Source organism: Protomyctophum parallelum, assembly GCF_964188405.1.
Source record: "Protomyctophum parallelum genome assembly, chromosome: 1".
NCBI lineage: Eukaryota > Metazoa > Chordata > Actinopteri > Myctophiformes > Myctophidae > Protomyctophum > Protomyctophum parallelum.
The window spans coordinates 77,762,729-77,876,094 of NC_139697.1; the positions used below are offsets into that span (position 1 = coordinate 77,762,729).

The window sequence follows — 113,366 nt, forward strand, 5'->3', positions numbered from 1 at the left end:
AATGTGAATTTTTGCCTTTTCCCATTCATGTCAATGGGGAAATTTAATTCACTAATAAATTCATATCAATTAAACTATACAACATTTCTCTTAACAAAATACAAGCACACGATTCCCGATTTTTCCGGTCAATTTGACATATGGCTCAAGTGCGTACAGCGTACAGTGTGGGAGGTATAAAGCGTCAAAATAAAGACTACTCCAGTGAAATAATAAAGTGTCACAGTTACAAGAGTCTGGTTGCCCATTCGGGCAACCACACTAATAATCATGAAAGTAAATGACGGAACTTCAATCTGTATTTTGCACTTGCAACATTGTCAGCCCTTACATCTACATACACGTTCAGATTCAAATATAATGTCCTCACCCTCGGGCCACGGATGTTACAATTCTTCTCGGGTGGATATAAATACCCGTGTCGTCTGTATTTTTCAATACAAAGCATTTTAATCCGATCGGTGGCAATTTTCTCCGTTTTTCCCCATGCTTTCAACCACGCGCACCTATCGGTCGGGAGGTGTACTGCACTCATATACATTATAACCCTATGAGAAAATGGCAACAGATCGGATTAAAATGCGTTTTATTTAACAATACGGAAGATACCGGTACTTATACCTATCCGAGTAGAATTTTAACATCCGCCGCCCTGGGATGAGAACTTTATAATTTAAATCGGAATGTTTATGTAGATGTAAGGGCCGGGGTTGTAAATGTTGTAAATTGTAAAAGTGCAAAAAACAGGTTGAAGTTCCGCCATGACGCTCGTGACGGGCGAGCGTCGTGTGATCCATGGCTACAAATTAAATGTATGCCAGGAAAGGACAACGTCCTGGCTATTGTATTAAATGTCAGAGCAGAGGTCTCAAGCCCCTAAACTAAATCACATTTCTTCGAGTAATTGCGAAGATAGAGGAGCATGCATGTGTAGATCGGCTATCTAATAGCCTATTTTCGGCGAGCGACACCGTGGTACACAGCGGTGTGTGTTTTGATTGGCCGCCACTCCCCCTCCAGGGCAGCAGCTCTAGGTACTACACAGAACAGAAGCAGCAGCAGCAGCAGCAGCGGTCCTCTTCTCCCTGCTAGTCCCTGCAGACATACACAACTCCCAATTCTCCCCTGGCTGCCTGTAACCAGGCATGGCTGTCGGCTGTACTCAGACATCATGGCACTGCGACATTACACCCTCGACTTCAACCTCTCTGGCCCAGGTAAGAAGAAACTACAGCACGGACACAGAAACAGAATAGATGTGACTGAATGAACGGGCGGTGTGTGTGTGTGTGTGTGTGTGTGTGTGGATGTGTGGGTCTCTCTGGTCACTGCAGGAGAATGATCAGCAGAGGCTGAGCACAATGCTAACACGAATGCTAATGCTAGCTTGCCTGCTTGCTGCTGTGCTGAATGACCACCACCAGCACTGTGCTACTGTCTGTGTGTGCTTGAAAGAACACGGCAGATCAGTGTAGGATAAATGAACCGTGCCGCGTTTGTTGTTTTTGATGATCCGAGGGGTGTTTTTCCATTTCTTTACGACCTCCGCTTATGTAGGTAAACAAATGGGACAAAGCGTGGTGGTGTTGTTGCAGACCTGGCATGCGGGCACGTTAGCGTTTTAACCCATGGTACCTAGGCATGACCTTTTAGCCTGCCCGGTGGTGATATCCGGGGTTAGCTAACTCAGATCTGTGCCACTTAAACCACTGGACCAGCTATAGGTTGATCAGATGGGCTAGTTTTAGTTCTGTTCTGTATGCCACTTAAACCACTGGCCATAGTTGTCTGATCTACTGGACTGGTCAGCTATATATATCCTGATTTATGTCACTTTTAAACCATTGACCTCCAATAGCCTAATCTGTGCCACTTAAACCACTGACTCAGCTTCACTCACGAGACAGTCATTGACAGTCATTCATTTGGTTGTTGACTGTGTTAGAGCAGGATGGACAATCTTTAATGGAAAATATGTCTTACAGTCTTACTCTCCATAATACTACCTCAGTTCTTTAATGATCTTAAATAATATATACATTCAGATTTGATCTAAATTCAGAATGATACGTTTTCTTTGCTACAGGTCTGCGTTTTGTCAGTAAACGAATGGACAAAGCATGGTATTGTTGCAAGCCTGGTATGATGCGGCCATACTTGTGTTTAACCCTGGCACATATCAGCAATGACCCATTTAGCCTGTCCTGTGTAGTATTAGTAAGCTAACCCAGATCCTTACCCTAAAGGTCTTCAACCTTACCAAATCAGTGTCTAAACTTAACCAGCAACCACACTAACAGATCCTAACCTGGCTGAACCCCCTGCATGGTTTGGCCTCTGACCAATCATAATGTGGATGCGCAGAGGGTTTTATTGTGAGTTTCACCTGTGACGTGCAGTACATCACATCACAAATGTCACCTTTTAGAAACCCACAGGGTTACGACACACATTTTAGGTGTGTCTTTAGCTGGTTTAATTGGCATGTGGCCGGGTCTCTTATCACTGGATCATGCAATGATTGTCTGTGTAAGTAGTAAATCACTAATAAGGTTTCTTGTCGGTGTAAGTAATAAAGTGATAATAAAGTTTGAGAGCTAAACTGTTTTTTCCCCGCCATTTATGTGTTGTTGATTTTGTCCTGCACCTGTACCAGAGTAGCCTGGTTAACCTTAACCCCTCCCACTTTAAATCACATTTTATTCATTATGAATGAAATGTGTCAGATATGGATGTACTGAATGTGCACACTATTCTGCTTCTTCTGTTTTGTCTTATTCTGCAAGCGAGCCATTTATATTTTGCTGACTTGAATCGTATTCATAGAGAAGAGAAGCCTTCTGGACTGGTGTCCAAAACACCTTCACCATACCTTCGGCACACTGTTTGGTGTGGTGTGCTACTGTGCTCTATGGCAGTGGATCTCAAAGTAGATTCCTATCACTCTGGGTTCCTTTTTTAGCGAGTCTAAATGAACCCTTACAAGTCTGTAACTCTGACAGTATGCAAATGGAACATATGGACCCTAGCGCCTAGTGGTTCAGTTTGTATAGTTTGTATATTGTCAGAGTTAAGGGGAGACCTTGAAATGTAAAAGTTTGAGAACCTCTATGGTACCGATGTCAATGAGGGGTCCAATTTCTGTGGTAGACCAATGTCAGTCATCACACGCTGGGGTGGCCATTTAGACTACCAATTCTTTAATATGAATATTTTCTATTACAAAAAGAATCAATTCACAACATTTTATAGTAGTCATTTTAGCAGTAGCATATGTACTTCTCTCTCTACTACTTTATTTCACCGAAATGAAAACATTTGTTAACTGTTGTTTTGCTGATATTTCACTATTTGAAAACAAAATGACCCATGTCATATTCTGTTTTCTCTATTTTTCAGCTGACTGCCCTTCTACGGTCCGTAGTCTGCAGTCCATATTCCAGGAGCAGGAAATGACAGAAACTGTCCATGACACAGAGGGACATGGATACCTCGCTACCTTCCTTGGTAAAAAGGGCAGGTAAGCATTTGAATGCCATTCATCGTCATTCACATAGTTTGCATGGTAGCACAGCTGCAGTTTGAACGTTTGAATTCATGCACACCGTTTTCCTCATTCTCAATCAGAATGCTTTTGTGTCATACTTGTATGCCGGCTCCCATGAAAATGCCACCTGCATTCAGATACCCTTCAGGAAAACTATTGATTCCCCATTTAAATGTATCATCTCTTCACACAATTGCTCACTCTGTTCAGATGAGCAGAGGCTTTGTGTATTTGATCTAAGGGCTTTGGCACTTCCTGTTGTTGTATTGAGTGGTAAATACAGTTGGTGGTGCTTTGTGCTACTCTAATCCTCGTGTGAATATAGCTCCACACACAGCTGTTAAAAGCTAAATGTTCTGCCAGAAAGGTTGTGTCCCTGACTCCCAGAACCACCACAGGTTTCTACTGTTGGCCACTGCCTTAACCAAGTGCCTTGCTCAAGTGCACTTTCAACTTTGAGACCAACTTTTGAGAATAGGGTAGGGCATTTCTCATTGCATCCTACTGCCCACATACTCTCTAGCTCATTGTTTCCCAAACACTGGTTCGGGACCCATTTGTGGGTCGCGGACACATTATTATGTGTCCCCTTATTTTGTGGTTTCCTACATTTTAGCTTTTAAAAGAACGAAAATACATCTCTTGGATGCACCTGGGACGTATCCTCAGTGATGTATCCCAAGGTCATCGGTGTTTCGGGTCTCGCGAACATCATACCCCTCAGCCGGGGTGATCAAGCTCACCAGGAGTACAGCCACGACCTGTGCATTGCACCAGACACATTCATTCAGGAGTTCATTATTATTATTTGAAAACATTTTCAAAAAACATTCCCAAAAAAGAAAAGCTTTTGATGAATTGGTCCTGGGCGAACATCTATAATTTCTGTTTGGGTACCACTGCTCCAGATGGTCTGGCAACTTCTTCATCGCAACATACTAACATAGCATCTCTGCTATTTGTCTGAAGTTTAGCAGATCTACAAGCTCACAAAGCGTTGTAGTGTGTCTATTTTCGGTGTGCGGGATAAACAACTATAACTCAGGCTTAAGATATATTGGCCCAGTTGCATACTTACTCTCTCTCTCCCTATCCCTCTCACTCACTCTCTCTTTCCATCTTTGCGCCTTCCCAGGTTTGTTATTCTGCGCGTGCACTCTCATGGATTGGTTACCATTGATCTGCAGTGTTATGACGAGGACAACATTGCACAAGTAGACAATGTAGGTGATGCTCAGGACACATGATTGTGTTCTTTACTTTGAAAAAAGCACTGTACTTCATCCATGTAGTAGTCCAGTACCTGCCTGTAGACCCTATCGCAATTTGGTGTTGGGGGAATTTCTCACTTGAACTGAGTCAATGGGTCCCTAGACATGAAAGATCAATGAGGTGCTTGTCCGCCATAGTGCCACGAATGGCGCAATGGCCACATAAAAAATGGCCGCCATCGGCTATGATGAAAATCCAACCTTTTTGTTTTTTAGTGTTTAAGCACATGTAATACATACATTTTGACTAATTGTGGTGTGTGGAATTCATTTCTGATATTGTTTTGATGATTTGGGGTGATTTTGACCTTGAAAGGTCATAGTCAAGGTCATTTTGCTATTCCACAGACCTTGGCCATAACTTGTCCATTTTTAGGAGTAAGAACAGGAACAATAAGTCTATTTCAACTAAATCTGACTCTTAAAATTAATTTCTGATATTGTTTTGACCATTAGGGATCATCCTGTCATTGAATTATTGATGTTAATGTCATTTTTCAATAATTCGATTATGATTCTTTAGTCGCTTTTACTATATATTTTCATGATTTGTTTTCTTTACATAAACAAAATACATGGGCATGAGAAAAACAACAACAGCACCATATGTGCTGTGTGAATAAGCCCATTGTACAAAATACTCTGTCCATGGCCCAAATGAGCCAATTCATTGCTATGGCAACCCCATAGTGGAGGTAAGTCAATATATCATAAGAATCGTTCACTTGATGGTACAAGCACCAAATTTGGTACACAAGTGCTTCAGAACCTACTCTCTCAGAAAAGTACGTTGTCCACTTGAAAAAACTAAATGGCCACCATTTTTCAAGATGGCCGCCAAATGAAAAGGGCCTTTTGTGGCAGTTCTGGACAACCGTGGGTCCGACCAACTCGAGACCGGGCACTGCACTCCCTGTGTGTGTGTGGAACGTGTGTGTCGAATTCGGTGAAGTCGGTGGGGCAAACGGTTCTCGGGTTACATGGATTACAGATGTACAGACACACACAGACTTGAATATATGTCAATGGGCAATGCCCATTGGGGTTTTTTTTAGATGATGGGTAAGAAGAGAGAGATGTGATGTCAGGTGGTGTGGGCTAAGAAGTGGTCAGGGCTAAGATAAAGTATATGAGATGTACAGTAAGTGCAAAGAGAGATGGTGAGGGAGGGAGAAAATGATTTGTACCAATTGACCAAACAGTAGACAGTAGTGTATCACGTTAAGGTGAGTATAGAGATGGAAATGTTCTAGCAAGTGAAGCCAGTGTATTGAGAATATGGGACATATGTGTCAGGAGTTATTTGTGACAGAAGGCTACCAGTGAGAGGGAAGATGTATACGATGGTAGTGAGACCAGCCATGCCGTACGGTTGGAAACGGTGGCACTGATGAAAAGGAGGCACAGCTGGAGGTGGCAGAATTAAGGATGCTATGGTTCTCATTAGGAGTGAAAAGGAAGGACATTATCAGAAATTACTGAATTAGAGGATCAGCCCAGGTTAGAAGGTTTGGGGATAAAGCAAGAGAGGTGAGGTTGAGATGGTTTAGACATGTGAAAAGGAGGGATGAGGGTACATTGGGAGAAGGATGCTGAAGATGTAGCTGCCAGGTAAGAGGATGGCCAAAGACAAGGTTTAAGGATGCTGTGAGAGATGACATGAAGGTGGCAGGTCACAGAGGAAGATGTAGAAAACAAAACCAAAAGGGGTCCTCCCCTTTTCCCTGTGCGTGCGCACACACACACACACACACACACACACACACACACACACACACACACACACACACACACACACACACACACACACACACACACACACACACAGTACTCTACAGTACACTACAGTATGTTACAGTACAGTATGGTAAAGTACAGTAACGTGCGGTACGGCATGGTACAGTATGATACCATAAGGTATGGTACAGTACAGTATGATGCCGTACAGTACAGTAAGGTACAGTATGATACCATACAGTAAGGTACAGTATGGTACAGTATGGTACCATGCAGTACGGTACAGTACAGTACAGTACAGTACAGTACAGTATTGTACAGTATGATACCATACAGTAAGGTACAGTATGGTACAGTATGGTACCATGCAGTACGGTACAGTACAGTACAGTATTGTAAAGTATGATACCATACAGTACGGTACGGTATGGTATCATACAATTTACAATTTACAATTTAGGCATTTAGCAGACGCTCTTAATCCAGAGCGACTTACATTTAAGCAAGAACAAAAGCATGGGAATACATCACATAAAAGCATTTATCAATATCATGAAACATGCGTAAGCTAAGAAAGTAACAGTGGAATATCTATATAATGAAACTATACATACACTATACATATAAACTATACATATTTACTACTATGCTATACATATGTACTATGGCGTGCTATAACTATATACAATACAATTATAGTGCTGTCTACATAACATGCTATAAGTCTGTATCAGATGCTATCTAAGCCAACAGAAATGCTATCTAAGGGGTTAGGGTAAGTGCTATGGGCCATGATGGAGTCTGAAAAGGTGGGTTTTCAGGCTACGGCGGAAATCATACTGTACCTTACTGTACTGTACGGCATCATACTGTACTGTACCATACCTTATGGTATCATACTGTACCATGCCGTACCGCACGTTACTGTACTTTACAATACTGTACTGTAACATACTGTAGTGTACTGTACAGTACCGTGTGTGTGTGTGTGTGCACGCACAGGGAAAAGGGGAGGACCCCTTTTGGTTTTGTTTTCTACATCTTCCTCTGTGACCTGCCACCTTCATGTCATCTCTCACAGCATCCTTAAACCTCGTCTTTGGCCATCCTCTTACCTGGCAGCTACATCTTCAGCATCCTTCTCCCAATGTACCCTCATCCCTCCTTTTCACATGTCTAAACCATCTCAACCTCACCTCTCTTGCTTTATCCCCAAACCTTCTAACCTGGGCTGATCCTCTAATTTAGTCATTTCTGATCAAGTCCTTCCTTTTCACTCCTAATGAGAAGCATAGCATCCTTAATTCTGCCACCTCCAGCTGTGCCTCCTTTTCATCAGTGCCACCGTTTCCAACCGTACGGCAAATAACTCCTGACACATATGTCCCATATTCTCAATACACTGGCTTCACTTGCTAGAACATTTCCATCTCTATACTCACCTTAACCTGTTACACTACTGTCTACTGTTTGGTCAATTGGTACAAATAATTTTCTCCCTCCCTCACCATCTCTCTTTGCACTTACTGTACATCTCATATACTTTATCTTAGCCCTGACCACTTCTTAGCCCACACCACCTGACATCACATCTCTCTCTTCTTACCCATCATCTAAAAAAAACCCCAATGGGCATTGCCCATTGACATATATTCAAGTCTGTGTGTGTCTGTACATCTGTAATCCATGTAACCCGAGAACCGTTTGCCCCACTGACTTCACCGAATTCGACACACACGTTCCACACACACACAGGGAGTGCAGTGCCCGGTCTCGAGTTGGTCGGACCCACGGTTGTCCAGAACTGCCACAAAAGGCCCTTTTCATTTGGCGGCCATCTTGAAAAATGGTGGCCATTTAGTTGTTTCAAGTGGACAACGTACTTTTCTGAGAGAGTAGGTTCTGAAGCACTTGTGTACCAAATTTGGTGCTTGTACCATCAAGTGAACGATTCTTATGATATATTGACTTACCTCCACTATGGGGTTGCCATAGCAATGAATTGGCTCATTTGGGCCATGGACAGAGTCTTTTGTACAATGGGCTTATTCACACAGCACATATGGTGCTGTTGTTGTTTTGCTCATGCCCATGTATTTTGTTTATGTAAAGAAAACAAATCATGAAAATATATAGTAAAAGCGACTAAAGAATCATAATCGAATTATTGAAAAATGACATTAACATCAATAATTCAATGACAGGATGATCCCTAATGGTCAAAACAATATCAGAAATTAATTTTAAGAGTCAGATTTAGTTGAAATAGACTTATTGTTCCTGTTCTTACTCCTAAAAATGGACAAGTTATGGCCAAGGTCTGTGGAATAGCAAAATGACCTTGACTATGACCTTTCAAGGTCAAAATCACCCCAAATCATCAAAACAATATCAGAAATGAATTCCACACACCACAATTAGTCAAAATGAATGTATTACATGTGCTTAAACACTAAAAAACAAAAAGGTTGGATTTTCATCAGAGCCGATGGCGGCCATTTTTGATGTGGCCATTGCGCCATTCGTGGCACTATGGCGGACAAGCACCTCATTGATCTTTCATGTCTAGGGACCCATTGACTTAGTTCAAGTGAGAAATTCCCCCAACACCAAATTGCGATAGGGTCTACAGGCAGGTACTGGACTATAGTTTCTGTGTATAGTAATGAGCATGCTTAGACGGCACCATCGGTCGACAATGTCAGTCAGTCTGACAATCGTGGTCAGTAATACAGTATTTCCTGTGCACTTTACAATGGTAGGGATTTTAGGAGAGCCGTTTCGAGCACTTATCCTGAATCTGTCTGACACAAATAGAAAAAACTGCACACTGCAGCCAGTATGTAACACAAAGCTTCAGTGTCTCTACCAACTCTTTTACCAGAGCATTCCTCGTAACCTCCCTTGATTGGAAACAGAGCGACTCTCACTCTGTCGAGTAGAGGCTCAGTTTGAATGCAATAACAAGTGGCATGATTCAGTGCTGCAGCTATTGATTATTTTCTTAGCGCAGTTAGCGGTTTATTCTAGCGATTGCTTTTCGTGTCCTGTGTGAGCGAGTGAGCGTGTATCAATGTACCATATATATATAGTTGCTGTCGAGCTGAAATCTCTTATATCGATATTTTACCTTTTTTTTCTCCTTTTCTTAAAAACATTTTTTTAGACCCTACTTGATCATACTACAGCATCACACAAAAATATGAAAAAATAGCAGATCTAAAAGCTAGAAATGTGGCGCAGAGCAACATGTTTTGAGCTTGTCGATCTGCTATTTTTTTATTTGGACATACGTATGAGGTTTCCATCTGACAGAGACTATATATACACACACATATCAATGGGACAATTCGAAAAAGAATATTAGATTTCTATCTTAAATTGTTATTTATTTTATAATTGATTACATTTATTATCTTAACTGTTACACCCCAGTAGCATTCCTACAATACAGCTGTACACACCTTTGCAGCGTTACGAACAAGATGTGTGTCATCTCTCTGCAGCTTTTAAATGCACTGGAAAAGAGACTAAAGATTCTCCTTAAAGGCAATATCAGGAGGATCAAGAGGTAAGCATTGGATAATATGTCGACAGTCGCACATTATGGACAGTGAGTGGACACTATGATGGTAACCCCACGCCTGCCTTGCGTGATGCAATATTAAACGGTGTGGTATACTTGGCTCCTTCCAACCCACTCCAGGCTTCCAGCTCTCACCCGGGGCTCAGCTGTTGATCGGTACTGGCCCACAGCAGATGGCAGACTGGTGGAGTATGACATCGACCGGGTCGTGTATGACAAAGATTCTGCATACCAAAACATAAAGATTTTGCACTCTCAGCAATTTGGAAATATCCTAGTCCTCAACGGAGACGTTAGTAAGTATACTGTAATAACTGTATACAAGGCTAATGACAAGTGGAATTTGAGCAGATTTTAAAGAGCAAGGGAGGTGCCAAATATATTACATTTAGTGCAGTTACTGTGGTATATTTGTGACCCAACTCTGTCCTTTATCTTATAATTGACTGCTAACAATCATTAACCGAATATAACAGACCTAAAAGTTCATAAAGCGATGTGATGCATTGGGAGCTACGAAATGTTTGCCTATTGTTGTCGATAGGTTTTCTTATGTTTGCATAACGGTCGTCTATTATTCTAACATGTGCCAGACTGCCAGTGATTTGTTGCGTGTTACGTTCCAGATATGGCAGAAAGTGATTTAGCATACACCCATGCCATCATGGGCGGTGGACAGGAAAACTATGCCGACAAAGAGGTGCTAATCCTGGGAGGTGGTGATGGAGGGATCCTCGCTGAGGTTGTCAAACTCAAGCCAAAGATGATCACCATGGTGGAGATATCCTTTCGGGGCTGTGCAATGCTGACATTCCTTTTCACATGTGCTGGGTACAGGATTTTTCTCAACGTGTATTTAAAGCAGGGTCCAACTGCTCAAGGTGTGGTAACTCTAGTCTAAAGGACCATACCAGTGGTCTGGCACAATTAGGGTTTGCTGACATTGACTCTTTTATATATGTAAGTTAGCAATAGAAGAAATATATACTTTTGATTTCTTTACTCAAAGCCTTGAATAGGCAGTGGCATGTTTTGATGTCAGTATGGTCCATTGTGGAAAAGACAGAAATGATGAGTTTTAGCATTTATAAGCCTGTACCTTACTGTACGTCCCCAAGTCTAACGGCGAGTTTCGATATAGCAGTTCAGAACCCCACTGAACTGTGTGGCCTTGCACGGCCCAGGACCCAAAGTATCTTGTTTCCATAGCATAATAGTACCCCCCTCTCATATCCACAGCTATGCGTAGACTACGGTTATTGACACTCCTTTGTAATGCTTCTTGCCTAACAATGTTATACAGATAAGTGGCCAATCGTATTGTACACACCAATGCAAATCACTCGTGCAGGCAGTACTCTATCGTACGAACCAAATAGTTCCTTACAGGTCTGTAAACACTTTACAGACCAAAATAACTTTAGTTCTAGAACTAGTTTCGTTCAGACCCAAGTTAAACTGTGCTTGGTGCGTTCTTTTTCAGCCTACAGTACACGGTACAATTCTCTTTACCAAAAATAACAGATCTACAAGTGTGTGAGCTTGTAGATCTGCTATTTTTGTGAGGTTAGAGTTGGGGTTACTGGTATGTATGTGGAAACAGTATTATTAGAGGTCAGGTGGATGTAAGCATTCCAGGATGTTTCAAGTCACATCTCGAACAGAGCTGCAAGACATTGCAAGTTGTTTCTACTTGGTCAACTCTCAGATAACACAATCTATATGCTTGTCTTTTACCACGTTTGTTGTTATTTTCTACTGTGTATCCAGACCTGCTGTTCTTTTTTTTTGCCTTGACAAAGTGCGCACATTGACCAAATGGTGATCGACGGGTGCAGAACCTACATGAGGAAGACTTGTGGGAATGTCTTGGACAACCTGAATGGGGACTGTTACCAGGTGAGCCAGGACTTGAGTTGATTAAGTTCTGTGCCCAAATATAAAAATGAATGAATGCTAATCGTCCTAATGTTGGTGATAAATAACACTTAAACTCACTGCCAGACCGGGCAGGGAGGAGGGGCCGCTTCAGTTCTGAGCAGATCCACATGGGCACGCATACAACTTGAGGACAGTTGTGAGAAAATGGGCTCTATGCACACACGCCTTTTTGGAAAGAACTTCTCTACTTCCTTCACAGGTGTTACTGCTGATAGGAATGAATGCTCACAGGTGTTACTGCTGATAGGAATGAATGCTCACAGGTGTTACTGCTGATAGGAATGAATGCTCTAGTCTGTTCCATTCTGGTCAAACAGAGTCGGGGTGCTGCTATTGTGCGTGTTGGCTCACTGGAAACACTTTTCTACACCAGTGGGTCTCAAAGTGTCCTTGAGTGGGTTCCAAATGCCCCATATGGGTGTGCGTTATGGGGGTTTGAGAACCTCTGCACTAAATAGAACAGAGCCTTATTTAGTATAGATGAAGATGGAAAAGTTTTTGTAGTGAATTCAACAACTTGCAGTTCACTTAATTTACCTGTAGGGGGAGACAGGAAGCAAAGAAGGGATAAAGTTTGTTATTCAAGGTACTATGCTGTTTTGGAGGGAATTGGTCTCACTTTATTATTATAATAAAGCTGCTGTAAACTTGTTGGGTACTTGTTTCCTGAAACACTTTGAAGGAAGAACATATTTGTGAAATAAATGTGTTTTGTCATAAATGCCAGGTTCTTGTGGAGGATTGTGTTCCCGTGTTGAAGAAGTACGTTCAGGAAGGGAGGACGTTCGATTACGTCATCAACGACCTGACGGCGGTCCCCATATCCACCTCGCCGGAGGAGGGTATGTGTATGTGTTTTAAAGCAGGGGCCTTCAATGTTTTTCAGCCCAAGGACTCCTTGGCTGAGAGAGAGATGAAGCAGGGACCCCCCACTACATATTGTATAACATTGTGTTACAGATTAAACCTTTTCATTCATGCTTCATAGAATTTGTTTGACAGCACTATCATTGTGTAGCGTTGTGTTGGATACTTGGATTCATGTTAATGTGTATTTTCACTTTTCAGACAGTTAACATCTTGAATCCTCAACACTTGTACTTGGTGTGCTCTTTATTCCCTCTACACACCAAACCTCTTTGTCACAATGCTTCACAGTGTATAGATCGGCAATTCTTTATTTAATATTACCCACAGAATAGGGATTCTAGGGTTAAATTGGTTAATTGTAAAAAGAATAATTTAAAAAATAGAATAAATGTTCCTAACACAAATATTTGGCGGCCCCCCCTGTAGTAACTCAGAGGACCCGTTCTCCTGTTGAAAGCCCCTGTTTTAAAGCTTACCTATCCTTAAAAGTTTTCTATATTTTTATTTATTTGTGATATTGATTTAAAGATCAGCCTACTAAGCTTGCTCTATATGTAAAGTGTTTAGATTACTTGTTGTGATTAGGCACTGTAATAAAATGTAATAAGCGGAATAACCACTATAGTAAAATCACTTGCAGGTTAATGTTATTGAAGTGGGCTGTTTGTTATCTGTTACAAAATACAGCGTTGCTTTCTGTTACGTTTTCTGAAATCTATTCATGTGTGAAACCTGCTTAGATTCTACATGGGAGTTCTTGCGTCTCATCTTAGACCTGTCAATCAAAGTACTACGTCACAGTGGGAAATACTTCACACAGGTAAGTCCTTTCTTTAATATTTGGCTCTGATTACGTGCCTCTTATCATTCTGTAGGAATGTTGTGGGAAATGAAAAATAAATAGACACTGCTTGGAAGCCTGACAGCCTTTTTTCTTTGTCTTACAGATTATCTCAGATATGTCCCTTAGGCCTAGGGCAGTGCATGTTTCCCAAAACCCTTTTAGCTCAATACCCCAAATAGAAAACGTTTGCCCTGGACCCAAACAAGTAAAAATAGCAGATTTACAAGGTCTGCTAGTTTCACTACTTGTTTTTTATTATTATTTAGGAAATACTTTTTCAAATCTTTTTAAAGGGGATATTTACTCTCAGTGTTTTGGGAATGTTTTTAAATAATAATTAAAAACCAAATGTAGGAAACAAAAACTACTGTGTAACTATGTGTCCTACCCACTGTTCTTTCCCTTGTTGCTGTGTTGTCAGGGCAACTGTGCGAATCTAACGGAGGCTCTGGGTCTCTATGAGGAGCAGCTGGGAAGGCTCTCGTGTCCCGTGGACTTCTCTAAGGAGGTGGTGTGTGTGCCCTCTTACATGGAGCTGTATCCTTTATAGCAGTCCTGGAAGACCTGAGGCCGATTCTAAAAAGTACAAAAAATTATGTTGCTATTTACTGTACATATCAACAACTACCCCAAAATGGGCGGGAGGGCGAAATCCATTCGGGACTTACCGACCGACCGTGGGACTTACCAACCGGCCGCCGCGTCGTAGAGCCCTGCGATGTTTTTTTTGCGGTTTACGCCTTTTATTGGTTTTTTCTGAAGGGACAGACAGTAGGCTGACAGGAAACGGGATAGAGATGGGGGAAGACATGCAGTAAAGGCCGTGTCGGGCTCGGGAGTCGAACCCGCGGCACACTGCGACTGGATTACCAGTCGGGTGCCCAGACGGTTACGCCACCGCCTGGTTCCTGTCTTGAAGGGTAAAAACCCCAAAAGGTGTTCACATCCTTGTACAATTTTTGTGTGTGGCCCTACAGACTGATGCCTCCTTTCTGGGTCTGATGCCGAAATGCAAAAATAAATAAATAATTGAAAACCGTAGAAGATTCTATTCGAGAACATTTAACTTATAAGCAAACAAAGAAATTAAAATAAACACAAATAACTTTTGCATAGATGCAGTAGACTTTTCTCAATTACCGGTAAGTATGTCATATTAAACTTGAATAAATTAAAGGAACAATGAGCTTCATGACCGATATAGCAGCCAAATTGATATATCGGGTGGGCGCTAATCATTTTAGACGTTTGAGCCTTTTGTACACATTGCTTGTGCAATGGTAATGGTACGTACAAGCATTATAGTCAACCCATTATGCCTGTCCAATTAATCAAAAAATATCAAACAAATACAAACATTGACTGTTTGGCAAGTTTCAACATTGTGAGTGACCTGGGCATTGTACGGCCCGCGGGCCAAATACGGCCCGCCAGCTGACTGACCGGCCCGCGAAAGATAACTTGATAATTTGAAAATAAAACATACTTTCATTACCATATGGGTGGACTAAATCCGCATTGCTTTTATTTTGAAGCCCATGTATTTTCACACTGCATGCAATCTGCATGTCAACTTGAATTGTGTGTGATTGAGAACCTGTCTTCCTTCCTTCACCCCCCTCATATGCGAAAATGTCGGCTTTTGGATTTATTGGTGACAACAGCGTCGGTGAATGCAAATAGCCATGAAGCCCAGCTAAGCATGCAGCTCCACAACACGGTAGGGCAGGCGCATGATTACCAAACTTCCTCGCAGGAGGACAAGTTAAATCCTATTATGCTTTATTTAACCTACTCTAACCCACCTCGCCATTAAAGTTGGTGTCAAGTCAAGATGCTGCATCATATGGCGGTGTTGCGCCCCAAATGTGGCATGCTTCTTAAGTTCAGAACGGTTGGGCGATGCGCCGTGAGCTTGTGGATCGTTTGTTTTCGGCACACGAGTCGACACCGTTGTACCACAAAGTAAATCTGGCAGAACGTGCACACATCATTGCCTGCCAGGCTGCCAAGTCTCAACAATATCATCACTGGTTGGCTTGTTATTGTGTTTTCAGAACGTCGTTGTTTAATGGTTGTGAGTGACAACACTCATCTCACGCTGATAGTAAGCAGTGCGCCATGTGGGTTGTGAAAGTGGCACTTCCATGGTCCTCCGTATGGAAGAACAACTATTAAAACAGCTACCTCTAATGTTCTCATTGTTAAAATAAAATGCTAGTATTTACATGACTTGTAACTTAAACAAAAACATAGTTTTCAACTGGGAAAGGAAACGTCTTAAGCATGCAAGTAGAAAGTAAATCACACCCATGTGAAATGAGGGGCGCTCTTATTGGACATCATCATAAATGGCCATTTACTGCTTTTTATATAGAAATAAAATTGTGCATTAAATAAAATTATGCATAATTAAGTTCAGCCTTTTGGCCCGGCCAAAAAAATAAATATTATTGGTTTCTCATTTGGCCCCTTGGGAAAAATAATTGCCCACCCCTTGGCTAGAATGTCTCTCTAAAGGTAAAGGTATGTCGAGCAGTTTCCGAAACCTGCAAATCAAGTTAACATGCCAGAGGTTATTTATGAATATATGCAGTAGTTGTGGGCTGTTACTGTACAAATATTTTTACGCTGATAAGACTACCTGCACCTTTTCTTTCCCATGAGAACCAGGTATGAATAGAATGCATTATATAATATCTTCAATTGTCCACCAGTGTAGAAAGTTGAGTTCGACCAAAACAAACGACAGCATAAAAAGCAGAAAGCAGTAAGTAAAAACAAACGCATGGACAGTCCTATTACACATGAAGAACGGCTCCTCACAATGTCGGCACTTTACTTGGGATGAAGGACACTTTTATGTCCCCTTATTGTTTAAGTACCGGTTCCGCCATTTCTCCGCAGTTTTAGCAGTTCTGTGCCGTCGTTTTCCACGAAAGTCGTGGGAATCGCTCAAGAACTGAAGCTTCGTCAAAGGACCTCTGATCTTTAGATCTCCCGATGAGTCACACACATGATTTGCTCCATCCACTTTTGACAACGTTAAAAAAAGTTACGTTAAAGATTTTCATAGCCTGGTTAACCACTACCCCTTGAAATCGCATTTCCATTCATTTGTGTGGAGTCTGGACCCAAAGCCCGGAACACCTTTTATTTATTTATACGTGGTGCAAGTGCAACCACTTCATTAACCGTCTTGCCACCAGCAAGTTAATACGTACACTGATAGTTCCTGATTTGTTTGTATTTTTATGCACTTTCAAATGAGTGGGACTGTTTTTGGTGAATTTTTTACCATTCCCACCTGCGCTGCAATGTTCTTATTTCTGACCTCTGCTCCCATCCACAAAACAAAAAATGAATTACCGTTTAGTCCCACATAAGCCTGCAATATTAACGTCTAGTACTGCAAAAGCACATGCACGAGCGAGGGAGAGAAACTGACTGTGGACATCACACGCACGCACACATGTGTGCGAGAGAGAGAGAGCTCACTCGTTTTAACCCAAACACTGGCAATTCACAGACGCAATTAATGGATGCATTATGCACGTAACCTTTTGGGAACAACATTTCTCACAGAACCACACATGCTTCAGGTGCACTGGTATCTGGTGATACAAAGGTGCAGGATTTTTCAACAACTGCTACATTTGCATCGGTTGCTGCGGGACCCTAGCCATGCGTACCCAGACGAATCTGCCATTGCAAAATATTTTTCCCCAGTGATATTGTCTGGCTACACAAGGCTAGCCCATGCTAATGGGCCTTACGTCCAAGCACTGAATACAACACAAAACATAATTGTAGTCTTTCAAGCCGCTTTTCACCCTTTATCATCGGAAGAAGGTCCCTACAAACAATTCCTCTGAGTTGGAGCGAGATTTGCAGTGGATGTGCATAAATGCTACATCATAGTTGTTTTTTATAGTATGATCTGTTCCTTAATGCAATGTCTCAGATGGGTGTTCTACACGGTATGGAAGAAGTAGAGCCCTCCCCTCCACCCTCGCCCCGCCTGCCTGCTGAATGTGAAAACCCCTTCCCCTTGTAAGCTGTAGCACTGCGGGGAGAGATGACCCTGTTTTTAGTACCCCTCTGTGTCAAACCGTTCTTCCAACCCTGTTTTAGATGTCTTGTTTTATCATCGTATGTGTTTGTTCAAACTTCTTCAGAGATTGTACTTTTTTTTCTTCTTTTTTTTTCTTTCTTTTTTTTGTCGTTTTGTCCAATGTGTGGCTTGGATTGTTGATTTATAATTTTTTTCTTGCATGTGCTCTCAAAACTGATTGGCAAGTCACTGATTTCATACACTGAGATGTAGGGTAAAATCTAACTTTGTTAACTTGGTTTTACCTTACTTTTGGAATGTCGAGATACACCGCTCATTTTTGCGTGGTAGAAACCAGCATAACCTGAGCACAGTTGAAGTTTGGGTTTTGTTTTGTTAACCTTTTTTTTTTTTTTTTTTCTGTCGCTGTGGCTTGAGTGTGATTTGATTCTCGGTGCTTTGCAGGATGTGTAAAAGGCAGTTTGACCCTGCCCATTGAGTAGGGATGGGACCATAAGAACATTTCATGTCACCGTTATTGTGGCCAAAATAATTGAGATTCACAATATTATTGTGATAATATAGTCCCATGGCCACTGGCTACTATGTTAGCCATGAAGCTAAATACATTCGTACACAGTATCATAATGTAAAAAACATTTAAATGTCAACATTTGTCCCTGTTGCGTTAAGTAGACCTACCTTGCTGTAATGTTGAATCTGTACCTGTAGTTTGTCAAACAGAGCATGGCTGGATGTAATGGATGCGTTGGATGTTGATTCCTTTTATGGAACACATTATATAATGCACATTTGGTATTGAATCTGGAGTATTCCAAAACGTCTGAATTTGTTGTAGAGGATAAGCTTCTTAAGTCATGCTAACATTATGTAGTACAAATATGGAAGCCTAGATTCGAAATGTAGTGACAGTGCCACCCTGTTGAGCCTACTACAACATTGTCATTTCCACACGTGTAATGGACGGGCTGTTTCCATATCTGCCATTCCTCTAGACCGGCGCCAGATATGAAACAAATTGATCGCGATAAACAATATCATATATTGTCCCATCCCTATACCACTGAGACTTTAAAGCCAGTGTTACGCTTGTCGTGTGTGAGTGTTGCACACCGAAATAGCCAATCTACAAGCTCACAACATGTTGCAGTGCGACACAGTGTGAGATTGATCAGCTATTTTCGATGCATTGATACACGTGCACAACTACAATTAGTATAAATCAGGCTAAAAGGAGTAGTTCACCCTAAACAATTACTTGTTTTCATCACTTGCACACCCCATGAAGCCTTGAATTCTAAGCCAATATTGTTATGAGTCAAGACTCAAAAAGTCTCCCGAGTCTCATATTGAACAATAACCCGGTCATCAAATTATTGGCTCAGGAATGGCTCAAAAACAAAATCTTCATGAATGCAAGGCTTCATGGGGTGTGTAATTGATGGAAATTATTTTGCGTGAACTACTTGAAATGCTAAAAGTCCAAATGTGTTTTAAAAGGGAAAAGGATCCTTTGGTGCTTGTATTGCTTTTATGTGACATTTTATAATAATTATTATTATAGCACCTTCTTAATTTCTCCTGCTGGATTTTGTTTTTACATATTGGGTTTTGACTTTTCTAAAACTTAATTTGATGGATGTAAAGGACATGAATGGGGAAAAAAAGAAGTGAATGTTGCTTGCATAGATACAGACCACATTCATGCCTTTGATGAACATTGTGTTCTTTGTTACATTTATTTATTTGACAGTTCGCCGAATGCTTATTTTGCCCCGCTTTAAAACAAGCAGTGGCCACCTGCAAAAAGAGTTGGAAACAAATGTCTTGACTTGAATAAATTCAACATGGTCTGCAACAATAAATTGTATGTCTGTTATAGCCATATACGTTTTTTAACAACAATGCAATAATAATGCTAGTAATGCAGAATATCAAAATTTGAATCACTGATACAGTTTGGTAAGTTTGAAACTTGTAGAAACTTGATTTCTGGCCACCTTTTATTTAAAGTGTTTTGTGACAACAGAGGTATTTACAAAGACAGGGACTGTTAATGTTTGTCACCTCCATAGAACAGAGATGTACATTAAACTATCACTGGACAAATACAAAACATCTTATGTAAAAAATTGCCTATAGCTTAGCTCAAGGACACCAAAGTGCTGAATATACATTAATCAAGCAATTTCCATGACACTTGCTTCAGTCATTTCTCAATAATCATGCAAATAAAGTTATGTTACATCAAGTTATGTTACATCAAACGACCTCTTTCCCCGAAAATATGTGATCTACAAGCTCATAACGTGTTGCTTTGTGATGCGTTGGGAGCTTGTACATTGCCTATTTTTGCAGAATCTTTGCCCTATGTTTCGAGTGGTTAAGACGTTTGCTGGTTTCTGTACCGGCTGTTGATCTCATTGAGGATGACGTCTGAACGGGGCTCTTCATCGGCTGTGATCAATGTGTCATCAATTGGATTACCTAAAGTGGGGCACAGAGTTTTACATTAAATATTACAGTACAGCCAGGGGTCATCGCCATCCTGGCTTGTGTTTTAATTACATGTAAAATTACATGGAAATAACGTACTGACAGGAAAGGCTTTCCTGAACAGATGTGTTTTCAGAAGTGTTTTAAAATATGACAGAATTGGCTTTTCTAATTGCCAGAGGCGTTCCGCAGCTTGGGTGCTTGTGCGGCAAAAAGCCCGTTCACCCTTGGTGGCTAGGCAGTAGGCATGCTGCGTGTCGCACAAACCTGTAGGAGGGCCTCCTCTGAGGATCTCGGGTGCTGGGTGGATTATAGGGAGGCAGCAGATGCAGATACTTAATATACTGGGGGCAAGACCATTTTGGGCCTTAAAAGCTATTAAAAGTATATTAAAATCAATTCTGACAGCCACTGGGTGTTGCCATGACGGGGGTGATATGGGCACGCTTTTTAGTGTTGGCCTGGCAGCAGCATTTTACGGTTGCTGGCGAGAGATGGACTTTTGTGTTAAGCAGGTGTACAGATCATTGCTGTAATCTAGGCAGGAGGTTATAAAAGCCTGTATGACCTCTAAGTCTCCAAATGACAGGATGGACTTGATCTTTGCAATATGGTTCTGAGTTGACTGAACAACCTTTTTAACTTGGACATTAAAAGTGAGATCTGAGTCAAAGAAGACACCTAATTTTTAATTGTAAATTACCATTACAGGTATGTTATGTAACTCAAAATTACATTTTCACTCTCATACAAGGAAAGGGGAGCTGAGGAGTGCACTTTTCTAGTTTTGTAGAATTGTATTATTTCTGGTGGCTGCTGTCCTTTAGAAGGTGAGGAAACTTGAGCTCTTGTTGTAAAGTCCTCTCCTGCCATATAGTGGCTAATATTTTAACTGCAGTGTGCACTCTTCACATCTAACAGAAGGTGACATTTTTTTCTCGGCCCTTTTTTTATTGATAGATAATTTTTCTTTACTTGAATAATTTTTTGTGACAACGCTATTGCAATGCCCAAGATTTCCCATATGCCATCGAAAACCCCATAAAACCATTACTTGTTCTTTAAGGCACTGCATAGTCCTTGAGGTGGTTCCAGGGTCCTCAGCAAAATGAGGAAACACCTCATTTGCATATCACCCATTCCCAACCTTATTTTCATATAATTGGTCCTCACTAGTGCTCATTATAAGATGGTACTAATTCTGTCTTGCTTTGCGTCTTACTCTAATTACCTCATCAGTGGTCATTTCAAACAAGATATAGTTATTTTAAATTGATGCAAGAACAATGGCTTCTATTTCAATATAATAAATCAACTTTATCCCCCCTCCCCCCCACACTTTCAACCTGGCTGGCATCATTGCGTAGATTAATTGAGACTATATATATATATATATATATTACGGCTGCACGATTTGGACAAAATGTCATATCTCTGTATTTTTGCCAAATGTTGCGATATCGATACGATACAATATTAACACAGTTGCCTGTTTGCAATACTGATATTGCACATGTTCATACCTCGATAACGATACGATAACGATAAATTATGCAGCATTTATATATACACACACACACACACACTCAATAAATAGCTTCTCAATTATTAAATTAATTGAAAAGTAATTAATAGCATAATCACTGCAGAAATGAATGATAAATGCAGCCCTAATAAGTGCACACACAATACAGATATTGCGTAATATATATATCTAACAGGGCTATAATGGCCATGACCAAACACTGCGTCCAGTGGCCTATAGAATTCCACATTTAATTATTGAAAAGTGAAAGGTCAATCCAGCACTGGATTAAGAGGATCAATTGGTCATGAATGACACTGAAAGCCATGTTCTAAATGCATATTATTGTAATCCTGATATAATGATTATTTGTCGCTGTCCGGCAGAAACCAGCTAACTCTATTTTTAAGAGTAAATAAATATAATATATATATATATATATATATATAGAAGCAATGAAAAGCATTTAAAAGTGTTTCTGACAAAACCAGCTAACTCCACCGCCTGTCCCCTTCTCAAGTAATTGACAATAAAGTCACAATACCAACTTTGGTGAGGCAGTATTCCTTTGTTGGTTTGTAGGTTTTCTTCATTTTACACAAAACACTATATTCTTTAATTTCCTGAAAAATGTATATTTTGATTTCTGTCCAACAGCAGAGATATGCATGCATGGTTATTGACAATGCAGTTAAATCCCCAGTGTTAGTTTAACTTTGAGAGAGTAAAAATGGACCATTCTCAGAGTTAAATTAATGTTAATGTTAACATATTCGCTCACCGATGCCATTGAATGGTTCCGATGATGATAATGATGATGGGTCACTGACAAGGAGAGGGGAAGGGCTGGAGGAGTTGTTGGACAGAGATGCCTTAAAGGAGAGAAGACATTCCTTTTGTTAAATTCTGTTAGATTCAACATAACAAAGGTTATCTCATGATAACAACATATGACTATAACCTATTATATTATTATACTATAACATATTATCTATTAGAGCAGGTCAGGACTCAGGACTAGCCTGGGTAAACACCTCCCCCTCACCAGATTTTCATTCTGCCTGAGTTGTCCAGCAGGGGGAGTGGTTTCACCAGGCTAGGTCAGGACCATACCATACCCTTTATATAATTTATTTACCGAAGAATGCATCGTCCTCGACTGTGTGTGACTCCAGGTCTTCTGTGTTGCTGTGCGACTCCAGTCTATGAAGAGACAAGTTTAACAAAAGGATCAAATGCCTGTAAAACGTCTCTTACACATTTACACAAATATATTTCAAACCTCTGTCTTTCACTTTGTCAAAATCTATTGTCTGGAATCTATTTTGGTTTTTAATTGTATGAGACAAATGTTTGGCAACCTTATTGCCTCAGTAACAGATGCCAATAAGAACATTATTGTTATGATCTTATCTATAAATGCACCAAGTCTCTGTACGTACGTGTGTACATCTGTAATCCACGTAACTCGAGAACCGTTCGCCCCACCGACTTCAAATTGGCCACAAACGGCCTCTGCCCGGTCTCTGGACAGGGCCCCTGCCCAGGCTCCATATATGGAGCTGGCCCGTTCTTTACTTTTTTTAAAGATATTTTTTAGGGCTTTTTCCCTTTATTGATAGATTTACAGTAGTTTGACAGGAAAGGGGGAGAGAGATATTGGGGAAAGACATGCAGAAAAGGTTGATGGGACACGGACACGGTGTCAGGCTGGATTACCAGCCTAGGTGCCTGGACTGCTAGGCCAGGCCAGGCCGAGCTGCCCTGTTCTGACATCACAAATATGTTCTGACATCTGCATAGACTATATTTTGGCCAGCCTGACAAAGAACTCCATATATGGGCCTAAAAGGGACATATACCCAATGGGCACGGCTCTAGTTTCATAAATGAGCCACTTGTATCCACATTGCATAGTTTGAACCTAACCTGAGTTATCTAACATTCTCAGGTTGCCACAGCACAGGTAGGTCTTCCACAGTCTCCTCACGTTTTCCTTCACCGCACAGTGGAACACGAAGATGAAGAACCCTGCAAGACAAAAATGTCCCTTAGCTGAATGTTCAGAGATTAATATTTTCTACATTCTTAACCACGCATCGTATCAATCCATATTTTTGGTCGATATTTGATATATTGTAACTTCATCAGCAGAACATATTATTTTGAAAACATTAATTGACCACACACAAGTTATATAAAATACAGAATTATTATTATCATTAGACTGGAAACCTAATAAAACTACATGAATTCCTGCACGTACTCCCTGCTTTGTAATGGACAAAGTCAAGTGAAGCTCACCTTGTAAGGAGTTAAAGATGGCAAACAGGTACATGAAGGCCAGACTCACAGGCCCCCATGCAAAGAAAGCAAATCCCCAGGTAAGGCCCAGCAGCATAGTGATTCCCATCACACTGCGTATGTCCTGTAGCATATTGCGATGCTGCTGGTTGTGGGGGTTCTGCCTCTTGATGCGACACAGCTGCACCATCACCATCCCAAACATGATGCAGTTGAACAGAAAAATGATGCAGAAGTAAGCCACCACTGCCACGTAGAAGGCGATGTCGTTTTTTAGCCAACAACTGTGGGAGAGAGGACAAGGAAGAGTGTCTATGGACAGGTTTCAAAATCTGGGAGTGCTTTTATCTGTGTCTCACAAAGAACAAAGGCTACAAAGCCAATCCATTTTGGAAATATTCTGCCACCAGAAATGTTTTTGTATTTCCAAAACACAGATGATAGCCTACCAACATCTGAACATGATTCACACACATTTTGGATAGATGGACGCGTCATTTTCAAATTAACCTAATAATAATACACTATAGGCTACTGCACATTGTACATCACTGTGTTAATGTTAAGACTCACAAGTCGTCTGAAGTGCCATCGGTGAACTTCGCATAGGTGACCGAGCCGTAGTTGTCCTTGTCAATCGCGATGACGACGATGACCACGACGAGTGGGACGCCCCATCCCACCAGTGTTAACTTGAGCATGTGGTTGGTTATGTAGGTGTTGAACACCTTGATGAGGGTCAGGTACATGTGCACCCCCTGCAGCCCCATCCAGGTGAAGGAGACCAGCAGGAAGTAGTGGAGGAACCAGGCCGTGGAGATGCAGAGGCCCACCGCGTCCGGGTAGAGAGCCAGCCAGGAGTCCACCAGGAACGTCAGGTTGAGAAGCAGCAACGACAGGCACTGTTGCATCAGGATCTTAGCACGGATGTCCTTATACAACTTCCTGCAAGAGGTCCAATAGAAAGGAAATAACCATCGCTGGGTTTAGTGGTGTCTGACTGTGATTCGAATCATCTTTAAGCTTAGATTTTCATGTTCAGACCTCTGTGATCCAAGAGAAGGAATAAATATAGAACAGGATTGTGGCATGGGTGCATGATCTAGGTGCCGTCTGTGAGTGAGGTGACAGCAGGTGTGGCATGTGGCTTTCTGACTTACCCAAACGACAGGTATGTGAGCAGGGTAAAGGACAGGAAGATGGCGGAGATCCCACAGCCGATGTATGTGATGTAGGTCAGGATGGTTGCGTCTATGCGGCTGATTATGGTCTCTCTGGCAAGGTCCTGTGAGAACAAATGTAATGACAATTTCTAAAGACTGAAGTGAGGAAATGAAATAAGTGTACTTTGAACACATTCCTTGAGTTGCCGTAATTTCAACCAGTTACTGTATATCACAGGTATTTATTATTTAAAAATAAATGTATGAAAAGCATTATTCGATAAATCGAAACAATCAATAAAATAATCAATAGCTGCAGCCCTATTATTCTGACTACATATACATCATGCCCTAGAATGTGTGAATAGGGGAAGGGGATCGACGTCACTTGATTCTTTGTTTGACTGTGGCTCAAAGAATATGATTATTGCCAGAATCGCAGAAATTTGGCGGCCCCTGCATTGGTGGTTGTTGCAATCACCTGCACTACAATACTATACAATACAATACCAATTATATTATACAATACCATAATTGCGCTATGACGGCAAGAAATGATAAAATGTAACAACGTGTACGTTTGGCTAATGCAGATTCGAAATGCACCAGTGTCACCAAACTGCATATTTGGGTGGATGACGTGATTCAATTTACAATTTAGGCATTTAGCAGACGCTGAACAAAAAAAAAAGCATGGGAATAGATCACATAAAAACATTTATCAAGAAACATGCGTAAGCTAAGAAAGTAACAGTGGAATATCTATATAATGAAGCTATACATGTAAACTATACATCTATACATACGTGCTATGACTACATACAATGCAATTATAGTGCTGTCTACATAACATGCTATAAGTCTGTATCAAATGCTATCTAAGTCTACAGAAATGCTGATTCTGAAGGTAACCACATTTTACCACGTACGTACCAGTAGTATGGCAAAACTGGTTAGGTGGTCACAACCACAGGTGGTCACATTGTCCGTGCTGTTAAGGACATGGCAGCCATATGGATTCCATCCACCTGCTCCATCTACAGTGACACATCATAGCATGCACATCAACATTCCTGTGATCAGAATCAATTCATATTTAGTACTGTATATCTCTGTTTCATTCAGACCGTTGACAACTTACCATTTCTGGAAAAGTCCCAGAAAACGCATGTGGCCACAAAGTTAGCCTGTAGTAAAGAATATAAATACATAGATTATGATAAATTACTCATAATTCATAATTAATGTTTATTGGTGTGTGTGTGTGTGTGTAGTGTGTGTGTCAGTGTGTGTGTGTGTGTGTGTGTGTGTGTGTGTGTGTGTGTGTGTGTGTGTGTGTGTGTGTGTGTGTGTGTGTGTGTGTGTGTGTGTGCGCGCATGTGCGTGTTTTTTTTACTCCAAAATGTTCTGAACGCGACTCACCGGAATAGGTTCCGAGATCCTCAGGTGAATATAGACATCTTCCTTCAGTCCTGTGATGGTCAGGTTGGCCACACTGGCACCCACGATCCCACTAATCACCTTGCGTTGATCTCCCAAGGATTTGTCCTAAAGAGAACATTTGGAACCACTGAGATTTCTAATCTTGAAGCTGCAGTCCTGACTCGAATCGTTGTCTTCCACATGAGAGACCACATTTCTACCACTCTGCCAATGAGGCATCTCCACTTGGTCATCAACTAACGTATTGCACGCAACCCACACAGCAAAAGTTGCCATGATTTTTCTTCACCCTAAAACATGATCATCAGGTCAGGTTATATAAGGAGGATGTTTTTTTTTTTTAAGTGTACAGTATTTGTTAAAATGTCGTTTTTATGTGGGCCCCGCCAGTTCATTAAGTATGCCTGGTTTGCCTGGTGGGTGGTGATGGGTGGTGATCCACCTGAACTTAAGCCGCACCCACAGCTGTAGTTGTATGATAAAGGGGGAGGGGTTAGGGGAGGGGCTGATGATGTGATGTCACTATATTACTGTTTTTTTCATTGGCACGTTTGACTGTCAAGGGTTCACCCTCCAGGAAGAAACCCTAAATACAAAGGGAATACATAATTGCAACTGGAAAAATAAAAAAAATGTGGCAATCCATCTTTAAATGAACACTTATGATGTTTCTGACGCGTCACGGTTTTGGTGGCATCATATGGTCCTGCTTTGGCTTGACTAGTGAGAGCATACCTGGAACAGTGTGCTCTTCTGGTAGAAGTTGAACTGGACTCGGGAGGCCTGCTGCTGCTCTTGAGAGCTGAGGTGCTCTATGAGAGATGTTGGCAATCTGACTGAGGCTTGAGGCACGGACGTATTCACACTCCTGGCTCTGCGAGGGCCATGGACCTACAGGACAACAGGACACCAATGGGACAGTTGATAGCACCGTGATTCCAACCACTGAACACCATGCATCACTGCTACTGCCATTACATGTTTTCGAATGGGTTCAATCCCTGCAGGAAAATAATATTGTTTCCAGCGCCCCCACCATCTCTTTACACCCCCTGGTGGGCTGTACCACCCCCATGGAGAAATACTAGTCTAGATCCAGGCTAACTCCGACCTACTAACTTACCGGTATTAATGTCTGTGTCATACCTGTACAGTGTCGAGGTCTGAGACAGAAAAAGTGGTCTCCTCAAAGTCGCCGTCCACTGTTTTCACAGAGAGTGCCAGAGCTTTGGACAGAATGGTCTCTGTATCTCCTGCTAAGACCAGCTTCAGTCCCACTGTATCAACAATTCCTATGAGCCTGATACAAACAATTACAGATGTAGGCTATTATTATTATTATTAGCATCAATAGTAGTGATAGAGTACTATACTGCTTTCTTGTCTCTACAATCACACAGTAAAATCTGCATTCATTTAACCAGATCCAAAGAGATTTATCGTTTGACAACTGATAAGTCAAATGTTCTCGTCGTCACAGCTGACCTTTTGGAAGAGGAAGCCACAGTCTCTGTGGGGGCATCCAGTAGGTTGCTGACGATATGGATGGAGGTTTTTCCCAGGGCCAGGCTAACGTTGGGCCCGCTCAGGAGAGCCTCCAAGTTGGACACCAGCTGCTCCACCTGACTGGAGTTGAGTTTGGAAACGTCTTTGGTTAACTCCAGCAACCTGTCAGCAGCTTGCTCGTTGCTGACCGCTGTGTTGTTGGTGGTTGGTGATTCTGAGGATGATTATTTGATGTTCCAAGCTTTTATCAGGGTATGCAGAATCCAAGAACAGACGTTTTTAACAATGAAGAAAGGAAGAACCTTTGCTTAGATGAGCTTTTGCTCGTAAACCCAAGAAAAGTTTTGTTTTACCTGTAATGGTGGTGGGGGCATTTGTGGTGTATCCAACAGGCTTCAAAGGACCTCCGGCAGTTGTAGTTGTGTTAGGTTTGTTGGATTGTACTGTCACCGTCGTCACTGTGGTCTTGCCAGCTGTAGTTATAATATTATGAAGGGAGGATGTTGTGCTCACAGGGGCAGAGGTTGTTTTATTGATTTGGGATGAGGATGAGATTGCATTCACAGGGACGGAGCTTGTTGTATTCAATGGGGTTGCGGTTGTGTTCACAGGGGCAGAGCTAGTTTCATTCAAAGGGGATGAGGTCGTGTTCACAGGGGCGGGGCTAGTTGTATTCAGAGGGGATGAGGTCGTGTTCACAGGGGCGGGGCTAGTTGTATTCATTGGGGATGAGGTTGCGTTCACAGGGGCGGGGCTAGTTGTATTCAGAGGTGATGAGGTCGTGTTCACAGGGGCGGGGCTAGTTGTATTCAATGGAGATGAGGTTGCGTTCACAGGGGCGGGGCTAGTTGTATTCAGAGGGGATGAGGTTGCGTTCACAGGGGCAAGGCTAGTTGTATTCAGAGGGGATGAGGTTGCGTTCACAGGGGCGGGGCTAGTTGTATTCAGAGGGGATGAGGTTGCGTTCACAGGGGCGGGGCTAGTTGTATTCAGAGGGGATGAGGTTGCGTTCACAGGGGCGGGGCTAGTTGTATTCAGAGGGGATGAGGTTGCGTTCACAGGGGCGGGGCTAGTTGTATTCATTGGGGATGAGGTTGCGTTCACAGGGGCGGGGCTAGTTGTATTCATTGTGGATGAGGTGGCGTTCACAGGGGCGGGGCTAGTTGTATTCAGAGGGGATGAGGCTGCGTTCACAGGAGTGGGGCTAGTTGTATTCAGAGGGGATGAGGTTGCGTTCACAGGGGCGGGGCTAGTTGTATTCAGAGGGGATGAGGCTGCGTTCACAGGAGTGGGGCTAGTTGTATTCATTGGGGATGAGGTTGCGTTCACAGGGGCGGGGTTAGTTGTATTCATTGGGGATGAGGTTGCGTTCACAGGGGCGGGGTTAGTTGTATTCATTGGGGATGAGGTTGCGTTAACAGTTGTGGATGTGGTGTTCTGCAGTACAGGGGTTGGTTCTGGTGTTGTTGTGTTTGAGCTTGGTGTTGTGGCAGAAGATGGAATGATCCTATTACACTGTTCATGTGTCCATGTGTCATCCAGGGCCACGCATACACTTTGACCTTTTGGACTTGAAAGAGAAGGAGACATACAAAAGTGAATATGCTATTCATACATCAATAGCATTATTGCATTATTCATTATGGAAAAGGATCCAGTACAGTACTTAGCTCTGGCCTATATGACTGACATGACAAGTTCAGTTTCTAATGTGTTTTGTCATGGGATGATTCTGGAGATTATACAAACCATGTGAGGATGTCAGCCACTTCAGGTGGCTTCAGGTGGCAAAACTCAGAAGGCGATATATCCAAGGATTGAAAGGTGAAGTTTGACTGGAGTAGATTTCCAGCAGCTCTCGAATGCGAACAAATTGCTGTGTGATCGATACGTTCAGACATGAATGACAAGCTTTACAAACATTTGTTTTGTTGATTTTATGTGTGTGAGTCTTGCATAACCAGACGATCAGAGGCAGGGATTTCCAATCGTATGGATATGCGAGATAGGGCTGGGCCATATATTTTTGGTGAAAATATATTTTCAGTAATTGCCCAGCCCTATGCGTTACCACCTGTATGTAGTCTGCAACACTCACCGGCTCTGGTTACTTGTCCATTATAATCAATGTATTTGGCAGAAGAAAGCACAGCCGTTGCGGCAGCTAAAACGTCACACACAGGGAACTCTCTGGCAAAGCTCAGAATCACATCACATGACTGGAGACTAGAAACAGAAATGCAATTATATGAAGTATATTTTAATCAGCATAAAAACAGACGGCAGTACTTTAGAAGTTGTACTTTTTACAACATGTTGCTGAACTAGTACTCAAAGGAAATATTAGTGGATGGCTTGGAATTGGGTTAAACAGTACACTACAATTTTACTTTATCTTTCAATTAAAAATGGATAAGGAGTGCACGGTCTAGCTACTAAATAGTTGAAAGAGAGAAATAGACTAAATAGACTACAGTTTTGTTTTTTAAAGGCTTTTTTGTCTTTATTTGATAGGGTACAGTAATGTGACAGGAAAGGGGGAGAGAGATGGGGGGGGGGGAAGACATGCGTCAAAGGCCGACGGCTCGGGATTCGAACCTGCGGCACGCCGTCAGTCCAGCCTAGGTGCCTGGACCACTCAGCCACCGTCCAGGCCAGACTACAGTTTTGTGTTTATATATTTATGCTGTGTAACTTTCAAGAATATACTAATATACAGCAGAATCCTGCCGACCCTTGACAGGGGGACTGTATGCTGTGTACTGTGTGTGAACTGCAGTAAATGAATGACAGACTCACTGTGTTGTTCCACCTCCACAGTCTAGGTGTGCACCCTGCATACAAAATAAAACAAAATGCATTGTGCTCTTTAGTTCTTCTGAGATAAACCAATTAATTGAATGAATTGTATTTCTATTTCATCATTTTATTGTAGACCTTATGAGTTGTGGGTAAGTTGAACTAACTGCCGTAACAATGTAAACTATTCATCACGTTTTGATCTTAATTTTAACTTATCCTGTATGTTCAGGCATGTTCTGCATTTAGATTAGGATTTTTTCAATTTAAATGTTGACTTGTTATTTTACTCTGGAAGTTTCTGACTGACCCAATTGATTTTGACAGCACTAATATTTTGTTCAATTATTGATTTCAAAAGGGCATGTTAAACTGAAGGCATAATAAGTAATTTGGGGAGGTCTTTACCTGATATGCAGATGCAATAGTAGGCGATGGACACAAAATACTGTAAAGAAACAATATCATAATGTTCTAACATTACATGATTATACGCTACACTGTAGGTACACAACAATGAACTGAATACAAGTTCCATAACAGATACTATGCACAACTGTAATGTACAAAAATGAACAAACCATTCAAAGAATCCAGTCAGTGACTAAAAATAAATAACATGGCAGGCATCCAAAATAAATAATAGTCTGACTCTCCTGATTATAAAGCCATGTGTGTGCAAATATAACAACATACCCAGTTGCTGGGATACAAGGTGGTGGGTTAGAAATCTGTAGGGACATCAAGACATCAGTAGGTAAGTTAGTTCAATCCCCCCATCTTGTTGCAAAAAAGGTATAGCTACTGTATGGTGTTTACATTTATCAGGTCAGAACCAGTGCTCAATTTTGTTAAACAGGATGATGTTTAGAGGTTTTGGCATTGGAAGTTAAATTGGGGATGTTATAGGGGGGCTTATATTGAATAAGCACATGCACAAGCATCAATTGTCTGGAACTATAATTTACGGGATCTGCTAAATATGTGCAATGCTGGCAGGGACAGAAAGGTGTGTTGAGTGTCAAGCTGACAGACGGCTGATTCATTTGTGTTATAGCTGGTTTTATGTTGAATATGTTGATTTTGTGTGCATGCATGCTTTCTTTATTATTTCATTTTGAGTTATACAAGTTGCAATGTTTTGGAAGCCATTCTACTGGTAGTGGCACAGGTCAGCATTGATGACTCCAATAAGTAAGAACAGGTGCAGGTCATGAGCTAACGACTACATTGCAGGCTGCTATAGAGTGGCCCAGGAAATGAATCCCAATGCATTTTTCCCATAGACATTTCAAAACGTATTTATTTAAAGACCTTTTAAGTGTCGTACGAAGCCAACTCGAGTCGTGACAAATCATGACAACAAACACAATATTTTGGACCAAACAAATAATTCCAAATAATTTCTTTGTTTGGCCCAAAACATTGTGTTTATTGTCATGATTTGTCACAACAAGAATTGGCTTTGTCCGCGGCGTAAACGTCTTTTATATAAATACTTTCTGAAAAGTCTATGAGGAAAATGAACGGGGATTTCTTTTCCGGGTCTCTCGAGGGGGCGGGACTGCGACGCTCTATAGGTGCTAGGCTGGAAGGCTCCCCATATTTAAAGGCCACAGTGTCGGAGGGTGAGGCAGTTTTGCCAGCAAGGACAGAGGAGGAGGAAGGACTTGGATTGGAGCATGAACCAAATGGGCCCCATGGGAAAAAGGGAATAAAAACCCTAATGCACAAGACACTTTAATCTGCTCATGGATTGTAATTGTTGGACCTTGTGGCATTTAATGACTGCATTCTACATCTTACAGTGCTTTTAATGACCTTGGACTCCGAAAGACCCCCCCCCACCTTTTTTATTGGACATTGAATTGATGTTCCTGTCTGCCCCATATCCCACTGCTCTGCTTTTATTGTAGTACAGTAGTGGAATAAAATAACGTTGACTTTGAACTTCGTGCCTCACTGTGGTTTTGTGTGGTGTCTCCCAATTTTGGTCACGTTTTGGTCAAATTTAATACACATGCACACACAAATGTGGAACTCACCAGAGATGAGATGTTTGAAAATGTAATGCTGGGGTCTTGAATTGAAATTTTCAAATAATAGTATGCATCTGAAACGGTAACAAAAAGCAACATAGGAATCATGGGGTTGTGAGTCATATTACAATTGTTATAGCTCAAAAGAATATCAGATATGGCTTAGTCTTATTAGCGGACAATGCACCAACCAGTTCCATTGCAATAAGCTGCAGCAGAGCAGTTGCAAGACCTCTTCTGACCACCACCTGAAATATAGCCACAAAATGCATTATTTAAATCTAATTTATAATAGAACAGCAACAAAGAAAACAATATAGTACATACATAATATTTGTACATTTAACTAATGCTTAGGCTACTTTGTAAAAGATATAGGCTACCATATACGGTAAAAGCATGCGTCTTTCAAAGAGCAATAAATGTATACATGTATTTCCTCAAACATTTTCAACATAAATACTTAATTCTGTGATCTATGATTATTTCATAGCTATTATGCTTACCTGGTAGTTTCTCAAAGCCAGTTGTGTTAGTCCATGGAGGCACATAAGGCATTACATCTTCTTGACTGCTGTAAGATAACATATACAAAAAGTATCACACCAAACTCTTTCTTGCCTTATTTATGGGATATTTCACTTTCAAATAAAATAAACATTAAGAAATAAATAAATAAATGGAGAAATCACGGCCCCCTCTCTGAGGAGGGCAGGAGGCTGTGATTTTTCCATAATTATTTTGTCTCACATATGTACGTACATGTGTGTCACGTTCCGTGACATGTGTTATGTTTTCTAGTGTCCCTTGTTCTTAGTTTTAGTTGGTGTTTTACTTTTCTGTTGTGCTCTTGTGATTTTTGAAGTATTGTGTGTTCTTGGTTTCCTAGTTCCAGTTTGAACTTTACCTTACCCCTGTGTGCTTTTATTTTTTTGTTTTGTTCCTAGTGTTTCCTGTCTGCCCTGTTACTGTTTGCCTGCCTTGTCTAACCTGTACTGTTATTAGTTTTTGTTCTCCACCTGTGTCCTCTTAGTCCCCCAGCCAATACCTGTGTTGATTTTCAGTTGAGTTCACCTGTGTCCTTTAATGTATTTATACTCCCCTGGTTTTTCAGTTCATTTGTCAGTTCATCAATGTAAGTCAGCGTGTTTATTCCTTGTATTCCTACTAGTACCTAGTAGTTTCCTAGTGTTTCTTCTCGTGTATTCTTGCTCCCTCGTGTATTTAATTCTACTATTAAAACCTCTTGCATCGTACTTAGCCTCCGTTTGTCTGTCATGCACTTGAGGCCTATCTCTCCTTGTCTCAGACCGTGACACGTCTGTAATTAATTCACGTAACTCGAGAACCGTTCGCCCCACCGACTTCAGATTCGACACACGCGTTCCACACCACCACAGGGATGCAGTGCCCGGTGTCGAATTGGTCGGATACACCGTTGCCCAGAACCAGCACAAATGCCTGGCCTGTTCTGACATCACATGATGTTCTGACATATGCATAGACTTCATATTTGTTCACAGAACTCCATAGGAATAAAGGGACACAGAGATACAGAATTCTCCATACAGTTGTGGGCATAACAGGGACACAGACAGACAGATGGGTAGAACGCCTACTCTGACATGGGCACGGACGGGTATTGCATAGCCGGGTGGGGCATGGATCTCCAACTTCCATAGTTACCCACTCGGTGCTCTACATCCCTTTAAATGTTCTTTTCCATAATGCAGAGTTGCTTACCATGAGCTATTTGCCGAACCAGAATAGATGCATGCTGTTGGATACTGGAGGGAATTATTACACTTCATTTCGTCATTTCTCGAAGTCCTTCCTGTGCAATGACAAAGATACTCAGATCCTTTTACCAGAAAGGCTTACCTACAAGCTCACGACACGTCAGTTTATGGTCATCTATTTTACTATTATCTGAACATTTTAGTAAATATTTGAAATTATTATGTAATCTAGTGATCAAACCAGTAAAAGACAACTTCATGCCATATCACGAATCAGGATATCCAAAATCTGTCACAATATCAATATAATATATTGCTATATTTTGTGAGACTCACTCACCCACTCTGTTCACTCTGGTCCCCACCATATGAGCCTGCAGGGAGCTGTTTCCACCCTGGCACAGTGTGCGGAGGATACAACAGGGATGTGTGGGCTGCCTCACTTTCAGTAGGACTGTGCACTTTGTCTTTCTATATGAAGAGTTCGAATATTAGTATGTAAGGACGCCATGATGCATCATTTAAAAGTGCTGAAATATAATTATTTTTTACTGACCTAAATCCGGTTTTATTGACACATGAAACATCAATGTCCTATTAGAAAAAACAGATCCACAATGATTAACATACGCTCGCTCTCTGTCTCTAGTGTCTCTCTCTCTCTCTCTCCCATTACTTTGTTTTAACACACAAAAATGTTTCTTACTTGAAATAGGTGGGTACCAGCCATCTCACTGCAAAATAAAGTGACAGTAAGTCTAATTTGTTCATAAATACCTTCATTTGTGAAATGTTTATCTTTTTTACAGAGATTTAGCTTTGAAAATGGCTTTGGAACAAAACTCATGAAAATTGTAAGTTATATTTGTATTTGTGATTGATTTGAATAGCGGTCTTCGGAATGTCACTCATTCATTTACAAGGAATCACTAGAGCGAGATCGGATACCTGGTTGTGCTGGAGGGCCCTCTCAATGTTGTCGTGTAGTTAACATCAAGAGTGTCATTGAGTGTAGTTGTCATTGCAGTTTGCGGGTTGTAGGTTGTGGCCTTTGTCGTTGTAAGGTTGTGGGTTGTTGTGTCGTTGGAAATAGTTGTCGTAGTTGGTATTGCTGTAGTTGTAAACTTGGTAGTTGTTGCTGTTGTTGGAGAAAATGCAGCTGCTCTTTGTCTTGATTTCATCCTTTGTGTTAAAGTTTGAAACGTAGTGGTTGTTGTAGTTGTCAAGTTGTAGGTAGTAGCTTTTGTCGTAAGGTTGTGTGGGGTTGTTGTTGTGTAGTTGGAAGCAGTTGTCATAGTTGGTGTTGCTGTTGTTTTTAACTTGGTCGTCGTTGCTGTAGAATCTAACTTGGTCGTTGTAACATTGTTAGTTTGAGTTGTTGTAGAGTTGTAAGTAGTAGTCATTGTCGTTGTGAAGTTGTATGGGGCTGTGGATGTAGTTCTATTGGTTTCTAATAATGTCAATTTGTATGGCAAGCAGCTGTCCAAGTGATTTTCAAACAAGTGATGGAGCTGAAAAACAGAAACATTATGCTGACTATATTAAGCCATAATTACACTTTATTTTATTCATAGATGTAGTCCATGTTCAGTTGGATTTCTGCCCTATAGCCTACTGTACCCAGTTATTGATGTCTGACTCATTCTTTTCATCTCCAGTCAGGTCCACTGTGACTTCCATCCAGTAGTACACAGCTGTAAGGAAGAATAAGAATTCACAATAATACAGTAGATTATCACCTGGTTATTGGTCTTTGCTCGAGTTAAACAAACACAATCCGGCACTGAACCACGCCTGAGGTTTGGGTAAAGAAACTGAACGATGAGATGAATTGTTTATCACATACCTAATATCATAACCTTATATTCACAGAGATGGCATGGCAACAAAATAGTATTTGATCAACACTTTAAGCCTTAAGGTATTGTCAGTGCAAATCAATGTTCCTCGTCCCCTGCTCAAGGAATTGGGTAGTTCCTTGCGCATGGAGGTCACACATGCTAATTTCAGTGCTGGCAATTTAGCTTGCACTGGTTGGTCAGCTGCAATATATATAATCCCTTGGGAAGATATGGCAGCTGACCAGTGAAGTTTTCACTCTCACATTCATTTACCCCTCTCCCATGGCAAAATAATATGTTACTTGCTGTTACAACCCTGGCCATTGGCAGCAATATAAAGGAGTAAACAGGCAGGTATTGGTTGAAAGTGAATGATGTGAACTCAAGAGAAGAAACGTGTGCTCAGTAGAGTGCACATCTTCACCAAGAGGCATGCCCTAACGATCATAGTGTTGTATGCAGTGACTTGTCTATGTACAGCCATGAAAGTGTGGAATGCGATTATTATCATATCATACCTATAATACCTTGATAAATAGGTATTTTCATGTCGATTATATATTTTTCAAAACCTCTGCCTCCCTGTCTTTCTCATACACATTTATTGTCTATTTCTCGCCATTTGTCCCTCAGATTTATGTATGTCTTGTTGTATACGGCCCTGCACACACACACACACACACACACACACACACACACACACACACACACACACACACACACACACACACACGCACACACACATTGATTGATTGATTGATTGATTGATTGATTGATTGATTGATTGATTGATGCGCCGTGAGCTTGAAGATCTGCTGTTTTGGTTTGTACTTACATTCATTGGTGCAGGACTGTGGTAAGTTGCCGTGTCCATGTATTGGCTCTGAGGACACAATAGATAGGTGTTTAAGATAGGTTAGCTGTTTAAGATAGGTTAAGTCACTTCACACGGGTGTGATTTTAATGTTATATTTATTTGGATGACCCCAAGGATCATAAAATACCTTGAATGATTACTATTGCAATTTGTTATGGGTCACGCCCCTTTATAGCTTAGATTACCTGGCCTAAATACCAAAGCCACATTTATGGCCGCAGACGGAATGTTCAATTCTTTCCAATACACTCCATATCAGCCAGTCTCTAAAAAGTGCTTTCAGTCTTTCAGCCAAAACTACACTTGGTACCATTAAATTATCATCGGGACAGGGTGTTAAATTATGATTTGATCACCTTATGTTATAATTATATATTTATTTATCTTTATCATGCCACACCCGTGGGCACATATGTGACACTATCAAATCAAATCAAACTTTATTTATAGGGCACATTTACAAAGACCAGTGGTCAAAAAAACAGAAAAAAGCATACAGAGAATAACAATTAAAATAGCATAGTATAACAACAAAACAAAAGCAGCAATTACACAATTACACTATATTTATTTAGCAATGTGAATGACTGTGTGTTTTGGTTGTGGCAGTCTGAAAGGTCAAGGAAATAGAGTATTTGGTATCTGAGCACTGGTCCTCTGAGTATCTTAAAGACCAGGCCTATAGAGCGATGCACTCTGTCTTATACCTTGAGTCAGAGTAGCAAAGTGAGCTCGGAGAAGGTGGGTCCTGGGGGAAAGGTCTAGAAGGACTCATATTAGTTTGTTTGAGAGGTTTGGAGTTTTCTACACCCAGGTATGGACAAAGCTTGTGCCATAACACATGTGGGTATCTTACCTGTTGTAGTGTGCGATGTGATGGATGTTACAGTGGTATGAGTGGAGGAGGAAGTTGTTTTAGATGTGCTCTCAGGGGTTGTTGAATTATTAGCGGTTGTTGTAGGATTTTGGGTAGATGAGGCTAGGGTATAAGAATTAGGTGGGACTAGAGTAGAAGTATTAGATGGGACTAGAGTAGAAATATGTGGGACTAGAGTAGAAATATTAGGTGGGACTAGAGTAGAAATATGTGGGACTAGAGTAGAAGTATGTGGGGCTAGAGTAGAAATATGTGGGACTAGAGTAGAAATATGTGGGACTAGAGTAGAAGTATGTGGGACTAGAGTAGAAATATGTGGGACTAGAGTAGAAATATGTGGGACTAGAGTAGAAGTATTAGATGGGACTAGAGTAGAAATATGTGGGACTAGAGTAGAAATATGTGGGACTAGAGTAGAAATATGTGGGACTAGAGTAGAAGTATTAGATGGGACTAGAGTAGAAATATGTGGGACTAGAGTAGAAGTATTAGATGGGACTAGAGTAGAAATATGTGGGACTAGAGTAGAAGTATTAGATGGGACTAGAGTAGAAATATTAGATGGGACTAGAGTAGAAGTATTAGATGGGACTAGAGTAGAAGTATTAGGTGGGACTAGAGTAGAAGTATTAGGTGGGACTAGAGTAGAAGTATTAGATGGGACTAGAGTAGAAATATGTGGGACTAGAGTAGAAGTATTAGATGGGACTAGAGTAGAAATATGTGGGACTAGAGTAGAAAAATGTGGGACTAGAGTAGAAGTATTAGGTGGGACTAGAGTAGAAGTATTAGATGGGACTAGAGTAGAAATATTAGGTGGGTCTAGAGTAGAAATATTAGGTGGGACTAGAGTAGAAATATTAGATGGGACTAGAGTAGAAGTATTAGATGGGACTAGAGTAGAAATATTAGGTGGGACTAGAGTAGAAATATTAGATGGGACTAGAGTAGAAGTATTAGATGGGACTAGAGTAGAAATATGTGGGACTAGAGTAGAAGTATTAGATGGGACTAGAGTAGAAATATGTGGGACTAGAGTAGAAATATGTGGGACTAGAGTAGAAGTATTAGATGGGACTAGAGTAGAAATATGTGGGACTAGAGTAGAAGTATTAGATGGGACTAGAGTAGAAATATGTGGGGCTAGAGTAGAAGTATTAGATGGGACTAGAGTAGAAATATGTGGGACTAGAGTAGAAGTATTAGATGGGACTAGAGTAGAAATATGTGAGACTAGAGTAGAAGTATTAGATGGGACTAGAGTAGAAATATGTGGGACTAAAGTAGAAGTATTAGATGGGACTAGAGTAGAAATATGTGGGACTAGAGTAGAAGTATTAGGTGGGGGTAGGAGAGGTGTGGTATTTTGGGGTAGGATAGGTGGGGTAGGTTGGGGTAGGACAGTTGTGGTAGATGGGGTAGGTGGGGGTAGGAGAGTTGTGGTAGATGGGGGTAGAAGAGTTGTGGTATTTTGGGGTAGGATAGGTGGGGTAGGTTGGCGTAGGAGAGGTGTGGTATTTTGGGGTAGGATAGGTGGGGTAGGTTGGGGTAGGACAGTTGTGGTAGATGGGGGTAGAAGAGTTGTGGTATTTTGGGGTAGGATAGGTGGGGTAGGTTGGGGTAGGACAGTTGTGGTAGATGGGGGTAGAAGAGTTGTGGTATTTTGGGGTAGGATAGGTGGGGTAGGTTGGGGTAGGAGAGGTGGGGTAGATGGAGTAGATGGGGGTAGGAGAGGTGGGGTAGATGGGGTAGATGGGGGTAGGAGAGGTGGGGTAGATGGAGTAGATGGGGGTAGGAGAGGTGGGGTAGATGGGGTAGATGGGGGTAGGAGAGGTGGGGTAGATGGAGTAGATGGGGGTAGGAGAGGTGGGGTAGATGGGGGTAGGAGAGGTGGGGTAGATGTGGTAGATTGAGGTAGGAGAGGTGGGGTAGATGGGGTAGATGGGGGTAGGAGAGGTGGGGTAGATGGGGGTAGGAGAGGTGGGGTAGATGGGGTAGATGGGGGTAGGAGAGGTGGGGTAGATGGGGGTAGGAGAGGTGGGGTAGATGTGGTAGATTGAGGTAGGAGAGGTGGGGTAGATGGGGGTAGGAGAGGTGGGGTAGATGGGGGTAGGAGAGGTGGGGTAGATGGGGGTAGGAGAGGTGGGGTAGATGTGGTAGATTGAGGTAGGAGAGGTGGGGTAGATGGGGGTAGGAGAGGTGGGGTACATGTGGTAGATTGAGGTAGGAGAGGTGGGGTAGATGGGGGTAGGAGAGGTGGGGTAGATGGGGTAGATGGGGGTAGGAGAGGTGGGGTAGATGTGGTAGATTGAGGTAGGAGAGGTGGGGTAGATGGGGTAGATGTGGTAGATTGAGGTAGGAGAGGTGGGGTAGATGGGGTAGATGTGGTAGATTGAGGTAGGAGATGTGGGGTAGATGTGGTAGATTGAGGTAGGAGAGGTGGGGTAGATGGGGTAGATGTGGTAGATTGAGGTAGGAGATGTGGGGTAGATGTGGTAGATTGAGGTAGGAGAGGTGGGGTAGATGTGGTAGATTGAGGTAGGAGAGGTTGGGTAGTTGGGGGTAGGACAGTTGGGGTAGGTGGGGGTAGGAGAGTTGTGGTAGATTGAGGTGGGGTAGATGGAGTAGATGGGGGTAGGAGAGGTGGGATAGATGGGGTAGATGGGGTAGATGGGGGTAGGAGAGGTGGGGTAGATGGGGTAGATGGGGGTAGGAGAGGTGGGGTAGATGGGGTAGATGGGGGTAGGAGAGGTGGGGTAGATGGGGGTAGGAGAGGTGGGGTAGATGGGGGTAGGAGAGGTGGGGTAGATGGGGGTAGGAGAGGTGGGGTAGATGGGGTAGATGGGGTAGATGGGGGTAGGAGAGGTGGGGTAGATGGGGGTAGGAGAGGTGGGGTAGATGGGGGTAGGAGAGGTGGGGTAGATGGGGGTACGAGAGGTGGGGTAGATGGGGTAGATGGGGGTAGGAGAGGTGGGGTAGATGGGGGTAGGAGAGGTGGGGTAGATGGGGGTAGGAGAGGTGGGGTAGATGGGGGTACGAGAGGTGGGGTAGATGGGGTAGATGGGGGTAGGAGAGGTGGGGTAGATGGGGCAAGGGTAGATGATTTAGTCACATCTTGGGTAAGTTGTATAGGTGGGGATGAGGGAGGAAGCGGAGAAGGTGGTGGCGGTGCATGGGAACAGGATGCCTGTCCTGGTGAAAGAGAACACAGACTACCACCATGCTAAATTTTCCATTAACAATAACTTTATACAATATTCCATGCTTCCTATTAGTCATCATATATTACTGTGTCTTGAACATTCTGCATTGACGACTTCATATTGAGGTTTCATGACAGCTAGCACAGTTGAATTAATGAATGCTTAAGCACATTCTTTCTGTAGAAAGATTCTGGTACCCACAAGTTAGAAGCTGGGACGTTCGTAAACCAGATAAAAAAGAATGTCGAGACAAGGCTGTTTAAATTAAGATGAACTAAAAAGGAAACTAGACCAAAATATTGTATAAATAATCTGTAATTCATACATAAATGCTTTAAGAATATATTTTCACCTCCTTTCTTATTATTTTCTTTTGTTATCTCATATCTCATGATATGGTATCAATATTACAACTTCCCCATCCTTCCTTCTTCACACATCTTTTCCATTTGTTTCTTGGCTTCAATACTAAAACTAGACAAGCAGGTTATCTATATTTAGGAGCCATTGTGATGTCTGTGCGCGTGTGCGGTGTGCGTGTGCGTACTGTATGGTGATTACATGACACTGTCTGTACTGTACGTGGAACAGGTCAGACAATGCTAGTGCCTCAGTCAGATGCCAGGCTAATGATGATGAGATGAGTGACGCTCTACCATTGTCGTCTGCAATCTGCATGCCTTGCCTTCTATTGTTTCCTTCCCTTTCCTTGAATACATGCTTATTATGATGTCATGAGCTCACCTGTGACTAAAAGGAGGAGGAGGATCTGGAACCAATATGAACTTCTGACACATGGTTTTGGTTTACCGTTCCTGGTCCTGAAATGAATAGAATGAAAAAGGTATTTATGCATTGACGCTGTTGCCAGGTGGAAACCTCAGATGGAAACCTTCAGGATTCAATTACAGTTCACAATGCGCGTTGAGCTTGTACTGTAGGCTCCATCAGTTAATTTAGCTTCTGTGTGTCACTGTGGTAATACAAAGTAGTAGGGCATTAATTTATAAAAAAAATCAAAAACTCTAATGCTTCCTTCCTGTGAAGAGCAGATCACTGACTGATTACATGCTCTTGATCTTCAGGAATGTCTTAACTTAACTTATTAAAACCAGTATGTGGCATTTTTAGATTTCTTTGGCTATTCAAAAATAGCAGATATACAAGCGGAAAAAACAGTTTTAACTCAAATCTTTGCTTCTTAGTCCCTGCAACAAATCTTTTTTGGATGGGGGTCCGCAGCCAAATTCATATAATGTGGGGGGTCCTTGACATGAAAACGTTTGAGCACCACTGATATAGCAAACATTATACATGTTAGTGTTTCAGAAAACTTTTGGGATTCAGCAGGCGTTTCTAGAATCAGCCTCAGGTCTTAATGGGTTAAATGATAAGAAGCCCCAGTATTGTTCTGTCCAATTAGTGCACATCAAAGAGCTATCTGACCAGACAGGCCAGTTTTGGACATCTCTTAACACCATCTATTACATAATAATCTACAGTAACTCACAGAGCCATAAAGGATGGAGCTCTTACAGAAACCATACAGAAGAGGCCCGTTTGGGACATCTCTTAACACCACCTATTACATAAGAATCTGTGTGAACTGAGTGTTGCAACTCCCCTCCCCCCCTGCCTCTCTCTCTCTCTCTCTCTCTCTCTCTCTCTATATATATATATATATATATATATATATATGAAACCCCTGCATCCCTATTCTTTCAGTATTTTCTGTTTACTTAAGAGCCGGAGAGAAGGCAACTGAACACTGAATTAGTGTTATGATTACTAGAGCTTTTAACCTTTAACAACAACCTTTAATACAGCTAACTGTATGAGGGAATTGTAGATGACTCAACCTCCTTGCTGGTTTGTTTTCTTTGACCATAAGTAGTGTGTGTTGGAATGAACAGTATATTATGTAATGTTAATCATTTGTTTAAAAAGTGTTGGTCCGCAGTTATACTGTATCTAACATAATGGCATTCGCTGTTGACCATAACTCTGTATACTACTATCTTTTAGATCTTTTACACTTGTGTCCACTCAAGGTGGTCGTGGGAATAAATTAATCATGGCTGTTAGAAATACATAATCCTAAAGTAAACATCTCAATGTGTGCAGATAATGACACACCTTTTAGTCACTAAGAGCCGTACAAGTCAAGTGTCAATACATGCTGTGGAACAATGCCGTTATCTTTATCACAGCTTTTGGCATTCACAAATAGGCTAATAGACCGTACTGTATAATGCATGGTATCCATGACAAACATCTGTAAATGTTTTGTGGAATCCAATTAGTAGGAGACAGACTGAAGGCTACAGTACCATACTGTATATATACTGTATACAGTATATATACTGTAGCCTTCAGTCTATCTCCTACTAATTGGAGGAGACATGTAGACCTGTTGAAGACCCCTGCTATAGAGCGTTGCAGTCCCACCGATGACGAGGGCCCAGGAAATAATTCTCCGTCCATTTTCCCCATAGACTTTTCAATATAGTATTTATTTAAAGACGTTTACGCCGCGGACAAAGCCAACTCTTGTTGTGACAAATCATGAGAATAAACACAGGGCAGAGTTTTGGGCAGATCAAATAATTAGTAAGAAGAAAACAAAGGCAGGGTACAACACCTTTTGTCTTGTTTTCCTTCTTACTAATTATTTGATCGGCCCAAAACATTGTGTTTATTGTCATGTTTTGTCACAACAAGAGTGTAGTCAGTGTATAGCATAAATTAAAGGTGCAGCAAGTGACTTTTTGTGTTAAATAAAATAGCTATTAGTATTCTGATAGTTTGTTCATGAAAATGTAATTTCAGGTTGGGATACAAATGTCATCCAATCACATACGGTAGGATGATGATGCAAAGAAATCAGACGAATTTGGAACACTATAATAATCTCATGATTGGATGAAATTGCCAACACACCTAACAATGCATAATAATATTATTAATAATAATAAAAAAGCACACACAGGGCCTATAATGCAGCAGCACATGGCATAATAGGCTATAACACTACCTGGTGAGACAGGAGTTGCGTGGTAATGAAGCTCTGACTCCATCACGCATGTCTGAAGCCTTCATATTGACTTGGTCGTTGTTTCCATGAGAGACACATTTCTTGCCAACGGCACGGCAACAGTCCTGTTTTAATTCCAGACCAGCAAAGCAAAAATCCAGTTTTAATCCCAGAGCCAAATCCCAGAAAAGGTTGTTGCTTGAATGAGAGTTAATGAACATTCCCTTAGTGACGATCGGTTTTGAACTCGCATATAGTCTCACTCAAAAAGTCTGACTGTCTGACAGAAACTAACCTACAGTATGATCACTTGACTGTGTGTGAGCACTGCCACTTTCCCAGCATCATTCTCTGACACATGCACGGCACGCCCTTGCAATGTCATAGGCTCAATCTCAGCCAGGTAGGGCCAGAGAGACAATAGCTTCATACCTCTTTTGATTCCTGTAGACTTCAAACACATCTTGCACAAACATTTTTGTTCTCTTCTGTTCTCTATACAAATGACAACCATTCCTTCTCTGTGATATATCAGATATTTCATACTCATACAGAATTCTGAAGAACACACACACACACACACACACACACACACACACACACACACACACACACACACACACACACACACACACACACACACACACACACACACACATACTCTACTGCTATTTTTGAATTGGAAGCCTGAAAAGTAACCTTTTTATTGAATTTTAAATGCATTTAGTTATAGTTATGTTAACTTTATAAACTGTTAACATAACTACATTGGACACAAAAAGACAGGAGCATTTTAATACTATAGTCATTAAGTACTATAGTCATTTAATACATGTCATGAAGTAATTAAAGCAGGTTTGGAATTGCAACAGCTGAAATCAATACTATATCAGTATTCTGATATATAACATGCGGGCCGCATTAAGGTCACATTCTCACCTAATACTTCGGTAGACTCAGATCCGTATGGGCGGGGAATTGGGATTATTGCATTTTTAATTGGCTGGGGTTTGCCTTCACACTGTCATTCGCAGCAATTGGAAACGCAGCAGAGGGGACCTTTATCAATGTGTTCCATTCATAAACTATAGCCTACACAGTGAAATCTATGGTGATAAAATTACACTCATATAACGTGCATGTGTCGTGCCGTCTGGGACCCCCCCCCCTCCTCTCTCTCTCTCTCTCTACGCACGCAGCCGCCACACACTGTTCTTTTGGGCATGGAGGCACAGCGCTGCATGAGCGCACTGATATAACTCCCCAGTCCCACACAGTGACAGCACTCCATGTTTACGGCACGCACAGACAGACAGACAGAATATTATGTAGGCTATAATACACTGCAGTGTTTTTATGTGTTTTCTTAAGCAATTGATTAATGTACACGTCCTCATTTCGATCAGGGCTTCAGTCTCCTTATTCGACAACGTCTATCCACAGTAACGGGACATCTTTGCGCTGCGTAAAATATGCCTTAACCGTCTCCAACTGTGTTCAGCTCCTCACCCGCCACATTATGTTTGCTTCATTTCCTTTATTTACTGCGGATTGCATTCACACCTGCACCGAATCGTAGTCAAGTGCGATTCGAAGCGAAGCGAAACCCACGTTTTTGGGCGGAGTAAAATGCGGTTATTTGCTGCGCATTAGGATTCGAATGAGCCTTCACACCTGCCAAACGAAGCGCACTTTCTGACAATGCGCAGCAGGATTCGTTTTAATCGCAGCAAAGCTCTCTGGTATGAATGCGACCTAAGTGAAGGTGGGGGCTGCATGTGGCCCTCGGGCCGCATGTGGCCCTCGGGCCGCCAGTTGCCCACCCCTGCTGTACAGGTATTGCAGCCAATGGGAGCCTGGACATGGAGTCATGGACGCACCTGCAGCCAGTAAGGCAATCAACAGAAGCTTTTAAATAGCTGACGCCCAAGCTGCCTGGGGAGTCAGTTTGGACTAATGGAGGAGTGAGGAAGCAGGAATCACTCTGTTCATGAGGAGGCTGGTATGAGGGATATCTCACAAGTGAGTACAAGATTTGACTCAAAATTTTGGACCCACTTGGATGTGCTGTGCGTGTATTGTGGCTCACCTGGTCTCGTTCTCTACAGCACTCTCCCCCACCTGAATACATTAGTCACTAACTCTCTCTCTGCTCTGCCCACAGAACTGTGCATAGAAGCCCAAGCCCCATACAGGAGGAACCCTATGTTGACGTTTTCCCCCTTTCCCTAACTAGTTAATAAAAGACAATTTAAGTTACATGTTGACTCTGACTCTGAGCCTCTTATTTTATTGTGAATCTTGCCTATTCTCCCCTCGGTTGCCACAATATATAAATAAACAGATAATTGATAGTCAGAATACGCACACGCGCACACACACACACACACACACACACACACACACACACACACACACACACACACACACACACACACACACACACGCACACTTTAGATATCCATTCCCTGAGGGTTTTGTCACCTACAGTAGATTTGAGGTGATGTTTGGTGTTCAACGCGGGCCCTAAGGTGTGCCTCGGAGCTTTCAGTGACAGGCGTAATTCAAAACCGGTGTTTCCATGAAAGCACAATAAAGGACAGGGTGAGAGTGCTGGTATGACTGTAAACAAACATGCGCATTGTGTATGGCTTCTTGCCAGGAGATGCCAGGTCATGCCACTGTGCCGTATAGGCCTACATGGCATGCTGTTGATAGGGTTAGATTGCTTTTCAACCCAACTGTCCCTATGGTTTCACTGCTTCTCATAAAATGCATGCCAACAACCAATGTCCTGCTCAGCAAGTCTGCACTGAAGAGACATTTGTTCACGTTGGCTTTTGGCAACTAGTTTAGTTTTTAGTTTTTTGTCTTGTAAAGCATCTGGGTTTCTTGAAAGGCGCTATATAAATCCAAGTTATTATTATTATTAGCATTGCAGGTTAAAAAGTATAATCAGACCTGAGTTGCCTCTGTACTTGGACTGCTTTTCCCCTCTGATTCATTTTCTTTGTTCCTGGGAACACACCATCTCCGATCTGTATCGATACGTTTTCATAACAGCCATATTTATTTTTACGTATGTTTATATTTCTCAACAGGTTGTATGGCCATGCAATTATAAAATCTTCTGTATCTGATCTAGCTGTAAAATAAGCCCAACTGTTTTTGTGTGGTTGGTGGCTCACTGGAACACACAAACTTAATGGTTTGATTACAAAATGAGATAACCAAAATCTCTCCCTTTTAAATACTGGTGTTTACTGTGTGTTATGTTCTTATCTTATAGGGCAGCACACTAAAGTAAGACAAGCGTTATTTCTGGAGCTTATTGTGATGGTAACCAGGATATCTGACTAATTCACTTGAAAGGATATTAAAATCTACATGATTTGCCGCTCCTAGACACATACCCGCTATGGCAATAGACCTTGTTTTACGGCAGCCATGTTGCCATAAATAGTTGTGTAATGTTACTTACTTCCTTGTTACCAATGATAATGATTAAAGCCCTATTCCATTTAGTCTAACTACATGCTTGGGGATAGCAAAAACTATTATGAAAGACAGGAAACACCCCGGGAACGTACTGCTCAGTAGGAATCTGTGACGATGTGAACTGGGCAAGTGTTATAGCTGGTGTGTCTATGCCCGGGCCTCAAGGCTCCAGAAGCAGCGTTGCCAGATTTTGAGAGAGAAAGAAGCAACCATGGTCAATGATAACAAGCCCAAAAGAAGTGACTATCCTACACTTAAACCTTTGTGTATACACATTGGCTGTTTGAAAATAGAAGATCTACAAGCTTGTAGCCATGGGAAATAATATCCGGGAATACAATACAATACAATAAAGATGGCAGTGTCCAATCTGGTGCACTGTCTGCTTCAAATACCTTTATTTACATTGTCAAACTGTAGGTGTCAAACCCAACACCAGGTTCTACATTTCCCAGACCATCCCCAAGCACAGTAGATGTACTATATATTGTATTTAAATACTCTACTATACAGATAGATTACAATAACGTTTCATTCATTAAGCACTATAATACTTCGTCACAAGACGAACAGGGAGTAGCCAATCTACAAGTTCACAATGTGTTGCATCGCGACGTGTTTTCAATTTGAATAATTTGCCCAAAATAGGGTTAATGTGGTTAAAATAAGTCCCAGAATGTAGCTGTAACACGTTTAGAGAATAAACTTCTGTAAGTGAACAGGAAACTGTCTGCTATGTGCATGCTATCTATGCATGCATGTACACAATCCAGTATATGATGTTGAAAAGGAGGTAAGACATGGGAAATATGATCCGTGAATAAGAGTCTATCATATAGCTGTTGCTCATTATGAACTGGAGGTTTCCTTTCAAGGGGCGTTTGCGATGCAGCCGTGTTCCCTCAGATTCCCCGGAGACAACGCCAGAGTTCTGGGACTGAGCGGTCCTTTCTGTATTGGGGATGCTGGCAACTTCTGGAAAGGACGCTAGGTCAATGTCAGGGTCATGGTAACAGCCATCGTATGCCATAGCCTGGGTCGCATTGAAGGAGGTAGGGATCTGGAATGACAAGAGAGAGGAGAGGTTGTTAAAATTGTTTAGTCAAACAGTTTGTGCTGTGTTAAAGGAACACATCACCCATTTTCAACTTTATCTTCATGTAATTGGTCCTCATTCATGCTCATTTCTGACAACTTGCTTTGTGTTTTTGAGGCATACCTGCCAACCTCAGACTTTCAGATAGAAGGAGAAAGCAATAAAAGAGACATCTTTAATAATCTAAACTATAATTAAGTGTGTGTGTGTGTGTGTGTGTGTGTGTGTGTGTGTGTGTGTGTGTGTGTGTGTGTGTGTGTGTGTGTGTGTGTGTGTGTGTGTGTGTGTGTGTGTGTGTGTGTGTGCGTGCGTGCGTGCGTGCGTGCGTGCGTGCGAAAGAGCTCATACATTGTACAGTACAGTACGTTCCAACTAAACAATGAAATACTGTCATGTTGATTTGCATATGAAAACCCCAAGGAACTACGCAAATTAACAATATGGCTGTGGCAGTGTATTTCAGTGGGGATTGTTAAGGGGGTATAAGAATCATGCCAATATTTGATTATGGAGATATTTTGTATATGCATGCCACTGACAGCATTTTAAAACCTTTGGACGCATTGTCAGTTTCAGGAGTCAGTTTCAGTACACTGTACACCTCAGTAGAAGTAGGTCTTCTCTGGTTCTTTGAAGGAAACAACATGCTACCCTGAGCACGTATAAAGCACTACTTGGTAAACTACCTTTGTGTGTGACGCGACTTGGCCTGTTGTAGCGCCACCATGAAAACTGGCAAGTGGCATTTCTTCCTCAGCCTAGTGGGAATATGCATGCACAGTTTCACCGCAATTGGACGCTGCGTTGAGGAGTTGTGGCGATTTGTACAAAACGGGTACAAAATGGGCTACTCCTGACAACTTTAGAAGCCAATCGTAGCCAATCAGGATGGATAATTATGAGAAATCAAACAAACCCATCTTGATCACATGACTATGGAGAGCATGTGTACCGATGAAATGCGTGAAATTTGGATAGAATCTGAAGGAGTAATAGGCTATTAGAAAATGTTTTTTACATATGTTGGCCTCCTGGTGGCGCTATAAAGAGCATGTGAAAAATTCCAGGCAAAGGTTTTTCCTTGGCCTCTAGGGAGTGTGCATACATGGTTTTACACAGATCGGTGCAGTTATAGGTAAAAACACAAATCGGCCAGTTATAGCGCCACCATGAGGCTGAGTTGAAAATATACAAGTGGCATTTTTTCCTCTGCCTAGGTATTGTGCGTGCAAAGTTTCACGGAAATCACACGATGTGTTCATGATTTCAGCATTTTGTTTGAAACGGAGTGAACTTTGGAAGCCAATCTTAGCCAATCGGGATGGAGTCTGAAAAATCTGAAAGACCTGTTTCGTTGAATGGCTCTAGAGAGACTGTGTACCAATTTGCGTGATGTTTGGACAAAATCTGTAGGTGTACTGTCAAAAAAGTTGTTTTGCACAAAGCGGCCTCCTGGTGGCGCTATAACAGCCCAATGTGAAAACTTTGGGGCAGAGGTTCAGCTTTGGCATTCAGGGAGTGTGTGTGCAGAGTATGGCTGCGATCAAGCCAACTGTGCCAGAAATGAGCTGTTCACAGACGGACGGACGGACGGACACACGGACGGACTGAGTGCAAACCTTCGGCCTGGTGGAGACAATAAATGTGCTGAGGATGGACTCATTTCAAGTCTTTCACTCCCTTTCTTATTTATATTCTTCAATATATTCTTCAAAAGGTGGATTATCATTCATTCATAGCATCGGGTGGATACCTCATAATATGAGGTCCTGAAAAGTAGCCGTTTTGGACATATTATGTCCAAAACGGCTACTTTTCAGGATTCAAATTCAGTATGTAAAGAAAAGTACAAAAATAAAAAAATAAATAGCAGATGTACAAGCTTGAAGATCTGCTACAGAGTTATAATTAAGGTTTCTGCTCGACAGCAACAACAATATGCTAGATATCATTTTCTATTTTTCTAAGCAACATGTAGTCGGGTAAATGGGGTACTTGGTTCCAGAAATTAGGAAAAGGGGTACTGAACTTCCGCAGGCAAAAAAGGTTTGAGAACCACTGCTGTACTGCATGGCATTCCTGTTTCTCTACACTGGCCTGTCTAATTAAAAAAGGAAACATAAAAAAGGGAATAAAAATAATAAATAAATACTACTAATTAATTAATTAATTGTACGAAATCCCCTCACTCTCTAGCTGAGAGTGGGGTGATCACCTCATTCCTCCTCTAGTGGTGGGTGGGGCGGCTGGGCCCTATACTAATTACTAGTTAGGCACACATGCGGCTGGCCTACAGTATATAGGCCCAGGTGGTATACCTCACAAACATTTTGCCCTCTATCAGAGAAGTACTGTGGGAACCCTGACAGTTGTGCCACAAGTTGATGCATTATGTACATGTAAGTTTGCTCCTTTCTATCTGTTGTCCTTTTTGCGTATTGTTTGTTTATGCCCAAGTTTGTACCTTTAGTTTGCACTACTGACTGTTATACTGTTTCTATACCATCACTCCATGTCATCCTCAATAAATATATACCATGTGAAACCACAAGCCAGTCTGGTCCTGGGCACACTGGTGTAAGGGTGATATCCAGCCAGCAAATACCCTTCTTACAACCATACAATTCTTTCATTAATAATCACATAAATACATGCAACACAATCACCCTTCCACTGAGTGCACTCCTGAGCCTCTTCATCTCCTCCACAGTGGTGAAGTAGTTGACAGCAGCGTATTCGATGACGGACAGGAAGACGAAGAGGAAGCTGGCCCACAGGTAGATGTCCACGGCCTTGATGTAAGACACCTGAGGCATGGAGGCTGAGACGCCCGTGATGATGGTGGACATGGTCAGAACTGTGGTAATGCCTGCAAAGTGATGATGGTGGACATGGTCAGAACTGTGGTAATGCCTGCAAAGTGATGATGGTGGACATGGTCAGAACTGTGGTAATGCCTGCAAAGTGATGATGGTGGACATGGTCAGAACTGTGGTAATGCCTGCAAAGTGATGATGGTGGACATGGTCAGAACTGTGGTAATGCCTGCAAAGTGATGATGGTGGACATGGTCAGAACTGTGGTAATGCCTGCAAAGTGATGATGGTGGACATGGTCAGAACTGTGGTAATGCCTGCAAAGTGCAAACAAACACCAACGGTCAGTGTTGATTTTGTCGAGTAAAAAATATGGCGAAAAATATCCGTCGACCACTGACGAAAACAAAATAAAAACTAAGCTATACTGACACAAAATTTTGAAATAATAAAACATTAGGGAGGGACTATAGTGGAGAAGAGATCCAGTTGAACTAAAAGACATCATGTGTAAAATCTGCTATTTCAATCAAGGCCCGCCAAAATACATTTGTGTTAACAAAATAAACTGATTTAGTCGACTAAACTCTTCGACCAAAACTAGACTAATAGGAAAACATTTCAGGTGACAAAAACATGACTAAAACTAAATTAAAACTAAAAAACTGAATCAAAATTTGATGTTACTGTATTATCACCTGTTTCCGAAAAAAGGTTTGTACGTCAGCAATAGCATGTACTGTAGCCTACTGGGCTTAAAAGTGAACCGTAACCACTTAAACCCTATACAGTACTTTGGTGACCAGGGTCCACCCCATGGGTCTATATTTGTAGCCTGGAATCCAGACTGATTTGCCACATTCGTCTTTTTCTCACTTCGCGAAGTGAGAAGAAAAACCGCAAGGTAGCAATCAGTACTCTGGATTCCAGGCTACTATATTTGGCCTGCTCCTTTTTTCCCTCTACACAATGGCCCTATTTATGCTTAACCCCTTATGCCAAAACTTTTTTGCCTTTTTTTTACTCTTTTGAAAACCATTCACAATCGGCTATTTGAACTATTCAAATATGTTTTTCAAAATAGTAAAAAAGTCAAAGAAGTTTAAGGATAAGGGGGTTAGCACTAGTACTGTAGCAAAGGGCCCAAAATCTACAAGCTCACATCGCATTGTGAGCTTGTAGATCAGTCTCTTTCTTTTTAGCAGTGCCTCCACTCCATTACGCAGCTATGTGTGTCCGGACCGTATGTATGTATGTACGTCCGTGTGTCTGTCCGAGCAGGGCTGGCACCCTGGGCGTGTTCCTGGGGGTCTGGATGTTCCGGGGACCCCCTGGGAACCCCCACACGGTAACTCTGTCATTTCTCGACCGTTTCGGACACTGGAAGGCTAGTCTGAACCGGGCCGGCTCCCTGGGCGCGTTCCTGGGGGTCTGGATGTTCCGGGGACCCCCACGCGGTAACTGTCATTTGTCAAAGATCTTTTCCAAAAATAATCAAAGTACAGTACAGAGCACAGTACAATACAGTACAGAACACAGTACACTCCCTGCGGTGTGATATGTCTTGTTGCATGTTGACCCTAGTGATTCAACGCATGGAATTCAATGGCCCAAACCACACTAAAGGGTCAAGACGGTTTTAGCATTAACTTCTTGCAACCGTTTGGACCCAAGGAGTTGCATGGTGACCCTTTGGTGTGGTTAGGGCTTGCACGCATCCACCTCATTGACGGCAGACTGCTGGGCGAGCGCTGGCGCTTTGGCATGGGGGGTCAGATAAACATGGAATGAATTCTGTACTGGCCATATAAGGAGCATGTCTTGAGTGTACAGGGTATGATGAGGTCAGATCAACATATGGAATGTCAGAACAGGTCAGCTCGATATATGGAGATCTAAGGGTGGTAGCGGGGACATTCTTGAGTGTACAGGGTTTGATGGGGAAGGATCAACATATGGAATGTCAGAAACTGTTCTGACATTCCATATGGGCTTCCATATTGGCTTAATTGTGACAGCAGATCACATTTACTCTTGACATCAGATGTCATAGTGATGTCACGAGACCTGAGCGCCATATATGGGGGCTTTCCCATGTATGTGGATTTTGAGTTATACACTGACTGACTGACGAGAATTGCACGTTTTCATAAGTAAATGCGACCTTCGGTAGCAACAATACATAATAGTATAGTTGCACCGCTCACTTTACACAGGTGTGATTATTATTATAATTATTTTTGCTATTTTCAAATGTCACAAACTAACTAACATGGATCACTGTACCCAAAGAGACGCGGGCAGGCACGGCCCTCCTGTCAATCCAGAAGGACACCCACGACAGCATCACCATCAGCATGGTAGGAAAATAGGTCTGCAGCATGAAGAAGAAGATATGCCGCCTGAGAATGAAGTTTATGTAGAGGCGATTATACCATCCTGTAAGAGAGATGAAAATACAGCATGTATGCATGCACATACACACACACACGTCACAGACATATGAACACATGTGTTATGGATGGAGGGATATATAATGTAAAAGTGAGTGGAGAAAACTAATTCAGTGCGGAGACACAGTGGAGCAGATTGGACATTTAAGCCATTTTTATTAATCCCTAATAAAATGACTTATTTAGCTATAAATAATAAATAGAGCAACATCATTTAAAAAAAAACTCTTAAGACTTGATTTGTTGTATTTATTTAGGTACTTTGAGGTGTATCATGGATGTTTTATTTGCTGTTCTATAATGTGACATATGCAATGTAGTATTGAAGTGTCATTTTATTTCTGCCTCTTGGCGAGTTCCCACTTGTAAAAGAGACGCAGTCTCAATGTGTTTTTAATGGTTAAATAAAAATATATAAATCTCTTCTGGGGGTTCCCCGGCACAAAACATTTTGAGATGGGGGTCTGTGGCCAAATATTATTTTGGGGGTCCTTGGCACAAAAGAGTTTGAGAACTAGCTAGGCTACTGTTAGAATCGGCCTCAAGATCTTAATGACTTAATACATGTGCTAGTGTAGGCAGGCTAGTAACGAGGGTGACTGAGTTTCGATGTGAACTCCATCTTTTTATTTATTTATTATTAAGCTTTGAGTCGGATACAGGCTTTGAGAAAAAAATATTCAAAGAGCCTATCAGTGATCTGCAGCTACTCAGTCAGGGGTGTGGTTTGGATTATTAAAAGTCCTTGAGCTTTGTGGGATTACAGTCACACACTGAGGAGGTGTTTGTTCAGCCTCTTCTTGAATGTTCTAGCAGAATGGAGAAAGCTCCTCCCAGCTAGCCTTATACTCATCTGCAAAGAGAAAAGCCTGGTCACAACCTAAGGCAGAGAGTGCATTGCCGGAAGTGTCTGGCCGGGAACATCCGTCAGATGTATTTACCCTGGATACGATATTTTCCGACCAAACGTAGAATGTAAACAGATTTCAACGTGTCAACGTAATTTCCTTGAGCGGTACTAATTCCAGCAGTATAGGTCTTGCCCAGCGTGGGGTAGCAGTGCTTTGAGATCCACTGGACAGCTGGGAGTGTGCATCTTGTAAAGAACAGTTGTTGCTGCAACTACAGTACATCTTCATGTAGTTCACATGGAGTATGTAGGTTGTAGGGAGTAATAATGGTATGATACTGCCTGGATATGTCAAGAGTTCCAGTGAAAGGGCATTAATGGTATGAGGCATGATGTATAGCCTACAATTAATGATTCTTTATTTATTTTTTATTTATTTAGTGCAGCTTTCGCCTTTATTTAACATTTCTTATAGAGGGACATGGCTGACAGGAAATGGGGGAGAGAGATATGGGAGTGACATGCAGTAAAGGTCGTCGGGATTGGGAGTCGAACCCGCAGGAGGTGAGGCTGATGGGGAGTTTAGCAGCCTGCTCCGCCGACCTGCAGTGACTACAGTGTCTCACGGCACGCCGTCCAGCCAAACAATTCCCCGGGGAGTTGGACGACGTCGTCACAGCTAAGAACCCGGGAGTGGCGCCGCCAGGGCGAGTTAAGTAGGCCTATATTATTGAATGAATACTGTTTTTTTTATTGTGCGCTCATATAGGTCTGTATTTTTATAGTGAATGATTTTATTATGGTTCCATAGCCCACTGAATAATTACTTTAATAAAGATTGCCATAGAAAACCTGAATTGCCTTCGTCTTTTATTTCCTCTAAACCTCATGGCCTGTATAGTAGTCATTTTAGAGGGAACCATTTATGTTATATGTTTCTCCTACACTGCTAAAGAGTTAATTAATGTAGGCCTACTGTCAATTGTTTGTCCCAGAATGAAAATTATTCTAACTGTATAGTTACTATAACAGCTCACGGGACCCATTTTGTCGTAGAGAGCCATACTGTAACCTACATCAGGCTTCTCAAAGTCGGTAATATGACAAAAGGTGCTATAAAGTAACAATGTAATTCAGGGGGGCCGTGGATGAAAATGTTTTTACAGGGGTGACTTCAGACAAAAACGTTTGAGAAACACTGCTGTGCATACATACCAGTGCTGCTGTAGAAGGCGAGCCCAAAAGAAGGGTGGAATTGTTCAACAAAAAACTGAGACAGCACGATCTCGTCTGTCCTCAATGAATCGTTGCCGTTCTTCCAGTAGAGCATGAGGTCATTCTCATTGTACGCATCTTCAGGAGAGGAGAGAAGAGGGCAGTATATGAACGGACAGGACATCTTCAGGAGAGGAGAGAAGAGGGCAGTATATGAACGGACAGGACATCTTCAGGAGAGGAGAGAAGAGGGCAGTATATGAACGGACAGGACATCTTCAGGAGAGGAGAGAAGAGGGCAGTATGTGAACGGACAGGACATCTTCAGGAGAGGAGAGAAGAGGGCAGTATGTGAACGGACAGGACATCTTCAGGAGAGGAGAGAAGAGGGCAGTATATGAACGGACAGGACATCTTCAGGAGAGGAGAGAAGAGGGCAGTATATGAACGGACAGGACATCTTCAGGAGAGGAGAGAAGAGGGCAGTATATGAACGGACAGGACATCTTCAGGAGAGGAGAGAAGAGGGCAGTATGTGAACGGACAGGACATCTTCAGGAGAGGAGAGAAGAGGGCATTATATGAACGGACAGGACATCTTCAGGAGAGGAGAGAAGAGGACAGTATATGAACGGACAGGACATCTTCAGGAGAGGAGAGAAGAGGGCATTATATGAACGGACAGGACATCTTCAGGAGAGGAGAGAAGAGGACAGTATATGAACGGACAGGACATCTTCAGGAGAGGAGAGAAGAGGACAGTATGTGAATGAACAGGACATCTTCAGGAGAGGAGAGAAGAGGACAGTATATGAACGGACAGGACATCTTCAGGAGAGGAGAGAATAGGGCAGTATATGAATGGACAGCAGGGTGTGTGGTCCTCTGCACAGCATATTGGCACTTTATTAACTTGCACAGTTGTATTTTGCAGTCATGATTTTATTCTTGAATACCGTTTCCTGTTTAGCTGAGATGGCCACTCAGCCAACGAGTTCCACCTGGGGAAATGCTTGGCGATTAACAAACATGAAGGGCAATTGCAATGTGGGTTATAACTTATAGATGCAATATGTTTGGAGTGCAATAATGTGGAGTTCTATTGTTGAGGTTTGATTGAATGCCTAACAATTGCCTGTGATGTGTTTCAGTAATGATTGGGCTGGACCATGTCAGGATAGCAGGGGGTTAAGATGTGCTGTTGTGATTGATTATTTATGTTGTAGTGTGAAGGACTTATTATATAACTTGTATAGTTCATGTAGTTCACAGAAACTTTAACAGAAATACATTTATTTGTATTTATTGTATGCTTATGTATGTATTTATGGTATGTTCTCATTTGAAGACACCCTGTAAATGGGATAGTCCATTCTCATTATCTCCAGCTGGGTATAAAAGGCTGCCATTTTGCCAGTGAACTGAAGTCTGTGCTGGGAGTAGAGAGCTTCCTGCATTTATGACAGTTGGTAGTGCTCCTTTGGTGAATAAACATACCATTGGTTAACCTTTACCAATGCCTCTGTACTGTTTCTCCAGCCACTAACACGGTCATTCCTACAATGAGTTTCTTCTAAGACTAGGCTCTATCAGTGTTCTCCTACACACTAATGGTCCGGGGACCACCACAGTGGTCCTGTGTTCCACAGCTAAATGATGCAGATTTGGTAATCAAATGGACCCTTATATAGATCTTTATCTCTTGAGAGTGTAAAATTAAAGCAAATTGACCCGTAAACATCTGCATCAGTGAATTTACAAGAAGAAGAATTGTTATTTTGATCAGCATTTGCCTGTTATCTCTCCTATGGTAGGCCTACAACATTGTCTACAGCATTGTAGACAAAAATATCCAACAATAACAAAATATTAAATTTGTTCTCTAGCACAGTAATACTCATTGCACAGGTGGCAGGTCCCACTTCAAATTTGTCCCATGTAGAGCCTGCCTTGAATCAGCTGACAATTCTTTATCTGGTCTGTTTTGGATTTGCTAAATGTCTGCATTGACCTATATATTTACTTCTAAAGAAGCTTACCATTTTAGAAAGAAGGACTGTTTCGCTCTTGGTGTGAGAAAGAAGTGTGTCTTCAACTAAACTTTTTCCAATAATAGACTATAGTGACATCATATTTGCATGTAGCACAGACATTTGCTACAAACTACAAATCTTTATCTCATCACTACACTCTCTATAAGAGAATGGGCTTTAGAGGTTTGTAGTCATATGCATGTAGGTATTTATTTAAGACTACTGAAACATGTTATTTACCACTCCAGCAGACAAATTTATTTATTTACAAATGTATTGGCAGTGTATTGGCTGCCCGTCAGTCTGACACTTCGGGATCGACTTGAAAGGTTCCCGCGAGCTACTGGTAGCTCGCGAACCCCTGGTTGGTTACCCCTGCTCTAAAGTAATTAAAACCAGTCCCACCCAGCAAGAGCCCTGTGGGTGATTCAGGCATTCAGGTTATTCAAAGAGGAGATCAAACAACAAGGTAAGTGGGCGATAGAGTGCTGATAAAAGTAAGTGCTACAGGAACAGGCCATGCCAGGCCGTGCCTGGGCCCCCCCCCCCCCCAAATGTTTGTCTGGTCTATATTATTTGACAATTTGACCAATATTTGACCAGTTTTTATATTATAGTTTGTTGTTTACTTTTGATGCTGCAATGGACATTATTTTCTCTCTTTTGATTCGAGGTATTATAAAGGTGACACACTGTGAGCTGGTAGACTGGCTATTTTCACGTGATATCACCCAATACTGACAAGATACTAACCATGATACTGACATGATACAGACATGATACTGACCACGATACACAGGCACAGACTGGCACAGAAAATCGGCCCTGGCATTTGTGGTCTACAGTCTACACCGGCCCAAATGTGTCTCAAAGACGCTACTACTGTAGGCCTATGTATTTTTTATTACTTTTTCTTTTTGTTTTGATCCAGCTCCGGCCCCATGACTGCCCAGCCCAGAATTGCCAGACTGTCCAATCTGGGCCTGACTATACAGACATGATACTGACCACGATACAGACATGATGATACCCACAATGACCATGATATGGCATGATACTGACCACGATACAGACATGATACTGCAATGACCATGATACTGACATGATACTGACTATGATACTGACATGAATCATGTTTTCACCAAATGTTGACCTATTAATGACATGCCCAGAATAAGCTAGAACATGATATACTCACAACTCTCCAGCTCCAAAGAGCAGTTCTGCGAATCTAGAGGGAAACTGCTGAAGTCCATTGAGCAAAGCGCAGTCACAGTGATCCTACAACACAGCTCAAAATTAAATAAATCCACAGATTTTTTTTAACCAATTATACTGGTAATTGTTATCTGTCCTTGCAATATACCCTCATTATTATTACTGCTACACAATGATTTACAAAACTTGATAACGCTCAAAAATGCATTAAAAGTATAGCCAGCCATTGTCCAGCTTCAAGTAACTACAGTATAAATACTGTTAGTTATAGTAGCCTACGTACTGTACTATCCACAGTACAGTTACGCACAGTACAGAATATGTACTCTAATGGTGGGGAATGGAATTATAGAGGAGGTTCCGGAGTATAATTTTCAACCTTCATCGATATTTTGGGTTAGGGTATGCCTATGTTTTTCCTAAATAGCAAAACTAAATAGCAGATTGGCTTTACTTAAAGGTATAATGACATTATTTTTTAACAACATTTTAACATAATTTTAAGTCTTTGTCATGGTCCTTCAAAAGTGTATTAAAAGGTTTTAACAGAAAAATCCACTCCTGTATGCCATGCCAGGTGTTTTCTCTCTGGTTCTAAAGCTTCTTCAGAATGGAAAAGGAGAGGGGGCGGGATTTGTGGACTGTTACATCACTGTCCACAGGCAAATCAGAGCACTTGTTTGAGCCTAATTATTCAGAAAACCCCAGACCACAGAAAATCCACTGAATGTTCAAAGTTTCGGTTTTTGGGTGCAGTTCAGAAAACCTTAAAAAGAATCACACCTATGTAAAATGAGGGGCGCTTTTATCATCATAGACATCATCTCATTCTGGCCAATCAGAATTTGCGTCCTCACCTTCGTCTTCAATGTTTGTGTTAGGACAATGTTTGTGTTTACACAGACCCCACACCCTCAAAGCTGGACATATAGGGGCTAGCGCCCCTCAAAAATAATAAGAAACCAGACATTTAAACAATGTCCACTTTTCTCATAGAAGACACAATGGGTCATACCTGACGCTGTAGAGTATATTGCCATCTGGAAAAACCCTCAGCATGATGTTCTCGACGGTGGTGTCATGAATGAAGGAACGCTTGGAGTGGACGAAGAACACATCGGGAACCCAAATCTTCTTTACAAGCCGGGCATCGAATGTGCGACTCTTGTTATTGCTGGAGGGGAAAGCCAGGCGGTCATCCTGCCAGTAATGTCTCAGGTACAGAGTCATCGTGAAGTCCTAAACGGAAGAGAATTGATTGATTGATTGAAATATTTATTAACAGTTTGTAGAATTTACAGTACATTTTAAGCACAAACTCAATACAAAGACTGTCAACTGTGAGTGGACGACCCAATTAAGCATTACACTTGTTTACAACAGGGTCCACATTGTTCAATTCATCAAAACATTTAAAGACATACAAACATTTAGAGACATACAAATAGACATTTCTATGTAGCTAAATTCATCATATGGGAAGCAAAAAAGGGAAAAGATACAATATACAGTGAGGGAAAATGGGGTGGGGGGGTGGGGGGGATTCAGATTTTACAGAGGCCAGTTTCGAATTGCAGCCATCCGTAGGTGCCCTTTGAGAGCGGTTTTGAAGGAGTCAAGGGATTCACATGTCTTAATGACTGTTGGTAGGGCGTTCCACATTTTGGTGGCATAGGAGCGAAAAGAATTTAGTCCCTTGTTTGTGCCGAATCTGGGTTGTACATGGTTTGTTGCACTCCCTCTGGTGTTGTGGGTGTGGACTTCGTTTACATTAAGGAAGTATTTAGACAGGTACATGGGTATCTTGGTGGTGTATCGAATCTTGTGGACCAGACCCATTGCAAGATGCTGTACTCTGTCGACGACCCTAAGCCATCCCAGCCTGTCAAAGTGGGCAGGGGTGAGGTGGGTTCGGGGGGTGAGGCCAAGTAGGAGCCTGACCAGTTTGTTTTGGGAGGTCTGGAGCCTTGTTTTAAGGGCCTTTGAGGTGCTGTGGTATCGTTATGCATCATCATACATCACATTCCGTGCTCAGCCAATCAAATCATCTCAAGTTTGGTAACACAAACACACAAAGCTGGGCATAGGAGACAATCGTGTGAAGTGAGTGGCAGCCGCTTCAAAAGTTCATAGACTTGGCTGGGGTCCTGTTCTTTGGGGGCGCTGATTATTCTTTCTCCAAACATTAAAAGTCCATAGACTTGGCTGCATGCCACATGACGTAATTTGTGAAATTACGTCATGTGGCTAGCCTGTGCCCCTCAAAAACAGCAAAGGCTCCTTCCCATCCTGTTTTTTTTATATGCTTTAACTTCTGGTAAAGTATTATATAAGCACGTTATATGCAACAGCATTAGTACTTGAAAATGAAAACTGTTCAGACAGTAGATCTTTAAAACTAAAGTGTTGACAAACATAGACTGTATGTGCAGGGCATACTGCAAGAAGAGCCTTAAACATAGACTGTATGTGCAGGGCATACTGCAAGAAGAGCCTTAAACATAGACTGTATGTGCAGGGCATACTGCAAGAAGATCCCAGCGGCGACACTCACCATGTTTACTTCAGATATGCCGTCGATACTCTCCACCTGGACATCTATGCCCACAGGAATTGCTTGCCCTATACAGGAGGTAAAATGTCACATGTCAAACTGGTGCAGAGTCAGGCCTAAAGACAAACACAGGAGAGCACAGACAAATTAAGTGTATTTTTCTTTTCCCTGGCTTTTAATGGTAGTCACGTGGCAACTCCATGGTTGGGATGGCTAAAGGTCTTTGCTTTGGTAAGCCTGTGAGTTCTGCTGACATAGATGTGAGGGAAGCACATCTATACTGTTGCATTTGGTTGCCTGTACGAGTCATTTTACAGCGCTTTCCATTTGAGGACAGTACATTTCCCATATCAGGCAGTGACGCAACCATTGTGTCTCTCATGTAGGCTGTCTCATTGCCATCTGTGATCAGGCTGATGACACTGTCGTGTCATCAGCAAACTTTACCTGTGAGCTGTGTGTGGCCACGTTGCCATGGGTGTACAGTACAGGGAGTAGATGAGGGTGCTCAGAACGCAGCCCTGAGGGGCTCCTGTGTGAAGGGCCAGCATGGCAGAAGAGTTTGAGCCTATCCTCATGCTCCTACAAGAAGTACAGAATCCAGATGCACAGGCTGGGGTTGAGTCCTAGGCTTCTGAGCTTGGAGGCGACAGGTTTTAGACCCTGAGCTGTAATCTATAAACAGCATTCCAGATTTCCTATTCCATAAGTGGGAGAAGGTAGTGTGTAGTGTTGTGGCTATGACAGTTTTGCCAGTAATTGGTGTGGTTTTCGGGTGGGTGGCAACCTGCTTTTGATCAGCTCTTTGACATGCTCCTCAATGCATATGCTCGTTATGGGGGTGAGGGTGACGATGCTAATCGTATAAGTGCATAAAGCCTACTGTTCCTCTTCCAGACAGTAAATACAATTTAAGTGATGAAGAGGAATGGCAGAGCATCTGTAGGGCCTTCAGGCCCGGCGCCAGGATGAAATGACAGAGGGGGCAATCGGGGGCAGGTATTGGACATGAAGACAATGCGCCACATTTGCATATCTATAGAGGGCGGAGGCGCACGATTTCGTTGGCTTCCTTCCTTTCAATGCCTGGAAATGTACCATTGTTTTGTCTGTAACTATTTGATCTAAGGGGGCAAAGAGGTTGATTTAGGGGGGCAAACACCCCCTTTGCCCCCCCGTGGCACCGGGCATGCCTGCATGCCAACTCTTACATACCACTCACATCCTGAGCAGATGTATGTACTGCCATAATACAAGGTGACATGACAGCTATAATAAATTGACAGGCCTAGTCAAGGTAACCTGACTCTGCCAGATGGCGGCAGCAGTGAGTTCCTCCTCCTGCTCCCATCTGGTCCCTCTCGGGCAGAGATGATGTACTCCGATCAAATGCTGATCGGAGCGATGGGATCAATGCGAGACTAATGACGTATTGAAGCGCTGCCACAGCACAAATGTAAACACAATCTAACAAGACTACAACTCGATACCAGGATTACGGCATGTTTTTGTGAGGGTATCTACCCTAGGGGACACGGCGAGAACATGCAAACTCCACACAGAAAGGCCCTATCGCCAACCCCCGCCTCGGGTATGGGCACTGATGACGCGGAGGAGGGAACATGCCGCCAGTGCCCACAGCGTCCTCAGCGGGAATCGAACCCAGGACCTTCTAGCTGTGAGGCGACAGCACTACCAACTGTGCCACCGTGCCCCCGTTGGGCACCAATCCTGGTCTCTAAAACTACCTCCCCCTGGCCAGCCGGGGCTCCTGATGGAGGGGAAAGGAACTGGTCGGAATAACGTGTCCCTTCCACGCGCTACGTCCGGCCGGGGAAATTCCCCTCTGTCAGGTGAAAAGAAGCAGCTTGGACTCCTCATGCATAGAAGGAGGCATGAGGTCAGTCCGCTGCCCCCCCCCCCCCCCAGGTTGGCAGAGGAAGTGTAGCGCCCAGGATTACATTAGATAATTGGCACTGGGTGAAAAGAAAACTGGGTTACAAAATAGTGGGATAAAAAAAAAAGAAAAAAAAAAAGACTACAACTCGAAATGATTATGGAGATATCAGGTTTTTGTCCCGCTGCTTCGGGTTCATCGTTTCTGCTTGAGGGAGACCAGATCAAGTAGTAGGGGGGAACTTGTGAACTCAATACTGCCGCAATCTGGCGGAGTCAGGTTATGGCCAAGGCACAATCTGTCTCAAAACTGTCTCAGTCAGTGTTTCCCAATGAACATATTGGTCAATCCCAATGTATTTTGTGTATATGTATCATTATGTACAGTATGTACAATTTTGTAGTGTCTTGTAAGCCCGTGCGGGCTGGGCATCTTATGGTGTAGGACACTTTAATAAAAACTCTATCTATCCAAGGACAGCAAAGACGAGGCAAATGTAGGGGGGATTGCAAACAGGGCTTTGTGTCAGTGGTGGAAGCCGTGACCCTGTGGTCATGGCTGCTCGGAAGCTGGCATCCGCTTACTGTTCTGTTGTGATGGTTGTGTTCTTTTCCATTGACATGGGATCATGACATCACTTTATCAGCCAGGGCAGTAATCCCTCCTCTACTCTCATCTCCATATGTCTACTCTCACTCCAGGACAACCTTCAGTATATTGTTATGTTGCAGTCATTCTGTTTTTACTGCAGCTTCCAGGATCAACATACGGAACAGGTCAGCTCCATATATAGAGGTCTAAGGGTTTGAGGTTTGAGGTCAGATCAAGGAAGCTCTGAGAAGGAAGTGAAGTGGTCACGTGACTGGGCTGCGCCATGACACTTTCATGGACACTTTCATGGGAGCCAAACTCACACAGGAAGTGCAATGAATACATGGCAGTGAATGGAGCCGGCTGGACCAGCTCATAACAAACATTATTCATGAACAATTGAGACCTTTTGTAAAGTAATCACTTCTGGAAAATAACAGAAGACATATCACAGGTTGTTTTCTAATCGCTTACTTTTCGATGTGCACAGTATATAATTTTATCTGAGGATCTAAACAGCAGCAGGTATCGTTTCTGGCTCCGAAGTATCGCGATATTTGGCTGCCAGACAGGAAACGGTGGGAAGTCTCGCGATACTTGGTGCGTTCAGAAATGTACTTTGTACTTTATTTATTCTATTTTTATAGAGATACCATACCTCTATAAAGATTACACAGTGTACACATCGAATAACAACACAGCAGACAATAATGTGTTACATGTCTTCTGTTATTTTCCAGAAGTGATTACTTTACAAAAGGTCTCAATTGTTCATAAATAATGTTTGTTCATGAGCTGGTCACTGAGCTCTCATTGACTCCAATGCATTCTGCCAAACTTACGGGTAGTTTGGCTCCCATTAAAGTGTCCATGAAAGTGTCATGGCGCAGCCCAGTCACGTGACCACTTCACTTCCTTCTCAGAGCTTCCTTGGGTCAGATGTAGAGTTTCTGGCCAATATTGATGACATCACGTTATGTCACGAGGGGGTGACTTAGGCCCAATCCCAATCCACTCCCTTGCTGACTCAATGAGCCCTCACTGACTTAGCTGCGCGTTCATGTGAAGTCTGCGAGGGCTTGAGGGATGTCCCATTTGAAATCGGTAAGTCAGTGAGGGCTCAGCCCCGCCCCTTTATGTGCCCTTTGTCAAAGTCAGCGTCGATGCTGACTTTGGGCTGACTTTAGCAAAGAAATTACCCACAGTTCATAGCGTTACCAGTGGAATGAGGGGATCCTCCGAACGTCAATCATTTAATTATGCAAATTAGTTATGTATCGCGATTAGAATGTCAACAAACACAATAGTGCTTTCTCACTGTTCTCAAAAGGAGACGGAATGGAAGGATATAGGCTATATATTTAATAACAATAATAATAATAAGGGAAACATGATGAGAAATGACAAAAGTAGCAAAGTAAAATAATATGGAAATGAAATGTATAATGAATAGTATTATATATTAATATTACAACTCATATCACACAGGAAAGTGTATTTATTAAACTAATAATAAAACGATCAGCTTAAATACTAAAATAGACATAATAGACATGTATAAATAGGCAAAGCATGTAGGTAGGCACTGGCTGTGAATAAGGACAGTCTTTATAAAGTGATGCAAAGTGTCATGAATGGCGGACTCATCTTCAAAGTGCTGTCCCATTTCTTTCACAACAATTTGGAGCCCTTGCAGCCTCTCACCCTCAAGCACTTACAGCTGACGTCATTAAAGTCAATGAGGGTCCAGGGCTCAGGGCTTGAGGGAGGCAATTGGGATTGGGCCTTACTGACTGACTGACTGACAGGAAATGCACAATTTCATAGTAAATGTGACCTGTGGTTAAAGTACTATTGATGTAAAGATCTAACAATGCATGCACATTGAGCCATGGCTCAATGTGTCAGCCATCTTCATGACACCAGTGTATGTATGATTCCAAATGTGGGCAAGATTTCAAGCCTCATTGAGTTTCATAAGTAAAAATAAATCAGACTAGTCTGAAGCGAGTGGTGCAACAGCACCCCCTAATGGTACTCTAAACATCGTGACATAGGGACATTGCTGTTCTTTGGAGTGGTTGCACCACTCAAATATTTAACCGGGACAAAATGTGTGAAGGGACTTCATGTGGACTACTGGAAATGTGTACAAGACATTTGGCACTCTCTGGTTTACAAGACTAGCTTCAGACACATGGACAGACAGACAGACATGTTGACAAGGTTTGCTCATAGGGGGAGCTGTGGGGAAAAAGCATGTTAGCAATAGTTCCAGGAAGTGAGGTGCCAGGAACAGCTATAAAAGTACAGGAAGTGAGGTGTAGGGAGTTACATTTTAGGTATCAAAAAGAGTGTTTGATGATGATTTGTCAAAGAGACTCTTGTAAGGTCAATACTAAATCAGAATCAGAAATTGATAAACCACAGTAGTGGGGCTGGAAAACTTTGAGATCTGAAGAAGAAAAGTTTGGTCATGGAACATTTCTAAGGGTTTAGTTCTGAATCCATTCTGAGCTTTAGGACAAAGGGGAACCTGCTGTGGCCTCCTGACTTGAAGGTTGGGTGAGGAATATACTCCTTTTTATTTGAGTTTGAACATTAACATTGGTATTTATATATATATATATATATATATATATATATATATTGATTGTTTAATTGAATTTCATTATAATTTTTTTATAAGTTTCAGACAGATACAAATATTGCAACTTAACTTCAAAAGCAACAGTTTGGTACAACTTTTGGTCTGCTATACAGTTTGGTTACAGTAGGCTATAAAGAATTACTGACGTAGGTACAGGACCTTTATTGTCTCCACCAGCCGAAGGCATGGGGGAGAGTATGTTTTGCACTCCGTCCGCGTGTCCGTCCGTCCGTGTGTCCGTGTGTCCGTCCGTGAGCAGCTAATCTCGGCCACCGTTAACCCGGTCGATGCCAAATTTTGCACACACACTCCCTGGACGGACTTCCAGAACGGCCTGTTATAGCGCCACCAGGAGGCCGCTTTGTGCAAAACAAGTTTTTGCACAGTACACCTACAGATTTTGTCTAGCCGCAATTTGCAACTCTAGATTTTTTTACAATGGGTTGAATCTAGAGTTGCAATAAGCTCCATCCACTTCCTATTCATGATTTTCGGTTTCTGATCTGCTGGTCTTAAATGACGTTAAACTCACCAACATTGCAGCTGTAGTCCAAGCTTGAATTATCCTCTTTCAATCTGCCGAGCTTGTTTTTCATAAAAATCCCCCGTAGAGATGTTATGAGTTACTTTCTGTCCAAAATATTCCAAGAGTGACATTTCCGAGCCGCCATTTGTATTTTTGCAACGTGCCGTAAAACAAGATGTGAGGGGGAGCGCTTGTTTAATAGAATCTTACCTGCGCAGGTAAGACACCCAAAGAAGAGGCAGACACAGTGCGACGCCCCATCACACACAGCCTTCTATTAAACAAGCGCTCCCCCTCACATCTTGTTTTACGGCACGTTGCAAAAATACAAATGGCGGCTCGGAAATGTCACTCTTGGAATATTTTGGACAGAAAGTAACTCATAACATGTCTACGGGGGATTTTTATGAAAAACAAGCTCGGCAGATTGAAAGAGGATAATTCAAGCTTGGACTACAGCTGCAATGTTGGTGAGTTTAACGTCATTTAAGACCAGCAGATCAGAAACCGAAAATCATGAATAGGAAGTGGATGGAGCTTATTGCAACTCTAGATTCAACCCATTGTAAAAAAATCTAGAGTTGCAAATTGCGGCTAAGATTTTGTCCAAACATCACGCAAATTGGTACACAGTCTCTCTAGAGCCATTCAACCAAACCGGTCTTTCAGATTTCTCAGACTCCATCCTGATTGGTTAAGATTGGCTTCCAAAATTCACAGGAGTGCTCAGTTTCAAACAAAATGCTGCAAATCATGACACATCGCGTGATTTCCGTGAAATTGTGCACCCACATTCCCACTAGGCCCAGGACGAAATGCCACATGAACAATTTCAACTCAGCCTCAAGGTGGCGCTATAACTGGCCGAAAAGTGTTTTTACCTCTAACTGCACGGATCTGTGGATAACTTTGTATGCCAACTCCCTAGAGGCCAAGGAAAAACCTTTGCCTGGAATTTTTCACATCTGCTCTTTATAGCGCCACCAGGAGGCCGACATATGTAAAACACATTTTCTATTATTACTCCTTCACATTTTATCCAAATTTCACGCAAATCGGTACACATGATCTCCATAGTCATGTGATCAAGACAGGTTTGTTTGATTTCTCATATTCCATCCTGATTGGCCACGATTGCCTCCTACAGTTTTCAGGAGTAGCCCGCTTTTTACAAATCGCCACAACTCCTCAACGCAGCGTCCGATTGCGATGAAACTGTGCACGCATATTCCCACTAGGCTGAGGAAGAATCCTGGTGGAGACCTGTGCCGATTGGCACTTTATTTCTTTTAGTTCTTTAATATAACTCAGACATACAATTTTATTATGGTTCTGATTGTTATAACAGACGTCTTGAAAAAGATGGCCAGTTTGTTTACTCCTAAACTGGGGCATGAAACATGATATGGAGTAGCCGCAATTTGCAACTCTAGATTTTTTTACAATGGGCTGAATCTAGAGTTGCAACACCCTCCATCCACTTCCTATTCATCTTTTTTGGTTTGTGATCTGCTTGTCTTAAATGACGTTAAACTCACCAACATTGCAGCTGCAGTCCAAGCTTGAATTATCCTCTTTCAATCTGCCGAGCTTGTTTTTCATAAAAATCCCCCGTAGACATGTTATGAGGCTACTTTCTGTCCAAAATATTCCAAGAGTGACATTCCGAGCCACCATTTTGTATTTTTTCAACGTGCCGTAAAACAAGACGTGAGGGGGAGCGCTTGTTTAATAGAAGGCTGTGCGTGATGGGGCGTTGCACTGCGTCGGCCTCTTCTTTGGGTGTCTTACCTGCGCAGGTAAGATTCTATTAAACAAGCGCTCCCCCTCACGTTGAAAAAATACAAAATGGCAGCTCGGAATGTCACTCTTGGAATATTTTGGACAGAAAGTATAGCTCATAACATGTCTACGGGGGATTTTTATGAAAAACAAGCTCGGCAGATTGAAAGAGGATAATTCAAGCTTGGACTGCAGCTGCAATGTTGGTGAGGCACTGCGCATGCCGGCAGCACCACCTCTCATAAGGTGCAATGGAAAAGTTCTAGATGCACTCACGTGTAAAAACATGCCCCATCAAACTTGGCGACAAATTAATGAAAACGAGCGCTTCCAAACTCCAACACTTATTAAAATTATCGCAGCACGGAATTTCTCCGCAGAAAGTAGCTCATAACATGTATAAACGCTTTGCAGATTGAAAGAGGATAATTCAAGCTTGCCCTACAGCTGCAATGTTGTTGAGTTCAACGTTGTTTAATACAAGCAGATCAGAAATGTCTATTTTGGATTAATGGGATGTCAATGGAGGGTATTGCAACTCTACATTCATCCCATTATAAAACAATCTAGTGTTGCAAATTGCGGCTATATCCATACCTTGTTTGGCCTACTTTGCTTACATTATGTGCCACACTGTTCTGGGAAACAGAAGGTCACGAGTTGGATTCCACCCCCAGCCAAACCAACTGGCAAGGAATAGTTACAAAAAGCTATGGCCTAATTAGAATTTGTTTGTGAAATTTGCAAACTTTTAACAAGAGTTTATAATCTGCCATTATAAAGCAACATGCATTGTAATAGCCACAATCCATGGTCTTCTTTCTCTCAAGTTCAGTCTATTATGTTTAATATGGCTTATTGCGCATATTGCGCTTTGCATATTGCATTCCTTGGCTCCTGCATTGCTACTGTAGTAGCATAGTAGTATAATATTATGATTATTATTATGATTATTATTTTAAGAACTTGGCATATTATGAATGTGGTTGCTTGGGCTTAATTAATGTAGGTTACAGTGTCATATTTTGTCTCATCCTGGCCCCCCCAAAAAACCTGCACTGACCCAGATTGTCTGTAGTGTTAGACAGTGACTGCAGCAGATTTTAATTCAGTAATCTGGATTTCCATCCACGTTGTCTGAAAAAGGGAAACGGATATTAAATAAATATCTGCGGTAGGCCTACTACTTTTCTGCTGTCATCAGGGTTGCAGTTTGTGTGCAACTAAAATAGAATGACCAAATTTGGACTTTCAAAACTGAGTTTTTTAGAGCCTAAACTTTAATTCATATCAGTGAATGCATTCTTTATACTTTTTTAACTATCGTATATCACTGCATTCTCTCTCCAGCATGGATCTACACAGATCAGACAAAGCGGTTAATGCAGGCAGAAAACAACTTTTTCTCTTATCTAGTTTTAACTTGACCCTTATAGTTTAGCAAAGCTGGGTTCCATATAAATTGATTGTTTTTTATGCTTCTTTTTATTCGTATTTCTTTCCATGCTTTTAAACCCTGTAAGCACTCACAGATTTGTGAGAATGTAAAGTGCTTTATAAATACCAGTAAGACGACCTCGCCTTTGGGTCGAGGTTGCGTGCACGCATCCACCTGGGTGACGGCAGACTGCTGGCCGAGCTCTGGCGCTTTGGCATGGGGTATGATCAACATACTGTATGGAATGAATCCTGTACTGGCCATATATGGAGCGTGTATTGAGTGTACAGGATTTGATGAGGTCAGATCAACATATGGAATGTCAGAACAGGTCATCTCCATATATGAAGATCTAAGGGGGCAGTGTTCTTGAGTGTACAGGGATTGATGAGGGCCCAGATGGGGCCAGGCCTTAATGTTCGGGCCTGTTGAGGACTCTAGTTTTCGCCGGCTGCCGCAGCATGTTGGCTGCACTAATAACTTTGGGCGGGCCCGTCTAGAGTTTGAATGGACAGGTATCAATCAAAAGGGAGACATTGAAGAGGAAGGATGGGTGGGGATTCTGGGGAAGGATCAACATATGGAATGTCAGAACAGGTCAGCACCATATATGGAGATCTAAGGGTTTGAGGTCAGATGTAGAGTTTCTGGCCGGCCACATATATGTAGATCTAGGTGAACGCTGTTTTTGTGCTCACACATACCCAGCCAGGCAGGGACCCACACCACACACATACTCACTTAAGGAAGTGGTTTGCACCACTTAAAAATATTGAAATTGGAAATACTCCAGTAAAGTAAAAGTACCTCAAAATGTTACTTAAGCATAGTGGGGGAAAAGGTAATAGACTCCTGGTTGACCCCATGGTCAGCAAACTATAGGTTGTATAGGGTTTAAACTAAAGTGGTTAGAGCAGCCTTACCTCCGAAACCCGGTCGCATAGCAAAGTCATGGTCTTCAATGCGCAACAGCTGCTCCGATTTGATTAGCAGGGATTTGGTGCTGTCTTGCTTCTTCATCCGGAGGTCCACTTGACTGAGAGACACACATGGCAGTAAATAGACACACAACAGTACATAGACACAGATGAGTTTGTACTGAGAGACACACATGGCAGTAAATAGACACACAACAGTACATAGACACAGATGAGTTTGTACTGAGAGACACACATGGCAGTAAATAGACACACAACAGTACATAGACACAGATGAGTTTGTACTGAGAGACACACATGGCAGTAAATAGACACACAACAGTACATAGACACAGATGAGTTTGTACTGAGAGACACACATGGCAGTAAATAGACACACAACAGTACATAGACACAGATGAGTTTGTACTGAGAGACACACATGGCAGTAAATAGACACACAACAGTACATAGACACAGATGAGTTTGTACTGAGAGACACACATGGCAGTAAACAGACACAGATGAGGTTGTACGCAGGGTTCCATTTGCTGAAGGTGAGGTGGTGGGTGGGGGTGGGGGGCGGACACACCTTTGCTTTTGATATCATTCCCTATTCTTTAATTTGTATTACCAGTGGCCATATTATGTTTTTTGGTCAGACTGACATGCATTTACTTTTTTGGTACAGTATATAGGCTATTGGATATTTATTCGATTTTATCACAATTTCATTCAAAAACAATGTTATCCACATTAAGCCTGCATCTCTATTTTGGGCACATTTTAAAATAATTTCAACATTTTAAATGATCTACTCAAAAATAGCACAAAAAAGTAGGCTACTGTTTTACAAGCTCACAATATACATTGTGATTTTGTAGATATATTATATATGTAGAATATTGTCACTATTTGTTGTACGATGAAGTATACATACTGTAGGGCCAGTCCGGAATATAGGTACATGCATGCATGCATATTACTACACACATGCATGCACACATTATTAACACAGGCGTAAACACACCCACACACTAAGACACACACAAGCACAATGAACGTAGTGTGGACATCTGTTCCAGTGTGGTGAGATGTGAGTTGTTGACAATCTATCTGTGCTTAACAGACTCACAGATGGAAGCATGATTGATAGGCCGTCAATGCTATCATACCGTCACTACATCACCCAGTGAAATCCCCAGTGTTAATTCAGTTCTGAGGGTTTTACGCTCATAGCTCATTTACCGTCTAATGTAGATCAATGTTTCATATAGTATTTCATTTAAATCTATCACCTATCTTCATGTTTGGCAACAAATTAAATCCCTAAAGGACTCATTCGTGCACTGACGTGACATCTAACCTATACAACGGTATTGCTGACAATTCCCCTGCGAGTCAATTTAGGACACAACTGTCGCAAAGCAGATCAAACGAGTACAAAGGCAACCATTAACAAATTATGTTTGAGTGGGATGTACAGCACAGTATACGGCCGGGGGCTACATTTATAGCCCAGCACTGAGCCGGATGTGTCACTGTACATGTCTACACTATAAGCTGCTCCAAAAGCTGCTCCCCTGATGACGTCCCTCTCATGCCACATGATCCTGTCACCTGACGTCACCTTGATCCACCATGGCTCATAATGACAGCCCGAAAGCAGCATCCACCATTATTAAACAGAAGGGAAGGGGGGAGGGGGAGGGGGGGGGGGGGGGTAGTGCAAATCTAACAGTAATTGCGTTGTTTCAATTTGTCAAATGTAAAGAAAATAGAGGGAGAAAGAGGTTGCACATTTGAAATGAATACACATGCAGAGTTGCATGCACAAGACCAATGTGCAATGTCCAATGTTTATGTCTGCAATTACAGGTGGGTCATTCTCTACACATTTTAATGAGTGAAATTTACCAAATGTTTTTCAGCACTAGATTAAACATATAGTAACATGCTGTCCATAAAGGGCTTGATATACTTGCATGCAATGTTTGCACTGAAAATAGCAGATCAATACTCACCTTTCGCGTTTGTGCTTGCCGCTGTCTCCAACGTAGAAGTCGTACATGTCTGTGTATTTCCTCTTGTTTGGGAAGTGGCTGCTGTTGAGTTGGGTCACAGGCCACAGCCATGCCCAGCACATCAGTCTCAGGGCCAGGAGGGCCACATTCATGGTCAAACCTGCTTCCGAGGAGCCAAAAGAGCTACCAAGAAGGGTCTCCCGCTGGCTCAGCGGGTCTCACCCAGGGGGCAAACCTCCGGGTTGTCCAGGGAATGTCCACAGCTGTCCCTGCCGTCTACCGGCATGTCCATGTCGCAGCGGCACTCAGTCGTGACACAGAGCCATTATTTCTGTGTTATCCCACCAGTGTCGTATGCTATACCATGGTGGATAATGATCTGGACACCCAGTACTTGGTGAGGTCCAACACCGCGGGCATGCCCATCCCCTTAGATATGTTCGCTTGTCATCATAACTTCCTCGCTGCCTATGTCTGCTTTATTCTTTGTGCACCGTGACACAACATATCTACTCCCTGCTGTCCCCTCCCTGTTTGTTTTAGAGCCAAATATCAATTTTATTCCTATAATGACAAAGGAATGCCGTTAATTCCTCCCTAATCTTCTTATCTGTGGTTGGTGAAATCTTTCAGTAACCTACAAACTGGAGGCTGCAGAGGGTGGGGCTGGAGGGGAGGATGGCTCACAGCCCACGGTTTGTTTTCATTATAGCATTTCCGTGCAGATAAAAATAAAATGGCCCATAGCCTACTTTTTGGAAGTGTATGTGGTTATTGTGGTAGCATTTATCCCTCAAATTACACTGTGACAATGAGGGAACAGCGTGATGCGGCAGGGAAAGACAGTGATGGAGTCACATTGAGATACAGCTGTGAATTACAGGCTTTGGCGCTCAATTAAAATGTTGCAGGGGTCAGAGATGTGGCTTATATGATGGTTTAAATAGGATTCACTGGAGCTCTTGAATTCACAATTAAAATGGAGCCCTAACCACTACCTTTGTCACACAAGCTGTTTCAATGTTTCTTTCATTATTCACTCTCAGTGGTGTCAAGGCACACCCCCTGGGCCATAAAATAAATGTTCCCCATCCAAAATCCCATTAATATACAGTATGTTAGAACTGTGTTCCAAATATAAAAAGATCAGGCATTCTGAGGTGGCTCTGAATCACATATATTTATTTACACTGTATTTAATAGTGTTTTTAGACACGTTTGCAATTTTGGTCTACATTTAAATAACTTCTGGCATTATTTTATGTTCGGGTAAAATGCATAGACTAATTTGTTATTAATCAGATTGCACGGTGAAAATGGTCTCTCAAGTCACACTTTTAGCGCCCAAATGAACATGAACAAAACTGATTTTTGAGTGGTGCAACCACTCCAAGGAACAGCAATGTCCGTGTTCACCTATGCGTCTGCCTATGTGTTGTTCACCCACCTATGTGACGTTAATGAGCACCAGTATGTACCTGTAGGGGCGCTGTTGTGCCGGAGAGAGAGAGAGAGAGAGAGAGAGAGAGAGAGAGAGAGAGAGAGAGAGAGAGAGAGAGAGAGAGAGAGAGAGAGAGAGAGAGAGAGAGAGAGAGAGAGAGAGAGAGAGAGAGAGAGAGAGAGAGAGAGAGAGAGAGAGAGAGAGAGAGAGAGAGAGGTTGCACCACTCGGTTCTTTTTAAACATTGTAAAGTTGCCCGAACGGCCAAGGCTCCAAGAATCGACAGTCCAAGAATGTAGATCTTTTTTGGTATTTTATTTACCTCAAAACACAAAGTGACCGACCCATGCTGGATTTGACTGTGCAGGCAAAAATAATACTTCCCGAAATAAGACTGACAATACACTTTCAAATAACCGAAAGTAAGAAAACACTTGACCACTCAACTAAGGAAAAACAACAAACCAAGAACTTAAGAAACTGAAAACAGGCTATACCTTCCTGGCCCTGGCAGCTCTCCCCTGGAGTTGTCTCCTTTGTTAGTCTCAAGCTAAACTGATTCCCCTCCCAAACATCTTCTTCTTCTTCTCTGAGTTTTATGGCAGATCGCACCAACATAAGGGTGCATACCGCCACCTACTGTACAAGAATCTTTGTGCTGTGATATTAAGTAACACCGTTGGTTATTTAGAAAGTCCACCCAAAGTGATGCCCTTCCCGTTTGTCTCTCATTGTCCGTGCTGCACATATTACGCTCCTAAAGCTGTCCATTCTATGCCTGAGGCGGGGCAAAGCCCTCTCTCAGCATGTCATCCAATTCTTCTCCAGTTATCTCTCCCACGTTCAGGAATCTCCTGGCTGCATCTATACACCATTTTAATTCTTTCCGACTTCCTCGGGATTTCCACTGCGCAGTTTATGACCATGGCAATGAATGCCAAAAAGCCTCTCTTGTCCAGGCAGACGTTCTGATCATTCCCCTTTTTCTCTGCACCCACTACATCCACTTGGTGGAAAATAACGAAGTACAATTACTTCGTTACTGTACTTAAGTACACGTTTTGAGAATTTGTACTTTTATTTACTATTTTTATTTTGCTGTATTTTTACTTTTACTCCGTTACATTTACAAGTAAAAAATCGTACTTTTAATCCGCTACATTAAAATTGGACACCTTTCGTTACTCGCTACACATTTCCGCGCAAAATATGAGAAATATGCGGGGCTCGCTTGATCGCCTCACTCATTCGTTCACATCAAGGGGCTGCTTCAAAACGCCACTGAGAAACTTCCACTGACATGAATAGCGGAGGGGCGGAGCTTCGCGCCAGTTCAGTCTCTATCCTTTTAATACTCTATGGTTCACATTCACGCAGAAGCATGTTGGTGAAAAAGCTGGACAGAAGCGCCCGTCTATCTCTCTCGGTCTCTCTCTCTGGTGCCGTGAATAAATTACAGCGAGCCGCGCTGTGTGTGTGTGTGTGTGTGTGTGTGTGTGTGTGTGTGTGTGTGTGTGTGTGTGTGTGTGTGTGTGTGTGTGTGTGTGTGACGTGCGCTGCATCTGCTGGTTATTGCAGTTCTGTTTTCGTCACATACACAGCTTAACTTCAGGAACGTTACACTCACCGATCCAGGTGATTGCAATAATAATCACTGTAGGCCTAGTGCATTGCATGTAAACGTCTGTCAAACGGGATGGTTGTTAAAGTTGATATCGGTTTTAACTTTCTCCCCAATAATGTAATCCACATTTGTGCATAGGCCTATAGCCTACTGTAGGCTTTTTTGACTAGATTTAGAAGACATTTTCAAGCTCTTGCTACTGAAATGACCGATTATTTTTATGGAGAAATCATTTACATGCATCTCAATGGGAGACAGTTTGCCCTCACAGAGTGGAGTGGGTGGGGCTTAAATAGTTAAGGACTAATTATAATGTGTGAATTCACGCAATTATGTCTGTTTTGCAAATTGCAATGGCTCTCCCCATTCTCCCCTAAATGACTGTCTACCCCCATCTGAAATATATTTTTGTGTGAGCTGCTTGCAACCTGAGTTGTTTGTAATGTTTGTAATGATAGTAAACACAAACATTGTCCTAACACAAACATTAAATGCCATTGATAATGAATGGTCAGTTTCTAGTGTTTATCCCAACACAAACATTAAATGCCATTGATAATGAATGGTCAGTGCAGTATTATGAATTTACTCGGAGAGACCTGGTCCTGGTGTGATCATTCCGCCATCTTTATTATCGAACTACCTGCCTCCCCGCAGGGGGCAGTCTTATCTATCACAACATCTCCCCTCTCAAAAAAAACAAAAAACAAAAACTGTAACTGTAGTGTAACAATAGAGTCATCAACTTTGGGAGAAAAGAACAAGCACTCATAATCAATGCATCAAACAGTACAACTTCTTATTTCTTTCTTTCTTTTTTTTTTTTTTTTTCTTTTTTTTTTTCTTACAACCATGCCTAAATCCCCAGCTGTCCCATCAGTCCTCATACCTCGATGGAGGTTTTACAGTGCGGCCTCTTCGGGTGGTTTTAGCATGTTTGTCTGCACAAGCGTCCTGTTCGTTCACCTGTGCTGCTGCCCTTTGTACTGTGCTTTCAGTCACCTCACCCTGAGGCGATGCTTCCGCAGTCTGCTCCTCCACTCTTCCCGTCCTCATGAGATGTCTACGGTTGCGTCGCAGATGACGTCCCCGGGCAGTCTCTATGACGTATGAGCGTGGTGTCCCAGCCACATCCTTGATCACAGCTGGGCTCCATCTCCCCGTGTCATAGTCCTTCACCCTCACAGAGTCACCTTTGTGCAGAGGAGGCAGATCTTTTGCTGTCCCGTCGTAGTGTAGTTTTTGCCTTCGTTTCTGTGTGTCAATTGTCTCCCGAATGTCTTGTGTCGTTTTGTGTATCATGGGTAGGAGCTTTTCGGTGGTGCATGGAATGAGTGCCTTCAGTCTTCTGCTCATCAGCATTTGAGCAGGAGAGCCACAGCTGCCTATGGGGGTATTGCGGTATTCAAGGAACCCTATGTGTGGGTCAGAACCCTCCATGTGAGCTTTCTCCAGTATGCGTTTAACGATCTGAACACTCTTCTCCACTAGGCCGTTGGCTTGAGGGTGCCTCGGTGACACTGTGGTGTGCTTGAAGCCCCACTCTCTGCTGAATCTCTTGTACTCCTGTGTGTACTGGGGTCCGTTGTCGCTTTTTACGAGATCGGGAACGCCATGTCTCGCCAGTATGGTCTTTGTCTTCCGAATCACTGTCGCTGCCCTGGTGTCCGGCAGCTGTTCAACTTCCCAGTATCTGGAATAGTAATCCACTATTATCAGGAAATCATGACCATGCCATGCAAACAGGTCAGTCCCTAGAATTTGCCACGGGCGTTCTGGTGTCTCATGAGGCATCAGTGTCTCCTTTTGCTGTGCATTTCTGAGCGTGAGACAGACGCTGCATTTAGATACAACACCCTCAATGTCCTTACTCATTCCCGGCCAGAACAGGAGCTCTCTTGCTCTGAGCTTACACTTTTCTATGCCAAAATGTCCAGCATGTATTGCCTTCAGCATATCCTTTTGCAGCTGTTGTGGTATTATGATCTTGTCACCTTTCATCATTAGTCCTCCCACTTCACAGAGTTCATCTCTGTAGTTCCAGAATTGTCTGATTTTGACAGGGACCTCCTTTATGCTCTCTGGCCATCCATGTTTCACTATTGTTTTCAAAGTTGCCAATGTGTCATCTCTCTGTGTTTCGCTGCGTATTGTGTCCATTTTGTCATCGCTGACAGGCATTTGACTGACAATGAGATGAATTTGGGCATCCATGTCTCGTTCCAGCTTGTCATCTGGGTCCGAGTCATCGTCTGTAACCTTGAGAAACGCTCTAGACAATGCGTCAGCCACATACATTTCTTTCCCTGGTGTGTGGTTCACCGTCAGTTGGTATGGTTGTAGTTTGAGAAGCAACCTCTGTATCCTCGGAGAGGTGTTTCCTATTGGCTTCTTGAATATGGACACCAGTGGTTTGTGATCAGTTTCAATCTCCGTCTCCTTGCCATATATGAATTGATGAAACTTTTGACATCCAAAGACAATAGCAAGTGTTTCTTTTTCTATTTGGGCGTAGTTGATTTGTGTCTTGGTTAGTGCCTTGGATGCATATGCAACCGCTGCTCCATTCTGTAGTAGGACAGCACCTAGGCCTGCCTTGGACGCATCCACTGACACTTTCACTGGTTGTGTGACATCGTAGTACCTGAGTGCCATCTGTGCTCTGTCTATTAGAGTCTTTTTGATTTTGTGCACTGCTTCGTCATGTTTTTCATTCCAATGCCACGCAATGTCCTTTTGTAGCAGCTCCCTGAGTGGTTCAGTAGTTGCTGACAGGTTCGGAATAAACTTGGCTAGGTACTTTACCATTCCTAGGAACCTCTCAAGAGCCCGCTTATCTGTAGGTATTTCCATCTCTGCTATAGCTTGGACCTTGCTGGGGTCAGGCTTCAAACCCTCCTGGCTGAGTGTGTGTCCAAGATATTTCACTTCCTTTATTCCAATCTTGCTTTTTTCTTTGTTTAGCCTGAGATTCACGTCTCTGGCTCTCTGAAGTACTTCTCTGAGCCTTCGGTCATGTTCATCCTTGTTTTTGGCAAAAATCAGGAGGTCATCGATGTATGTGACCACTCCTTCAATATCTTCAAACAGCTGTGACACTCTCTTATGAAAGACTTCTTGCGCACTGTTTATCCCAAATGGCAAGCGTAGATATTTATATCTGCCGAATGGCGTGTTGAAAGTCGTCAGGCTTGATGATTCCTCCGTGAGAGCTATTTGCCAGTATCCGCTGCTAGCATCTAGTGTGCTGAAGTATGATGCTCCAGCCAGCTTGCTCATTATTTCATCAACAGTTGGTATTTGAAAGTGCTGCCTGCAGATGGCAGTGTTGAGCTCTTTTGGGTCTAAGCATAGCCTCAGCTTGCCATTTGGCTTTTCTACAGTCACCATAGAGTTAACCCATTCTGTTGGGCCATCAACTTTTGTTATCACTTTCATTTTCTCCATCCTTTTTAGTTCATTTTTCAGTCTGTCAGTCAGTGTCACTGGTATTTTCCTGGGTGCGTGTATAACAGGCTTCACTTCTGGTTTAATCTGAATATGGTATGGCTCTGCCAGGCACCCTATTCCTTTGAACACGTCTTTGTATTCCTCCATAATTGGGTGCTCTTCCTTCTCCTCGACACTCCTCACCAGCCTGACCACATCAAGCCTCTCACAGTCCTTCAGGCCCAGTATGGGCTCCGCAGTGGGCATGTCTACAATGGAGAATTCACATATGTAGGTCTTTCCTTTGTAAGTGCAGGGCAGCTTGCATTTGCCCACGACAGACAGTTTGCTGCCTCCATATCCAGTTAGGCGTTTTCTGTGCTGTCTGATATTAAATGGGCAATATTTTTGTATCATTCTGGCTTGCTGTTTTGAAATGGCATTTGTCTGTGCAGCTGTATCTATTTTGAATTTCACTTTGTTGTCTTTAATGCCCAGTTTGACATACCATGCATTTTCCTCTGCACTGCTTGTAACCTCTTCAATATTGATTGCTTCAATATGAAGATCATCATCTGATTCACTATCTGCCTGTATCTCATTTACAACTCTGTTTCTGCAAACTTTTGCAAAGTGATTTGATTTGTTGCATTTTGTACACAATTTCCCATATGCAGGGCATCTCCTTCTGGCATGTGTCTGGCCGCAGTATTTACAGTCCACCACCATGTACTCTCGTTCAGTGTATTCATTCCTCCCGTCACGTTGTGATCTTACTGTCGGAGGTTCTCTGCCTCTGGTGCTGTAGCGCCCTCTGCCTCTCTGCGCATGCGCGTCCCGTACATTCTGTGTCACTGCGCTAACAACACAAGCGTCAGTATTGGCGCCAGCAGCACCGGCAGTCAAAGTCTGCATCTGTTGTTGTGTGCACTCTGCTGCACGGCACATGTCAATGCACTTTACCAAAGTTAACTGGTCTTCTCTCAGCAATCTTCTACGAGTGTCATTGTCTCTTATGCCTTCTATTATCCGATCTCTGATAAGTCCATCCAATAAATCTCCATACTCACAGTTTCTGGATAAGATTCGTAGGTCTGTAACATACTGATCGATCATCTCATCTGGTTTTTGTACCCGGTTGTTGAATATATGCCGCTCGTAAGCCGTGTTCTTCCTTGGTGTGCAGTAGTCCTCAAACTTTTGAATGAGAGGTGCAATCTTATCCTTCTCTTCATCTCTGAATACGAATGTGTTATACAGCTCCTGCGCTTGTTCCCCGGCACAGTGAAGAAGCATAGCACATTGTAGTTTCTCTGCTTTCTTATCCTTTTCACTGGCGCACATGAACAACTTGAAGCGTTGAATCCATCTTCTCCAGTTTTCTGCTGTGTTCCCGTCAAGACACAGTGTCTGTGGTGGTTTTAATGTCTCCATGTCGTTGTAAAAAATCGTAGTTTTACTCTGACACCATGCAGTATTATGAATTTACTCGGAGAGACCTGGTCCTGGTGTGATCATTCCGCCATCTTTATTATCGAACTACCTGCCTCCCCGCAGGGGGCAGTCTTATCTATCACAACAGTCAGTTTCTAGTGTTTATCCCAACACAAACATTAAATGCCATTGATAATGAATGGTCAGTTTCTAGTGTTTATCCCAACACAAACATTAAATGCCATTGATAATGAATGGTCAGTCTCTAGTGTTTATCCCAACACAAACATTAAATGCCATTGATAATGAATGGTCAGTTTCTAGTGTTTATCCCAACACAAACATTAAATGCCATTGATAATGAATGGTCAGTTTCTAGTGTTTATACCAACACAAACATTAAATACCATTGATAATGGATGGTCAGTTTCTAGTGTTTATCCTAACACAAACATTAAATGCCATTGATAATGAATGGACAGTTTCTAGTGTTTATCCCAACACAAACATTAAATGCCATTGGCCAGTTTCAAGATGAGTGTTGAAATAAAGCCACTGTTGGACTTCATTTCTTTGTAGGCATTTTGAAAAGCATGTTGTACTTTTTACTTGTACTTTGTACTTGTACTTTGTAATTTTTACTTTTATACTTAAGTACATTTTACACCGGGTACTTTTTGTACTTAAGTACATTTAATTTGAGGTACTTTTGTACTTTTACTTAAGTAACTTTCTCAATGGGTACTTTGTACTTTTACTTAAGTAATTTTCAAGTAGAGAATCAGTACTTCTACTTAAGTAAAATATGTTTGTACTTTTTCCACCACTGTCTGCCACACTTTCATTTCTCTCTACTTTCCTGGCAGCATCCGCATAACTCATTCCCTCCTGCTTCCTCATCTGATTCACTTTCACCTCTTTGATCCTCTTTGGACACTTTGCCGCTCCAACATGATGTTCTCCATCACAGTGCAGACATTTCGGGTTGCTTTGCTGTTCTTTGCACTTCCTCTCTTTGCAGTCTGCCATTCCACAAGCCCCACATCTTCGCTTTGCTCTGCACACTGCAGCCACATGACCATATTCCTGGCAGCAGTAGCACCTGAGAGGTGCTACTTCAAAGGGCCTGACTCGATAACACACATAGTCCTGGAATATTCTTTCTGGGAGTTCTCCTTCAAACGTTAAACAAATTGACCTGCTTTCCTCCCGCTCCCCGTCTCTCCACCGAAACATCCTCCTGACCTCACAAACACCTTCCACATTGTCAAACACATGATCGTACACCGTGTGTGGGACACCGCTGATCACCCCCCTTTTCCTCACTTTGGTTCCCAGCCGAAAACACTTAACTCTCGTGCCATCATCCCACTCGTCAATTTGCAACACTGCCTTCATTTTCTGTTCCGTACCACACTCTATGACAACCATTCCACTTCTTGTTATCCTTACTGACTGAATTTCTCCAGCTGTTTTACCCAAGATCCTTCCCACTTCATGTGAGTCGCTGAACACGCCGTTTGTTTTACTCACGGCTACCATGCCAACCGCATAATTCTCTTTCATTTGTGCGCATTCGCTTCCAGAACTAGATGTTTCCCTTCTCCTTTTATTTTCATTTCCCCTTGTATCTTCTTCATCCATTTGAATCTCGCTCCTCCTGCAGGAGCGCCTGCACGGGCTTGTGCACGGGCTTGTGGGACAAAAGCACGCCATCCTTCTCCTGTCTCAACGTTCCATTCATTTCCCCCTCCCAAACATTTCCACAAGCCTCCCTTATATACCAGGTGAAACCCCACCCACAATGATTAGTAATTGGACCAATCTACTCAAACAAGGTAAACCATGACCCATGAGTTAGACCAACTATACAATTACACATTTAGAGTCTGAATGTTTTCCAAGGCATCACATCAAACACAAAACAATTATGATAGCATTAGGCAACACCGATAAGTAGTACAGTATATGACGCTACACATAGCCACACCTCCAAGGAGCTTGATGACAGTCAATTAATGGGAGCAGCTGTGCAGTGTGCGTTTGTAATGTTCAGTTTCACATTGTGGAGTCTTCTAGTGTCTATAGGGCACGGGTTGCCCTGTGACAAACATTTTTGTCATTTTTGGAGAAAAAAAATTTCAACATTCCCTGTGTCGACTAATGAGTCCAAAACATACAGTGACAAATATGCAGGAATTGACTTTGTTGGCCTGCTAGCAGCATTCACAAGACATTTGGCAAATTGGCACTTATCGATCAATAGTTTGCAAGATTAGCCATGAACACATAAAATCTCCATAAAATCTCCGTCACTGCCTTCTGCCTGGCAAAGACAATTAGGAAGAAACTCTGGTATAGGTATACTTCAGAAACCGAACCACCATACTTCTAATTGCACCGTGTACGAAATAGCGATAATAGCCTACTATTACGAGTCATTGTAAACAGATGCTGATACAGGTTTAGTAATTTAATTTTATAAATTGATCAAGTTCATTTCTGTGCCATTATATTTATTATCTAGAGAGCAACTTTTTAAGCCATCTCCCCAATATTGTGAGTTACATCATGGCAAGGTACTGCATCTACATGATGCAATCCTCTAAGTTATTTGTGAAAATGAAATAAAAGATGGATAGAATAAATATAAATTAATAATTATTATTATAATAAATAAACAGCCAAAGAAAAGGCCTGGGTACCGAGGCTGGGATAGGCCTGATCTCTTATTACAGTTCATTATTTATTATCTTAAATGTAATTAAAAGAATATCTTATATTCCCCTTCCCAGATATTATTCAGCAAAGAGGTAATCAAATTATTATTATAATATGGTTGATGTGGTGGTTTTAGAATAGTGTGAATTTCTTGAATATTATTACAAATGTACTTTAAGAAGAGTCTGGTCACTTTGCAGGCACGGTATAATTTAGCCTCAGGTTGAAAACCTATCATCGTCCAGTAGAATTTTATTCCACTTGCCTTTAAACCCATTACAGAATAAAGCCAGACATGTATACATAATAAGAACACATTATACCACATTACATGAAACAGGGAGCATAACGGTGAAGAATCAATGATCTAACTACAAAGTAGTGACTTTATGGTCCCATATAATCTGGGATTAAAGGGGACTCAGGGCAGATCGAGATGTCATGCTGCCATCTTTAAGAATCCTGCATGCACGTGGTACTTGGGACTCACATGTGATCACAAACGTGTGTGTGTGTGTGTGTGTGTGTGTGTGTGTGTGTGTGTGTGTGTGTGTGTGTGTGTGAAACACATAGTCAAATCCCAAATTAATGACCACACAGTGACATCTGTGCTCCATAGCAGGGGTTCTTAGGCTGTGACCCCCCAAAATAATCATATTTGAACTGGGACCCCCCCCCCCCCTGACAGGCACTTGGAATTAGAAATAGAGGAATGGAAGTGCTGCAGGGATCTGTTAGTGGCTCTTAGATGGGTGCTCTTTGGTGATACAGGTAAAACCATATACTGTAGACAAAAGGTATCCTTCCTCCAAGTTGTACTGCTTGTCAAGGTGTAAGTTGCAGACTTGAAAATAAAAGAAGGGAATCCAAGGCACTCCGTCTTTGGAAACCAATGTAATGGTTTATTTGATGAGCAAGGCAAATAAATAACAGGACCTTCGCGTTTCGACCAAAAGGTCTTCGTCAGGGTCTATCTGGTGATAGACCCTGACGAAGACCTTTCTTTTAAAGTCTGCAACTTACACCTTGACAAGCAGTACAACTTGGAGGAAGGATACCTTTTGTCTACAAGGCCCTTGGAATTGTAGGAGTTGAGACTTTAGAGCTTTTGCGGTTGTAGTTGTAGCCCCTACCTTATGGAATGAATTACACCTTTTCCCTAAGGAGGGCAGAATGCCAGAATCTGTCGATACCTTCAAAAAGCTGCTAAAAACCCATTTGTTTCGTACTTTGTTTTGTAATACTGTCTATAAATTATGTAATGTACAGCACGTTTATATATTTTATTACTACTCTAATGTATTGCATTGTGTTGTCATATAATTGTTGATCTATGTGATGCTCTTGTTTTATTTATTTTTATTTATTGTACAGCACCTTGTGACATTTGTTTTGAAAGGCGCTTTATAAATAAAATGTACCTTACCTTACCATTACATTTAGTTACACAGATAAATAGCTCGTAAATAGCCTCTTTCTTATATTATTTGACAATTTGGCCAATGTTTGAATAGTAGTTTACATTTGATGCAGTAATGGTATTTGTTTTATATTAATACACTCTGCCAAGTATTAATTAATTCTTCCAAAACCGGCAGTGTTTTTCAGTGAAACCCTTATTTAGAAGGTCCATCGAGACGTGAACCGGATGTGAAGACCACATAGCTGGATTAGACTTGGCATAAATCTACGTCAGCAGCGGTGAGTGTTAAATTGTCACTTCACTGCATCTGGGGACCCCCAAACATCATGTGGGGACCCCATTGAGGGTCCCATCCCACAGGTTGAGAGCCACTGCTTTCTATAGGAACAAACGGATAAAGAGTCAATGATAAACTGAAGCTGTCACATGGTGATATCATGATTTTCTTTATAACAGTAAAATCCTCAGCGTAATACAGACCTAATCAAATGGACAAATGGAAGCGTCCATTTGGTTATATTTGTACACTCTCACAGTTATAAATGGATAAGTCAACACTTAGGATTTTACTGTGACTTGGCTTAATCTATATGGACAGACAATGATGAATGAAGAAGACGTATAGGCCTATTTCTATACACAGTAATTAACAGATAAAAGGACACTTTTTTCCCCGCGTTAATTCAACTTTATTGTACAGCGATGCATAAGAGTTTACATAGTGATAAATTATGTAGTGATAAATTGAAAGATGTTGCTGAAATGATAAAACGTATAAATGACACAAATATTCAATTATAAATCAGTCAATGTGTGTGTTGTAAAAGATGGTGTCGACCGTGTTACAGTACATGTGTTTTTATGTAAGTTAATGGAAGGGCCAAGTGGGAGGTTGGTTAAACTTTCACCAGCCTGGTTAATTAGTCTGTGTGTGTTTCAGTGCCAGGAAGGATTTGAAATGGAATCTATCTCACCTCACACAACACCCCCAGCACCCCCTCCAAACACACATGCTTGCTCCAATAAACACACGCACGCAAGCACACACACACGCACGCACGCATGCGCACACACACACACACACACACACACACACACACACACACACACACACACACACACACACACACATGCGCACGCACACGTACACGGCACACATATACTATACTTGTGAGAACTTCAACATTTTAGGACTGTGATTTTATGAATGCAAATGTAGCAGTTGCATGTGCACTACTAACATGAATCAAACACTAACCACTAAACTATAACCTCTAAATGTACTACTGAACCTAAATCCAAACTGAATATTTTCCTAATTGTAAGTCTGTCTCCCCAAGTCTTTTTTCTTAACCATAAAACAGTTTGTTTTCTTGTGAGGACCAGGACTTGTGGGGACGTTTGGCCTTCACAAGTATAGTGACACACACAGTACACACACACACACACACGCACACACGCACGCACGCACGCACGCACGCACGCACGCACACACACGCACGCACACCCACACTTTTACACAGTTCACTGCACACCAATGTGCATTAACACATGCATGCCAGTGTGTCCCACCATGTATTACTGGAGTTAACACATCAGCAGACTGTTGGAGATGGCACAGGCATATGGACCTGTGCTAACATTTATCATCTTTCTTTGGATACTGTCACTGACCGAGGCAAAAGGTACTGTAAGACAACACTTCTCTTCACATATTAATTCAATTCACAATTTTTTTATTAATGTCTTTAGGGACTTTATAGAGACGTCACCCGTTTTTGTCATTCTTGTCTGTGATGTAATTGTAGTGTTTGCTCGTTGTCCTTTATCTTTTCTGAACCTCCATTTTAAAGTTATTTAGTCTGTTCCAGACTGGATACACAATGTATTATAATTTGTATTCACTTTACTTTAAAATATTGTTCATATCATTTGTGTGTAAATTGAATGCCGTCGGCCTGGTATTCACAAGCCAACAGGCATTTATATACAGGCACGTGACAAATGGAAGGAAAACTTGAATACATGAGTTGAGAAACATAACAAAGGCATCTGCTTCCATAAAGGTGTACAGAACTGTGTCATTTATAAAAAGAAATGCTGAGCAGGCCCAGTTGGCCTCGATTTTAGATGAAGATGCCAAGATGTCGAGTAATAATGTGAGAAAAATACAGAATAACTTCCTTGGGTAAGTGAGAATGTTAATGCAGGATGTGGCCAGACTGTCAGCAACAACAGTCTGTTGACAGAAAACAGTGTTGTTTTCGTCGACTAAAACTAAGACGAAAAATGTTCGTCGACTACCTTTTTTTCACTGACGAAAACTAAATGGAATCTAAATGAAAACTAAGCTATGGTGACTAGAACTGAGACTAAATATACTGACAATTAGACAAATATACTGAAAAAATAGCAAATCTACAAGCTCACAACGCGTCGTGCTGCGACGCGTTGTGAGCTTGTGGATCTGCAATTTTCAGCAAGTGTAAAATCAGTCATTACGACGGCATCAAGGCCTGCCAAAATACAATTTAGTCGACTAAAACTAGACTAACACTAAAACATCCCAGGTGACTAAAATGTGACTAAGACTAAATGAAAACAATTCAAGAGACTACAACTAAAACTAAAATCTAAATTTGCTTCCAAAAACAACACTGGTTGACAACTACTGCAACTACAGGCCTAGAGAAGGATGCAGTAGGGTTTCAGTGAATAAACCCCTCCTTACAGAACTGGGAGCAGTAAGAGATAAGTAACTCTAATGAAGGACAAAGATTTTCAATTGAGTCCAGTGAGGTGACTTATGACTCTAACTGTATGACAAACTGAGCAAAAGTCATGGCAAAAGATAGAAAACTCCAATCATGGACAAGGAGTTTCAATCGAATCAAGTGATGTGTTACTCATAAGTCTGTACGACTTAGGGCGCAAGAAAACGCCTAGGGCAGGTGTCTTTTCCTGGTTTTTAGACAGCTGGTGGATAGAAATGACGCTCACACGCAGTTTCAACTTGTAGCATCGGCAAAGCGTTTCCTTTTTTTGCTGACACTACAAGTTGAAGCCACGTGCGAGCGTCATTTCCATCCACCAGCTGTTTATAAACCCGGAAGAGACACCTGCTCTAGGCGTTTTCTGACGCGAGGTGTGCCTGTGCTCAAACCGTTGAAAAGTTATAGCAAAAAACAGGAACTATCAAATATCGACCAATCAGAAGAGGGGACAGGGCTACACCAATGAAGGTTAAGAACTCTGAACCAAGTCAAATGACACCACCCACAAGTCTGTACAGCAAACCGTTGAAAAGCAAAAAATAGGAACTATCAAATATTGACCAATCAGAAGAGGGGTTGGGGCTAAGTTACACCAATGAAGGTGTCCTCCGAACCAAGTCCAATGACACCACCCCTAGCCTCGGTCCCAGCCTTATTCATCTGCGAAGAGAAAAGCCTGGTCACAACCTAAGGTCGCATTCTCACCTAATACTTCGGTAGACTCGATAGGAATGGGCGGGAGAATTCTTGCAGATTCTTGCATATTTAATTTGCTGCGGTTTGCCTTCACACTGCGCTGTCATCCGCAGCAATTGGAAATGCAGCAGAGAACTTTATCAATGTGTTCAATTCATAAACTACACAGTCAGTGAAATCTATGGTGTTAAAATGATGCTTCTAATAGTCAGGACTTGAGGATAACGTGGATGCATTAGCCGTCGGGACTGGACTGACTGTGTGTGTGTGTGTGTGTGTGACACACAACTTGGCCTGTTGTAGCGCCACCATGAGGCTGATTTGAAAACTGTCAAGTGGAATTTCTTCCTCAACCTAGTGGGAATATGCATGCACAGTTTCACCGCAATCGGATGCTGCGTTGAGGCGATTTGTACAAAACGGGTACAAAGCGGGCTAGTCTTGATCACATGACTATGGAGAGCATGTGTACCGATTTGCCTGATATTTTGATACAATCTGAAGGAGTAATATTAGAAAATGTGTTTTACATATGTCTGCCTCCCGGTGGCGCTATAAAGAGCAGATGTGAAAATTGCAGGCAAAGGTTTTTCCTTGGCCTCTAGGGAGTGTGCATACAAAGTTTTACACAGATCCGTGCAGTTGGAGGTAAAAACACTAATCAGCCAGTTATAGCGCCACCATGAGGCTGAGTTGAAAATGTTCAAGTGGCATTTCTCCTCGGCATAGTGGGAATGTGCGTACACAATTTCATAGAATTCACACTGTTTCATGATTTGCTGTATTTTGTTTGAAACTGAGCACTCCTGCTTTGGAGGCCAAGCTTAACCAATCAGGATGGAGTCTGAAAAACCTGAAAGACCCGTTTCGTTGAATGGCTCTAGAGAGACTGTGTACCAATTTGCGTGATGTTTGACCAAAAAAATGTTTTGCACGAAGTGGCCTCCTGGTGGCGCTACAAGAGGCCAATGTGAAAATCTTGGGGCAAAGGTTCAGCTGTGGCATTCAGGGAGTGTGTGTGCAGAGTGTGGCTGCGATCAAGCCAACGGTGCCGGAGATTAGCTGTCCACAGACGAACGGACGGACACACACACACGGACGGACGGACAGACGAACGGAGTGCAAAACATACTCTCGCCCCATGCCTTCGGCCTGGTGGAGACAATAATAGGCTGCTAATAATAATAATTATAATTTTTATTCAATAGGGCTTCGCACTACCGTACAGTGCTCGGGCCCTAATTAAGAGTTCAGTGGGTGCAAATACCATAGGCACTGGGCTACAGAGATGTGGAAAAGGTCATGTGGTCATAGATGAGTCATGTTTCACTATATTCTGCACAAGTGGGCATGTGGCCTGTACACCACGAGCATCCTGATCTAAATTCAATGAATGGGCATGAACACCAGAGAAAACAATTGGTAACAATTTACCTAGCATGCCGACTGGCGACTGCTTTGAAAACCAATGATGTTACCATATGAACGAATGCCCTAAACTAAAGTATTTGCATTGCATGGTTCTGTGATGCTGACTGTTATTTATTTACTTTTACATTTCTGAAGAATTGTTTACACCCGGTTTTAGATCATTCACTGAATTTAGTTTCCAGGCCAGCAGAGCAGACGTATGAGTAGGCAGAAATCTCCGATTGTCATGGCTACATGAGACAACGTTTAGGGGTTGATAACGTTTCCATTCATATAGGCCCTATATGAATGCCCTAGGGCATGAGGGGTCATGGATGGTTTGATAAATATGAAGATAATTTGAATCGCATGCGCATTCACCAGATTTCAACCCAATTGAACACCTGATATAGGACTGATGTATTAGATAGACGGTGCTCTCATCTCCACCACAATCTTCAAGACATCAAATGAGGGAACATCTTTATGTTAGAGTGGTGTTCCTTCCCTCCAATAGAGTTCCAGAGACTACATTCTATGCCAGGGGCCTTGAAGCTGTTCTCGCAGCTTGTGGTGGACCAACACCTTACTAAGCCTCCTTATGTTGGTATTTCCTTTCATGTGTGATCCGTCTGTAGATTCACACCTGGCATCAATTAGGAAGAAAGAAGCAAAAACATGAGCATGTCCGCTCCTTTTTATAATCTCATATGCAACTTGTAAAATAGCTACTGGAGTGAGTAGGATCTTAAGTTTCATACATTTTGATCATGCGGTTTATGTATTTTATATTATTCGGATAGTAATGTGTTTACAGTGTGTTTAGATCAATTGTGCTAAACATTAATGATTTACAGTGTAAAGCCTATATTAGTGTAAATGTTACACTAATATAGGCTACAGAAGCACGCGTGCAGAGAGTGAGAGTTTAAACACAAGCAAGAATAATGATTGTCACAAAGATTTAGATGCATTTATTTATTTTACCCTGAACGAGACATCTAAGACTAAGTAGCCTGTATATTTTTGAAAAGAGGAGAATGTTGAGATTAATTGGGCGATGTTTCATCATTCTTTCTGACCTTGCAGAAGTCAATGTGACGTGTATCTTTCACGAAGATTGCGTCCTGCCGTGCAGCTTCCGACCGCCAGGCGCCGTGGTCATCCACTGGTACAAGCAGCAGGTCCCGGTCCACAGCTACTACTACAACAAAGACCAGTTTGGACTGCAAAACAAGCATTTCAGCGGAAGAACCTGCTTGTTCAACTCGCAGATTTCAACTAATGGAAACGCTTCCCTCCACCTCAGGAGGGTCAAAGTTCAAGATAAGGGCAGGTACAAATGTTACACCAGCACGAGAAAGGGCAACCACGAGAGCTTTGTTAACCTGGAAGTGAAAGGTCCGTAAAACAGTTATTTTGTCTCTCTTTGTGTTTGTTTTGTTAACCAAATGTAATATAATAATAATAAACCCATGAGTGTGTACACATGGAACCAACACAGAGTTGCAGAGTCCATTCCAAATATCCATAATTTACTGGTGAGCTCACCCTGGGAAACCTCCTCCTCAAGGTCATGGACCAGTCACCCCTGTAGTGTACTGTGCGTGTGCACCACTGAAAATGGGAGACGTGATGACACAGAACCAACGTTACTATACTGCCCCCTGGTGGTTGCTCCATGAGAAAAGTCTTCAGAAGAAGTGGGGAAAAAAATAAAACATTGAACATTCCTCTTCCATTCTAAATTGTAATCACATGGAGGTTATAGGTTCTATTTGCAATTAGCTTTGTTGTAGATTAGATTTCCACAGCAGCTATTCATGGGAACATCTGTCTAAGAGGAGATTGTCAGGAATAAACAGCATGGTTGTTTACAGCCTGGGACATTTTCTGTTGACAAAAGATCCAGTTTGATTTCAGTTGGCCTTGGTCATATAGTTTAATTTTGGTCATTATCTACAATTGCAACATTGGTTTATCTTTTTGACCTTAACTTCTTCCCTATTTTGGGTACAGTTTCCAATGCAGTAGGCCTAAGGGTTTTTCTTTGTAACAGATTTTCCCCACTCTTTTTTATAATGGCCATGGTTGCACAAATAACGATCACCAAACTAGCCATTTTATTTTGTGAGAATGATTCTTCAGGTTCCTATCTATGGTTCTAGAGAACCTTTTTTTTGTTTTGTTTTTCCAAAAGTTTTTGTTTCTTTGAGGTATCTTTAACAACTTAAACCGTAGCATCCCAATAATGTCTTAGGCAAACATTCAAGGAAGATGAAGGGTTTAAGTGGTTAAAGGTTCTTTAAAAATAACCTTCTGAATGGTTCTTTATTAAACCAACAATTGTTCTTATGTCTGCACTAGCCATTTCAGTTCCAGTTGGCACCTGTTTCATTATGTCAACTCTGATTTATACATGTTGTGAGCTTGTAGATCAGCTATTTTCGGCATGAGGCCCAGACATACAACGTGTTATAAATTAAGCATTAAATTGGCCTCTCCGGCCTTGTCCACACCATAATTGTTTTCATGTCAATTATCTGTTAAGAAGACTGGCGTGTGACATTAAGCCATGTTTATATTTAGTTCTTTTTTTTTCTGTGTCATTTTTCAGCTCTTATCCAGTCAGTTCACATTGAGATGACAGACAAGATGATCACCTGCTCCTCTCACAACATCTACCCTGTCCCTCAGGTGGCATGGGCCACAGACCCTCCATCGGCCCTAGACGCGCTACAGAACTTCACCACCGTCAAGACCCCTGACATCAGGGGCCTTTTCACTGTCAAGAGCACGCTGAGGATGCTGGGTAATTCCTCGGACCACGCCTACTTCTGCTCTTTCGTCTCAGCTGACAAAGTCCAGGTTTGGACTGCCTCCCGGAAAAACCAAGGTGACCGTTGACGGCAAAACTATTTAAAGCCGAAAGGTGTACATTTTCCAGGGATTCCAACCCAGTTTTCTCGAATGCGAGAAGAACACATTGTCTCTGGCTCTAGCCAAGGCAGTGCCTACTTGGCCAGTGGAAATATAGGGCTTATGAGCTTCAGGCAGTGCTACTTTGTCAACCAGTACTTGTCCTACCTGACACCAGGGCTTTAGTTTCTCAATGGAAGAGCAGGAAAGCCACCGCCAACCACTGCAGATGCATGTGCTACAGTAGCCTAGTTATCGTCTTTTTGTAAAGTAAAGTAGCAGATCAACAAGCTCAATCTACTATTTTTGATACTTTTGAAATTTAATCCTGGACATAAGGTTTCCACTCGACAGAGACGTTATATACAGTAGTATTATTTATTATTTTCTACCTCAGTGGTTATCAAACCTTTTTATGTCAAGTAGTCTACCCCCACATTGTATGTATTTGGCTACTTACCTCCATCTGAAAAAATTTCAGTTTTTCTGAGCTTGTAGATTGGGCTGCTTTCAAATTGCCAATGTATAATAGGGTTGAAGTGGTTAAACTGTATTAAGTTATTTACACATTTAGCTGCATGGGGACCTCCTGGAACCCCCTCGTGATGTGCATTATTATCCCCCACAGAGGACATGACGGAGGAAGAGGGACGTGCGTTCTCCATCCCGTGCATCGCTCCGCACAATCTCCACAATTTCTCCCTTACCTGGACGTTCACCAGCTCCAGTCAGCCCGCCGCGTTCACCACGGTGATCCGCTACGACAGCCGGACCAGACTGACCTTTAACCTCTGGGACGGCGAGGCGGGTCTGGAGGACCAGGACGCGGTGCTGGTGGGAAACGGATCTCTCCTGCTCCTGCAGCCAGAGAGCCAGGAGCACACGGGGACATACACCTGCACCTTCTCCGGCCTCCAGAGTAGACATACGGTCCAAACCAAGGTCAACGTCACCGTCGCCCCCGTTAGTGAGTGCAAGCTTGCTCCATTTGTCCCATAGGGGTTATAATAATATGATGATTACACTATATGGTCCAATATTCTAGATTTAGATTCTGATATTAACATTTCAATGAGACGTTGATTGGAATTTGGTTTGGTGCGAGCTCGGGAGACAAAACAATACAATACAAATACGCAACAGTATGTGTATATTTTGTATGTGTGTAAAGTAGGCTATACCACCCAAGAAACCCCCACAAGTTATACATCATTTCAAAAAGCCGTTTTCCCAGGGTATTCCCTTGTATGTTGATCCGCCACTGCCAGGATCATAGTGGAGGCTATAGGGATTAGTCCATATTATGTTTCAGAGCTTTCTGAGTTTTATTTATATTTGCCTTAAAAAAATACAGCCTCTCTGAACATCTCTCAGCATGGCAAAGTGTTTAGTTTCAAAACATCGGTCCAAGAAAAGAGTTTGTGATTCCATGCAGCATGCCATGCACTGCATGCAGCATGCATATCCCTCACCAATCATGTGATTGGTGAGGGAGTGCTTCTCAACCTTAAATGTTCAAGGACCCACATAACTTGGTGTATGCAGTCTGTACACTCACACAGAGATATAGAGCTGTAAGGGTCCATGTGGAACCCCCTCCTAAAGGTTCTTGGACCCCACTTTAAGAACCACTGAATGGAGGATCCAGTATGCATGCTCTCTCACAGTCCAATTATAAGAAAATCAGTACACGAATGAACACATAATATAGGCACTCACAACACAATGCAAAGTGGACATCCTAACAGTTGTCACTTCCACTTCTTATTAACCACATCTTAAACCTCTATACTACTAGTAGTTGACTGGAGGGCTCTGGTATGGTCTTCTAGGAAAATTCAATCTACAAGCTCACAGCACAGCATTTTGTGAGCCTGTTTATTGGCTGTTTTAACAGAATATTTGCACCAGAATAGGGACACTAGGTTTCATGTGGTAGTATAACATGCATTAAGGAGTCACGTTGAGATGCGTATTGTATAGGTGTAGATCGAATTTGTCGCCTATAGTGAGTAGTGACATGCCCAAAATAGGACACCAGGGTGACAATGGTTAGCCAATAGACTTTAGAGTGCTTTTCTCATGGATAAAAACTCACATTAATATGCAGGAATAAACAATTGTATGAACAACATGAAGGATTTCTGGAATCATCATGGAATAATCACATGATTCCAGAAATACTGTGTGGGGAAATTGTTATCCCTGTACTGTACATGTTTGCTTGTGACATTGGTGATCTGGAAAGCCTATCTGAGTTTGAACTAAATGCCCAAAGAATTACTTTAACTTCAAACATTATGTCCCACTGACAGGTGTGGCTGATGAAAGAGTGGAGAGGTCATGGTGGTGTACAGCAGCATCTGCAACATTCTTCACGTTCACCATCTTTGTGGTGCTCTCTCAGTGTCTGAGACTTCGAGGTACGTACAGTACGTAGTGTAAATGATTAAAGGTTTGCGATGTGAGTAGAGCCAGGTCGATATACTATTGGTTTGGCTGATATATTGATCATTATTAGTTGATGTTTTGTAAGACATACTGTATATGGCAATGAATGCCAATTATACAGCCGATGTGTCCTGATTGTTAACCACTTTCAACCTGGCATCCCTATTTTCGGCATGAAAACATTTTCAAAGGTTTTTCAAACAATAGCAGACCTAGAAGTTTTTGAATAGGGCTTAAATGGTTAAATAAAAGCTTATTCTTCTTGGTTGTTTTTGTGCAGTAGAAGTTAAATGTTCTCGAATGCAAACATATCTAGGCTTTTCAAATTCATTAGAAACATTAGCAGTTTTTGACAAAATATTGGTCAAAACATTGGTAATACGTGGTATAAGACTCTCTAAAAAATCGGACCCATAAATTTGGCATTGGTCGGGCTCTAGCGTTGAGATTCCCCCAAAACATATTTTGCCACTAAAATGTCTATTTCTGTCTTCCACATACAGCACCAGGGACAAGGGGTCTGTCACACAGGCACAATGGGACAGGGCTGAATGATGGTGGGCATCATGAACATTTAAACCTCACAGTTTCATACGTAACCAGACCATATGCAGTCGTCAAGGACGCTATACCACAACCGGAACCTCACCTACAAGGTGAACTTGAAGGTGATATACCAAAAATAGAACCAAATTCTACATATATGGAACACGCTGAGGAGAGTGCAGGACCACCTAAGGCAGGCAATTGTAGTCTTCATACCGAAAGTGAAGAGAGTGGTGAAGTTAGGCATCACATGCGTTGTGCCCAAGACCTTGACTTAACAGGACTAGCATCTACCCTGGAAGGGGACATGGTGGAACAACAAACAGAGGATGATGGAACAAGAACTGATCTTCTTCCACAGCAAGATGCCCAAACATAGCGACAAGCTAGTATGGAACTGAGAGAGGGAGAGCATGCATGCATAGAGCCAGCCTTACTAAACATCAAGAAACTGATGTCTGATCCTGCTGTCTTGGGACCTATTAAGCAGCCCAGAAAGCCAGTTGCATCACCATTAAATGGCGAAAGAGACGTCATGACACTGCTGGCAAGCAATAGCTCAACTTTGTACTAATCACCAGAGAGTATAAATTACACTGTATTAGCCAAGAAATAGGCCTCAATATATAGACAGAAGAGTTTTCAGGATTTAACAGCATTATTGTGTACATTTGAACTTTAGCCTTGCAGTGTAGAAAGTGTAGAACGTGTCGCATAATTCTGAATTAAAACCTCTAATTGAAAAAAGAGCCTTTGCACATGTCATTACTGATTTCCGTTTCTGAACACCCTCATGCTTATTCTTTTATTGTCTAATGACCCAGTCAACCCAGAGTGCATTTTCACCTAGTTGGCAAGTTGTGTCCTGAAAGATGTATTCTAATACCCATGAATTACAATCACGTCCAGTTTTAGTTTTGTGATACAAAATAAAACACATTGATGTTGAGTAAAAATGTTTTCCTGGGTCCTGGACCCTAGCAGAGAAATAGTTTGATTTAACCCATATGGCTTTGCCTTTGGTCCTAATCTCCTGTTATCTTAGTTGAAAGCAAACAAACACTGTGAAGGGATGACTTCCTGGCTATGGTTCCCCATGCATCAATCCTTACTGCTGGCTTGCGCTGGGGTCTCTGGTGATTGGGCGAGGCACTTGTCAGATTGAAACTCCTCATGCTGGGCTGTGACTCAGACCTTCCAGGAGTTGATCGTACACCCACTCCCGCCTGAATTTGACACCCATTTTCTCATCCATCAAGGCCCTTTCCTCACAGGCCTCAGCTTTGCAAAAACACAGCAGAAAAGTGGTCTGTGCAGTTTCAAATGTTTTTGTCTATGCGGTTCCTCGTGTGATTTACACTTCCATTGCTTTAATTCCACACCACCCCTCCAAACAGTCTGTGAAATCACATTCCAGCACACAACTACGATTAATAATGACTGTAATAGTCTTTTGCAAGGAGTAGAGCTTAATTTGTGTCTAATCACACTGTATATATGTAAGTGTACGCTTTTTCCCATCTCACGATGCGTGTGTGAGTGAGCGTATGTGTGTGTGTGTGTGCATGTGTGCATTCTCAGTTGCTCACCCATATGTGACCGTATAACAAAGACCCCAGAGCCCATGTCTGGAAGTAATCAGCTGGTCTAGGCAAAGTTCCAGAGCCCCCCCTCCCTATGACGCAATTGGAGTCTTCACTTCAGTATGTAAGGGGAATTTCATTTGTGTTTTAAGGTTCGGCTCCAGCCTTTTCCAAACTAGGTTCCATTAATTCAGCGTCCATTCCTTAAATCCTCCATTTAGTTTTTAATACTTCAATTAATTTTTTTAATTCAACTTGTACTGTAGGCCTACTTCAAAGGATGCAGTGTCAATTACATTTTCCCTTCCAAGATACTCAAAACAAGAAACATGACTTGTCACTGCATGCAAGGACAAGTCATAACGGAATACTATAAAGAACATTGCTTACAGCATCACTTTTGAGGATGAAAACAATACCATTTTATTATCTAACATTAACCCATGAATTCCAGTTACTGTTACAGTAGCCTCTTTCAGACATAGAGGGTAAACGCTTCATTGCATGAGCACACAAAGAATGAGATTGACAGACAAATAGTTTTATCTATGAGGCAGTGCATGGTTACATGTTATAGGCCTATGTTTTTTTTTCATCTTGATATCCGGTATAGATACATAGATATTTATTGATCCCACAGGGGAAATGTAGTTGTCATGGCAGTTTGCCTAGTTTAGGTTTAGGTGAATTTGGGCTTGTTTATGATGTCATGGTACAATAGGTCCACATCACAATCCTTGCTTTTAATCAAATTTGGACACTATTGCAAATAATTATCTCCTATAATGAACATAGGACGCTATTTGAGCATGAACTGTATGCATGGGAAATGTGTGTGAGAGATTGTTTTCTCATGTTTTAAGATCACCTGACACCCCATCACCGTTTTGTTTAGGTGCATATCCTGTGCCTGCCCCCCAAAGAATGCATCAATAATTGTGAATCTATAGTCTAGACCACTGCACTGATTGTTGTTGGGCTGGGGTTCTGTTCCAGGCCAGGGGTCCCCAGCAAAGCAACTCACAAAATATAGGCTATTCAAATGGCGAAATGAGGGCCCCCGGCCAAATATGATTGGGGGATTCTTGACATAAACATTTAGAGAACCACACCACTGAGTGCTAAAGATCTGAGTGTTGGAATTTAGAGAGAGAGAGGGAGGAAGAGGGGGGTGAGAGAGAGAGAGAGAGAGAGAGAGAGACGGAGGAAGAGGGGGGTTAGAGAGAGAGAGAGAGACGGAGGAAGAGGGGGGGTGAGAGAGAGAGAGAGACGGAGGAAGAGGGGGGGTGAGAGAGAGAGACGGAGGGAGAGGGGGGGTGTGAGAGAGAGACGGAGGGAGAGGGGGGGTGAGAGAGAGAGAGAGACGGAGGGAGAGGGGGGGTGAGAGAGCGAGAGAGAGACGGAGGAAGAGGGGGGGTGAGAGAGAGAGAGAGAGACGGAGGAAGAGGGGGGGGGGGTGAGAGAGAGAGAGACGGGGGAGAGGGGGGGGGTGAGAGAAGAGAGACGGAGGGAGAAGGGGGGTGAGATGAGGGGCTGCTCTGGGGGAATGAGGAGGAGTGTCTCCTTCCTCGGAGCACAGTGACTGAAGGTAGGAGGATAGCGTTTCATCTCGCTTCTTTTGTCATGCTAATTCTCGGGATTATTCCATGTTTCCATAACGAGAAAGAAGTTAAGATTCGCCTGCGTTCATCATCAGTTTGCATGGGAAAGAGAAGACAGAGGTTAGTGGGACTCCTGCACTCCAACTCCGCTCACGTCAGTCTCAGTAAAGTTTGTTCAGATAATGAAGGCTCTTCTCTCCGCAGACCAGACGGTGATGCCCCGTCCCGTCCTCTGAGCGCTCTTTCTTCAGCTAAATGGCATGACTTGAAGGTTTTTAATTAGTCGACGTTTATTTAAGTCATTTATAGTTTCAAAATAGGCTGCGCTATTCATATTTAAATTAGCTCTGCTCTGGTCCATACTTTAATTCCGTTAGAGCTATGGACCAGAGCTATATTTAAATTAACTTGGTCAACGGTAGGCAGCCTATTAAAGTTTTAGAAGCTACGATTTGCGAAGATTACTAAACAAATAGGCTAGTGTTTAGAAAAACCTAACCTTAGTTGGAATGCCAACAAATTTCGATGTTGTTTCCTTAGAAATCAATTGGCCGTGGACACTGCACAGAGCATAGTCTGAAGTCTCAGCATAATAGGCCTAGCTATGATGCAAGTTATCTGAAATTGTTTATTCAGCCTTGTGACTCAACATGCGTGTGGAGCATCTCTCACGTGCATGCATGCGCTTTTATCCGGCGTGCGTACGTGTGTGTGTGTGTGTGTGTGTGTGTGTGTGTGTGTGTGTGTGTGTGTGTGTGTGTGTGCGTGCGTGCGTGCGTGCGTGTGCTAGCCCCGCAGGAGGGGTCATGTTAAGCCTTAATTGACCCGTATCCCTATTAACAGTTTAAGGATCACTTGAAGTCTAAGACAAGTTGAATGTTCATTATAAGATGCTCACACACAGAGGAGATTGTGCGCACAAACTATAGGCCTATGCCTGTATTTAGACCAGGTGGACATCAGGGCATCTAGGCAAGAATCAAGGAGAAGATAAAACCGATGCATTGCACAGTTTGAAGCTCCAGAAAAGAGTGGTGGAAAAAGTACTCGCATGTTGTTGTTTTTTTGTGCCTAAAATTGGAAACACAGTAAAGTAGAAATTGTGTAGCCTACTTAAGTAGGCCTACAGTACTTGAGTAAATGTACTTAGTTGCTTTACTTTTACCAGTGACATCTTCATAGGCAGTTTTGGTAATTTCAAGCGTTCATAATTGTAGATTTTGATGCCTAGCTTTGAGGATTTCCACATTGTGTTAACACAAACATTGAATGCCATTGACAATGAATGACCAGCTTTTGACACAAACATTGACACAAACATTGTATAAACACAAGTGTTGAAGACAAAGGTGAGGACACACATTGTGCTTGGCCGGAATGAGATGGTGTATGATCAGAGGCATCAGGTTCTTATAACTGCCAAAGCTGCTAAACTTGAACCTGAACTTGGCACCTTTCATAGTTAAATGGTGTGCCATGGGTACTACCTGTCTTTTGTCAAAGACAGACACATTATCAACACACAACAGTAGTTTATTTCAATGCAAAGCAATACACATGCATGTCGGCTATCTGAGTGTCTGTCTGTTGCGAAAGCGCCTCGCTGCCTCCCTCCCGTGATGCGTGCGTGGTGTGTGTGTGTGTGTGTGTGTGTGTGTGTGTGTGTGTGTGTGTGTGTGTGTGTGTGTGTGTGTGTGTGTGTGTGTGTGTGTGTGTGTGTGTGTGTGTGTGTGTGTGTGTGTGTGTGTGTGTGTGTGGGGGGGGGGGGGTTACCAAGGGTACCTGAGCAATCTTGAACCCATAACCTGACTCCTCTGTGTATGATGATAAGAGCGCCCCTCACTTCACACAGGTGTGGTTTATATTAATGCAAGAACAATGGCTTCTATTTCAGCATAATTTTCAGGGAGAGAACATTGCTATTAGATTGGCATCCTTATTGATGATGATGTCATTGGTAGGCAAGTTTCTGAACTGTGACAACTGCCCATAAAGCCCACCAAATTAAGGGTTACCCTGGTAATACCACAGTTAATTAGTGCACAACTGGTTCCAGAGGGTCCCCAGCTAAATTATTGATTGATTGGTAACCAAATGTCAAGAGTGTACAAAAGTATCCATTTGTACTCTCTGAGTTATGGCTGTCCGTAGCCTGATACATACCAGCCTGGGGGTCCTTGATATGTAAAAGTTTGAGAACCACTTTTTATCCGAGCATAAGATGTAATGACAAATCAACAAATTAAATCCAATGAATGAAAGTCCCCATAAGTGTAACTGAACAAACAGTGAGCATTAGTTTGCATGCAAAAAAACTCCACTGACTTTAATGTCCCGCAGGCCCAGTCTGTGTGATGCAGTATAAGGCTCTCGCCAGCTCCTGACGCTAGGCCGGCCTCTTCAAGTGTGTGGAGAGTGAAGAGTGAGCTCATGCTGATTGATTGTGGCCTGTAGCCGACGGTGTAAAAGGATACTCTACTTCCTGTAGGTCCGCTCGCTCCAGCCGGCGAGAGGAAACCTTGGATCAGAGTCAGACCCTCCGTCTGTGCTGTCTCTGTCTGACTCCGTCTGACTCTGTCTGTCTGTCTGTCTGTCTGTCTGTCTGTCTGTCTGTCTGTCTGTCTCTCTCTCTCTCTCTGTGTGCGTGCACCCATTATGCCTGTGGTTTGAGCTGTTATGTGTGACTTTTGAAGTCACTCCACTCACACTGTCTCATTGGAGCCAACAGTAACATTAGTAATTTGGCCTTCCCATTGTCTATTTAGTTTAGTGCTTAGTTTGGTTATTTGCACAATGGTACGATATAAATTACAAAATATAAAATGATAAAATAACATCGACAGACTACAATGATAACAAAAACATCTTGTACCCGATTACAAGTAGATTATTTAAACTTTCTTAGGTGACATGAAAAAAGAAAGGAACACCCCAGGGTTCATAGAATAAACATATTATCTCACCGCAAAATAACATGAAAAGAACAAAGTGAACTATGGCCTGTGGGTTTTGAACGGGTGGGGGTATGAAATTGAGTTGAAGTTTGCATGCTTTAGTATTGCATTGCATATTTGCATTGCATTCCATTGCTGTACATCACAGTATGATGCGATAGTGGTGACTGTTGACGATCACACTACTTGTTGAGATACTGTACATTCATATCTGGGATCAGGTCAGCCCAGTACAACCACAACTTACCGGCTAATGTTAAGAGCATCTCCACTCGGTCAAGAGCGTGGTGGTGGGGGGAGAGAGGTTTTCATCCTTCATTCCTCTCTCTCCATCTCTCTGTCTCTGTGTCTCTCTCCCGCTCTCTCTCCTTTCCTGCCTGACACACCACAAGGTCTGTCAGGCACTCAGTCACGCAGTCTGTCACACAGTCACTTGACTCACTTCACTAGAGTCAATTACAGTATCACAGTTCATGGCCCTCTTCAGGTCCTCATACTGTAAGCAGTGGCACGCTGATTAGAATCAGGACTAAGACAAGAAGAAATGCAAGAAATGCATTATTATTATTATTGGCATGACATGGAGACAAACTAATGTTAACATGATGTGGAGACTGCCTGTTTGTGCCTCCTGGGTTCCTCCTTATTGCTACTTTGCTAAAATGTATTTATTTATATGTAATTTAAGCAAGAAAGAAATCGAAAGTGGAAGATAAAACACTGGAGAATTGTTATCTTGAGCTTGATCAGTAAACTGCTGTGTCACACACTGAAATCATGGGTATTCATAGACCAGTGCTGTGTCACACACTGAAATCATGGGTATTCATAGACCACTGGTAAAAAGGCAGACATTAGAATACAGCTGCGAAAACATTGCAGTCAGTCTCCTAAACAGGGTGACGACAATAACAATATCAAAAGTAGTTAAAAAAAATCTGACCCGTCTGAACTGAGTGCGTGCATGCATGCATGCAAGAATGCTTGTGTGGTTCAGATTCATTGATTTGACTGCCAGAACTTCTAACAGAGTTTATTTATTTTATTTCTTTTTTAGTAGCACACCACAATGTACTTAAATGTCGCAAGCCGCTATTCCGGCATTGATTGTATGTGTATTTCTTTCTACAGATTTCTCCCTGTGTCCTTTCCTTCTGGTAAACCAAAGTAATACTGAAGGAGGCCAGTCAGCCGAGGAGCATGTTTCCCCAGAAGAGTCCCATCGCCACTTTGGGCTATGGTTCAGGTAGGATGAATTCACTTTGGGCTATGGTTCAGGTAGGATGAATTCACTTTGGGCTATGGTTCAGGTAGGATGAATTCACTTTGGGCTATGGTTCAGGTATAGGATGAATTCACTTTGGGCTATGGTTCAGGTATAGGATACATTCACTTTGGGCTATGGTTCAGGTATAGGATGAATTCACTTTGGGCTATGGTTCAGGTATAGGATGAATTCACTTTGGGCTATGGTTCAGGTAGGATGAATTCACTTTGGGCTATGGTTCAGGTATAGGATGAATTCACTTTGGGCTATGGTTCAGGTAGGATGAATTCACTTTGGGCTATGGTTCAGGTAGGATGAATTCACTTTGGGCTATGGTTCAGGTAGGATGAATTCAATGACCAGTCGCTGTTTCCCCGCTACGTTTGACCTGACCATTCACTGAGGCCCTCTATAGTCTATACTTAACTATACTTACTTACGGACCTGAGTTGCACTGTACGTTTTTCAATCTACACTACAAATAATCTCCTCATCAAAAATAGCTAATCTATAAACCCAGCCAGGACCGTCAGGACGCCTCGCAACCCAACACATCGTGAGCTTGTAGATCTGCTATGTTGACAAATGCCCCCTCCCCTAGAATAGGGATGCTGGGGTTGAAGTGGTTAAGAATCACAGAATATGGAACACACATGGACTGCTCATCAGGTAATAGTCAAAAGTGACCTTCCCCACCACCACCTGGCCTATTTTGCCTTTGAGGAAATAACAGCTGTAAAACAGCTGTTGTTTCAAGATAATCATGCTTCTAAAAGGAAGTCTGGAGTCACATGGATGGATTACTCTTTTTTTTAAGTCTATTGTTTTCATTCATTTTAAAGATACTGCCTGTCACCCAGTGTTGGGCAGTAGCTAGCTACAAGTAGCGAAGCTACATAGCTTAACTACATTTATCAGTAGCTTGATGGTAGCTTCACTCCTTTTGAACCAAGTAGCGTTTTTTGTAGTGTAGCTATTTTTAGACCCAAGTAGTGACGTAGCTTTCAACAAAAGCTATACGTTACAAATTGACTGTTAAATAAAGTTTTGTGGGGGATTTTTTTTTAATTCCAGCGTGTGTAACCTACATTATTGTCTAAGTGAAAGTTTTCATATTGAAAAATGTGATCGCTAACGTGGTTTAGCGACTATAGTACTTTGACAGCTCATTCATCGTAGCTTGTTTACGTCTTGTTTACGTTACGAAGTCAAACGGACTTCTTGTGCAGAAACTGCCCCATCAAAATAAGAGCCACTTGTATTGATTAGTCAACACTAGTTTTATTTCTAAGTCTACCTACAGGACATTAACATCTCATTTAAGTGATTGTCAGCATTCTCTCAATCTGAGTATCCCATCCTCAAATATTCGGTAAAACAGTGCCTATCGAGGCAACAGTCTGTCTTGAGAGACTAGCATTCTCTAGTCTAAATTATGTCTCTCAGCTGGTGTGCAAATGGCTAGGCTGTGGCAATAATAATAATTAAAAAAAAAATAACAAAAAATAACTAAAATCGTTCATTTTTTGGAACCATGAACTTTTGTTCAAAATGTTGAATTATGAACTGAATTAGTTCCTTTAAAACATTTTAACTGTGAACTGAACTATAGTTAATAAAAAAAAGAACTTTCCCAACACTGAACACATGAATCAGCCGGCTCCTGACACCGCAAGGTACATTAATACAAGTAAATGTGAAAAAGTTGACACCAAAAGCCAGACAGAGGGCTTGTTTCCTGTTTTTAATAAACAATCAAACTCAGCATTTTTGCCTGCCTATAGGCTATTTGTTCGGTGGAAACTTGATCATTAAGTTGATAAAAAATATATTTTTTTAAAGTAGTGTCCATGTAGCTAGCTACTTTTGCCATGTAGCTTATAGTGTAGCTTGCTACAATTATCTGGGGATAGCTTCGTTGTAGTTGAGCTATATTTAATAGAGAGTAACTGGTAGTGTAGCTTACTACATTTTCCAAGTAGCTTGCCCATCACTGCATGTCACCAGACTGGAAAAAGTACTATGTGTCTCGAATATGACCGTCAGCATGTTAAAGACATTGGAAATAATCTACAGTAGGACTATGTCTGACCAGGATTCAGGAATGGTTTAAATAATGTGAAAACTGAAAATACAATTCGAAAATGTTCACATGACTGAATGGCTTTGTCCACCACTTCCACTCAGGCTTTTTATATGCAGACCATAGGGTCTTCAACACGGGGTTCCTGACCCCTAGGGGGTCCTCAGAGTTACTACAGGGTCAGGGGGTCTACCAAATCTGTGTGATGGGGAACGTTAGCCAAAAATAGCACATCTACAAATTCGCTTCACGCTATGTTACGCACCTTCGTCTAGGGTGAAGGTAAACAACATAATGTGAGAGGAGACAGGGTTGAAAAAGAACTTTAGTTTATTGTTGTAGCTCTTTTCTTTGTCCACAGAGACAATGGATTCAAATTAATTGTGCTTGTCAGCTTTTCAGTTCACAAATAAGTATTGGCTTCAGGGTGCGGTTTACATAGCAAAAGTATCTATCTAGAAAATAAAGGTTTACCCCTAACTCAATCCCTAACCAAGAACAAAAATACAATACTAAACCCTAACTAACCTAACTAACAGAATTACAATAAAGAGAAAAACAAAAAAGGGACCTAACACCCTTACAAAAGGACAGAAACAAAGATAGAATAATAATAATAACAAACTAGGGTTTTACTCTTAAAGGGAACAAACAGATAACAAAAGGGGCTAAGGAAAAACTTACAGAACAGAACGGAATCGAAGTCAAAGAAACTAAAACAAACAAAAGCAAACAAAAGGGCAGGCAAAGGGTAGAGGACATAGGAACCGAGTCTCTGCTGCAAACTGCTGTCGTCCTCTCAAGAGCAGAAGTTCAACTGAATCTTTATAGGGAACAGCCAACTAGGCACAGCCAACTGGGATTAGGGTGTGGGCGAAGACACCCAATGAGGAAGGAGGGGCAGGTCCGAACATGGACCTGTCAATCTCACAGCCAAGTCTGCATTCAATCATTCACTGCCAGCCATCAGCCTTTCTCACTCTCCAACATACTCCATTCAATACCTTACATGAAACACAGAAAGAAACAAATTATAATACAAGCCATCCACAGGAGACCAACATTTCCATACTGTAAATATTATTCACAGCTCAACTAATTATCATCATAACAATTAACCATCACAACATCAATAACAAATACTCAGAAGGACCATGGTCCGTAACACGCTATTTTTGGAAAGTTGAGGTAGAGGGAAAAGAGCAGACCAACTACAGAGCCAACAGTCAAGTTGACTTCTAAATATTGAGGGTTCATTGTCTGAACATACACAATATGTACACATAGTAACAGAAAAGTAGTCATGTATGAAGCTAATCTATCTATGAAATCCATTAAAAAGTTTAATCTGCAACAAAAATTTATACAATATAGTTGGGGTCCCTGCTTCATCTGTCTAGGCTAGGAGGTTCCCTGATGTCAACGGTAATATCTAATTACAGCACACAGCACAGCCACAGGTAAACTGTCTGACATAATTCCAGGACTCATGACAGGAGTGACATCGCTATCCTCACAATATGGGGTCGGAATCTGCAATTTGTTTGATACGTAGCACTCTGTTTTGTCTTGGCGGACGCACCAGCATTTTTCCATTTTTAGAAGACACTTTTAGCCACTGGCCCAATGTTTGCATTGGACTCAGAACTGTACCAGACTGCATTCTTTTCTGGTTTTTCCCATCTTAGTCAGCACACGCGTCTGCTCCTCTCAGCTTAACTGGTGCTTATTAAGCAAGGTAGCTTTCCCATAACAGGGTTTTGCATGTAACAGTGGCGCACCGCCACTGCAAGATTTGAAGTAGTACTGCCTCAAGATCACATGTGCAAGAGGTAGATGTCTCTACCATGCAGGACACAGGTTCCAACCTCGGGTGGGACAGAAGACAGATTATGCTAATAGGCCTTTATAATTAAAAATAAATAGAAATTAATTAAAAAAAAGAAAAGAAAAGACAAGAAAAGACAAGGTCCTAGTACTTTTTGAGTATTGGCAGATTCTACTTAGTAAAGATGATCTACTATTTAGTCCTGCCCACCCGCGTAGCTATACAATCCATGGCTATATATATCAAAGTCCATCATTGCTTTAAAAAGTTTAAAGACTATAATGTAACCCTGTGTTCTCCAGACTGTGTGAAGATTGAACACAGCTTAGGAGGATCAGTGCTGAGGGGCTCCCGCTCCAAGGCAGAGCTCCAGGAGCTGATGGAGACGCTCCAGCGCAGGAAGAGCGCGCTGGAGGCCAGCCTCAGGGCGGCCGAATGCAGCCGCAACTACCTCAGCGTGCCTTCGCCTGCCGGGCGCCCTCCTCCCACCTCGTCCAGGACCTCCTACTTCGCCAGCAGCAGCGTGCCTCCCTCGCCTCGGCAGGGGGAGCGGCCCCTCAGCCCCAACTGTTTACTCCGGCACCACGCCACGCCTCGCCACCGGTCGCAAGACAGCCTGCTGCTCTCCGCCAATCTAGCGGACGGAGGCTCTTCTCTGCTCTCCTCCTACGGCGACCCGCCTGTTCCACGCTCGCCCCGGGTCAAAAGCGGCGCGGCCAGCATGCCCTCCAGCCCCCGCATGGGACGCAGGGTGTACTCTCAGGGCCGCACGGGGGACCACAGGCAGAGGAAGTACTCCACGGGCTCCCTCAACGGCCTGAGTACCCACAGCCGCTCCCTGCCCCGCCTGAACCGATCGGAGGCCCCTCCGCTCTCGCTGCTCCCGGTACCCGGCCGCCATGCGACGACAGGTGGTCCCCACAGAGGAGAGGGGACGACAGGTGGTCCCCACAGAGGAGAGGGGACGACAGGTGGTCCCCACAGAGGAGAGGGGACGACGGCGTCGGCGGCTGTGTCGCGGCGCAGCCTGTTGTCTCTGGAGCAGCCGCCGGATGTGACGGTGACGGCCAGCATTCCTGGCGCGTCGTCCCGCAGGTAGGCGCTATCACCGTTACACACAGGGGTAATATAATTCCATTTTTGTCATGGACATACAAAATAAGTAGACAATAATATTAACAGAAACACATAAAGAGCTAACACCGAATGACCATAAGATCTGTAACTCTGAGAGTGTTCAAATTTGTACAATTTGTACTCTCAGAGTTAAGGGGCCGGTCCTTGCAAATAAAACATTTGAGAACCACTAGTATTAGTTGGACTCCTAGTGTGCCATATAGTGTCGCAGTTAGTAAGTGTCATACATATTCTGAAGAAGTCTTGACATTCATTAAGTCGGTCTTATAATGTACGTAAAAAATAAAAGTTGCCACGGACACGGACAAGACCAAGTCTTTGCCACGGACACATTTACCCGTGTATGGAGTATGGACATATTGATGCCTACTGATTACATATTGAAGTTGATGATTAATTGTCACACAAATAATTGCGATTAAAGTAGGGAACTTAAATAATAATACATAATCGGGTATAGTATGGGTCCATAAAACATTTATTCAGCTCTTTTGAATGCATTAATTGCATACGCTATTCGGTGATATATTTTCTGCCTATTCGGGCCGAAACCGAATAGGCAGAAAATGCATTTTCTGCCGAATATGTTCTGCAGCCGAATATGCATCACTAGATAAAAGATTTACTTGTGCTTTTTGGTGTTGGAAATTGGAACATATGAATAGAAATGACAATTTCGTTTGTCTTTTAGGTTTCGTAATAAAAAAGTGCACAGGGCAGATATGATAAATCTGAAATTATACAAAGAAATTACTGGCATTTTTTAAAATGTATTTATACTTTAAATAGCTGACTTACAGCGCGCCAAGAAGTCGTAGATCAGCAGGAAAATGTTTCAACACGATTATGACGATTATTACAAAACAATTTGCCATAAGACGATTGTGTAATAATTGTGACACCGCCACCCACCCGCAGGGCCAGCATGTCCTCGCTGAGCTCGCTGGGCTGCGAGGAGGAGGAGGAGGAGGGGTGGAGGGACCCGAGGGGCTCCTCCACCTGCTTGGACCTGGGCCTGGGAGAGAGGAGGCTGTCCTTCGGGAAGGGTGGGCTGGGGCCCGGCCAGAGGGTGGGCAGCATCACCTCGCTGAACGGCAAGGAGGAGCTCAGAGACTACCACCTGCACCAGCGGGACGAGCGGCTCAAGGAGCAAAAAGTGCAAAGACTGGTGAGTTTGTTGTCGTGTTTTATGTGAGGGATGAGCTTAACAGAATCCAAAGGTTTGATTGATTGATTGAAATATTTATTAACAGTTTGCAGAATTACAGTACATTTCAAGCACAAACTCAATACAAAGACTGTTAACTGTGAGTGGACGACCCAATTAAGCATTACACTTGTTTACAACAGGGTCCACCATGTTCAATTCATCAAAACATTTAGAGACGTACAAATAGACACTTCTATATAGTTAAAGAACAGAACAGGAATTCATCATAAAGGAAGCAAAAAGGGAAAAGAAACAGTGATCTGAGTGAGTGAGTGAGTGAGTGCATTATTTGTCTACAACTGCATGGCTTGGTGTCTATTATAGTACCAGTTACACCAGGGTCACCTATAGCAACAACTAAAATGTAAATATGGTTTATTCGTATATTCAACCAGGTTAGTTTAATGGTTGTCTGAAGCTCATTTTAGCTTACATAAAAGTTATTAGTAATCAGAATCAAGTATTATCCATTAGTAGAGGCCCTAGGAAGGGTCCATGACACGTGCACCCTCCTGATTCTTTTCTCTAGTTTGGTTTTTGGCATCCATAGGACCTCTAATATAAAGATTTTGATGATCCCAAGAAAAAAAAGGGTTTTATTACCCCTATGAGGCCTGCAGGATTGCTGGCTAGAATGCCGACGGGTACTGTTATGGCCATACACACAGTCACACACACACACACACACACACACACACACACACACACACACACACACACACACACACACACACACACACACACACATGCACACGAACACACACACACACACACACACACACACACACACACACACACACACACACACACACACACACACACACACACACACACACACTCAAAGTCAAAAGTATTGAGTATCTATTGTGTCACACACATCTATGCTATAGCTGCCTCTCCGTGTCTATCAGGAGTGCCAGCGTCTGGAGACAATCCTGAGCCTGTGTACGGAGCTGGGCCAGGTGAAGAGAGAGGCGGTGGGCTCCTCCATGTCTGACCTGCAGAAGATCAACAAGGAGCTGGAGAAGCTGCAGGTCAGTGGTCTGAAAAAAGTACTTTTTCACTTACAAAATATGATAATAATGTTACACAAAGTCAATAAAACATGAAGGAGATTGCCCAATAACCCTCCAGGGGCTTAAGAAGTGGCATTCTCCGAGAACATCTGTACATTCACAGGACAAAAACGTCATCAACATTGAATAATGCAGATCTACCACAATTAAAAACACACAAAATAACAAGAAAACAGCAATCACAATGAAATCAAAGTCACAAAACAGGTTAAATTGGCAGACCGTAAGGGAAGTATTTGGTGGTTGAGAGAAGTGATTTTAGAACCTTCTTGAATTGAAGATAAGACAACATTTTACTTAAGTAAAAGTATCAATACTGCAATGTGGAAATAGGCCTACTCGGTTACAAGTAAACATCTGGAATTCAATGTACTTGAGTAAAAGTACAGACGTATTGGTATCAAAATGTGCTTTAAGTAGCTTACCAAAAGTAGAAAGTAGCCTACTCATTGCGCAGAATGAAAATCTCACAATGCTCACAATGCAAGTGCATTGTAGGCTTATAGATCGGCTATTTTCAAATGGCTGAAATGTATATAGGGCTGAAGTAGACATAGTGCATGTTTACTTTTAAATAAAAATTACAAAGTAACTAAAGTTTTCAAATAAATGCAGTGGACTAAAGGTACAACATTTGCCTACTTGCCAATGTAGTTATCTTTTGCTTCTCCTATGCTATAACAACATCCATTTGGAAAGAATTGTGGACAAAATCCAACGACAACAAAACATTCTTTAGTTTTGGGTCGGAGAGGCTAATGGGTAGATTTTGAAGGTGCGTTTTACCAATGGAAATACATAAATTGGCCTCGCTCTGCGCACATTCGTATTATGAAAGGCATATCGGCCCGTGTTGAACGCACTGACCCGTGTTGAACGCACACACATTATGGCTTACCGCGGTCCTGAATATTTTAGCATTGTGGGAGTGTCCATATGTTAATTATTTTCGCTTTGCGCAATTTGCTATTAAGCCCCTTGACCTAAAGACACTCAGCGCATAACGATTAGACGTGGGTCTGACCACCTCATAAACGCAAAAAGCACTGTTTGATTTGACACTTGAGCGGCTCTGGGAGGCTGGTAGAGTGTTGCCATGTCTGTTTATTATAAGCGGCTTATTTTTCTGTAAAGTTGCTTTCTGTGTGGTTGTTTTTCTTGTTTCTAAAGTGGTTATTTGGGCTTTTCTCCTAATGTTGTTTAAACCAGTGATCCTCACACAGCACATTCCGATGTCAATGATCCCCAGATGAATGCATTTGCCCAACTAAGGACAGCTAATCCAAAAATTAAATAAAAAGATTACTTTTGAAAATAGCAGATCTATACCAGCTCACAATGCATCACATTCATTCATTAAAACTATGAACTCTGACTGCAGGGGGATATATAATGATCATTATAACAATGTGCAAGAACATATTTAAAAAGAAGGAAGAACTTTATATTTGTGGACAATCAAAATATGTTTTTTTATTTTAATGT

The 113,366-nt window shown here is 42.2% G+C and overlaps 4 protein-coding genes across 8 annotated transcripts in view; 2 read left to right on the plus strand and 2 right to left on the minus strand.

Moving 5' to 3' along the window:
* The first annotated feature begins 1,047 nt into the window (after positions 1 to 1,047).
* sms (spermine synthase) lies at positions 1,048 to 20,114 on the plus strand. Its single transcript, XM_083764698.1, has 11 exons — positions 1,048 to 1,217; positions 3,400 to 3,520; positions 4,683 to 4,770; positions 10,062 to 10,126; positions 10,262 to 10,437; positions 10,768 to 10,922; positions 11,951 to 12,040; positions 12,810 to 12,924; positions 13,693 to 13,772; positions 14,218 to 14,333; positions 17,761 to 20,114. The coding sequence occupies exons 1-11, from the start codon at positions 1,172 to 1,174 to the stop codon at positions 17,789 to 17,791; spliced, it is 1,083 nt and encodes a 360-aa protein (XP_083620824.1). The 5' UTR covers positions 1,048 to 1,171; the 3' UTR covers positions 17,792 to 20,114.
* Positions 20,115 to 20,220: 106 nt separating this feature from the next.
* On the minus strand, positions 20,221 to 45,016 carry LOC310855075 (uncharacterized protein). The gene is made up of 32 exons (XM_083759946.1): positions 44,718 to 45,016; positions 42,428 to 42,504; positions 37,562 to 37,609; positions 36,506 to 36,579; positions 36,043 to 36,396; positions 35,834 to 35,946; positions 35,592 to 35,619; positions 35,442 to 35,479; positions 35,226 to 35,356; positions 34,890 to 34,980; positions 33,653 to 33,720; positions 33,338 to 33,394; positions 33,153 to 33,220; positions 31,804 to 31,838; positions 31,516 to 31,555; positions 31,108 to 31,142; positions 30,407 to 30,534; positions 30,058 to 30,184; positions 28,662 to 29,878; positions 28,288 to 28,522; positions 27,949 to 28,102; positions 27,538 to 27,693; positions 26,782 to 26,907; positions 26,501 to 26,546; positions 26,293 to 26,396; positions 25,357 to 25,481; positions 24,770 to 25,141; positions 24,197 to 24,480; positions 23,822 to 23,923; positions 23,031 to 23,095; positions 22,674 to 22,764; positions 20,221 to 20,358 (listed from the first exon to the last, which is right to left on the minus strand). The coding sequence occupies exons 1-32, from the start codon at positions 44,936 to 44,938 to the stop codon at positions 20,255 to 20,257; spliced, it is 4,914 nt and encodes a 1,637-aa protein (XP_083616072.1). The 5' UTR covers positions 44,939 to 45,016; the 3' UTR covers positions 20,221 to 20,254.
* A 3,947-nt stretch (positions 45,017 to 48,963) lies between these two features.
* On the minus strand, positions 48,964 to 74,427 carry gabrr3a (gamma-aminobutyric acid type A receptor subunit rho3a; the record flags this gene model as incomplete). The annotated part of the gene is made up of 9 exons (XM_083759958.1): positions 48,964 to 49,275; positions 51,978 to 52,180; positions 54,414 to 54,566; positions 56,646 to 56,783; positions 59,877 to 59,959; positions 60,912 to 61,135; positions 62,451 to 62,518; positions 72,258 to 72,370; positions 74,276 to 74,427. The coding sequence occupies 9 exons, from the start codon at positions 74,425 to 74,427 to the stop codon at positions 48,964 to 48,966; spliced, it is 1,446 nt and encodes a 481-aa protein (XP_083616084.1).
* Positions 74,428 to 100,289: 25,862 nt separating this feature from the next.
* Positions 100,290 to 113,366, plus strand: part of phldb2a (pleckstrin homology-like domain, family B, member 2a) — a 30,711-nt gene continuing 17,634 nt past the window's right edge. Inside the window, exons 1-6 of one of the 5 annotated variants that reach the window (XM_083781818.1) lie at positions 100,294 to 100,446; positions 100,531 to 100,597; positions 104,412 to 104,526; positions 108,761 to 109,553; positions 110,514 to 110,763; positions 111,696 to 111,839. In XM_083781818.1, coding sequence (XP_083637944.1) covers positions 104,481 to 104,526; positions 108,761 to 109,553; positions 110,514 to 110,763; positions 111,696 to 111,839 — 1,233 coding nt within the window. In that variant the 5' untranslated portion in view covers positions 100,294 to 100,446; positions 100,531 to 100,597; positions 104,412 to 104,480. Of the gene's footprint in view, positions 100,481 to 100,530; positions 100,598 to 104,411; positions 104,527 to 108,760; positions 109,554 to 110,513; positions 110,764 to 111,695; positions 111,840 to 113,366 lie in introns of all 5 variants that reach the window. The other 4 variants (XM_083781820.1, XM_083781819.1, XM_083781817.1 and 1 more) reach the window with 4 other exon arrangements.

What these genes read in the sequence shown, in the direction of transcription:
- sms (XM_083764698.1), top strand. Translation starts at nt 1,172, where the DNA reads ATGGCACTGCGACATTACACCCTCGACTTCAACCTCTCTGGCCCAG. An exon ending in AATATCAGGAGGATCAAGAG is followed by an intron (nt 10,127 to 10,261) that starts GTAAGCATTGGA and finishes AACCCACTCCAG; the next exon opens with GCTTCCAGCTCTCACCCGGG. An exon ending in ATCCACCTCGCCGGAGGAGG is followed by an intron (nt 12,925 to 13,692) that starts GTATGTGTATGT and finishes AAACCTGCTTAG; the next exon opens with ATTCTACATGGGAGTTCTTG.
- LOC310855075 (XM_083759946.1), bottom strand. Translation starts at nt 44,938, where the DNA reads ATGTTCATTAACTCTCATTCAAGCAACAACCTTTTCTGGGATTTGGCT. An exon ending in CTGGTACCCACCTATTTCAA is followed by an intron (nt 35,480 to 35,591) that starts GTAAGAAACATT and finishes TTTTTCTAATAG; the next exon opens with GACATTGATGTTTCATGTGT. An exon ending in GACCAGAGTGAACAGAGTGG is followed by an intron (nt 34,981 to 35,225) that starts GTGAGTGAGTCT and finishes GTCATTGCACAG; the next exon opens with GAAGGACTTCGAGAAATGAC.